The sequence below is a fragment of the Martes martes genome (genome assembly GCF_963455335.1).
Source record: "Martes martes genome assembly, chromosome: 6".
Lineage (NCBI taxonomy): Eukaryota > Metazoa > Chordata > Mammalia > Carnivora > Mustelidae > Martes > Martes martes.
In genome coordinates, this window is record NC_137893.1 from 86,278,217 (window position 1) to 86,422,395 (window position 144,179).

The 144,179-nt window shown below is 44.2% G+C and overlaps 2 protein-coding genes across 6 annotated transcripts; one reads left to right on the top strand and one right to left on the bottom strand.

Annotated features, from left to right (window-relative positions):
* Positions 1 to 3,027: 3,027 nt before the first annotated feature.
* Positions 3,028 to 59,682, top strand: DAAM2 (dishevelled associated activator of morphogenesis 2; the record flags this gene model as incomplete). 4 transcript variants are annotated; one of them, XM_080805349.1, is made up of 25 exons in its annotated part: positions 3,028 to 3,195; positions 8,253 to 8,342; positions 13,664 to 13,738; positions 14,184 to 14,278; positions 18,143 to 18,476; positions 19,288 to 19,398; positions 20,585 to 20,688; positions 21,824 to 21,890; positions 22,948 to 23,065; positions 25,071 to 25,209; positions 29,474 to 29,532; positions 29,668 to 29,852; positions 30,450 to 30,749; positions 35,553 to 35,660; positions 38,028 to 38,054; positions 38,994 to 39,202; positions 40,396 to 40,480; positions 42,298 to 42,404; positions 42,493 to 42,581; positions 53,232 to 53,400; positions 53,558 to 53,665; positions 54,645 to 54,705; positions 55,842 to 55,973; positions 56,956 to 57,126; positions 57,347 to 59,682. In XM_080805349.1, the coding sequence occupies 25 exons, from the start codon at positions 3,028 to 3,030 to the stop codon at positions 57,566 to 57,568; spliced, it is 3,333 nt and encodes a 1,110-aa protein (XP_080661475.1). In that variant the 3' UTR covers positions 57,569 to 59,682. The 4 variants fall into 4 exon arrangements, with proteins under 4 accessions (XP_080661475.1, XP_080661477.1, XP_080661476.1 ...); XM_080805351.1 differs by having other exon boundaries at positions 39,096 to 39,202; XM_080805350.1 differs by lacking the exon at positions 38,028 to 38,054 and having other exon boundaries at positions 39,096 to 39,202.
* A 630-nt stretch (positions 59,683 to 60,312) lies between these two features.
* MOCS1 (molybdenum cofactor synthesis 1) lies at positions 60,313 to 98,439 on the bottom strand. Of its 2 annotated transcripts, none has more exons than XM_080805353.1 (11): positions 98,244 to 98,439; positions 91,003 to 91,129; positions 89,456 to 89,623; positions 70,988 to 71,152; positions 68,769 to 68,830; positions 68,323 to 68,434; positions 67,802 to 67,914; positions 67,231 to 67,341; positions 64,933 to 65,053; positions 64,351 to 64,398; positions 60,313 to 62,536 (listed from the first exon to the last, which is right to left on the bottom strand). In XM_080805353.1, the coding sequence occupies exons 1-11, from the start codon at positions 98,364 to 98,366 to the stop codon at positions 61,776 to 61,778; spliced, it is 1,911 nt and encodes a 636-aa protein (XP_080661479.1). In that variant the 5' UTR covers positions 98,367 to 98,439; the 3' UTR covers positions 60,313 to 61,775. The 2 variants fall into 2 exon arrangements, with proteins under 2 accessions (XP_080661479.1, XP_080661480.1); XM_080805354.1 differs by having other exon boundaries at positions 64,336 to 64,398; positions 98,244 to 98,408.
* Between the last annotated feature and the right edge of the window lie 45,740 nt (positions 98,440 to 144,179).

The following is a 144,179-nucleotide window of genomic DNA, read 5'->3' on the forward strand; positions in this document are numbered from 1 at the left end:
CTTTGTCCCCTGAAAAAACAGCCTCTCCACCAGCTGCAGCTGCATATTGGAGGCTGATGAAACAAAGGGGACTTGGTCTGTACTCTGCAGCATTGTCCCAAACTTGACAATGGGCAGGTGACCCGCAGGGTGGTTGACCCCAATCTGCTTGCAGAATTGGTGCTTTACTAAGCCTGATAGTCAGAGACCAGGGCTTTGCCTCATCCACTCTTGGCTACTGGCTATCAAGTCCCATAGAAAACCCCAAAGCCTCCTTTCCTCTTTCATTTTCCTCAGATACCAGCCTATTTTTGGTCTTTGCCACCATGTACCAGGATTGCTGAGTTAACCCACTAGCTTCTTCCCTTATACCCAGCCTCAGGACTGTTGCCTTATCTCTTTATAAAGGTTCCTGATTGCTTATCAACTGCTAGGAGTCAGAGATTTCAGTTAATATTTCTTGACTGATTAAGGAAGGCCTGTCTTTTCCATGAGTTTCCATGAGCACAGGCCATTTCCCAATTGAGCAAGAAATACTTACTGAGCACCACTAAATGCAAGGCATTTTATTAGCTGTAGAAATGGGAGGGGTATCAAAGAAGCAGGAAGCGTGGCCCCACCCTCAAGAAGTCTTCACTATGCCTGTGGAGAACCAATATATAAACATAAAAAAGATAACCAATAATATGAGACCACTTCAGTGTGTTAATTGAGGCTCTTCTGGGTCCATTAAAAAGCTTGTCACAAAGGTTATAAAGAAAGATAAAATGGAGCCAGTAAAAAACCTCTAGAATGACAATTAAAATGCGTGACGTCTTAGAGGCCTGATCAGATTAGACCGTTACTAGCTGGGTTGTTAGGGTTTAGGAAGTAAAGCAGTGTTCTCCAGAAGTTACCTCGAGTTCACTAGGAACAAGTTATGACACATTTATCTTTTTCTGATAAGGTTCTAGAGCTCCATTCTGAGGTATACCTTACATTTGGCATTTCTCAAATTCCACAAGGCTTCAGGAAAGATCTCATATGCTGTCTTTATAGCAAAGAGGGCAAGATAAGAGTGTGGGTTCATGGATTCCAAGCTGTTTGAAGGACTGTTCCCTGAGAGTGTTGATGACTAGTCTGTTGGCATTCCCAGATGACGTAGCTATGTCATCTGGCTCTGTCTGTATCTTTGTTGTGGTCAACATTTTTAGCAATGGTATGGGTAAAGACCATGAGTATATTCTGAACATTTCTGTTAATGACCAAATCTAGGAGAAATAGCTTAGAAGACTCAAAAATACCCCTTGTGGGTATGCGTACCAAAGCATTGAAAGAAGAAACATAAGGAGATATTTGCACACCCATGCTCATAGTAGAATCATTCATAGTAACCAAAAGGAGGAAGCAACCCAAGTGTCAAATGATGGTGAATGGATAAACAAAATGTATATTAATACAGATGAATAGTATTCAGCCTTAAAAAAGAGGAAATTCTGATACATGCTATAACATGTACGAAACTTAAAGACATTATTTTAAGTGAAATAAGCCAGTCACCAAAGGACAAATGCTGTATAACTCTACTCCTATGATTCTACTCATACTGCTACTTAGAGTAGTCAAACTCATAGAGATAGCAAGTAAAGTAGTAGTCGCCAGGGGCTCAGGGGAGAGGGAAATGAGAAATTAGTGCTTAATGAGTGCAGAGTTTCTATTTTACAAGATGAAAAAATTATGGAGATAGATGGTAGGGATGGTTGCACAGCAATGTGAATGCACATAAAACCACTGAACTGTACACATAAAGATGGTTAAAATGATCAACTTGGTGTTATGTGTATTTTATAATAATAAAAAAAAACCCTAACCCCAGGCCTGTGATAATAATAGGGAAAAAGGTAGAATCTTTTTTATGTTTGAAAAAACAAAAAACAAAAACCAACAGCCAAACTAAGATATACAAATACTGGACGAGGAGAGCATGGCTGGGCAGCAGTATTGTGGGTAAGCTCTCCTGAACCCACTCAGGTTATCTGAAAGCATGTTTGGGAACCAGTAATGGTCAAGGGTAGTTTTAACACTTTGGGGAAGCCTATGTTCAGGTAGTTGGGCTTATTCACCTAGAAGCTATGTGGCATCAACGACTAGGGCTGGCCAGTGTTTCTTCCCAAGCTGGGGCACAGTTGAACAAATCTTTCCCAGTGGCCAGCTAAAAACTTAACCCTTTCTGCTACAATGACCACTCAACTGTTGGGTGTTCATGAGTTTTGGTCTCTGGCCAAAGTGGTATCCTGTTCTTGGTTGGTATAGAAAACGAATCTGACCAGATCTCCTTCAGTATTGGCTCAACACTGTTCCAATGATCAGCCCCATTTCCTTACTCAGGGTTCACTCTGATGACTCCCCCAGGTTACCTCTCCCTCCAGACAGATGGGTGGTGAACCCATGTCCAATTAATATTTCACATTCATTCAAACATGCCTGGGCACAATGGACAGAAACCCCCATGAGTCTCTGAAGACTTCTATCCTCTGCTCCCCTGGAGCCATGCCATATAATTAGCTTGCCGTCTCCTCTCCAGCCTACTTCAACCCTCCCCTTCCCACTGGATGAAACCTTTAAACCAGGCATCTGTACACCTTAAGATGGATCTAGTGACTGAGTTGGCCCTGCTGAAAATGGCTCTGCTAGAGGAAAGGGACTGGGATATCCATCTGTACAATCATGGAGAAGGTGCAATTCACGTTCTGTGACTACTGCCCACCTCTGTTCTCTGGGGGCATGGAAGGAGTACCTGCAAGTGTTTGTGGCAGGAGACACTGGAGGAGATGATGGGGAGGGAATGCCTCCAGGTGGAAAGAAGCTGTGAGAGAAGGGAGGGCGGGCCTGATTGTTGGGTCGAGGGCTCCAAGCAGTTGGGCAAAGAAATAACAGTGGCTCAGTGACCACTGTCCCTGCCCTGGCTGCCATTGCCTGACCCCTCTATGCTGTCTGTTTTCCTGTCCAGATCACAATGAGGACCTAGGGCATCGGCCTGTTGACTATCCCCCCTGGCCTGGAGTGACCATGGCCCCCCGCAAGAGGAGCCGCCATGGCCTGGGCTTCTTGTGCTGCTTTGGGGGCAGCAGCCTCCCTGAGATCAACCTCCGGGACAACCACCCTCTGCAGTATATGGAGTTTTCAAGTCCTATCCCGAACCCAGAGGAGCTCAACGTCCGCTTCGCAGAGCTGGTGGTCAGTGAGGGGACAGAGAAGGGAGGATGTTGACAATGGGGAGTGGGATTCTGGAGTAGGCAGAGCAGGACAGAGGGTGGGGACCCATGTGCTGGGATTTCTACCTATGAAACTCTGCTTCTGGTGAGGGTGGGCCCTCCAGGACACCTCAGCTATGAGGGAAAAATAAGTCATTTACCGGGGAGGATACCATGAAATATGTCCCTAGAAGAATGGACCTACCTCATATCTCCAGCTGGTTCTGGATCTCATGGTACAGCAGTTAGGCCATCTTGAAATGAATAGGTCCAGGCTTTTGTGAAATAAGGCAGTGAGGAGCTTCAAAGAATACCAGAACATTTGACACCTTCTTTCTGGAACTTCCCTGGGATTCCTTCAGAATACAAGAATACAAGAATACAGAATACAAGAACAAGGGACAGAGTGGGACTTTGTAGGCAGATACCAAGTCCTCAAAGCAGGCATGATTAACTAGAAATATGGAGGTAGAGATGCCTGTATTGCACCTGGTTCATGCCTGGTCCCGGGCTGGGTGATTATATTCCATGTCTAGCCTATGGCAGGTGGAAGCTCTGTCTTTGACACTGGTAGCAGCTCTTCCTGACTCTGTGATGTCCATTCAGACTAAAGCAGCAGTACGCCTTTGTGAGAACCATTCACAAAGTGAGCATGTGAAATTCTATACTCTGACCACAAGGAGACAGAGCAGGAAAGAAGCATGATTCTTCTTCTTGGAGGTCTGGTGGCGAGATAAAGTCAAGGAGACTCCCAGATCAGGGATGCCAGACCCACCCCCCGGGGTTCAGGGCTGAACCCTGTGTAGAGCAATGGATGGGAGAGAACAAAGTATTTACTAGTATAGAATGACATTTGGAACATGATTGGTGTTAGTACTTCCAAGATCTGTTTGTTTGTTTTTTGTTTATTTTACTCAGAATATTGCTGACAGTAAATATGTGGGTTTTCGATGCCAAGCAATTTCCTCATTCATTGCAGATACCAACTAGTGTCCTACAACCTAACTCCATGCTGACACTAACTACCCAGAGTTCACACAGACCCCACAGAGGAAGGGCTCAGATCCACAAGATGGCCCCCCACCCAGACACCAATCAGAAGTAGTAGGTCCCCATGTTGCCCTACACTTCAGAGAGACATGGCTGCGAGTCGGAAGTTCCCATGATCCTCTCCTCAGGTTGGACAATTTGCTAGAATGGCTCATAGAATGTAGGGAAAGGCTTCACTTACTACTATCAATGCATTATAAAGGATATTCTGAAGAATACAAATGAATAGCCAGATGAAAAACTATATTTGTTATATTACCACAGTATGAACAGAGCACATGAGCTTTGAAAGAAGGACAGGATGAAAGATGTTCCTTTCCTTGGCCCTTTTATTTAGCGAGTATTTATTGAGCATCTTTAGTGAGCAGGACTCCTTACAAAGTACTTTGACAAAAACAAGGATGAGTTACACAAGTCTTGTCTGCAAGGAGACTGGCATCAGCAAACAAACAGAGCAAACTAACATTGAGCCAGTTTTGCACATTAAGCTATCACTGAGATTAGCATTGAGCAAATGAAAAATATTCCTTGAGAGCCCACTGTGTGCTGGTCCCTGCCTCCAAGAACATAAAGTCTAATAGAGAAGACTGATTTTGAACAGTAATGACAAATGTAGTGAGTGTTTGGAAAGAGAACATTCTTGGGCCTGTGGCAATGTCTAACAGAGTTTAATTCTTGACTGAGGGTCAAAATGGTCCCCCCAAAGAATGACATTTCCATTGAGATCCAAAAGCAGATTGATGGCTAGAGAAGTGAATAGGGTTGCAGAGCAGTGACAGAGGTTGCCCCAGTAAGAGAAGCATAATATGTGAATCTTCAGTCAGAAAAGAGCTGGACCTTTAGGAGTTCACCATGGAAGATGAGAGTAACAGGATTTCATACTTGATCTTAAGGGTAACAGAAAGTCAATGGAGCAGGATGGTCTTCTAAAAGAAGAAGGGTTATGGGTAGGACATTAAGAGGGTTTTAGTGCAATCCAAACTAGAGAGAATAGTGATTTAGACTAAATGTTATTAGTGAGAATGGAGAGAACAGATTGAAGAGCTATTTAGGAGGAAATACCGGACTTGCTGGGCTTGGGGAATGACTAGAATCAGGGAATACCCAAGTTGCTGATGTGAGGAACTGGGTGGATGTTGGGACCCTGTAAAAGACAGGAGATGCCGTATGAAACTCGGGTTTAGGGGCCAGAGTGATGAACTCAGTTTGCATGTTCTCTCTGTGCCTCAATTTCCACATCTGTAAAATGGGTTGTTGTAAGTTTAATGAATAAACATTAAGCACTTAGAACAGTGCCTGGCACGTGGTGATACTACATAAACGTGTGAGGTACCTGAGGGATGTCAAAATAGATGGGCATGGGAGGCAGTTGGATCTGAGGGTCTGGAGCTCAGGAAACTGGGGGGCTAAAGACACAGGTTTGAGAGAGTTTGGGGTAGTAACAGTCCTTGGGAATGGCTGAGAAGTCTTTACTGGGAAGCATGGAAGTAGACCCCAGGACCCCAGGACCCCAGGATCCAGGTTGGTGCCCTGAGGGATTTCAATATTTGACAGTAGGAGAGAAGACTAGAAGACATCAAGGGAGCCCAGGATGAACATAGAGCAAAGCAGGAGGGATTGCCAGAGAGTGTGGTTGTCACAGAAACAAGGACAGATTCAATAAGGAGTGAATGGTCTGCAGTTAGTCATAGGCTACCTGGGCTGAACCAAATCACCAAGAAATAACCATTGATTTAGTGACGAGAAAAGACAGGTGCATGAGTAACCAGGATCCAAGTTTGAATGTAACTGTTCTGGAATGCAGGAAGGGAAAGGTGGTCTTATCTGGAAATGGATATGAAAGGTTTGCTGGAAGAGGCTGACCTTGAGCCTAAGTAAATTAGATCAGGATCCAGGGGGTGGGTGGTCAGGGAGGGCAGACCAGGTAGAACTAACCACGTAAGTAATAGAAGAAGAGATGCAGTTTGCACTGGGAAGAGTGAGGTGCATATATCTCTACTATTTCTTTGACTCCTGATTCTGACCATGGAAAGGAATACTCCAGAAACTTTAAGCTGGGCTCTGGAAATCTTGACGAAGGTTGTTACTGGGATATGTAGAGAGTGATTCTAGGGAAGAACCTTTGTTTAACATTAGATCTGCAGGAGTTAGTTTCAAAGGCAGGTGAACTAATGGGCATTGTTTCTGATTATCTTTGTATGTGCTGTCCAAAATGGCAGCTATGGTCCCTTGGGGCTGCTGCATATTTGAGATGCGGCTGGTCTGAACTGAGAAGAGCTGTAAGGGTGAAATATACACCAGATTTTGATGATTTAGATACTTTATATTCTTTTCTTCAAGGTCACTGATAATTTTTTCTGTTGAACACATGTTGAAATGATTATATTTTAGGTATTTTGGATTAAATGAAATATATTATTAAATTTAACTTCACCCATTCTTAATTTTTAAAAATATTTTATTTATTTATTTAACATAGAGAGAGAGATCACAAGTAGGCAGAGAGGCAGGCAGAGGGGGAGGGGAATCAGGTTCCCTGCTGAGCAGAGAGTCCCATGCGGGGCTCGATCCTAAGACCCTGGGATTGTGACCTGAGCTGAAGGCAGAGGCTTAACCCACTGACCCCCCCACCCAGGTGCCTGCACCCATTCTTAATTTTTACTATGACTAGAAATTTTTTAAAAATACATTTGGCTCACCTTATATTCACCTTATATTTCTATTGGACAGTTCTGATCTATGTAAAGGAAAATCTTCAACGTTCTTCCTTAAAGTTTAGGAGAAAGAGATATTGATATTTAAGACTCTTATATTTTCTTAGATATTACTTTCACTGTTTGTCCTTCTTGAAAATATAAAGATTATTAATAATGTGCCTTATTATCTTTTTTAAAAAATATTTTATTTAGTTATTTGAGAGAAAGGGAGAGAGAGAATGAGGGAGGGGCAGTTGGAGAGAGAGAGAAGCAGACTCCTGGCTGAGCAGGGAGCTCAACATGGGTCTCGATCCCAGGACCCTGAGATCATAACCTGAGCCCAAAGCAGATGCTTACGTGCCCCTACTTTATTGTCTTAATGCAAGTATTGCTTTTTATTTAAAAAGAAAGCTCACAATACTTGAGTTGAAAAGCAGGCTGTTTCCTATGGCCCATTAACTCTTTCTTTTATGAGCCTTAGCACAGCTCATGAATCACAAGAGAAAAGTCTTCAATAAGAGAGCTTCTTAGAGCCCATCTAGTGCAGCCAAACCTACAGTGTCACTCCAAACTACATATAGAACAACCCTACATTCGATGATATCAGAACTACCCAATTCTACTCCTTGGGGAGTGTGGCTTAGTCTAGTGGAGCCTCCAGCCTTGTGTGGGCGGAGGAGCTGCCCCTGACAGACACACCTCCATGGGAAGTGGGTCAGAACCTCCCTTTCCACTGCATACTCTTCTTGCCAAGAGAGGACAGCTTCTTGTCCTCACCAGTTCTTCTCAGCCTGAGCTGAGACCATGCTGAGGTTGGGGGGAGCCAGAATTTCTGGGGTAGAAACCCAAAGGACAAGGAGACTTGCAGGATGGGGCAAAAACTAGATCTATAGACTGAGTGCTTTGTCAGGCCTTGACTTATGATGTTGACCAGCTTAAGAAGGACAAAAGAATAAAGAGCAGAAACCTGGGGAAAGATGGTTAGGAACTTGCAAAGCAATGGAGGAAGGAGGTGAGCAGGGAACAGGGAACAGGGATCCTGAAGGAGGAGGATGGATTTGTAGAGACAAGTGGGAGTGGACAGGAAGTAAGGGAAGCATGAATAGAAACAGCCCAGGCTTGGGTGGATGTAAGGGAAGAAGAAGAAGAAGAAGAATTGCCCTATCATGCCTTGATACTTTCTGAAGGGAGACAGTAAACTGAGGGATAGGTTTGGAGGAATTACAATTTCCTGAAACACTGAATATTCTAATGTCAACCATCTCTGGGTCTGACATATTTCTTGTCTTTGCAGGATGAATTGGATCTCACCGACAAGAACCGAGAGGCTGTGTTTGCACTGCCTCCAGAGAAGAAATGGCAGATCTACTGCAGCAAGAAGAAGGTGCCATGTCTGTCCCCTTCCACGGCCACCTCAGGGTCCCCAGCATGGGCAGTTCTTGCCTCCATGCTTGCTCACTCAGTCAACAGATATTTATTATATGCTGGCATCATTCTAGGTGTTGGAGGCACGGCCATGAATAAATCAGGACAAAAAATTCCCCACTCTCATGGAGCTGACCCTCTGGGAAATGGGATTCTGTTTTCCAGAACTCCTTGGTGCAGATGCCCACTGGGTTCTAGGAGCAGGGCTGGGTCCAGGAGACACCAAGATGACAAGTCTACACTCTCTTTCCATGCCTGCCTGGAGAGTGTGTTGTCCTGTGCTGTACCCAAGAGCTGCTTTGTGTTGTGAGGTATCAGTTTGGGGCCAGGGTGGCCTCTTCAGGATTTTTGGCCCTCCTACCCGTCCCAGGCTTGGCCTTACAGAGCAGCAAGTATATCAAGGTCACACGTTGGTCTCCATTCTCCCCACTTTCTCCTTCCCCTCTTCTCCTTCATTAAGAGATGTCATTGGTCTCCTGATTATGGTCCTCCTTAGGAAGGGGGGTGTTCCAGGCGCCAGTCGGGGCTTCATTAATCTTATCTCCTCCCCTCTGCTTCCCTTGGTCTTTCTCCATATCTGTGTCTCTCCTACACATCTTTTTGTCTGTATCTCTCTTGTGCCCCTTCTATTTTATTAGCCTCTCTCTTTCTTGGTCCATCTTCCTTGTCTCCCCTCCACCCTCCCATTTTTTTTTAATTTTTAATTTTTTAAATTAACATATAATGTATTATTAGCCCCAGGGGTATAAGTCTGTAAATTGCCAGGTTTACACACTTCACAGCACTCACCATAGCACATACCCTCCCCAATGTCCACAACCCCACTACCCTCTCCCTCTCCCCTCCCCCCGACAACCCTCAGTTTTTTGTGTGAGATTAAGAGTCTGTTATGGTTGTCTCCCTCCCGATCCCATCTTGTTTCATTTGTTCTTTTCCTACCCACCAAACCCCCCATGTTGCATCTCCACTTCCTCATATCACACCCTCCCATTTTTAAGACTAGCAGCTTGTTCCTTTGACCTTAGAGTATAGGAATTTGGAAGTTAGGACCCAGTTATTCCTGCATCTGAGGCTCAGATCTGCTCCTGCTGGGAGGAGACAGGCAGGTCTGGGACAGTCCTGAGGCTTTGCTCCTTTATGTTTCCTGAGCCTGTTTGTTCATGGCTCTTTTCATCTTCTCCTCACCCAGGGTATTTGTCTATCTGGGGCTCCATGACCTTATAAAATTGGGGATTAGACTGCTATACCATTCTAGAGTTGGAAGGAGCTGAGAAACTTTTCAGTCTGGTCCTTTCTTCTGCATATGAAGTGAGGACAGCCTAGGGAGGCAATGGACTTGCCCGAAGGTTCCAGCCAGTCATGGCCAGTGGCCGCACCATTGCTAGAACCCAGACCTGCTGGAGTCCGAGTGCCTATGGCAAGATGTAGGGGCTGTGCACACTAGTCTAGTATACTCGATGCACATTTATTAGGCACCTGCAAAATACTATGTGCTGTGTCCAGAGCTCTTATAGTGAAAATGAAGATCTTTAAAAAGTGCAAGTTATAAGAGGGAGGGAGGAGAAAATTAACTTCAGGAGTAGTTAATCATGTCTTGTGCTTCTCCACTTTCCAAATGGATTTACTATGGAGTTCCTGCAAGTGGATCTCTTGCACAACTTCAATAAAAAATGAATTAAAATGTAAGAACAACTTGTTCTACCTTCCAAACCAGATTGCTTGTAATCTTCCTCCACACTTTCACACACCCCTTTCTTGCTATATGGTGCTTCCTCTGTCCTTAACACCTTAGCTTCAGCAAGAAGTGGGGGCATCTAACACAGAAGGCTCATGAGGGTTCTCTGAGAGATGCCCCCACCCTGGGCTTCCACAACCCACTATAGACACTTCTACCATAGAGCATTTGTCACACTACCTCTGGCACTAGACTGTTCTATGGAAGACAGAGACTGACTTTTTTTTTAATTTATTTTTTATTAACATATAATGTATTATTAGCCTGAGGGGTACAGGTCTGTGAATTGTCAGGCTTACACACTTCATAGCACTCACCATAGCACATACCCTCCCCAATGTCCATAATCCAACCACCCTCTCCCTAACCCCCTCCCCCCAGCAACCCTCAGTTTGTTTTGTGAGATTGAGAGTTTCTTATGGTTTGTCTTCCTCCTGATCCCATCTTGTTTCATTTTTTTCTTCCCTACCCCCAACCCCCCACTTTTCTTCTCAAATTCCTCATATCAGTGAGATCATATGATAATTGTCTTTCTCTGATTGACTTATTTCACTCAGCATAATACCCTCTAGTTCCATCCATGTTGTTGCAAATGGCAAGATTTCATTTCTTTTGATGGCTGCATAGTATTCCATTGTATATACATACCACATCTTCTTTATCCATTCATCTGTTGATGGACATCTAGGTTCTTTCCATGGGTTGGCTATTGTGGACATTGCTGCTATAAAAATTCGGGTGCACGTGCCCCTTTGGATCACTGCATTTGTATCTTTAGGGTAAATACCCAGTAATGCAATTGCTGGGTCATAGGGTAGCTCTATTTTCAACTTTCTGAGGAAACTCCATGCTGTTTTCCAGAATGGCTGCACCAGCTTGCTTTCCCACCAACAGTGTAGGAAGGTTCCCCTTTCTCTGCATCCTTGCCAGCATCTGTTTTTTCCTGACTTACTAATTTTAGCCATTCTGACCGGTGTGAGGTGGTATCTCATTGTGGTTTTGATTTGTATTTCCCTGGTGCCAAGTGATGTGGAGCACTTTTTCATAGTATGTTGGCCATCCACATGTCTTCTTTCCAGAAATGTCTGTTTCTGTCCTCTGCCCATTTCTTGATTGGATTACTTGTTCTTCAGGTGTTGAGTTTGATAAGTTCTTTATAGATTTTGGATACTAGCCCTTTATCTGATATGTCATTTGCTAATATTTTCTCCCATTCTGTCAGTTGTCTTTTGGTTTTGTTAACTGTTTCCTTTGCTGTGCAAAAGGTTTTGATGTTGATGAAGTCCCAATATTTCATTTTTGCCCTTGCTTCCCTTGCCTTTGGTGATGTGTCTAGGAAGAAGTTGCTGTAACTGAGGTTGAAGAGGTTGCTGCCTGTGTTCTCCTCAAGATTTTGATGAATTCCTTTCTCACATTGAGGTCTTTCATCCATTTTGAGTCTATTTTCATGTGTGGTGTAAGGAAATGGTCCAGTTTCATTTTTCTGCATGTGGCTGTTCAATTTTCCCAACACCATTTGTTGAAGAAGTCTTTTTTCCGTTGGACATTCTTTCCTGCTTTGTCAAAGATTAGTTGACCATAGAGTTGAGGGTCTATTTCTGGGCTCTCTATTCTGTTCCATTGATCTATGTGTCTGTTTTTGTACTAGTACCATACTATCTTGATGATGACAGCTTTGTAATAGAGCTTGAAGTCTGGAATTGTTATGCCACCCACTTTGGCTTTCTTTTTCTTTTCTTTTTTTTTTTTTAAAGATTTTATTTATTTATTTGACAGACAGAGATCACAAGTAGAGAGGCGGGCAGAGAGGAGGAAGCAGGCTCCCTGCTGAGCAGAGAGCCCGATGTGGGGCTCGATCCCAGGACCCTGGGATCATGACCCGAGCTGAAGGCAGAGGCTTTAACCCACTGAGCCACCCAGGCACCCCTTGGCTTTCTTTTTCAACATTCATCTGATTATTCAAGTTCTTTTCTTGTTCCATATAAATTTTAGGATTATTTTGTTCCATTTCTTGGAAAAAAATTGATGGTATTTTGATAGGGATTGCATTAACTGTGTAGATTGCTTTAGGTAGCATAGACATTTTCACAATATTTGTTCTTCCAATCCATGAGCATGGAACATTTTTCCATTTCTTTGTGTCTTCCTCAATTTCTTTCATGAGTACTTTACAGTTTTTTTAGTACAGATTCTTTGCCTCTTTGGTTAGGTTTATTCCTAGGTATCTTATGGTTTTGGGTGCAGTTGTAATTGGGATTGATTCCTGAATTACAGAGACTGACTTTTTGCTCAGTACTTTCAGGGCTCAGAACAGTGGTTGGCATGTAGTAGATGCTCATTTAATGCATATGGGATGGATAAATGATGAGCTGGCAGAGGCAGAAAAGTGTATATTTGATGATGCATTTGTTTTTAGTTCTGTGATCCCCTTCCCAAGGTCAAAAGATAGAATTGGGGGTCTTCCATCATGAAGAGTTAACACATAGCCATGTGAAATCACAAAGACCAAATCAAGGCATCTTTCCCACTGATCTAAAATTTGAATTTTGTGAAACGAAATGGTGAAGCTTGAGTAGATAGAGCTGAGGGATACAGGGCAAAGTCCAGGTCAGCTGACGGACAGGTGGTTTGTCAGCAAGGTTCTGCAAGAGGAGGCACGTTTTTGTGCAGATTTGAAAGCAGGAAATTAGCAGAAGGCAGGTGAACGGGAATGTCCAAATAAGACAGGTACAGGAAGGAGCAGGGTGTATGTAATGTACAGAAGCAGAGTCACTGGCTGAAGGGCAGAGCTAGATCTTCAATCAACGTTAATATTTACTCAACTCTCATTGTTCTTGCCCATCCTGGGGAAGGATTGAGGCTTTCCCTTAGCACCTGAAGACTGGGCCAAAGGCCCTGTGCTCTGGGTTCTGCCGGAGCTACAGCTACACCAAGCCCTCCCGAGTCTCTCCATAACCTAGGGCTTTGGGAGTCTCTCTCCCTCTTTTAGTGAAGTTACTATTCACAGAGTGCCTACCATGTGCCAAGGAACTGCACGAAATGCTTTATATCAGTGCTTCTCAAACAATCTGAGAGAAAAAACAAGTTTTTTTTTAATTCCAAACTCTCAAAAACCAATACTTTTGTAAAATACAATAAGAATGGTATTAGAAAGTAAAATTTGAAAAACCAGATGTATAAAATATAAACACAGATTTTTATCAGGTTCAACAGACATAAAATTATATTTTATTAAGAAGCAAAGAGGGAACAGATACAACAGGGAAAAAAAAAGAATTTATTTTTAATTATCTATCTTGTTCAGGGAAAGTGCATATACCTGTGTGATTTCTGCCTGTGTCACTGGCCGGTCATGAGAGTCAGTGTTCATTATTTACATTTTTACCATGGAAGAAATGGAAGCCTGGAGAGATTTTGCAACTTCCTGGAAGTTATCCCTATCTGGGTGGGGCTGGAGAGTGAATCTGCTGACAGTGAATGAAGCTCAGGACCTCAGGCCATGGGCCCATCTTGCCAGGTGGTCCATACAGTCTTTCTTCTTCCAGGAGCAGGAGGACCCCAACAAATTGGCGACCAGCTGGCCTGACTATTACATTGACCGCATCAACTCTATGGCGGCGGTGAGCGATGGCTCCTCCCCTGCCCCCCGCCCCACCTGGAAAAGCCAATGGGGAGAGTGATCCTCTCGCATCTTTCCCTGCCCTTCACACCCCACTCACTGGGGATCAGTAGGTTTCCAGTTACTTTTTTAATCATAATGTCTCCCTTCTCTGTGTGACTCAAGAGGTCCCCAGGCATTTAAACACTTATTAACCATTTGTGTATCACACAGTCTTGGAAAATAGGCTGGGCCAATAATTCTCCCCATTCCACAGATGAGGAAAGTGAAGTCTGGGATTGGAACCTGGGTCTTCTCAGAATCTGACCCTCTTAGGAAACCATACCTTGAGGCCCCACCCTTTCTGAGTCTACGGTGGTTCCTGGGTCGCACCTGGGCTCTGGGGGGTGCAGGCAGCTGGGAATCAGGCAGCCCAGCAGGACCTCTACCTCTTCCACCTACCTCAGATGCAGAGTCTATATGCCTTTGATGAGGAAGAGACGGAGATGAGGAACCAAATTGTGGAAGATCTGAAGACAGCTCTCCGGACACAACCCATGAGGTGACTCACGTTTCCCCTTCCCACTTCCTTCCACACCCCTTCACTTAGTGGTCCCCCCCAATTTCCTGAAGCTTAATCCAAAGCTCTGCTCCCATCCCAGGCCCCTTGCCATCTCCACAGCCTCCTCCCACCTCCCCACCGTCGGCGTCTCCTAGAGCTCCCTGCACTGTGTTCCATTTCCAGCTTCCTACAACCCCTCTCTCTCAAGAGCTGGGAGGCTGCCAGAGGAAGGGCATGTGGGGGACTAGGTAGAGCGCAGAGGAGTGTGGCATAAACCTCAGGTCCTGAAGAGCTATCTGAGCAGAACTTGAGGGCAGGTACTTGTTTTTCTCGAGAGAACAGAATGGGAGAGAAGGAGGTCCTATGGACAAAGTATGTACGAAAGAGCCCTGAGAACCAGTGTCCCTACCATGGAGGAGGGCAGTGTGGGCGAGAGAGACTCTAGCCACTAGGGGGAGATGTGGTGTCTGTGGACCAGATTCCACCACCTAGAGTGATGCAGGCCAGGCAAAGGGGTTGAGTTTTGAGAAGGACCCTTCCCCCTACCCAGGCCATACTGTGCAAACGTCCAAAGTGGGCCAAGAGCCACAGCTTCTTCTCGTGCCTGAAAGCTGGCTTGTAGCTGCTCGTGGGAGCCGACTGTTAAGATTTCAGCAGTTTCGCAAGCTGCTTATTAAACAAGGCCGTGATTAGAATATAAGTGGCATAAACTTAAAACTAAATAAATCATACCAAAAACAAAAGTAATAAATACTTGAAACTTTTCACTCTCTAATTACCTAATGATCTTACTACATTTTAGTTTTATGTACGCTCTCGACTGTTATATATGCTCTTGAGTTTATATTCGTTGTATATGCCTGGTGGAAATACAGCCGACCCTGAACAAGGAGGGTGTTAGGGGTGTCAAGCTCCATGCAGTTGAAAATCTGCGTATAACTTTTGACTCTCCCAAGACTTAACTACTAACCATCTACTGTTGACCAGCAGCCTTACTGATAATATAAACAGTTGATTCATACCTATTTTATATTTTACATGTATCTTATATTCTTACAACAAGGGAGGCTAGAGAAAAGAAACTGTTAAGAGAATCATAAGGAAAATCTAATCATAGTATTGTACTGTGCTTACTGAAAAACTTCCCATATAAGTGGACCTATACAATTCAAACCCGTGTTATTCAAGGACCAACTGTTCTGTAAATGTTGTATCTCTTCCCAACTCCATGTTCAATGTTGTCACATTGATAGCTTGAAATCAGCTATGCTGGGGATATGTATACTGTGGAAATTGGCAAATACTATCATCAGGCCTTTTTTGCTTTCTTCAGAGAGCCAGTTAAATGTTTTTACCAGCATACTGGTCTACGTGTGTGTGTGTGTGTGTGTGTGTGTGTGGTTTGGGCTGAGTTCTCTACTTTCTCTACTTTGGGAGCCTGGAACTAGAGCCTCAGGAGAATGGGAGCATCTTAATCCTGCATGGTTCCAGGGGTGGGGTGCTTGTAGGAAGGGGGTGCAGGAAGGATGAGGACATCGAGAAGGAGAGAGGTTGAGGGAAGTTTGCCAGATTTCTCTCCCGCTTCAGTTTACTATTCTTTCCCTTAATAAAATTCTGACAGTCATGGTGGACAGTCATGGTGGAAATTCTCAGATACAGAAAAGCATATAATAGAAACAAATAATACCTATTTCTTTTTTTTTCTTTTTTTTTTCAGGCAATTCTCTGTTTATTTGTCTTAGTGACCATACATTTTGGATACTGAAATCCATTATTAAGACAAGTACAAAAGCAAATTTTAAAAATAGCACACAATGAAAAAAATTCAAAATTTTATGAAAATATTTGAGATCTTTGTCAAACCGTGGATGTGCAAAGATGAAGTTTTTCTGTTTTTTCTATATTTGTAGGTTCCAGAATTAGATAAATAAAAACACATACATTGATATAGATATAAATATAGATATATAGAATATAGACATCTGAAAATCACATGAATATGTCCATTCACAAACAAAAGCATTCTAATCTGTTACCAACTGAAGGATATTTCTAAAGTTCCCCTGATTTTTCTTCATCCATTTCTTCCTCTTTCCTTCCTTACTCTGCACATTCTTTTGGCAGTATTACCTACCCCAATTATTGCTATTACTATGCATATAATTACAACTTAAAACTATTTATCTTCAACCCAAAATTTATTCATAAAAAACATTTATTTAGGTTCTTGCATCTCTATCTAGGTTTTATTGAAAATTCTGCTTCCACGTTTCCTACCAATTCTACTAGTTGCATGAGTGAATTTCTTGTACATGATATCCTTAAAAAAACTGCACAATTTGCAAATGCAGTAATAATCAATTATACATTGTTGTCTCATCAACATTTAAATATACAGAAGCAACCTCATCTTGAAGGCAAAAAATAAAACAAAAAAATCTAATCCCCTCCCATTGATCTTATTACTCTGCAATTATGACTTTATTTCTTTCATTTTTTTTTAAATTTTTTATTTCTTTTCAGTGTAACAGTATTCATTGTTTTTGCACCACACCCAGTGCTCCATGCAATACGTCCCCTCCCTAATACCACTTGGTTCCCCCAACCTTCCCCCCCCCCCGCCCCTTCAAAACCCTCAGGTTGTTTTTCAGAGTCCGTAGTATCTCATGGTTCACCTACTTCAACGACTTAATTTGAGAGTATATTTCATTTTGTAGAGATATTTATATAATAATGTGGAAATACACAAATACGCTTGGGACCAAATGTATTAACTATATGCAACGGTTCCCTCAGCTCCATTTATGACATTTCCTTGGATCGTTACTGTTTTATGAAATCGAGTGTTCTAAGCATCTTTGTGTATATGTGTGTGTAAAGGCACGTGTGCCATGGGTAACTTTGACACCAGATGAAAACTACTGACTGCTTATCAAAATGATGCTTTTAAATAATAAGATAGATAAGATGAAAAATAAGCCACTTAAAGTGAAATACAGTTACCAAATATGAAACATTTGTGGGATAGTGATTAAGGTGCTTCTTTATGCCTTAAGCGGCATGAGCTAGCAACCAACATAATATTGAAGTACTGATGAGTAGAAAGGATAGTCTGAGACACCTGCAACAGCTATAATTTGGTATGAAAATGGCTAATTTCTTTGGGTGACAAAATCACAGGTTCTACTAATCCCACTATAGTTTATTGTCCACGTTCATCATAAGAGGAAATGATACACTTCAGGTAGAGGTTACCAAAAATAAAAGTATAATTTATTTTTCCCATCCACATTCACAGACCTCTGCAAGATAGCCATTGGCTCCTTAGGGGAGCACAGACTCCAGGTTAAGAAACCCCTGAACTAACTTTTTTTTAATGGTTTTTGTTAATATCCAAGATAACTTAGCTATTTTCTTGGGATCCCTTGAAGGGTGCCTTTCTCAGCCTTGGTCCTGTGATTCAATGACTCTGATGCCCCCCGCCCCTTTGGAAGTCCTCTTTGTCTTCTGACTGTGATTCTCTTAATTCCCATCCTCTCTGGAGATGAATTTTCAGGTTTAACAGCCGTGATAATTATAGTAATAATTACTGCAATTGTTCCCTTCATGTATATACCATCACAGCCAGGCGACTGACAGCTGATGACCTGCAAAAGCATGGTATTTAAGGTGCAAATAAGGCACTAGTCTCCTGTGAGGGGGATAGGATTTTAATGCCTTAGATAAACTCACTAAATGAACCAAGTGGCTACTGTAGGTGGGACACAGTGTTACACAGGTCCCGGGGTAACTATTTGTAAAGTGTATACAGAATCCTATGCAAATTCAGGATACCTGTTGTGCTAATGGCGCTGGCCTGGACAGGTTTGTGACTCGCTTCATTGAGCTGGAGGGTTTGACCTGTCTGCTGAATTTCCTCCGGAGCATGGACCACGCCACCTGTGAAAGTCGTATCCACACCTCCCTCATCGGTTGCATCAAGGCTCTGATGAACAACTCCCAGGGGCGGGCGCATGTGCTGGCGCAGCCAGAGGCCATCAGCACCATTGCGCAGAGTCTGCGCACAGAGAACAGCAAGACCAAGGTGGCCGTGCTGGAGATCCTGGGTGCTGTATGCTTGGTTCCTGGTGGCCACAAGAAGGTGCTGCAGGCCATGCTCCACTACCAGGTGTACGCAGCTGAGCGGACCCGCTTTCAGGTAAGGGGCTAGCTGAGCGCTTGTATGAAGAGACATAAGGGACCTCAAGAGATATGGGTTTGGCTGGGATAATGGAACCCTCACTAGACTGTGGGTTCCTTGAGGCTGGATTCTTGGTCTGTGGGCACTGAGCTCAGTGCCTGATGAATCACAGTAGTTGAGTCCAAAAGGGACCTGAACGCAGTTGCTGGGGCCAAGATTTTAAGCCCTATACCTGGGCCAGTGTTTACTATGGGGACCCCAAGAACAGTGCTGGATACTTAAGCCATGCTATTCTCTTTTCTTCTCCCTGACCTGCCCCAGAAAAGTAATGAGATAGTAAGTATAAAGTGTCTTATGTAGAGTAAGTGTCAATAGATCTAAACTGTCACTAAAAATGCTACGGTTTATCTATCTGTATAGGCTATTTGTATATTCTGTCATCAAAGGTTTTTAAGCACTTACTCTGTGCGGAAAGTGGCCCCTGACCCTTTGCCAAAGAGGTAAAAGGCAGTGTCCATGCTGTCAGGGAGCTGGGCAGGAAGATTTATGAGCTGTAAGCAGCTGGAGCTGTAAACAGCTCTAACGTGCTGAAGCCGCATTTTGGCACAGCCCTACAAAATAAACTAAGCCCTGGAGGTGAGTGGCGTGGAGAGGCAAAGGACACTTCTTGAAAAAGCTGAACTTTCAGGAAGGCCCAGGGTAAGCTAGATTGATTGGGTATAGCAAGCAAGTGGGGCATCCTAGGTGGTTAGAATGGTGGGAACACAGGCACAGAGGCTGGACTTGTAGGATCCTTAGCCCGCCTTTCCTCTCCTGTCTTTCCATCCAGACACTGTTGAATGAGTTAGACCGAAGTTTGGGCCGGTACCGGGATGAAGTGAATCTGAAAACAGCTATCATGTCCTTCATCAATGCTGTCCTCAATGCTGGAGCTGGAGAGGTGAGGCATCTTCTCCTTGCCCTTACTGTTCCTGGACTTTCTGGCCCCAGGGGAGTGTGTGCAAGTGCCTCCTGGGGATGTAGCAGAGGGATGGGGCCAAGACCTCCAGTTGGTGGGGCTGTCACTACCATCACTGTCTTCAGATTACCTTTATCAACTCTTGCCTCTTTCACTTGGGGCTGAGAAAGAATGGATTATCGTGAACCTTGCTGTCATGAGGGGTTCTTGGGGAACCCCTTGTGCATTAGGTGTGTCCTGGACAAAACCTAAGTTGGCTGGCTGATGCTTGCCTAGCCATAGGGGGATCATTTATGGGAGGAGGGCAAGTGTAGGCCCTTCTTTCTAGAGTTTTCCAAAGACCTGCTTCTGGACTAGGTCTGAGCTAGTCCAGACCTTCTGAACTGCTTCTGAGTTGGCTTGTCATGCCCTCTATCACCTTCTGTTAGGAGGTATGGCTTCTGATTTTCCTTACTATGGGATCAGAATAGGATTCTCAGACTAAAAATAGCAACAGTTGAAGAACTTGAAGAGCAGATTAACTCCCCAAATTCTAAGGGAATCAGATGCTCCAGTCAAGGTCAGTTTGTTGAAGGTCAAGGAGGCAATTTAATGATCTCTACATTTCCTTCTTTTCTGCCAGCACACTTTTCTTGCAACCAGTACTGATGAGCTAAGTTAGGTGAGGTGGGTGGGAGAACAGTCTGTCCCTGAGATGCTGACGTCACCCTGGTCAATACTAGCTATACTAATCTGTTCTGATTAGATGGTAACCATACTTCCTCAGGTAATGTAACAGCATCCTGTCAGTAATATCATTGCCATTTTACAGATGAGAAAACTAAGGTTTTCCCCAAATGACAAAACTGGTGAGTGTCAGAGCAGGGATTTAAACAAAGATCTGTCTGAAATCAAAGCTTATGTTCTACATTATGGTACCACTCTTGGATGCCAAAGGCTGAGAAAATTAGTAAAGAACTTAAAGGAAGTGAGGCAGGACACCTAATGGGAGTAAATAACAAGGTCAAGTGTGTCTCCTCCTGCCCTTTCTTGGAACTCTGGACCTGAGGCAGTTCCAGATGGGTTGTTGCAGTTGATGTAGTGGGACAATGACTGGAGTGGGTCTGCTGGGGACTCTTGTGGAAGAGCCACAAGCCAATGAGTCTGGTCCTGCTTCGGTGACCCCCAGGATAATCTGGAGTTCCGCCTTCATCTACGGTATGAGTTCCTGATGCTGGGGATCCAACCTGTGATTGACAAACTCCGGCAGCATGAGAATGCCATCCTGGACAAGTAAGACCCACCTGTCCCCACTGCAGTCATATGGGGACAGTGCCTCAGTTGGGGATGATCAGGACTTCCAAGGAGGCTGCCCTTCCTACTGGAAACCACCTGCCATACCCAGTATCAATTCAAAATCAGTTCTGTGTTGGGGAGGTGGACAACTCTCACCCCCCTGTCCCGCATCCTACCTATGTCCCTGGCTGCTCTCTTGGCTGACCTGCTTTCTCATTTCCAATGTTATAGGCAGGTGGACCCACTAGTCTTCAATCATGGCAGTACTTCCCCAGGGTAGGTGGGGGAGCATTTGGAAGCACACGGTGGTATTCCTTTGGCTTTCAGACTGGCTGGTTGGGGGACACTAACTGGTATTGATTGTTGGAAACCAGGAATACTAAACATCCTGCAGGGCACTCCTGCTTAACAAGGAAGTTGCTCCACTCCAAATGGAAGCCATAAAAGCCTTCATTGATAAAAGGGCACAATTAAATTCCTATGTGTTCCTTAATTCCAATTAAGTTCCTATCTTTCTCTTCTGGTTCTGTCCCATTGGTAGAATATTTTATTGCACTGAGTCTTAAGGGAGACAGGATGGGGCCTTTGGAAATGGAGTTGGGGAATGGATGGGGTGAAAAATGACAGAGCCATACTCTGGCTTTGTAGGTTGACATGTGGACAGTATGAGAATCCTGGTGAAGGCAGAAAAGTAGTCCTTGACTGGGTGATTTTATCCCAAGGGACAGTTGGCTAAGCCTGGAGACATTTTTGTTGTCACAGCTTGAAAGGTGGGGGCTGCTACTGGTGTCTGGTGTGTAGAGATCAGAAATGCTGCTGAACCTTCTACATCACACAGATTGGCCTCCCACAACCAAGGCAAATCTATCCCTGGGTATCAATAATGACAAAATTGAGCAAGGTTGATCTAAGGGGACAGGCCTCTAGGCTAGCCTCCCTGAGGAGGGGGCATGGGGTTCTACAAAGGAGGAGAACGCTGGCCTACAGACAGGTGGCTTCTTTCTGATTTTGCCTTGGCCTCACCGGAATGAAGCTTTCAGATTTAGTTCACTGGGGAGTTAAAGGGGTTGACCCTCAAATAGGGACATCCTCAAAGTAATATCTACTCTCTCTATTCCCCCATCCTATCTAGGCATTTAGACTTCTTTGAGATGGTCCGGAATGAGGATGACCTGGAGCTAGCCAGGAGGTTTGACATGGTGAGAAGCCTACAGGGATGGGCTACAGCATTGGGGTCCCAGGTGGCCCCACAGACTCTTCTCCAGATCCCATGATGTGGTAGGTCCAGTGTTGGCTGGATTCCCTGGTGAGTGGCCCTACAGCCAGGTCCTGCTTCTGGAGCCTGGCAGTGTGTTGACTCTGTGAGGCCTCACCTGGCAGGCCTTACCTACCAAGGGCATCTCCTTTGCTGGGAGATTGCAACCCCCAAAGGAAAGAGGACCTGTTCTTACATGTGATTAGTCTCAAATTCTCTCCAGGCTACTCTTCCCCTGCCTTTCAGCAATTTCCTGAGTCCCCTCTCCCTGTCACTAACCAGATCATGCTTCACAAACCAGATTGTCTTTTCATTTCAATCTCAATAACCCTGAAAATATACAATTCTGCTACTTAAATATTGTATTATAAAATCTCCACTCAAATAGAAACCTATATCTGGTGGCGCTCCAGTCACCCATCACCGTCCAATTCTATTGTCACATAAACCTTGGATTTACAACAAGGAGACTGAGATTAGTTTGCCTTGTCACACAATAAGAATAGATCTGGGATTTGAACCCAGGTTGCGTGAAACTATGCTACGTGGTCCTTAAATCGCCTATGTCCCTGTCCCCTTCCCTTAGTTTGAATCAGTAGCTCTCAACCAGCAGTGTCTTTGTTTCTTCCTTCCCCTGTGGACATCTGCAATGTCTGGAGACAATTTTTGTTGTCACAACTGGTGTGAGGAGGATGTCACTGGCATCTGATAGATATGGACCAAGGATGGTATGGAACAGCCTACAGTGATCAGGACAGATCCCCATGCCGAAGAATGATCTGATTCAAGATGCCAGTAGTGCTGAAATGGAGAAATCCTGCTTCATGTAATTAGGACATCTCCCTCCACCTTTTCTCTGTGCCTCTCTTTTGAAGCCTGGCTAGAAGCAGGAGAAGGAACATCGTCCTGGGAAATGGGACTCTGTGGATGGAAGTAGGGTTTTCTCCCCTCTTCTTCCATGGCTTGCCCCTCCCTGTTCACTGTGCCCTCCACTCCCTCAGGTCCACATTGACACCAAGAGTGCTTCCCAGATGTTTGAGCTGATCCACAAGAAGCTAAAGCACACTGAGGCCTACCCCTGCTTGCTGTCTGTTTTACACCACTGTCTGCAGATGCCCTGTGAGTACCCTACATGTACCACTTCCTCAGCCAGACTGAGCGTTGGCCTGGGGCAGGTTGAGACAATGTGTCAGCACTTCCCTGAGTTGGTGAGTCTGGCTGGGTCTCCCTTGGCACATGTCCCCAGGAGGCCTGGCCACAGGATGCAGGCCCTTGTTCTTCCCTCCCTCTTTGGGGTCAGGACTTCCACTGTCACCCAGGTGAGCAGCTGGGGACTTGGGCCTGAACAACGTTGATGTTTTGGTCTACCAGGAAGAAGCTTGATCATTGTAAAATCAAACAGAGCTGGCTGTCAGCTTATGACAGGAGAGTGATCAGTCCTCTTGGGGGGCTCCAAAAAGCAGCTTTGTGTTTGGGGGACTAGCACAGATCCAGACTGAACATGCCTTTTTCCAAGGTTTTATCATCTCCTCCATTCAGGTCTTGTGAGCTTCACTTTAATGCACTGGCCCCTGCCTCTCTTTGCAAGTACTGGATGTCAGCATATAAGCTTAGCAGATGCTAAGCTTTTTAAGATCCAGGTGTGCACAGTGACTGAATAAATTACATATAATCACTAATAGCCACCCCAGCACACAATTTGAAATGAGCTGTAACTGTACCACTTGGTATTTAAGCTCTTCACAAAACCACAAATTTGGAAGACTAGTATGGCCAACTAAGATGGTCAACCTGGTCAGACTCTCTACTGGTGGTAATGGTGGCATTTGTTTTCGTGGTGATGGTGGCAATGACTACAGTTTACTGTGTGTCCATGCTGGGCCATGCATGATGCAAGGCTCGTTGGCAGTGTCTCTAAACTTCAAAATGACTTAAGAGGTGTGCATTATTATACCTGATTTATAGTGGATGAACTTGAGGCTGGGTGATTCTGTACATATGAAGGAATTTTTTTTCTTTGGGGTTATGGCTTTAGATGAAACCTGTTCTACTTCTGTGAGCCAGTGACCTGGCTTTACCCTGTATTCCTGGGTGAAGGGTAAATGGAAAACTATGCCACATTGCAGTGCCTGTGTCAGTGAAGTGGTGGAAAAGAAACCGGACACAGTGACCTAGGCCGAACCTATCAGTTCTCCAAAGCTCAGTCCAGGGACCTTCACGAAAGATGTAGGAATTGCCTGAGAAACCCAACTTCTCCTCTCTCAGGTTCTGTGTGTGGTGCTCCATTGGCCATATCAACGGGTGTCTTCCTTCAAAATGGGGCTTTGCAGACAACCTTCCACCTTTAAGCATTATGGTTTGACTCTGAGATCAGCATCATGTTGGCTGACCTCCTTTGGTTGGTCAAAGTACTTGGGATCAAGATGAGGAAGAGGGGCTGTGGCTAGCCATGAAAAGAAAACCCATGTCCCACCAAAACATAACTACAGAGGATAGGAGTGGGGCCCTGTGAGGTCAGGCATCACACACAAGCCTTTGCCTTTGCAGTTCCGGGTCACCTTCACCAAGAAATCGGCCTGGATTTCATTAGCACTTCTCCAACCCATTCTGACTCTGTCTTTCTTAGTGCATGCCTGTAATGAGTTTCCATTCATCTTTCACCATAGAATAACAGCCTAGATAATCCTAAAACCTTTTCTTTTTTTAAATTTCCCTGGAGACTTCATTATTTAGCAGGTAATATTTTGGAGCAGATTTACTTTCTGAAAGGTACTTTTTTTTAGATAATAGAAAAGGCAATTTGTATTCCCAATGCGTAAGCTATTCAGGGTGCCTACAGGGAACAAAGACAGCCAAGAGGCACTTCAGGGAGTAGAGAAATGTATCTAGAGGATTGACACACTCATAGAAAGTCAGTTGCAGATCATCAAGAAATGGCTGCATTTGTGAATCTCCATCATCACCATCAGCATCAGTAGCATCATTGCCTCTTCCATCAGACTGGGAGCTTGCCAAAGGCGGGAGAGGGCACGTTTCATCAGCCTGTGCCCATACCATGACTCTAGGGCAGGGCCCCAGGGTGTTCCAGGGCTCAGTAAAGTTATGATGCCTGTTGTCCTTGCAGACAAGCGGAACGGTGGCTACTTCCAGCAGTGGCAGCTCCTGGACCGAATCCTTCAGCAGATTGTCCTCCAGGATGAGAGGGGTGTGGACCCTGACCTGGCTCCCTTGGAGAACTTCAACGTCAAGAACATTGTCAACATGTGAGCAGTGGCCAGCTCTCATCTGTCTTCCTCCTCCTTCCTCTTTCCTCTCTCTCTCTCATAAACAGATGCCTCCAAATGCACCTTAAGGAACATGCCTAGTAGAATTCTCTGATATGATGGAAATGTTCCATATCTGCCCTGTTCAAACCTGGATGCTGAGCACTTGACATGTGGATAGTGTAACTGAAGAGCTAAATTTAAAATTTTATTTCATTTAAATTCAGATAGCCATATGACGTGGCTAGGGACTATCATATCGAACAACACAAGTTTATAGGGGATGTAGTCAGCTTTTTTTCCCCTCATTTTTAAAATTTAATTTCTTTTCAGTATAACAGAATTCATTGTTTATGCACCACACCCAGTGCTCCATGCAATACGTGCCCTCCATAATACCCACCACCAGGCTCACCCAACCTCCCACCCCCTGCCCCTTCAAAACCCTTAGATTGTTTTTCAGGGTCTATGGTCTCTCATGGTTCATCTCCCCCTCCAATTTCCCTCAACTCCTTTCTCCTCTCCATCTCACCATGTCCTCTGTGTTATTTCTTATGCTCCACAAATGAGTGAAACTATATGATAATTGACTCTCTGCTTAACTTATTTCACTCAGCATAATCTGTTCCAGTCCTGTCCATGTTGATACGAATTTGGATATTCATCCTTTCTGATGGAGGCATAATACTCTATAGTGTATATGGACCATGTCTTCCTTATCCATTCGTCCTTTGAAGGGCATATTGGTTCTTTCCACAGTTTGGCAACCGTGGCCATTGCTACCATGAACATTGGGGTACAGATGGCCCTTCTTATCACTACATCTGTATCTTTGGGGTAAATACCCAGTAGTACAATTGCAGGGTCATAGGGAAGCTCTATTTTTAATTTCTTGAGGAATCTCCACCCTGTTCTCCAAAGTGGCTGCACCACCTTGCATTCCCACCAAGAGTGTAAGAGGGTTCCCCTTTCTCCACATCCTCTCCAACACACGTTGTTTCCTGTCTTGCTAATTTTGGCCATTCTAACTGGTGTCAAGTGGTATCTCAATGTGTTTTTGATTTGAATCTCCCTGATGGCTAGTGATGATGAACATTTTTTCATGTGTCTGATAGCCATTTGTATGTCTTCATTGGAGAAGTGTCTGTTCATGTCTTCTGCCCATTTTTTGACATGATTATCTGTTTTGTGTGTGTTGAGTTTGAGGAGTTCTTTATAGATCCTGGATATCAGCCTTTTGTCTGTCTGTCATTATAGTCAGCTTTTTAAAAAAAATTATTTACTTGTTTGAGAGAGAGAGAGATCATGAGAGAGCACTAACTTGGGTAGGGAGGAGAGCCAGAGGGAGAAGCAGACTTCCCACTGAGCAGGGAGCCTGATGTGGGGCTCGATCTCAGGACCCTGGCCTGACCTGAGCCAAAGGCAGACACTTAACCAGCCGAGCCACCCAGGTGCCCCTGTACTCAGCTTTTAATGATTCATTGCATGGAGTGGATAGAGGAAGAATTTAAACTTATTAACAATCGTCTGTGAGATAACCAATCCTCCAGTTTGCTTTTGCATGACCCATGAGCTAAGAATAGTTTTTACATTTTAAAGTGTTTTTAAAAACAAATGAGAATATGTGACAGAGACTGTACCTGCTATATAAAACCTAAAATATTTATTCTAACCCTTTAGGGAAAGTTTGCTGATCACTGAAATAGAGCATGGCAATTTAAGTAAGGCTGTTGGATAAGGATGTCAGAGCCTAAGGTCTTCTGGCTTATCTTTGACCCTGTGTACTGAGAAACACAGAACCAAGTTTAAAGTTACATCAATTAGTAATCAGATGTTATGCTAACATACTAATTTTTAATTTTAAGCTTTTACTTGACTGTATTTTTTTAAGTTTTTATTTTAATTTCCAGTTAGTTAACATATAGCGTTATTTTAGTTTTAGGCATGCAATGTCATGATTCAACACTTCCATATATCATCCCGTGCTCATCATGACAAGTGCCTTCCTTAGTCCCCATCATCTGCTTCATCCATCCCTCTGCCCTCTCCCCTCTAGTAATCATCAGTTTGTCCTCTATAGTTAAGAGTCCGTTTCTTGATTTGTCTCTTTTTCTCTTTTTTTCCCCTTTTCTCATATGATTTGTTTCTTAAATTCCATCTATCTGTGAAATCATATGGGTTTGTCTTTCTCTGACTGATTTATTTTACTTACTCTCTAGCTCTGTCCATGTCATTGCAAATGGCAAGGTTTCATCCTTTTTATGGCTGCATAATATGCCACCATTTAAATGCACCACATCTTCTTATCCAATAACCAATTGATGGACACTGGGCTTCTTTCAAATCTTGGCTTTTTCAAATAATGTTGCTGTTAGTAACAGTCTGATCCAGTTGCCCTTTAAGGAGATAAATTGGCTCTCAATTTGGTCACATACCAAAGCCAAGTAGATAATGATTTTTGAACTATTCATGCTATTGTTTTCATTTTACAAGTAGTTGGGTATTGATGTGGTTAATCCTACCTGGTATGCTGGACAAGTGCAAATAGCAAAGTAATCAAAATGCAACTTTATTTCTGATTTTTATTTTTATTTTCTACCAATTCTTTGCACTATTTAGTGGGGAAGCTTTTCCTCTGCCTTCAGGTCCAATGAAGTTTTTGCTTCTTCTTGCACAATGGAAGTCCTAAGATCATTTAAAATAGGAATATAGTCTCAAATCTGCAACTAGAAGAACTAGTCCCAGATGTGAACTATGTGAATTCTAGATTAGATTTAGCCTTCACTCTCTCTCTTCCGTGGACTGGGGCTGGAAGTTGCAGTGGGAAGGGCATGTGTAATGATTGGCTTTCTTTCTCTGTTCTGTTTTTCTTCTAATCCATTGTACACACATACCCCCTTCTATTAGCTAGCCAGTTTTTAACCCCTATCACAGTGCACGGGAAGGAAGAGGAAAAGATCTTACCTGATCAGGTAACTTAGTAAACAGGCTTCCTATTCTCTGGCCTTGGCACATGGGTGAAGACATGAATTATTTCTGGGATCTTCTGAAGCTCTTTGACACATGCATCTCACTATAAAACCCTGGCCATTGGCCATTTGAGGCCTTTTTATCCCCTGGGACTGGTTGGTACCATCCCTTCCATCAGCCCCTGATTCACTAGCAATCTAGTACACAATGGCACAATGTTCAAGTGTCCACTTCTCTGCTAGGTGGACATCTTGAACAGGACTTAAAATGGCATCAGCCTAATTTCTCCATGATGCTTACATGAGAAATCCTCATGCAGTCTCTGTGCCAACAAAGTCTAAGAGTGCTGGATATCCCAGCAGAGCACCACTCTCCTGGTTAATGTTTCTTCACTCTTTGGACCTGCCTGGCCCCAAGTTGGACCCCAGTCCACAATGCCTCCTTCCCGACATCAGGGAATGTGGGTCAGAACTCTCTGAATTAGGTTCAACAAAGACAGTGGATGATGGTGAAGGAGGTAGGACCTCCAAGAAGGGCAGCAATGGCTCTCTCCAAAGACTCTCTTAACAAATTATGTTCCCTTCCATACTCTGTCCCCTCTTTATATCTTTAATCTGATTGAGGAGGCCAAGATTCATGGATCTAACTCTGCCATGTTTTTAGAGTTACAAAAAACAAAAACCTGATTATTCGGGTCTCATTTGGGATTTCATCTCTATTACACTTTGATGTTTAGATAATAGCTTAATCCTCATTACAAGAGTTTAACGTGAGTGAGGACTTCCTGTGATTTAGATACATCCCCTCTTTACCCTCAACATATTCATTCTGTGGTTCTGAGATGGGCGATTTCTCTTGCTCTTATACATTGGTCTTTGAAAGCCTGTACCATGGTAGGACTAACATTTTGATCTCTTTCAATGCAAAAACTTATTTTTACAAAGATGTACAAGTCATCAGACTACTAAAGGAAGCCTGAAATTTAGTCCTAGTTCTACCATTAGTTAAGCTATTGTCTTCATCTCTGCTCTCAAGAGCTTCAACTATATCACAAGGGGTTGGATCATAAGTTATTTGAGGGTCTTTTCAGTTTTCACAGTCCACAGAGAGACACATGAGAACTGGGCAGAGCTGGGGACCTGGAGAGACATCTGGAGAGTCAAAATCCTAGCCTCCTTGATGTGGCTGGACAGATTGGAGATCATAGAACTGATGTGGGGAATAGGGGGATGATATATCTTTTGGGAAGTAATGAGTCAACAATCAACAGACCCTTCTTTCTATTCCCCACCAGGCTCATCAATGAAAATGAGGTGAAACAATGGCGAGACCAGGCAGAGAAGTTCCGGAAAGGTAAGGGGCTCTGCCTCAAACCACTGCGTGCTCCGCACAACCCCTCCCCTGCCCAGCCCAGGACCCATTAGAGGTAGACCCACGCATATTCAACCGTCTCTTCCCATTTTATCTCCTGTCCTGCTCCCATCCCAGAACACATGGAGCTGGTGAGCAAGCTGGAGAGGAAGGAGCGAGAATGTGAGACAAAAACATTAGAGAAGGAAGAGATGATGCGGACACTGAACAAGATGAAGGACAAACTGGCTCGAGAGTCCCAGGAGCTGCGCCAGGCTCGAGGACAAGTGGCAGAGCTGGTAGCCCAACTCAGTGAAATCTCAGTACGTGGATACCCTCCCCTCTTTACATATTGAGCTGAGACCTTCAGGATGAGGTGGCAAGAACAGGTGTAGGGAAGGGCTGAGGACCTCAAGATGAAGGAGAATTTAGAGGAGGAGCTCAGGCCAGGATAGAGGGGACCTCTGAGTCTGTAAGGGTTGCTACGTTTGTGTTAATTAAGAAAAAAAAACAAAACAATGCTGTTTTCCTTGGGTGACACTGTTCCAGGAAGCACACTTGGCAAAGCAGAGTGCAAGTATGGTTTTGCACCCCCTCCCTGGGTGGATGTCCTTGTGCAGGCGGTAGCATACATAACCATATGTAGCATTCCTGCTGTTGCATTGTGATAACTATGACTTCGTCCAGTGTTATGTATGTGTGTTTTACCTATGTGTATGTGTCTGTGGTTGTTTCTGTGTATATTGGATATTTGGAATACAGAGAAGAAATGGGGAGACAAAGTGTGTGGGAGAGGTGAGAGCAGGATTGGGGTTCTAGTATAGATGAGTAAGAATAAGGAAAGGAATAGTGTGGTGTGGACTTGAAAGGTATCCTTGCTTGATGGCTTTGTCTTTTTTGATTTTTCTGTCTTCCCACAGACAGGACCAGTATCTTCCCCGCCTCCCCCTGGGGGCCCACTTACCTTGTCTTCCTCAATGACAACCAATGACCTGCCTCCACCTCCACCCCCTCTCCCATTTGCCTGCTGTCCCCCACCTCCACCGCCACCTCTTCCACCTGGTGGGCCTCCCACTCCTCCTGGTGCCCCACCATGCTTTAGCATGGGCCTGCCTCTCCCTCCAGACCCCTGCCCCAGCAGTGATATCCCACTCAGGAAGAAGTGTGTCCCCCAGCCTTCCCATCCACTGAAGTCCTTCAACTGGGTCAAGCTGAATGAGGTAAGTAACAAAGAAAAGATCAGTAGATCCATTCTCCCATAGCCAGTGACAATCAGTCCCAAGGATTGCCTCACCATTGTTTGTAGACCTCCCCTTCTGGGTTCCTTCTTTGGGTAGGGGGAAGGGAAGGCACAGTAGATGCAGAAGATGGGATTGCTGATGCCAGACAGCTCACTGTCCACTGGGAAGAACATCTATGCTGGGAGAAGATAGCTTGGCATGTGCTAAGGGTCACATTGGAAAAGCCACCTGCAGACAGAATGTGTATGTGGTTAGGGTTAATAGGGTTATGTTGATACCAGAGCATGGGCCAAGCAGAGTCACTTTCTGGACAATATAATGGCTGGGCTAGAGTTTTAAGAATAGGGTCTATTTGAGGAAAAGTGTGGAAGATGTAGGCAAAGAACTTGGGCCAAGGTCTAGAGATGGTAAAGATCAGGCTGGTGTGTTCAAAGAACTGAAATGATGAGGCCTTGGCAGGGGACAGGACAGCACCCTTGCCATGAAGAGTTTCATGTCAAGATGTAGCCATTTTGGCATCCTCCCAGCGGGAAGTAGACACACTGGGTACTTTTCTAGACTGCTCAGTGGTGAAAGGCCTTCAGGAATGTTATCTATTCTAATAATCACCAATCCCAGGTCCGCGTGTGGGTGTTGGGTCCTCTGTCGGACTCTCACAAGCATGGAGTAGACTTGTCCTGGGTTATATTAGACTCCTAGTAGTTTAACTCCAGTTCCAGCCTTAGTCGAGCCCTACCTCTGGTTCTGTACTAAATCCTATTAGGACCTGTGGCTTTGTCCTTGAGCTGTAACACATACATGGTAACTGAATTCAGTTAGCTTGACCCATACACACACTTCAGCAGCCATGCAGACATCATTTTGGAGCTTGGACTAAGGAATGCCCTCAAACCTTTTGTATGAACCTCTTGGTCTGACTCTTAGGGAATTCATAATTGTACCATTCTATGCAAGCTTAGATGAGTTCAGGAGACTTAAGGGGGAAGAGACGAGGAATTGTGAAATAGAAGGGCAGCTATGTGTTAGCTGCCTCTCCTAATGTAGACCAGCTAGCCAGGCAGTCTGAGGGCTTCTTTGTGTAAAGATTTGTTGCTGGGGGTCATAATGGATAATAATAAAAGGTGAGGCAAAGCATTGCCTTGTAAGAGTTTTGAATCTGGCAAATTAGGGATTTTGTTCAAGGAAACACCTAGAGATCCTAGGCAGGGATTGAAGGGGAGGTTCTAAACTCCAACTAAACCAGGTTTGGCTCTAATTACCTGGGCAACCTGCATAAATCATGCACTTTGTACCTCGGTTTGCTTATCTATGAGATTTCTAAGATTCCTCTTACCTCTGGTTTTATAATTGAGGTGGAAAGACAAAGCATGAATATAACCCATAGTTATGGGTCTCTGATAACATCTCCAATCTAAGTTGGTAAAATTTTAGAGCCACCTGTTAGCAGAATTTTGAAGCCACATGGTTGACATTTGTGACAACTGTACTGCACTCTGCACCCTGTGGGTCCTTATCCTCGGTCATGAGGCAAGGGGACAAACCACTCTGCAGTACCAAAGGCCACAGGCTGTGTGGAAATTTTCATTGTTCATGATCAGAAATAACAGATATACCTCTCTGTGGTTTAAAATATATATGTATATATATCCTATACTTACAATGTATAACTTAAAGGTTTTTGTTTTATTTTTGCTTTCTTAAAAAAAAAGCTTAAGATTTTTTATTATAGTTGACACAATGTTACATTAGTTTCGGGCATACACATAGTGATTTTATGACTCTATATGTTTTGCTATGGTATGGTATTTCTATTTCTATTTTTTTGAGACCTCTCTATACTGTCTTCCACAGTGGCTGCACCAGTTTGCATTCCTGCCAGCAGCACATAAGGCTTCTCTTTTCTCTATGTCCTCATCAACACTTGTTGTTTCTTGCCTTTTTGATTTTAGCCATTCTGATGGGTGTGAGGTGGTAGTGGTTTTAATTTGTATTTTCCTTATGATGAGTGATGTTGAGAATCTTTTCATGTATCTGTTGGCCATCTCTATGTCTCTTTTGGAAAAGTGTCTATTTAGGTCCCCTGCCCATTTTTAATTGGGTTATTTGAGGTTTTTTTGGTGTTGAGTTGTGTAAGTTCTTAATCTATTTTAGGTATTTAGCCTTTACTGAATATATTATTTGCAGATATCATCTCTCATTCAGTAAGTTGCCTTTTTGTATAATTTTAAAAAATTTTAAAGGTAATGAAAAGTTGATTAGACCCCTCAACAATTGAGGAAAATAGACAGGGCACCTAATATTTTTGCAACACTTTCATCAAATAGAGCTTTGGACTTAGGATTTTCTCTGGGGTCCAGTAATAATAAAATCTATATAAATTTCTCAGGAACCTAAAGCAGGCCAGAGTATCATTCCTGGACTGGAAAATACAGGTGTGATGGAATGGGGAGTAGAAGGGGCTCACAGGAATTGTAGACATTGCTCAGCAGAAGTGAGTGGAGGGGACTAAATAATATTTGTGGATCTGTTAGCCCACTCCCAAGCTTTTAATTATGTGACCAGGAGTTATTTAAGCATTTGGGCTTCAGGTTTCTGATCTACAAGATGGGGGGAATTATGACATCCACATCAAAGGATTATTGTGAGGATTAATTGACATATGAAGTACTTGGAACGGTGACTGACTCGGGAATTCATAATAGTATTAGGTGAGTTATTAGTGGCACAACCATGCACGCCTTAAGTGTGTTATCTCACCTAATCCTTCAACTCACTAAGCAAGCATTGCTGAGATTCTGCTTCCTTTTGTGCGAAATGAGAAGAAAATTATACCCCCCTACTTGCCAATGGTCCCAAGTAGTCATGAGGCTGGGAGTGCAAGCTCACTTGCTCTGTTTTGACCCCAAATGCTCAGTGAGAGAAACACAATGAAAAGGGTTTTGGAGAAAGAGTTCCCTGGCATATAAAGGGTATGTCTAGAGTTACCGAAGCCCCAGGGATTTAAACAGGAGTGATGAGGTTCTGGCCAGAGTGATACAAATTTAAAGTCAGGGGTCATTCTACACAGCAGGCACATCAGGGCGCCTTGGTGAAGCATAGGATGTGGAGAATACTAGGAAATGGGTTATGGCTCCAGAGCTCGGCTTCACCTCCATGAGGGTCTGTGTAGGGATATGGGGTGGCATTTGGCAAGGAGGATGGAAGAACTGGGCATTCAGTCTGTTCTCCCTGGGGAAAGTCTCCCTGGTGTTGTCCATCCAGCTCTTGCATTCCAGCCCTTTCTTAGCCCATCCTCACTGGGACTAAAGAACAGTGGCGAGCTTTACCTGTGTGGGCTTTCCCATGGAGCTCACTTCCACTCCAGGCCTAGTCTCTGATGGGGACCACTGAGAGCTTTCCCTTCCCTGCTTTCCTTATTCAGTTTCCCTTCCCATCTTCTCTCGGCCTCCCATCTACTCCATTCCAGGGGCCTGGCTCCTTTCCCCAGTCCCCTTCCCCTACTCCACGCATGCTCCTGTGCATACACACACACCACACACACACACACACACACACACACACACACACACACACACAGTGGTTGTTTCTGCCATGAAAAGAATGTGTCTGTGTTGGGTTTGGCCAGTTGCCTGTATCCCTTGCTGCTCTAAGCTTCCCAGCCCGGCATTCCACAAGAGGGTCCCTGGCCTTAGGAAGGCCACAGGAATGTCCCCACACCCCCCTGCTCTGGCCTAGCCTCCCCTTTCCAGAGTTTAAGAAAATAAAAGTGAGTGAAAGGTATGTTTTACTCTCTAAGCCTTGCTGAGGGGGAGATGGAGGGAGAAGGGGGTAGTCGCCTTAGGAAGGTTCCCCAGCTGCCCCCCAGGCAGAGGAAGGTGGGAGATTCCATTTTAAAGGACAGCAAACCTCAGGATGAGGCAAGTACTCCTAGGAGGACAGAAGTGAGCACCCTGGGAGGGGCTGAGCTCTTTGGCCTCTGAGCCATTGTTGGGGTGCTGTAAGACCACTGGGATGTTCTCAGCTTTGCTGGTGGAGCCTCTCCCCAGCGTGGGGGTTCAGTGTCAGGGTCCCACACAGAGGTGGGGCAGTGCTTAGGTGGGGAGAGCTGGGAATGTGAACCCTTGGATGCATTCCAACCATGAGGGATAGGCCACTTTCCCAGGTCTGACCAACAGGAAGCTGTGGCAGTCTCGCTGGCCTGAGCAGTCACTCCAGGGACCAGGATGTCCCAGGCTTTGACATTTGCCACTTTCTGACAGTCTGTCATTCCAACTTTCTGGGAATCTGGAAAAGTGGGAGGAAGACCCCCTGGGAGAGAAAATGACCATCTCAGATATGGGAAATCTAGTGCACACTGAGGATTTGAAGATCTCAGATATGTGTGGGCACTATCCCTCATAGTGACTCTAGTCAACCCTGACCTTTAGGGAGTGTGCCCCGAGAACACTGGTTTGGTTTGGTTTTTCTGGAAGGAGTTTCATACCATCATTCATATTGACCTACCCATCACTCCTGCCTTCCGTTTGATTTCTGGAGCACATGTCTATGTGGCAGGAAAGGACAGGAGGTTGGAAAGGAAGGACAAGGAGGTTGACTCTGGCCTCTGCCCTGGAACAGAGTATTGAAGGTTTGGGGGAGATGAATTGACCCCCCTTTCTGAAGGTCTGAAAGCCTATTATAGTTTGTGCAGCTGGGAGCAGGCGGAGATAGGGAGATATTGGACCACTCCATCATGAAGGAGTTGGGTCAAACACTGGGTCTTGTCCCTGCCCTGTATCTTAGGCACGTGTCCCTGGCACCGTATGGAATGAGATTGATGACATGCAGGTATTTCGGATTCTGGACCTAGAGGACTTTGAAAAAATGTTTTCAGCTTATCAGAGGCACCAGGTAAGACCCTTCCCCACCCCCATCTTCTTGGGTCTTGACTTCTAGTTTTGACTTCACCTATGCCCCTTGAGCCCAACCCTCAACCTCTCTTCTTTCCCTCCCTTCTTCCCATGTATACTGAATGATTTTATTCCTTATTAGGTACCATGCTTTACTAAGTGCAGGGATCGGAATTAGAGACGTGCAGTGCAGTAGGGGAAATATCCTGTTGTATTACAGTTCTGCCACACAGTTGTGTGTATTTACACACTGAGGGATGAAATAGCATTTTGTCCATTTCTCTTTCATCTTGGAGCCCTGGAGATGGAGTAACAGCCCTGGCTACTGTTGATCCCCATTCTCTCTTTGACCCCAGGGTCTAGAGACTACACCTAGCAGGAATGATCAGTTTCAAACTGCTCTCTCCACTATAGCCTGCCAGCACCCCTGCGAGTCAGTTAGCTGAGGATGTCCATGTTTCCAGGAAGGTGGAGCTGCTCCAGGTCATGTTATGGGGTTGAGGTTGGGTCTGGGCCTGGGCAGGCTGGGAAAGCCCTGAGCTTTGCTCTGCAGACTCTGCTTACAGATGGCTGGCCAGTCAGCCACCTCTTCCTGCCGCAGTAGGGGCAGTGGGAGCGTGGCAGAATGCAGGGCACTCCCGAGGCAGTGCAGTGCGGATTGCCAAATGTGCTGATTTTAACTCCTCGTCCGTGCACGAATGTGAGTCAGGAGGTGAGTTGGGGCCGAGGAATCTGCACTGTAGCTAGCACATCTGGGGGCCCTCCCCCACCAAGTCCAATTTGGGCATTCCCAGGCTTGAGGCTTTAGAATGCGCTCTGAGGGTTGTTTCTTCTCCACACTGTGCCACTTTCTCTGGTCCCCTCGGCTGAGCCCAGGGTGGCAGCCCTGAGGACACCCCAGGTGATTGTGAGTGGGGTCTGTGGCTTCCTGGGCCCTGAGTAGCAGCTGCTTGTTGTGTCTGGGCCCCCCTCTGCATTCTGACAAGTTCAGACCTGTGGACAATCCCTCCTGAGGGCACATGAGACTGCTCTTAGGAGCCTAGCCAAAGGGACAGAGAGTTGGGGCAGGGCTCTGATCCTGACTTGGCATTCTAGAAAAACGAGATGGTTGTTATTTAAGTTAAAAGTAGGTAATCAAGGTACCTGATTCTTTACCCTAATTCCAGGCAACATTTTTAGCCTCTGCCCACATCAGGCTGGCATGGCCACCAGCAGCATCTGTGGTCTAACAGGAGTGGGAAGGGGTTCTTCTTGAGTCCTTGGTGCTCCTGTGCCCTGGTGCTCCCAAGTGGGATGGAGGGAGCATGTACAAGGGGTGTATCAGGCATGTTCAATCACACACCTCCTCCTGGTTGGAGAGTCTTTTTCTTGGGCAGGTTCCAGGCCAGCCCACCCAGTGTCCGGGCCCCAAGGTGAGGCTAAGATGGGGAGCAGTGGGGAAAGAGGTTTATGGCGTTTAGAACAAAGTGGGTTTGGGGCCTTTCGGTTTAGTGACTAGAGAAAAGTTAAGGTGGAAAATCCCCTTGAGTCCCCTGTCTCCTTTCTTAATCCCCTACTGAGGGGCTGGGCTCACCCAGACTATTGTCACTTGGTGGGTCGTCCAGACTCAGGCTGACTTTACAGCAGCAGAGCTGGAAAGATCCTAGAGACTGTGTGGCCCTGGTCCCTGGTGGCCGCCTCTCCCTATCTTGGGTCCCAGGTTGCATGTTTTGGTGGGGAGGGGGAGGTCCCATGAGCTGTGGTCTTCCCACTGTGTCCTATGCAGCTCCTGAGTTAGTGACTTCAACTCCATTAGGGTCCAAAAGGGAGAACTGGGTGTGGGCCCTGCCTCCTTTAGCTCCCTTGGAAACCAAAAGACAAAGGGAAGGGATGAAATTCAGGGACACCTGCTTTCCTCTGCCTCAATGAATGCAACTTCTGCATGTTTCTGGCCCCTTCTGGTTGTATCTCCTCTTCTGTTTAGAAAGATGAAGTCATCCAGCAGCAGAGAAATGCTCTCTGCCCACTGAGCATTTTCCCAACAGAGAAGAAAGGAAGAATAGCAGCCAAGGCCCAGTGTTGGGAAGCTTGGGGGCCTGGCCTGCCCCAGCTGGGGAGTGGTGGTCCCACTGGGCCCAGGATAGGCAGGGGACCTGCCTGCTCCCCACTTTGTGGCTTCTCTGGGAGAGTATGTCCACTAGAAGCACCTCCTGTCCAGGGCTAATTGCTAGTCTCCTTCTCCAACCATGCAGGTCTCATTGGGATGGGGTGGACAGAGTCAATGCTCAGGGGTCCCCATGTCTCTCCTACTGTCCCCGGGGTCCCTGAAACTCTTGGCTAACGTTGTGCATGTTTAATTCTCTGTTGGCTGTGGCTGCTACCTGCCTAGGAGCTGATAACTAATCCTTCTCAGCAGGTGAGTCACTCTTGGGGCTCTGGACATTCTAACTTCTAACCACTGTCCTGGGCTGCTGCCCTGTACTTGTCAAAAGAGAGGGCTTATTCATTCTGCCTTCTACCTTTATGACCCATCCCTATAAGCAACACAGGAAAGGGTTCCCAAGGAGAAAGCAGAAATGTAGGGGAGGGAAGTAACTCAAAAGGACCCCTACCAGCAATGGAGGTGAATGTCTACTGGAGTAAGGAGAAAGATTCCAGGTCTGTTGTCTTACCTACCTGGCCCAAGGCAAAGCCGTCCTGTAAGACTGCATAGGTTGGGCACTGCACAATCCCAAGGGCACAATTCACAAGGATAATGATGTGAGTGGCAGCCTCACATCATTGTGCAATATAGAGCATGTTCTTGGAGGGTCAGGGTAAAAACTAGTTTCCTATCTGCCTCATCGGGGGCCCAAGAGAAGAGAGGGAGTCTGATTTTTGGGCAATCTGCTGCTGGAACCCTAGTGGAGAGAATTCTTCATGGAACTCTGTCTCAGGTTCCCCAACTCTGAACTTGTGGATGCCCTCTAATCTGGGCACAATGGGCTGTGCCAGAAGTCCCCAGGAGTCCAGGAATTGTAGCTTGATGGGGATTTGGAAACTGCTTCCCATAATAAGCTTGGAGAAGCTCTCTGGGTAGGGTGGTGGAGTGAGGGCTGATTCTGTGGATGTTGGGGATCATATAACATTGCCCAAAGCCATAGGGATCAATCACCCCCCTTCCACTGGAATAGTTCCTTCTTTAGTTTGTCCAGAAAGGGCAGTCTTTAAAAAGGGGGCCTCTTCATTGCCCTCAGTCCATTCTAGCCCATGGTAAAATTCCAGATGCCTCCTAGTAGAGATGGTTATTAACCACCTTCCTTTTTCTCTCTCCTGTCTTTTTCTTTCCCTGTCTTTCTTCCTCTCATACCAGGAGCATCCCTTGGTTGGTGTGGGAGTGGCTCCTGGGAGGTGGGCAAGGAGAGGATTGGAGCATACATGTATACCTCAACCTTTTTACTTGGCTTGTTGGTTTCAGAAAGAGCTGGGCTCCACAGAGGACATCTACCTGGCCTCCCGCAAAGTCAAAGAGCTGTCAGTTATTGACGGCCGAAGGGCACAGAACTGCATCATCCTTCTCTCCAAGTATGTGCTTGTCCTGCCTCTTCAGCCCCTGTTGGGAGGGATGGATCCCTCCAAGGAAGTAGAGCCCTGGGAAGGTTAGAGCAAAAACATATAGTGAAACTGAATGCCTGGGGGACAAGGGTGGCCGAGGAATGGGGTGATAGCTGTCTCTCTGCTTCCCCTGCCCCCACTGTCCCCTGGGAATTGTAGGAGACTGCTGATCTAGAACCCTGTCTTGGGAGCTTATATTCAGCAGCAGTGTGGGGCTCTGCAGACAGGAAACTGCCCCCGTCACGATGACCAGCCTGGTCATCATCTGGCAGCAGAATTGCTCTAAGCCCATGGAGGGCCCCACTAGGCTTAGGCCACAGAGCAGCATGATCTCAGCCCCCAAGCATTTCCCGCGGCTGCAGAACAAACAGGGCAGTATCTGCACGAACAGCACAGCTTCTGTGTGGGTCCTCCCCCCGAGCCAGGGTCAGAGGGCACCGCCACCCATACTATTCTTAGTGCTGCCCCAGCCGTCTCTGGGACATCCATGCCCCTTTCTTCCCACAGGCCTCAGGCCTCAGTTTCTCTCTCTTGAAGATGAGGGAGAGTTCTGTATCTCCAGGGCTCCAAGTGGTATGCATCTGGAGGGAAAAGGGAAGGGCTGTGTGTGTGTGTGTGTGTGTGTGTGTGTGTGTAGGGGGGTGGCTTGTCCCTCATCCAGACAGCAAGATGTATGGGAACAGCTGTGTGGGAGCTAAGGCACTGTCAGAAGACTGAGAGCTGTTCTGTCTTCTGACAATGAAGGAAGCAGGAAGCAGCCCCCTTTGTGGGCTGTCGATAGTCCCATCTTTGCGTGGAGATGCAGTAGATATTTTAGGCATAAGGAGAAGAAGGATCAGAAACCTTTTGCCCTGTCTCTTTGTCTACACTAAAGATGGCCCTTTTACTCCCAAATGTCCCTATCAGTTATGACAGAGACTCCAGCAAGACAGCAGATTCAAGTTTCTCCTTAAAAATCAAAATATCTCATTATTATTGAGTTCATGGAGTAGACCATATGAGTTTAGTTAGAGAAGGCTTTGCAGAAGAGGTAAGTGGGGAGCACTAAGGGATATAGTCCCATATTCATGTGAGTGAGAGAATGCAGGGGAGGAGAAGAGCTGGGGTTTGTCCTGAGCAGAGGGGCCAAGCCAGGCTGCTTAAGGGGCAGCGTTTTGCCTTAGGTTGAAGCTTTCTAATGAGGAGATCCGGCAGGCCATCTTGAAGATGGATGAACAGGAGGACCTCGCTAAGGACATGCTGGAGCAGGTGAGGTCCCTAGTGGGGAAGGGATGGGAGCGGAAATTAGGGGGCAGTGCACCCCTCCCTGCCCCCAGAGAGGCCACGACTCTTAGGTCAAGGAAAAATCAGGCTGGAAGATGAGGCATTGGGGAGAGGTTTATAGATACTCCCTGGACCAGCCTTTCTGAGGGGAGGCTGGGAAAGGCTGCATCTTTTCTGGGGAATTGAGGTCTTCGACAAGAGGTATAAGCTATGATCCCCCCCTGGGTCTCAAGGCAAAATCAGAGTGACCCATAATGATATATTTCCCCAATCTCCCCCACCTCTATTTATTGGGTCCTTCAAGAGAAACCTAGAAGGCACCAACGAAAGCACCATCAGTTGGACCTCATTAGAATTAAGAATTCTGGTCATCAGAGGATACCATTACTAGAGTGAAAAGACAAGCCAAACTTTAGAAGGCATTTACTTTATGTACATGTAGCAAAGACTTCCTATTCAGAATAAAGAGCTCTACAAATCTGAGAGAGAAAATGACAAACAGCTCCACTTGAAAATAAGCAGAAGCCTTCAATGGGTACTTCATGGAAGACAGTTTCCAAGTGGCTTGACACTCTTAGTCATCAGAGATATATAGTAAATCACACTAAGGCAGAACTACACACCCACCGGAAGAACTATATTGAAAAGACTGACAATGCCAAGTGTTGGCAAGGACATCAAGCAACTGGAATTCTCATTGAGTGCAATTTGGAAAACAATTTGGTAGCATAAACAAAGGCTAAACCTACCCTCCTACCCAGCAGTCCCACCGCAAGGTACAGAGAAATGAATACAAACATTGACTATAAAAGATAGAGGCAAGAATATTTGTAACAGTTTTATTCATGGAACAACCCAACTGTCCATCAATAAGAAAGTGAATAAATACATTGTGGTATATTCTTGCAATGGAATACTGTTCATCAATGTATAAAAAGCAAACTACCCATACTTACAGTATGGGTGAGTCTCAGACATTATGTTGTGCAAAAGAAGCCAGACACCAGAGAAAACACACAGCATTAATCCATTTATACAAAGTTCAAGAACAGGCAAATCTAATCTAAGGTGAAAGAATTCAGTTGGGAGGCTATAACGGGGAGGGGGATGGGTTGCTTATGGAAAAAATACAAGAGAACTTTCTGGGGGATGGAAATCTGTATCTTAATCTGGATGGGAGTTCACTGGGTGGTTTTGTCAAAACTCATTGAATTGCACACTCAAGATGGATGCATTTGGGGGCACTAGGGGGGCTTAGTTGGTTAAGCATCTGACTCTTGATTTCAGCTCAGGTCATGAACTCAGGGCCCTGGGATTGAGCTCCATGTGGGGCTCTGAGCTCAGCACAGAGTCTGCTTGGCACTTTTCCTCTCCCTCTCCCTCTGCCTCTCCCCTAGCCTGTGTACATGTGCTCTCTCTCTAAGATAAACAAATAAAATCTTTTTTTTTTTAAAGAAAACAAAAGGTGGATGCATTTTATGTAAATTATACCTCAACAAACTTTAAAAGAAAAAAGGGTTTAAAAGGAAAAAGTCATTGAGCTGTGCACTTAAGAACAGTATACTTTACTATATATAAGGTGCATCTCAGTTTTAAAAAGTGAAAAAAGAAAAGTCTAGAGCAGGTACCCTGAGGCCCCCTTTAGGCAAATGAAACATAAACCCACTGCGTGAGGATGCCTCTTTTAAGGACCACCCCGCCCCCATCTTGAGCATGGTCAGTGTATGGGCATCTGTGCAGGGAACTCCCATATCGGCTTCTCACCAGTTTCCTGTCTGACGTTCATCTGATGCTCTTTGCAGCTCCTCAAGTTCATTCCAGAGAAAAGCGACATCGACCTCCTCGAGGAGCACAAGCATGAAATAGAGCGGATGGCCCGAGCTGACCGTTTCCTCTATGAAATGAGCAGGTCAGGGCAGCAGGCACGAAGGAGGGGCTGAAGCTAGCTCCTGGGGCTGGAGGGGGCGGCCTCATAATGTAGCTTGCCCTGTCCACAGGATCGACCACTACCAGCAGCGACTGCAGGCCCTGTTCTTCAAGAAGAAGTTCCAGGAGCGGCTGGCTGAGGCAAAGCCCAAAGTGGAAGGTATGGTTGAGGGTGTGGGGAGGCCTAGAGTGGAGAGACATCTGGGAGGGCCCAGGGGTGGAAATCAATGAACAGGGATAGAAGAAAACTTTCTCATTCTCAATCCTGGCCCCTGCCTCCCCACCAAAAAACCCAAAACCAAGGACAAATTTAAAACTATGATTATTATAGATATATGCACTTGTTTATATGAGCACATGTGCCAAACATGTGACATGTTTCCTGTGCCTCAGCCTGGATACTCTCCAGGGTGGGGGGTCTGTTGACATTTGCCTCAGCATGGGACAGAAATGCTGAACAGATGATGATAATAGCAAGTTCCTAGAACAGGGTCTGGCATGTGTTGAGCTCATCAATCTTTACCCTGCCTGAGGGGCCAAGTTCATAGAAGGCCTCTGGATACATTATTTTAAGTGTGAGCTTTCAGAAAAGTAGGAAATTAGCAAGGTAATTCCTGGTGGTATCTGGTTTTCTGGGTTAGGGAACCCTTCTGATGCAGGCCTTTTCCAGATGGTCAATTTGTAATTCAGTGAGAACCATGTAGCAAGCACTGCATGAAACATTCCACGTGGATGGTCTCATTGGTCCTTACAACATCCCTCTGGGTGTATCCATTCTCTCAGGCCTAAAATGGGGACATGCTGCCTGAGGCCCTGTTCAGGGAATGGTGGACCCAGTATTAGACCCAGATCTTGTTCTTCAGAATTCATCCCTCACTCTTTGTCCTGTGGTACTTGATAGACGATAGCAGAAGACAGAGGGGCAGGGATTTGGGGGAAGAACGCAGACAGGTCCAAGAAGACCCACGAGCGGAGAAGCAAGAGAGGCTGTGAGGCTCACTTGTGGGGAAGATAGGACAGCAGAGTGGAACAGGAGATCCTGAGTCCAGGAGGCTGAGAGGGATAGGCTGGGGGTGGAGCAGAGCATGGGCCCCCTCTGCTGGACACCAGGGCTGACCAGCACTTCCTGGGATGCCCAGTCCAGAGACTGGCCCTTCCTGGAGTTGCTTCAGGGAGGTTTGGGGGTGGGGGTAGGTGGTGTGTGACAGAGCTGGAGGCAGACATTTTCTGCAGTCTGCGCCCCCCCCCCCCCAACGTGTATTCACACACACAAGGCAACTGCAGGCTGGGTGTAATAATTATTGATTGTTCTGAGGGAGAAGGATTGAGGACAGCTGTGACTCTGCAGGTTTGAGGTCTGGCAGTACCTTCTGCCCTGGTGATGAGTGAATCCCTACCTTCATACAACCTTCTTTGTCCTCCTGCAGACTGCCCTTGGGGCATGAGGCACTGGATGCAGGAATGAGCCAAGATATTTGCTCAACCATTTGTGTGTCTTGGGTCAGTGGAGCAAATGTGAGCAACTGCCACTTGGAGATGTGGAACCAGTGTAGCCTAGCCCCTGGGTAGGGTGAATCTCAGATAATCTTAGAGCCCACTGCAAAACTCCTCCTAAGTGTTAGTCTCTGAATGCTCAGGAGAGTCTCCCTTTAATATCAAGCTGTGCAGAGCAAGTCATGTTTTGGATAACCTACTGGGGAAGGTAAGAATTGTTCTGCCGTAGCAATGGCTGCTAGCTATTCTAGAAAGGTCTGGATGGCTCTTCCTCTGAGAGTCAGAAGGAGGTGGCTGAAGTTGTATCTTACAGAATCAGGTCAGTGGCTTGAACTAGGGGTGGAGACCAGAGAATTGTACAGGAGTTGGAATTCCTATTTTTCCTTCCAGTACTAGGAAATATTCCTGGTAAGCTAATATTTGGCCTATATCAGCTGCTGATGAGCTTTTGAGACCTTACCCTCCTCAATTTCCACCAGGGCCTCTGGGTCAATTTGCCAAAAGCCAATTCACCAAATTCGACAGATTTACCAATTCTATGAATATATTCATGAAACATATTTTTCTTGAATATATTCTTATGAATCTGTTCATTGTTGAATATACCAAATTTACTGATTCTCATTTTGAATACGTTTACTGAATATAGTCAAGATGAATATGGTTTCAAATGTAAACATTCTTATGAATATATTCAAGAATATATTATTCTTATGACTTTATCTAAAATGTCTGCATTGCAATGGGAGTTTTCCCATTTATACTGATTTCCTTTGAACTTTTGTCAATTTCTGTTTTGCCAACATTTTAGCATTTTTAGGAGGATTCTTTTGCAAATTTCTCAAGTAGCATATCAACCTTAGAAAAACCATCCCAACCGCTATGAACTGCCAAAAACTTTTAAGAACTACTTACAAAAGTAAACTTTTTATTCAAATATGCATACAGAAATGTACATAAATCACAAGTGTCCTACTTGATGAATTATCATAAAGTAAACTCACCTGTGAAATCAACACCCAAGTCAAGAACTGGAATGTTGCCAGCCCTAAACACCCCTTCCTCATATCTCCTCTCAAACATTACCCCCTGCAACCATTGGTCTAGCTTCTTTAAAAGTTTTGTTGGTCTCGAACTTTATATAAATGGTATACTAGAGTATGGATAATTTTATGCTGGTTCCTTTTGCTCAGCATTGTGCTTGTAAATTACCCTATTGTTACCGCTAGCAGTGAGTTATTCTTTTTCAGTGTCGCACTTTATTCTGTTGTCTGAATACCATAATTAATTTAACCAATCTGTTTGTAATTTAAGAAAAAAAATGACTAGAAACCACTCTAATACCCTTCAAGAGTAATTCCTCTATTAGATCATAGACTGACTATGTACTGACAAAACTTGTCATTCACTTTTATAGCTTCTTCTTTTTCCAATTTAAACTTTTACTTTTATTTTATTGCTAATTTCATGATGTGTATATAATGTACAGTTGACACACATGTTATATCAGTTTCAGATGTACAATATAGAAATTGGACAAGTCTGTATATTATGCTATGTCCACCACAAGTGTAGCTACATTATGTAAGGCTATTATAATACCATTGACCATATTCCCCATGCTGTACATTTTATCTCCATGATTTATGTATTCCATCATTGGAAGGCTGCATCTATCACTTCGCTTCACTCATTTTGCCCATCCCCCCACATCCCTCCCTTCTGGCAACTATCAGTTTGTTCTCTGTATTTATGAGTCTGTGTCTGGTTTTTGTTTGTTCATTTTGTTTTTTATTTTTATTTTTTAAGTCTTTATTTAAATTTAAATTCAGGGGCACCTGGGTGGCTTAGTGGGTTAAAGCATCTGCCTTCGGCTCAGGTCATGATCTCAGGGTCCTGGGATCAAGCCCCACATCGAGCTCTCTGCTCAGTGGGGAGCCTGCTTCCCCTCTCTCTCTGCCTGCCTCTCTGTCTACTTGTGATCTCTGTCAAATAAATAAATAAAATCGTAAAAAAAAATTTAAATTCAATTAGCCAGCATATAGTGCACCATTAGTTTTTTATATAATGTTCAAAGATTCATTACTTGCGTATAACACCCAGTGCTCATCACATCACATGCCCTCCTTAATGTCTATCATCAAGTTACCCCATCCCTCCACCCACCTTCCTTTTTGCAACCCTCATTTTGTTTTTTAGATTCCACATATAAGTAAAATCATATGGTGTTTGTCTTTCTGACTTACTTCATTTTAGCATTTTACTCTCTAGATCCATCCATCCATGTTGTCACAAATGGTAAGATCTCATTCATTTTTATGGATGAATAATATTACATTGTGTGTATCTTCTTTCTTTGTTGGTGTACTGAAAAATTTCTCCCAGCTTCATTGAGCTATGATTGACAAAAATTGTATATATTTAAGATGTACAAGTGTATATACTTAAGATTCACAATTGTATATATTTAAGGCAGTGGCTTTTTATTTTTGTAATTCCAGTATAATTAACATGCAGGGTTATATTCAGTTTTAGGTATACAGTATAGGGATTCAACAATTCTATACATTACTCGGTGCCCATCACAATAAGTGTACTCTTAATCCCCTTCACCTATTGTACCCATTCCTCAACCCCCTCCCCTCTGGAAACCACCAGTTTGTTCATTATATTTGAGTCTGGTTTTTTTGTTTGTCTCTTTTTTCTTTATTCATATGGTACTGGCACGGAAATAGACACATAGATCAGTGGGACACAATAGAGAGCACAGAAATGAACTCGCAATTATATGGTCAATTAATCTATAAGGGAGACAAGAATATACAATGAGAAAAAAACAGTCTCTTCAACAAATGGTGCTGGGAAAACTAGACAGCCACGTGCAAAGGAGTGAAACTAGACAACTTGCTTACATCATATGCAAAAATAAGCTCAAAATGGATTAAAGACCTAAGTGTGAGACCTGAAACCGTAGAAGTCCTAGAAGAAAACATAGGCAGTAAACGTCTTTAACATTAGCCTTAAGCAACATTTTCCTAGCTATGTCTCCTTTGGCAGGGGGAACAAAAGCCAAAATAAACTACTGGGACTATTGGGACTATTTTTATTTTGATAAAAAGCTTTGGCACAACTGTGTCTTTTTCGTCCATTCATCTATTAGTGGATACTTAGGTTGCTTCCATATCTTGGCTATTATAAATAATGATGCAGTAAACATAGGGGTACAGATATCTTTTTGAATTACTGTTTACATTTTCTTTGGGTAAATACTCACTGGAATTATTGGATCATGTAATATTTCTATTTTTAATTTCTGGTGAACCTCTATACTGTTTTCCACGGTGGCTATACAAATTTACATTCCCACACACAGTGCAAAAGATTTCCTTTTTCTCCACATCTTTGACAACAGTTGATATAATCTTTTTGATTTTGGCCATTCTGACATGTGTAAGGTGATATCTCATTGTGGTTTTGATATGCATTTCCTTCATGATCAGTGATGTTGAGCAGATGTATCTGTTGACCATCTGTATGTCTTCTTTGGAGAAATGTCTATTCAGGTCCTCTGCCAATTTTTAAATTGGATTGTTTTTTGATGTTCAGTTATATAAATTATTTATATATTTTGGATATGAACCCCTTATCAGATATCATTTGCTAATATCTTCTCCCATTCAGTAGGTTGCCTTGTTGTTCTGTCAAAAATTTCTTTTGCTGTGCACAAGATTTTTATTTCGGTGTAGTCCCAACAGTTTATTTTTGCTTTTGTTCCTCTTGCTTAAGGAGACAAATCTAAGAAATTGTTGCTAAGGCCAATGTCAAAGAGATTACTGCCCATGTTTTTTTCTAGGACATTTATGGTTTCAGGTCTCACATTTAGGTCTTTAATCCATTTTGAGTTTATTTTTGTGTATGGTTTAAGGAAGTGGTCCAGTTCCCCCATTGAAAATTATCGTCTCCTTTGTCATAGATTGACCATTTAATTGTGGATTTATTTCTGGGTTCTCTATACTATTCTATTGACCTATGTGTCTATTTTTGTGCCAATTTCATACTGCTTTGATCACTACAGCTTTGTAGGTTATCTTGAGATCTGTAGTTGTGATACTTCCATCTATGCTGTTTTAGCTCCTTAGAGTCTTTTATGATATGGTACAAATTTTAGGGTTTTTTTTTTCTAGTTCTGTGAAAAATGCTATTGGTACTTTAATAGGGATTGCACTGAATTTGTTGATTGCTTTGGATATTATAGACATTTTAATAATACTAATTCTTCCAATCCACAAGTGTGGAATATCTTTCCACTTTTTTTTTTTACATTTAAAATTGAAAATGGGGGCACCTGGGTGGCTCAGTGGGTTAAAGCCGCTGCCTTCGGCTCAGGTCATGATCCCAGGGTCCTGGGATCGAGCCCCGCATCGGGCTCTCTGCTCAACAGGGAGCCTGCTTCCTCCCTTCTCTCTCTGCCTGCCTCTCTGCCTACTTGTGATCTGTCTGTCAAATAAATAAATTAAAAAAAAATATTTAAAAAAAAAAAAATAAAAAAAATAAAATTGAAAATGTTTTTTTGTTAAAAGAGGAATAATCAAAGATAGATGATTCTTATTGTTATTGTTATTTTAGTTTTTCTCAATCTTTCAGCAGTGTTTTATAGTTTTCAGAATACAGGTCTTTTACCTCATTAGTTTATCCCAGTTCTTTTTGATACAATTGTAAATGGAATTATTTTATTAATTTCTCTTTCTGCTTCATCATCAGTGTATAGAGATGCAACCAAAATCTTTGTACTAATTTTGAATCCTGCTACTTTACTGAATTCATTTATTCTAATAGATTTTTAATAGAGTCTTTAGGGTTTTCTCCATACAGTATCCTGTCATCTATAAGTTGTGATAGCTTAATTTTTTATCAGTTGAATATCTCTTATTTCTTGTCTGATTGCTGTGGCTAGGACTTCCATTACAATGTTAAATAAAAGTGGTGAGAATAGAAATCCTTGTCTTATTCCTGGTCTTAAAGGAAAAACTTTGCTTTTCACCATAAAGTTTGATGGTAGTTGTGGGTCTTTCATATATGATCTTTATTATGTTGAGGCATGTTCCCTCTATAACTACTTTGAGAATTTTTATCATGAACAGATGTTGAATTTTGTCAAATGGTTTTTCTGCATCTGCTTAAATGAACATATGGTTTTTATCCTTTCTCTTGTTTATGTGATGTATCATGTTGATTTTTAAAATACTGAACCATCCTTGCATCCCTGGAATGATACCCACTTGCTCGTGAATGATTTTCTTAAATGTATTGTTGAAAGCGGTTTGCTGATACTTTGTTGAGGATTTTTACATCTATGTTCATCAGGGATATTGGCCTATAGGATTTTTTGTTTCGTTTTTGTTTTTTTGTGGTGTCTTTGTCTGCTTTTGGTATCTGGGTAATGCTGTCTTCATAGAATGTATTTGGAAGATTTCCTCCCTCTTCAATTTTTTTGAAAGAGCTTGAGAATAGGTGTTAACCCTTTTCTAATTGGTTAGTAGAATTTACCTGTGAATCAGTCTGTTCCTGGACTTTTGTTTATTGGGGAGTTTTTGGATTACTTATTCAATTTTGTTACTGGTAGTTGGTCTGTTCAGATTTTCTACTTCCTTCTGATTCGATTTTGGAAGATTATATGTTCTTAGGGCTTTATCCATTTCTTTTAGGTTGTTCAGTTTGTTGGCATATAATTTTTCATAGTACTCTCATAATCCTTGGTATTTCTGTGGTGTCAGTTGTCATTTTTTTCATTTCTGATTTTATTCATTTGTGTCCTTGTTTCCTTGATGAATAGGACTAAAGGCTTACCACTTACACCTGTCTTTTCAAAAAATGAGCTCTTGGTTTCATTGATCTTTTCCACTTTTTTTAAAAGGTTCTATTTAATTTATTTCTGCTCTTTTATTTCCTTCCTTCTATTCACCTTGGATTTTTCTTTTTCTAGGTCTTTTAGATATAAGGTTAGATTGAGATTTTTTTTTATTTGATGTGGACCTGTACTGCTATAAATTTCCCTTTTTAAACTGCTTTTGCTGAGTACCAAAGATTTTGGATAATTGTGGTTTCATTTTCACTTGTCTCCTTATATTTCTTGATTTCCTGTCATTTCTTATTGACCCATTGTCTATTTAGTACACGTTGTTAGCTTCCATATGTTTGTATTTTTCCAGTTTTTTCTTGTGATTGATTTCTAGTTCCTTACCACTGTGTTCAGAAAAGATGCATGATATGATTTCAATCTTGAATTTATTAAGACTATTTTGTGGTGCAACACGTGATCTATCCTGGAAAATGTTCTTTGTGCACTTGTAAAGTGTATTCTGTCATTTTGGGATGGAATGTTCTGTGTATATCTAAGTCCATCTAGTTTGATGTGTCACCGAGCAACACTATTTCCTTACTGATTTTTCTGCCTGGATTATCTATCTGTTGATGTAAGTGGAATGTTAAAGTCTCTACTATTATTATTGTCAATTTCTCCCTTTATGTCTGTTAATATTTGCTTTATGTGTTTAGGTGCTCCAATGTTGGGTGCATAGATACTTACAATTTTTATACCCTCTTGTTATATTGACCCCTTTATCATTATGTAATGCCCTTATTTGTCTCTTATTGCAGTCTTTGATTTAAAGTCGTTTTGTGTAAGTATTACTACCCTGGCTTTTTTTTTTTTTTTCTTCTGTTTCATGGAATATCTTTTTTTTCAATCCTTTCACTTTTAGTCTGTATGTCTTGTGTCTGAAGTGAATCTCTTATAGGCAACATATAGAGGAATTTTTCTTAATCCATCATGCACTCTAGAGTTTAGACCATTTGCATTTAAAGAAATTATCAGAAGTTATATATTTATTGCCATTTCTTTATTTGTTTTCTGGTTGTTTTTGTAGTTCTTCTGTTCCTTTCTTCTTTTCTTGCTTTCTTTCCTTGTGATTAGTGACTTCCTTTAGTGTGACTCTTGGCTTTATCTTTATTTTTGTGTGTGTATCTATTACAGATTTTGCATTTGTGGTTACCATGAGGTTCATATAACATCCTAAGTATATAGCAATCTATATTAACTTGGTGGTCACTTAAGTTTGAAAACATTCTAAAATAATTTTTTACTCCCTCCTCCACATTTTATGTATATGGTATCATACTTTATATCTTTTATTCATGTATATGAATATATGAATTATATATTATATAATGTATATTATATACAGTTATATAATATTGTATAATTTTTATATATATAAACTTCTAGTTATGGCCCTTTCTTTTCCACTTAAAGAAGTCCCTTTAACATTTCTTGTAAGGATGGTTTAGGGGTGATGAACATCTTTAATTTATGTTTGCCTGGGAAAATCTTTTCTCTCTCCTTCAACCCTGAGTGATAATCTCATTGGGTAAAGTAGTCTTGGTTATAGATTTTTCCCTTTCAACACTTTGAATATATCCTGCCACTCCCTTCTTGCCTGCTGAAAAATCAGCTGACAGTCTTATGGGGGTTTCCCTTGTGTGTAACTTCCCTTCTGTTTTGCTGCTTTCAAATTCTCTATCTTTAATCTTTGGCTTTTTAGTTCTTATGTGTCCCGGTGTAGACCTCTTTGGGTTCATCTTATTTGGAACTCTCTGTGCTTTCTGAACCTGGATGTCTCCAGGTTAAGGAAGTTTTGGCTATTATTTCTTCAAGTAAGTTTTCTGCCCCTTTTGCTCTTTTTCTGGGACCCAATATGAATATTTGTTCACTTGATGTTCTCCAAGAGAGCCCTTAACCTGTCCTCGTTTAAAACGTTTTTCTTTTTGTTGTCCAGCTTGTTTGTTTTCCATTACCCCGTCTTCTAGATTGCTGATCTCTTCCTCATCTGCTAATCTGTTGATTCCTTCTAGTGTATTTTTCATTTATGTTCTTTAATTCCAAATATTTTTCATATTTTCTATTTGTTAACTTTATCAGGAATAGTGCTATCTCCATTTCATTTTGTTCTTTTCTTGAGGTTTTGTTTTGTTTGGAGCATATTCCTCTGTCTCCCCTTTTTCTTAACTTTTAGTCTTTATTTCTATGATTAGGCAGAACAGCTAATTCTCTAAAACTTGAAGGAATGGCCTTGTGTATGGTTATCCCCTGTGTAGGCTATGTGTATCTGGTGACTTTGCCTGACTGGGGCTGTGGCTGGTAGGGGCTGGGGACACCCTGGTGGGATGGCTGGAGCTGAAGTGGTTGCAGGCCAGGGTGTTCCTAGGGCTCTCTGCACAGAGAGTGTCCTGGAAGGACAGCTGAGGCTGAAGTAGGTACAAGCTGAGAGGTCCTGAGGATCTCTACATTACAGCCCCCCCCCCCCCCAGTTACTTACTTTTAACTGCTTTTGAGGATTTCTGCAAACTTTTGGTCAGATGGTTCTCACTTTAGATCCATAGCAGCATCTTAAAGAATGTTCAGTTTGGCATAAGCTAAAAATCATGGGATGGTTTGGTGTTCCTATCACCACACTTAATAATCGGAAAGCATATTCCATAACTAGTACCCAAAATTTCACTGTAGGATTTGTATCCCAATTTTGTGCATCTCCATTAGTACACAACAGCTGAGAATGGGCCAGAGCATCCATCCTGGAATGAAATACTGAAGTTTCAGTTACTGTTAACCTTAAATTGTATTTCTAGCAAATGCATCATTTAAGGCATTGAGGAGAAATTGTTAAAATTCCTAAAAGTTGGGGAAAATTTAAATGATGTTCAACAAGATGTCAAGTAAACTCTTAAATCAAAGATAGCATTAACTACAAGGCATACCCTTATCTTATAGAACAAAAATATGGGAATATTATATTAGTGACATGTGATAATTTAATTGACAGGGATTTTTTCTTTAAAAAAAAATTAAACAGCATTTCAAAAGAGGCAGAAACAGTCCCATACTATGTAAAATGCTGAAATTTAAAATTTTAATCACTAAGTTTAAAAAAAGTAAAAGTATTATATTCTTGTGTATATCCATAGAAAGAACTACTAATAATCTTTGGATATATGCAAGAAAAGATATTCTTAAATATATTAAGAAGAATTGGCACATTCTGAGAATGAGTTATTTGTTAAATTGGCTTTTGGTCAATTTACCTGCTTCCCTTGGAAGTGGGCAGGTATGAAGTAGATCAGTCTGTTGAGGTGTGGGTATAGTCTCTGCCCCTTTGAGAGTTGAAGAGTGAACCGTGTGGTGGCATCATCCTGGTGTTCAAGGGGACCAGCTGCCCTGGCCCAGTCTCTGTAGGGCTATGACCTGTCCCTCCTCTCCTAGCCATCCTGCTGGCCTCCCGGGAGCTGATCCGCAGCAAGCGTCTAAGGCAGATGCTTGAGGTCGTCTTGGCCATCGGCAACTTCATGAACAAAGGGCAGCGTGGGGGAGCCTATGGGTTCCGGGTGGCCAGCCTCAACAAGATTGCAGATACCAAATCCAGCATTGACAGGTGGGATCTTGTCTGCTGCCTTATCTTCCATCTCACCCCACCCTGGCCTCTTCCCTCCTCCTTCATTTCTGACTCAAACTCCTTGCCTTTTCCCCTGACCCCTCCCACTAGTTTCTTCCTGGCCTTCATTCCTTTACCCATGACCTTTCATCCACAGAAACATCTCTCTGCTCCATTACCTGATCATGATCCTGGAGAAGCACTTCCCTGACATCCTGAACATGCCCTCAGAACTACAGCATCTTCCAGAAGCTGCCAAAGTCAAGTGAGGGACCCTTCTTTCTCCCTGTGATCATAGCACTCTTGTCTAAATTTCCTTTCATTGCTACTGTGGGATGACTAGGAATGGGCAGTGTCTCAGGGTCTGCCTTTAGGAGAACCAAATGAAGACTGGCTACTTGCTCTCAAATCCTTATTTCAGAGATATTCCTAGGAAACAGAGTGGGGAAGTGAGCCAGAGGTGGAAACAACACTAATAACAAAGTATTATTAAGCCAGCTACCCCTGGAACCTCCCTCCATGGAAGTCTGTGAGACAGCATAGGATGTCCCAGACAACCCTGGGAAGCAAGGATCGAGAGAAAGAAAGATAGCAGTGGTGCATCAACTTACCCCACTTACTTACTTACTCAACTTACCCCATCCGAGAGGTGAGGGAGCTAGGATATCATACCCCATCTCCTGTCAGTCATTAGCTGAGCGTCTCTGGGCAGGGCATGACTCTGGCCATAGGTACAGGCAAAGGGAACTCTGGGATCCAGAGAAAGTGCTCACATCATTAGAAGTCAGGATTGTACACTACAATGGATGGTCCAAGGAGATATGGATGTAGCACCAATGATATCTCCTACAGGCAAGAAGTCAGACCTAAAGAGCCATAGGCTGGTAGAAGCATTTCCAACAGAAGCAGAAATGCAGTGGAAAATAGTTAATATGCAACCATTGCTTACTGCACACAGGACAACATGTTAAGGGTTTTAAGTATTACCTGCTGGTATTAAAAAGAATTCGAGTCAGAAGCCATGTGTTAGAAACCTAATATTCAACATAACATTTCTGACCTGGAAGGATCTTCAGAACCTAAATTTCACTCCTATTATTTTATAGAGGCACAGATAGAGCACAGAGGGGAGGTGATGTAGCAGGCCTGGAGCAGGTCCAGTGACTCCAAGGCCATTGTGCTTTGCACTGCCGTCTGTCTGAACCATGCTCAGCAATTCTCCCTTCCTGTGTGTCTCCCTGCAGCCTGGCAGAGCTGGAGAAGGAGGTGGGCAACCTCAGGAGGGGCCTCCGAGCAGTTGAGGTGGTGAGTACACCATCTATGCCTGCCTGGGTTTGAGGGGTTGCTGCCTGTGTCTGTGCTGAAGGCCATACCCTGTGCCAGTGACACTGGCACCCCAGACGGGAGCTCTGGGACACAGAAATGCATCAGACAGCATTTTTATCTGGGGGCCTACTATCTGGGGACCTATCATTTGACCAAGTGATAGGCAGCAACAGAGCTAGCCCTCAGGAAAGGATGACTGGATTATTTAGGACTTAAATTTAGAATCTCATGGAGGGGCCATCTGAGACCAGCCAGGACACTGTCCAGCATGTCTGTTGGGCACTAGTGGAGAATGAATCATAAGTTGGCCCCATGCCTAAGTCTAATTCAAGTGGATAGGAAAGAGTTTCTGCATCTCTCAGAAGCCAGTTAGGCACAGGTAGCCCATAGTGTGTGACACTGGGCACAGCTATCTCCAGAAATTCCTGCCAGATGTCTCTTTTCCTTGGGTCAGTAGAGGACCCAGAGGCTGCACCCAGGTGTCTAGTCTTCACCAGTCCTGCTCTGATGGCTTCTCAGATGATATGGTCTCTGGCCTGAGGCTAGGCTGCTAGTCCCATATGGCAATGGCCCCAATTGTTTTTCCTCCACATTTGGGAACTTGAGACCATTTCTATCTTTACTGGGGGAAGGAGGTGGTAGGCAGGTAAGGGGACAATGAGTTAGAGAATGAAGGTAAGTAGGAGAAAGAAATATTCATTGCCCCTATGGTGCGGGTGGGGGCAGTTTCCAATTTATAGCCCTTGAAAGTGCTATTCACAGCAGGGCCCATGACCAGCAGCATCCGTATCAGCTAGGAGATTTAGAAAGGCATCTCACACTTGAATCTGCCCATGCATTACCTACAGGTCTTGTTAAAATGCAGATTCTCATTCCCTAGGTCTGGGCTAGAGCCCGAGAGTCTGTATTACTTCAGACGTCCCAGACACCCCTGGGACGCAAGGATCGAGAGAAAGAAAGATAGCAGTGGTGCATGAGGGATAGCTCTCACAATCTCTGCCACCCTCAGAATTGTGTGAGACTAGGCAGGAAGGGTGGGAGACGGGGGTGACCCTCAGAATTCCTGACTTCTATGCTGGCGCCCCTCTAACCAGCATGTCACTCTCCCTCCTCAGGAGCTGGAATACCAGAAGCGCCAGGCACGGGAACCAAATGACAAGTTTGTCCCAGTCATGAGTGACTTCATCACCGTCTCCAGCTTTAGCTTCTCAGAGCTGGAAGACCAGCTGAATGAGGCCAGGGACAAGGTAAGTGTGGCCCAAGCTCCCAGTCTGGCCCCCATCCTAACCCTATCACCCCTTTTTTACATAGAAAAGGCTCCTTCACCCATTCCTACGTTGGGTGGCCCAGAGGGACAAACCCAGAGTCAGTGAGCTTTGAGGAAAAATAATTTCCTCACTCCCTTAAGAAAAGCAATAGCAAGTCTGTTGCAAAGGTCATAATCCATTTAGAATGGGCTTCTTAAAAGGTTATTACCCTATTGTACAAGTATGTACACTGAGATCTGGAGAGGTTAAGAAACTTGCCCAAGGTTTCCCAGCTGTGTTGGACAGACCTGAGTTAGAATCCGGACTCCAGAGCTCAGTTTTGGTCACAGCTGTTATTGCCTCTTCCTGGCTTCTCACACTAACATCCCCAGGGATCCCACTGGTAGGCCTCCTCATTCAGGAGGTCTGAGACGCCCATGCTGGTCCAGGCAGCATACTCTGGCTTGAATTAGAGATGGTAGCTGTCAATAAATGTCAGAACAGTGCCTGACACCTATAATTAGAGCTAATGCTTTATGTCTAGTAACTCACCTTACCCTCACAACACGATGAGGTAGAGTCTATTGTCACCATTTTACAGCTGAGGAAACTGAGGAAATAGAGGAGTTAAATTAGCCCAATAACTATATGATCTCTGGGTCGTTTTGAGTGTGTGACCTCAGGAAGTACTTCCCAAGGTCTGCAGCTCCTGACCCATACCTACACCAATCACAGACCCCATGGTAGCTCTGGGCAGCCTCTGTCAGATGGCTTGGATCCCCCATCTCCCCTTGGTGTCCGCCTCAAGCTTTTCCTTCAGCCTTATCCCTGCCCTGCTGCTGGCAGGCATCCCCCCCTTTCCTCCAGCCCTGCTCCCCTTGGACTGGGCTCTGCTCTGACTGGAACGCAGCTCACCACAGGGGCAGAGCCCACCATGCTTGGGGGCAGGGGCAGACTCTCACCACCCCTTGCCCCCTAACAGTTCTCCAAGGCCTTGATGCACTTTGGGGAGCAGGACAGCAAGATGCAGCCAGACGAATTCTTTGGAATCTTCGACACCTTCCTGCAGGCCTTCTCGGAGGCCCGGCAGGACCTGGAGGCCATGAGGAGGAGGAAAGAGGAGGAGGAACGGCGGGCACGCATGGAAGCCATGGTGAGAGGGCTTCGCTGAGTGGGGTGCTACTGCGGGAGAGCAGGAGGCAGGCAGGGAGACAGGGGTGTCTTAGGAAGGAGGACAGTGGAGCCAGCTGGTCAACACGGGCCTCCAGGCACACAGGTGGGACTTAGTGCCTGCTGGGAGGCCACTGGTTCGGCAGTTGGACTGTCAGTGGCTGCTCTGGCCTCAGCCCACCTCTCTCTTCCTCCTCCTCCAGCTGAAGGAGCAGCGGGAGCGGGAGCGGTGGCAGAGGCAGCGGAAGGCCCACGCGGGCAGCGCGCTGGAGGAAGGTGGCGAGTTCGACGACCTGGTGTCAGCGCTGCGCTCCGGGGAAGTGTTTGACAAGGACTTATGCAAGCTGAAACGCAGCCGCAAGCGGTCGGGGAGCCAGGCCCTGGAAGTCACCCGGGAACGGGCAATAAGCAGGCTAAATTATTGACCTGGGACTGGCCGCAGCAGGAGGCAGGAGACAGGGTGGGCTGAGGGGCTGAGTGGAGGCGGCCGGGATCCTTAGACAATTTGGTGCTCAGTTTAAATGAGCCCTGGGCTGGGCCCTGGGGTGGGGGCGGAGTGTGGCAGGACCAGGGGTCCCCGCACTTACCTGAAGGGGCTTCTCGCATCTCCTGTTCCGTTATTCTTTCTGCATCCAGGCCCCCCCTCCCCCCCAGGGTCACTCCGAGGCAGACTTGGACGTCCCTGGCAGGTCCTGCTGACGGAGCCCTGCCCCCTGGACCCCAGCAAGGGCACGTACGTGTTGGCACACAACTGTTCGAGATCTAGACCGGACAGGTCCATGGGCCTTGTCTGGATTTCATGTGCAGTAGGGAGTTCATGGTGGGGTGGGCCCCCTGAGAGCCAGTGAGGGAATGCAGACCCCCATCCACCAAGAGGCGGCTTAATGGATCACGGATCTGGGGGCAAACTTTCCTCTTGGATGGCAAGGGAAGAGGCATTAGATACTCTAGCTAGATAGGTTTCAGAAAAAGTGTGGGGAGGACAATGCAGGGACCAAGTCATCAGGACACAGAGTAGCAGTGCCTGTTTCCTACATCACAAGTCCCTTGGCCCCTCTCTCACGTGTAAGTCTCTCTCCCTCCCTTCCCTACTGCCATCTCCCTCCTATCTACTAATCCTGAATCCCAGAGCACTCACCTTTGGGTTACCACAACTATGGCTCACGATCAGGTACTTGATGAATCTGGTAGGGGAAGGGGTTCAAGAAAGACTCCGATCATCACCGCACCTCATGCCTTGGGCCTATGGACCCTGGAACAAAACTCCTCACACCACCTCTGTACAACCCAACCATTGTCTATAACCACACGCATTGGCTGGGAATTCTGATAGCGCCTCACTAGAGGGCAGCACTTGAACGCCTAGCTCCACTCTGGTGCTCCCTGTCTACCACTTCACGTTCATCAGACCCCAAACTCTTTCTCTAAGGTCTGCCTCAGGGCAGAAGCCACGGGGACCTCCCCCTCTGTCCAGCCTGTGAAAAGCCGCTTCGAACCACGTGTACCTGGCTAAGGCTGGCCCTGGGGTGTTCGTTCCTGAGAGGGTCAGGGGGCCAGAGCTGCCCTCTGCATTTACACGTGATCTCTGAGGCATTCAGACTGGGAGCCAGAGCAGGCAAGGGAAGCTAGGGAGATGGAATATGGAGGAAGAAGGCCAAGTTCCCTGGGGGTGCACTGCCTGAAGGAAATCAAGGGCAGAAGGCTGGGCACCAGACATGGGGGCTGGGACCCACCCCTCAATTCATTTCTTCAATCTGACTTCCAGGGGATCCTATTGTAGTCCTCCCATCCACTCCCACCAGCCATGCTGTTCATTTTGAGCTGTCTTTGGTTGGGGGAGGGGATCAACAGCTGTGTCTAAACAAAACTATCTTCTGAAAGAAGGAAGGAGAGGTCAATTCCATCAAGGTTTTTGTTTTCAATCCATTTCTTCCCCCTAGAAGTTGACCTATCATCCTCAGAGTCCGGCCCTCCTGACTCTCCATCAACCAGCTTCTGGCCATTCTATCTCCCAGCCCTTGTCTTTGTTTCTCACCTTTCAACCTCCTCTTCCAGCTCAGGGTTATTGCCAGTGGCCACACTGGTGGGCTAGGGCCACTCTTCAGCTGCTTATCTCATCTTTTCCCTACATTAGACTCGGGGGGTAGGGCCAGAGTAGCTGGGGGGGGGGGAGAAACATAGAGTTGGTGAGCCCAGCATGTGTGTTGGTTTGAGGGGGGAGGGATGTGAGCAAATGCAAACCTGGCCAGGCTAAAGGCAAAGAGGCCATCCTGGAGTCCAGCTGAAGGCAAGAGGAGGGCTTTGGTCTACCCATCTGTCCACCAGACAGCCCCCACCACCAGAAGCTGGCATTGGGATGGTGGGAAGGTCACGGGTGGGGTCTCTGAAGTTCTTCTCTCAAACTGGCTGGGCTGAGGTCAACCTCCCCAGCAGGGGCCAGGGGAGGGCTCTGTTTCTATCACCAGCATGTCCAAACTCTGGCCTTCCCACACGCCATGGAAGACTGGATTTTCCAGGAAAGACAAGGAACATAGAAGTTGTTCAAGGTATTTTGGATCCATAGAAAAGCACACTTTGGTTTAACTGTTTACAGAGGACACATACCTTGTTCCAGGGCTCAGGCTTCTCACCCCGAAAGGTTTTTTTCCCTTCTCTATTTATTGTTTTCTAGCTCTGGCCAGTAGAATAGCCAGATCTACAACCATGCCTTGGGCCACTCACCATCCCACTTGCCTCAGCAAGGAGGGGCTGGTGCCCCGTGGAGCTGGGGCAGTTGGTCCTGGATATGCTAAATGTTTACGCCTACTACACTTGTTCCTTAGTCTTTGCCCAGTGTCCTTCTCACACTTCCTGCTCCCTTCAGGTAAATTCCTCTAGCTGCCTAATGTTGTGTCCAGTGTAAAATTCAGTTAACGTAATCCAACCTGTCCCCTTCTCAGCAGCAGCACCCACCCCCCCTCCCCAGTGAGGGAAGGTAGGTTTTCGGGGGCAGCAGGAGGAAACAAAATTCTCCGGGTGGAGAGGAAAGGGTCTGGTCCAGACTCTCCCTACCCCCATCCCATTTTTACCAACTGGGGTGCCATGACTGTTCCTCCAGCCTCTACGCCACGGCTGCTGTCACCAAGCTGTCTCAGATGACAAGTGAGGCTAATGTACAAAATCGGCAGTGTCCTTTTTACCTGCACCATTTTTATAAGAATATATTGTAATACTAAAAAATATTAAATCCATACCATCCCCCTCCAGCCTGCCGTGAAGCCTGTGCCTTCTTCCCGTGTGGGCACAGGAGCTGTGCTCAGGGGTGGTCATAGCCGGTGGGGGTTTGGAGCCCGCTCCCATCTACTCTGCAAGCACCAATTGTTCCATTTCCAGAAGTTCTGCCAGTCAGTCCACATCGTATGGGTAGCTTGATGTTGGCCATGGAATTTGGCTTTTTGTTTTCCCAAGAGGTGGCTGTCTGACACGCGCCAGCACCCGTGGGTGTAGGGCAGAGGGGAGGTGAGCAGGCAGGGGGTGCCCCTGAGGATAGACCCACAGACACCTAGCCACAGAGGTGAACCCAGCCAGCCAGTCCAGTGTTTGGGAGGTGCAGACCAGAAACCTCTAAGTGCACCCCGTGATCTCTAATATCTAATAGCCAGCAAACCCCGTGATGAGCTTTGGACGCCCCCCACCGGCCACTTACGGCAGGCGGTGCCTCTCTTGGCTTCCCAACAGAGGGCCTCCCAAGGGAAGACGGGATCCGGAGATTGTGCCCCTTTGGCTCTGATAGCATCCTTCCTGCTCCTCTTTCCCTGAGGGGCGAGGGTGTGGGCATGAATTCATGGCAGCTCAGAAAGTCCCCATTCTTGCATCTCCAAAGTTGGCATCGTGGCTTTATTTTGTGCGCTGTGAGGGTGAAGGCAGTCTTCAACTCTCTTCTTTCCCTGATATGTTCCAGAACAAAGGGCTGGGGGGGGGGGCGTGGAAGAGCAGTGTGCAGGGCCAGGTGTGGGGGTGTGTGCTTGGGGCAGTTGTCCCCAGGGCTGCTGCCCATGTGTATCCTGTTCCAGCGCAGGGGAGCCCAGGAAAGGGAGCTGCTAGCAGGATGAATGCAATGGTGAAGCCAAAACCCTGCAAGTCTGATGGGACCCAGAAGCAGGCCAGAGGAAGGGAGAACTGGCCCTTTCGGAGGGATGGTGGGGGTGTGGCTCCCCAAACTTGGGAAGGCAAAACTGCTTTAGAGAAATAGTGCAACATTCCTAATGCAAACCGTGCTCTTCCTTCCTCACAGTGGGTTCCCTCTGCTTCATGAGCCCTTATTCTCTCCCAAGGAAGGAGAAGAGAAAACCCAAAATGAGGAGTGGAAGTTAAGGGCCGTCCTGTCTGAAACCACATGTGTTATCTGGGGACTACTGCAGACCACGGGATTTCTCGGTTCCCTAGCGCTGCTCATGGCAATCCCCTCCCGTGACTGGAGTGTCCAGGAAGGGTGACAGGAGACCGTGTAGCTCACTAGAGATGGCAAAGTGGTGAAGGGGGCGCTGACCTCGAGCTCCTGCCGGTGGAGGTCAACAGGGACGGAGTTACAGAAACTTGCCAGAACTGCAGCCCATCTTGACCTGGCTGGGCCGGGGGTGAGAAGCAAGAGCTCTAAGTCCGCTGGAAGTCCCCGCGCTGACCCCCGGTCTTGCTCAGGAGCTTTATCTCCCCCAACACGATGTCTCTGCTGACAGCCTTGCACATGTCGTACACAGTGAGGGCAGCCACGGCAGCGGCGGTCAGGGCTTCCATCTCCACGCCGGTGGGGCCCCGAGCCCGGCAGGACGCCCGGATCCCCACCGCGTGGCGTGTGGCATCCAGCTCCAGCCACACCTGGATGTGGCTCAGGGCCACATGGTGGCAGAGAGGGATCAGCTGGCTGGTCAGCTTGGCCGCCTGGACTCCGGCCAGCTGGGCCACTGCCAGGGCATCACCCTTCTTTAGCTGGTTCTCCTGGACGAGCTTGAAGGCCATGGACCCCAGGAGGACCACGGCTGAGGCCACAGCCACCCGCTCCGTGTCAGGTTTCCCACCCACATCTACCATAGCTGCCCGTCCTTCCGTGTCCACATGGGTTAGTTGGTCCGCAGTTGGCAGGGCTCCTGAGGGGGTGGCAGGAGCCCGGGCCACTGCACTAAGGCACTTTGGGTTGGCATCCGAGTCGAGGTGGGAGCTGTACTGTCTCTGAGGGCAGCTGGACCCCAGCTGCCACTGGGCAAGAAGAGGGGTCCGGGGGAACCAGCCTCCTTCCCACAGAGTCGCCTTCTGGCTGGGGAAACTCACTCTGTGTCTTATACCCTGAACACGAAAGGGGTCCTGGGAGGAAATGCTTGGGATGGCTGGTGGGGAATCTTGGAGCAGCAAAAGAAACTCTGGAAAGAAAGAAGGAGAAAGAAAAAAGACTAAGCCCAAAAGGGAAGTTTCCTTCCCCACCTCTTCTCCCGCCCCTTCCCTGCCCACCTTCAGTTCAGCTTCCACCGGGGTGGGGGTGGGGGCGTGAAGAGCAAAGAGCACAGGAGGAGAGAGAGAGCAGGAGGTACACAGATGGGGGGTCCCAGAATACAGGTCTGCAGGCCCTCACGGCAGGCAGTATGAGGAGCACAGCCGCATCAGTGTCTCTGGGCCTACAGGCGTTGGGGGAGCCCTTCTGGGGTCCCCCCCTGCACCAACTTCCTTGCTGCCAAGGTTCTTTTCACAAACACCCAGGGTCTGAAGACTGTAGCCCAATCACATGACCTCTCCCTGTCCCGGCGTTCTTCTAGAAGCTATAGTGAGGTCTCAGCCTGAACTACCAATCACAGTTACTCTCCTCTTCACATTCTCTAGGAAGATTTAATAGTAATTACTGAGTTTATAGAGAAGACAGAGAAATATTGTATATCTTTCCACAACGTCTTTGAAGGCCCCTCAAGGCCATCAGAAAGAACCGCAGAGCGATAGGCAGATACAAACAGTGCCAAGGGCCTTGGGAGACTCACAGGCTCTTGTTACCTGAAGGGTGGTCTGGTGCAGAACCCCAGCCCAGACCTCCTAAACCCAACTCTGAAATGACAAGATCCCCAAGTGATTCACGTGCGTGTGAAAGTCGGAGGCCCTGTTCCAGGCAACTCCTGCTTTTATAGAAACCAGACCAACTTATTACTCTATGTCCTTGAGAGGAATAATACACCTCAGGAAGCAAAGAGTCCTCCTACTAATTTCCAGGTTCCCAGCTCTGGGCTCCCACTCGGCCAATACCAGAGGTACAACCTCCCTCCCAGAGCAGCTACGAAGGCACGCCCACTCCTTGCCGTCAAGATGTGTCAGCATGGGTCAAGGCCCAGCCGTAGGACTATGACGCTGGAAGTGAGGGAAGAAGAGAGATGGTCAGGTTTTCTTCCCAGGGGAGAGCTTTGGTGAGCTGCCTTCCCCTCTCTGGGAGGCTGGTATGGGAGGCAGTCCTTGGGCTGTCTCTGGTCCATGCCAGCCTATCTTCCTCTGGGCCCCTGCACTCATTAGGCTCCAACCCCTGGAGAAGAGAATCCCTTCCCCTAGTTTTTCTCACTGCTTTCTCTTGCCTGCTGGTACAATTCAGAGGCCCAGATCTGGCTGTGGCCAAGTTTGGGGCAAGGTCTCCCCTGCTCTCGTCTGGGCATCTGGCAGAAGGGTAACAGTATCCCCAGAGCTCCTGGTGGACCAGCCAGTTCCTCAGAAAACACACAGGACTTTATGCACATAAGTTCTCAGGAGTTAAGGAGTTAGGCAGTTGAGATCCTGGCTGCCTCCTCCCTGAAAAGATCAGGAGCATTCTTAGCTGCCTGCCCAAAGCTCTGCCCAGCTCTTGTAATGGCATCTAGGCTGGGAGGTTCTAGAGCCAAGGACGGGGTCTCTGTCTTAACCAGGAGTTCCATGTTTGGGGCACAACAACCTTAGCGATCATAATTCTGAGGACCCCCTGCCTCAGTTACCGGTAAGACAGGAGGATGATTTCTATGGTACAAGGAGGGAGGGGGAGCAACGGCCAGGGAAGAGAAGACACAGGAAAGCTGGAGAGGCGAGAGCAAATGAGGAAGAGCAGAAGAAACACAAAGATGCGAACATCAGGATGAAATGCAGGATCGGGGGACAGGGTACCCTAGGGCCGGGGCCCCACCCCGCGGGATCCCCAGGGCCAGGGTGAGTGGTTACGTACTGATGGGTCACCCACCGATGAGGATCATGGGCCGGTTCTTCATCTGGGCAATACTGAACATGCCTGGGGTAAGGGAAAGACGGGGAGGGAGAGGAAAGCAGGAAAGGGAGAAGGGAGGGGCAGGGAAAGGAGAGTTCACTGAAACCGTGGTGGACACAGTGGTGTGACAACCCGGGACAGGCACTCACCTGGGTGCACCCTGACAGAAAGCCCCCTCTGCACACTACAAGGTCACCCCCGACAGAGCCTGAATGGGTGCCCTTGGGGGACACGGTGGATGCCTGGGACCACCCCCGACAGAAGGCAATGTGTGGGATGAGAGAGGTGCAGTGCCCCCCTATCCCCCGCTTCCCCTCCACCCGATAAAACAGCTCAGGAGAGTTCAGGGCACCCTGTCCTGCAGGGGCTCTGCTGTACCCATGCCCCCGAGGGAGAAGAACCATCGCCACACCCCTGGTCTACCAGTGCCACAGGAGGGACTGAACGCCAGGATTGGCACGGAGTCCTGCTGGCTTCCTGCCAAAGCTTCACTCTGTCCCCTCAGCCCCTGTGGCCCACTCAGCAGCCAGCCCGGCCTTCCCTGTGCCCACCCCTTACCTGCGTGCTGCCGCTTCTTCCTGCCCACAGCGGCCCCGATGACCCTCAGCAGCTCCTCCTCGGAGGCCCCTGCCCGCAGGTGGTCCCGGAGAGACACCTCTGAGTTCCCGAAGAGGCAGACCTGTGGGTGGTCACCGTGGGGGTGAGAAGGACGTGCCTCCCTTGGCCCAGAGCCTTGGCCCCCCCGTCTAGAGTCCCCTGTGGGGACTGTGGGCTGAGCGCCAGCACCCAGGCCTCCTATGGCTGGGTCATATACTCAAGGCAGGACTTCCTGCAGGGAGGGACAGAAGGTGCTGGATGGTGAAGTCACAGAAGCCGAAAGGGCAGGAAGCAAACTCAAACATCCCAAAGCCTGTATCTGATTTGCAGTCATGTTACCTTCAGCTTATAGATCATACCACAAAAAATTAAAGAGCTGCCAACAGAAACAGCACATAAAAATCCTGGTTCATACCTTCTGAGACATTCCACAGAGTAGCCTCTTTATGGCCTTGAGAACAGACCCCAGTCAGCTGAGTCCCGGCAGTGCCCTCAGACGCAGCATGAACATCCCATTTACCCTGGCCTCTCATGGTCCCTACGCACCCGGACATTACTCGCCTGCCTCTGAACCACTCCAGCCTGTGACCCGGGCTGATGGCTGGACAGCATGGGCCTGTTGGAGGGGACATCCTGAGGCTATTCAAACTCGATGCTCCCCGGCTTCCAGGAGAGGCTGGATGTTGTGGGGGCTCAGGGCTGGATGAGACAGTCCCAGCAAGCGAGATCCCACACTTCTCCCACAAAATTTTATAAAGCGCCTACTAGGTGCTTGTAGAAGGCACTGTGGACAGAGGACGGAGGGATGTCTGAGAAACCTCTGAGGGCAGAGAGCACCGGACAGAATCTAAATCTAATCTAAGAAGGTATACCTACTTCCCTCTGCTGCTGGTCTCCCTCCTTTACTCCCCGACCAGGGGCCACGCTCTGCCCCCAGGGGCTCCACCTCCTGAGAGCCTCTCCACCTGGCTTCTGTCTCAGTTGGCTGGTGGGAGACTGGAGAGTGAGAGGAAAGAAAGAACGGGCATTTCTGCCCCGCTTCTTTGGGGCTCTGTTGTGTCAGGGGGCGACTGCTCTCCCCCATAGCTGCAGCGCCAACCAGGTGGCCACCCGCCCGGCTTTGTGGGCCCCGGGGGACCCTGCTTCCTCCCTTCCCCTCCCCCAGGTGCCCCGGGATCCCCTCTAAGTCCCCATTCACCCTGAGCTGTAGAGAGCCTCTCTTCGGAGAGGCCCAGGGAAATCCCCTGGCTTTTGAACAAGCACTGGATGGTCCCCTGGATGTCCAACTCAATGCATCTGCCCTCCAACCCCCTCCTCCCCAGTGCTGACCAGCTCCCAAGCCAACCGCCCCCACCCCTGGATGCCTTCTCGGGGCACTCCGTGGGCCTTACCAAGCTCCTTCCTTCTTCCCTCCTGTCCCCCGCCTCACATTCTCCCCTACGGGGAACACTGTTAAGTGGCCCTCTGACTAGTCTTCCTGTTTCCAAATTCAGCCAGTGGGTTGCCTTCCTCAAACATGAACGGGAGTCACGTCCTCCCTTGTCCAGAAACTGCGCAGCCCCCACCACCCACAGAACACATGCTGTACCTTTTACCTGGGCGCTCGGGCCCTCAAGCATGCGGTCTCCCCATATCTGGCATTCATCTGCCCTCGCCGTATCAGTATGAACTCCAGACAACTGTCACCCTCACTTCTCCACCCTTCGAGATCACCAGTGTCCACGACTCGCTCTCTCCAGGTCCACCACCCTTGCGGCCTGTCTGGCCACTCGTCGGATGCAGAATCACGTCCTTACTAGGAGGTCCTACCAGGGAGGCTTTACCTCTGAAGGGAATGGTGTGTCTACAGCTCTCAGATATTCCGCACAGGGCTGAAGGCATAGCGTGTGCTGAGCAGGTATGAGTAATGGATGCTGGTTTCAGAGCTGAGCCCCTGGCCTGGAAAGGGGCCCACTGGGGTGACGGCTGGGGCCTAGTGCACACAGACCCTTCACCTCTCCCCTGCCCACCATGCTAACATTGAGTCCAGGCAAGTGTCTCTCGATCAACCAGAAGCTACCTCAGTGGCCCCAGGAAGGAAGGCCATGGGTTCACTTTCCCCTTCTGTCCCCATGCGCTCCTCAAAACGGCCCTATTTCACCAGCCACGCTATGTGTCCTGCTACCTGCTGGTCTCCCCTCCCACCAGGGGCACAGGTGTGAAGAGAGATTCACAACACAGAGGGGACAAGAGGGCCCTTACGGGGAGAAGGACACTTACCTTGAGGTTCCCGTCAGCCGTGATTCGCAGTCGGTTACAGGTTCCGCAGAAATGATCAGACATGGACGTGATGAAGCTGAGCTGGCCTCGGAAGCCAGGGATTTTAAAGGCCTGGGGTGAGCGGGGAAGGAAGGGCAGTGGAGGGGCTGGCACCTGATGGGCTGCTGAAGACACCAGAGCCCCCCCTCCACAGCCCTCTCCGAAGGAACCCAATGGAAGGGAGCACCCATGGCCCCCAGCCAACAGAACACTGGCACGAGGCATGACCTAGGAGCTCTCTGCCTGCACCTGACCTGCCTGACAGCAAACTAGCTCTGGATTTGGAGGCCCGTGGGCCACAGGGCCAGAGCACCTGCCCACTGCTCACTGAAGTGTGGCCTAGGACAGGGTACTTATGGCCATCCCATGCCCCATGCCCAGCCAGCTGCTCTGCCCATGAGGAGGGAGGCAGCTGTGAGGGCACGGTCATGCCTCCCGCTACATGGCACTGCCTGCCTCGCTGCATTCTGACCTCAGCGTCCACTCTCCCACGCTCCTGCTCCCAACTCGGCCCCAGCCTCCTGCCCCCAACCTTGGCTGTGCTGGATTCCTCCTCAGGCAGCTTCTCCAGCTCTGGCCACTGCTGCCGGAGAGTGTCCAGCATCTCCTTGTAGCTCACCATCTTCTTGAAGTTCCACCTGTTACCTGTGTCGGGGTTGGAAGCCACTGAGCCACAGGGTTGCAGGGGCCTGGGGTCTTCAGGTCCATCCTCCCACAGGGCCCAGGAATCAGTTCCACCTCTTGGACGGGAGGGTGGGAGGCCCGGCCTAACCCAGGTGGGTCAAACCATACCAATGCTCAACTCGGAGATGCCTCTGATGCCCTTATCATAGCCCGAGCCCTGGCACCTGCCCAGCCCCCCGCCCCCACCACTATGCACATAGCAGGACCCAGGGTCAGCAGCATCCACAGGCCCGGTCAGCAGACCTGTTCCACCCCATTCAACTCCTCCCAAAGTCCTCAGCATCCCTGCACTACACTCTCAGCATGGCGCTGCACTAGCTCTGCCACCAGGCCCCATCTCCTCTTCCCTCCCTACCCCAGGTCACTGACCATCGAAGGGCATGTACTCTATGAAGCGCATGTCCAGAGGGAGGCCCTCGGTCAAGGCCACGAAGTCCAGGAGCTCGTCCTCGTTCAGGCCTCGCATCACCACACAGTTCACCTGGCCAGGGACAAGAGGACAACAAGGGCTGCTCCCCCTGCGATCTTCTTCAGGAATGACCTTAGGGGGTCTGGTGCTTGCCTAGGCTCTCCACTGGAGGGCCCATTCCTTGTCTCTCTCCCCCAGTTCTGAAGTTGGGGATTCCAAGAGGGTCACTGGTTTTCTCCCATCCCTTGTAGGGGCCTGCTGGATACCAACAGGGGGCAAGGGAGTGGTAGGGGGATGGCTGCACTGGCCAGGGCAGGGGGCTGCCACGGACCCAGATGGCAGCAGTGGAAGGCCTAGCCAGGGTAGAGGGGCAGAAGTCAGAAGTCAAGCAACAGCATGAACTCACCTTCACAGGGCTGTAGCCTAGCTCAATGGCCTTGTGGATGCCCTCCATGACCTTGTGGAAACCTGCAAGGAACAGAAGGGTCTGTAAACTTTCTCCTTCTCCCCTGCCCCACTTATAACCAGAGGGAAGCACCAGAGCAGTAAGGTGCCTCAGAGACCACCGCATCCAGAGGCCAGATAGTAAATATTCCAGGCTTTATAGGCCAAGAGGTGAAATTGAGGATATTATTAGGTATATTCTGTAAAGACTATATTGACTAATTTCAGAATCTGATAATTGAGTACCATTTTTTATAACACAGCTCTACACATAAAATGGAGGAATGGAATTCTTTTTGCCGGGATAATATTTTGCTTAACTGGGAGTTCATAGTTAATGTTCCCTGTCATTAAGTGGCTTATAAATATTATCTGCCAAATTCATTCTTGGCTCCCAGGCTATAAAATTAAAACAAAAAAAGGCAGGGGGCTGGATCTGGCTGGTGGACAGTAGTATGCCAACCCTGATCTAGGTGACCCCTCTCATTGTCCAGATGGGGAAACTGAGGCCCTAAGGAGAGGCAGTGCCGTGCTGGAGACCTCTCACTGCATGCCCGAGAATGCAGGTTTCTAGACTCCCTTGTCAGTGCTTTACAAGTCTGTCCATTCATGCACTCTGCCCGCTCTCACCATCACTGACTGTGCAAGGGCTGTACCAGTGCCGGTAAGCGATTAGTACGCACATGGGTCTCCCATCTCTGTGGTTGACCTCCAGTACCTGCGATCCCAGCTAAGCTCCTTCTCACTGTCCGGCTCACTCTCCACTCACTCGTGCGTCCAAACATTTGAGTGTGCCTCCTGCACACCAGCCCCTACGCCCCCTCACACAGCCTGGTGATGGTGTGTGGTTCACGGCTGGGCCACCCCCTGGGGGAGGGTGGCCAGATGATGGTCTCCACAGTTTCCCTGCAGCACTTTAAGATGGCCTGGCGAGGGAGGCAAAAGGGAGGAAAGTGCGGCTTTCATAGAAAATGCTATTATGATCATCTAGAAGTTTCTCGCTTTGTGAAACACTCTACCTCCAAAAGGAGGTGGTGGACATGGGAGTATAAATGGGAAGGCAGATCTGATATCAGGATCTACTGTCTCTAATCCTTGTTCTAGTAAATGAGATGAGGAGGCAGGGGAGACATGGATGTTGGGTTGTGGGGGTGAAACCCACAAATACGCTTTCCACTTGCCTGCCTCAGAGCCCTCGCAGGTTCCCAACTGACATTCTCCTTCAAAGTAAGCTCCCTTCATCTAACTCGTCTCCCCATTACTCATTACTCAAGGCCCAGAGTAAGTGCCTCCTCCATGGAGCCCTCCAGGTCTCCCCTGCTGAGTTCTCTCTCCTCCTCTATAGCACTTTAATCAATACCACAAGGCAAACAAAAGGTAATCTAGTAGCATCACTAAGGCAGAGCAATGTCCTGTGTGTCTCTGTCCCCTCCCCAGCACTGGGAGCAGCTCTTTCCTGAGGGCAAGGACTCCATGAGCCCGTCCTCAGCGCACAGTTGGTATAAACAGGGAGCCACCGCATGGAGCAGGGGAAAAAGAAACTAGGCCTGAGAGCTAGAAGCTGTTTCCAGAGAAGAGGAAGGATTGCTGAGTCTCTGACCCTGCAGAGAAGTCTCAGTTAGGGACCACCCTCCCTAAATCAAAGGGCATCCAATCCTGGATACTTCCTATCCCAAACTAAAGTCCATGGCCCAGGAGATATCGGGTGCTGATCTAATGAGACCTGGGGCTTGGGGCTGCTCTACCTCCCCCAACCAACACCTGTGCCCTTCCTGATGAAGCTTGGTAAGGGGAGGCCGTGGCAGTGCTGGCCTTGTCCCTGGCACCTCCAGGCAGCTGCTTTCACCCTGGGCTGCCCCACATTTACTCAGAACTCATTATGGGGTAACCGACTTGTCCCACCTGCCAGCGACCACCTTGGTTTTAAAATGGAAAGGGCTGCACTCTAGCAACACTCTCAGTCCCGGGCACACTGGGGGCAGAGCAGGAGGAGACTGGTCACCACAGGTCTTCGCATCGAATCCCATAAGACAGCTGGTAAAGCTGAGGGGTGAGGAATAAGTGCCCCGGATCATCTATAGCTCAGACACCAAAAAGGGAGCAACCAGGCCCCCTGCCATGGCTCCTTCGCCAGGTCTGCCCTTGGAGGGCTGCTCTCCAACGCAAGCCACATCTGCTCACCCTTCCTGCGAACGATGAACTCAAATTTGGCTGGCACCAGAGTATCCAGGCTGATGTTGATGGCACTGAGACCGGCTTTCTGCAGCTGAGGGAGCAGCCGGGCTAGGTTGATGCCATTGGTGGTGATGCCGATGGTCCTCAGCCCTTCCAGCTGGTGGAGCCGAGCTGTAGACAGAGCGGGAGTGAGGAGTCAGTCTGGTTACTCCTGGAGAGGCCGGGAGAAGGGCTGGAAGAAGAAACTCCAAGTCCAAATTAGATGGATGGAAAAGGGGTTCTCTGGACTCTTCCATTAACTGGGCTTAGCTCAATAAAAAACAAGACAAAACAAAACAAAAACCCCCAGAAAAACAGAAAAATAAAAACTCTGATAGAAATAACCAAAAGTTAAACACTGAGTGCTCGCTCTGGTAAAGGCCCTGCTGAGGGTTTGTGTGCCTTAGCGCACTGAAGCCTCACAACAAAGATCATCCCCATTCACTAGGTAAGGCAAGAGAGATTTGGAGAGATTAAGAAAATTGCTTAAAGTCGCACAGCTAGTAAGAATGGCTGAGATTCAAATCCCTGTGTACTTGATTCTAAGACTAGGCTCCCAGTTAACCAACTCAGAGGTGCTCATACTCTGCACAGGAGAAACAAAGAAGTGTTTGGATTATTTGCTAAACCGCCTCCTCCATTCTGCTCCATGTCCCTAGACGTAACAGAAGGATGAAAAGAGTCCACAACAGCCTCAGAAGGCAAGAAAGCATGCCTGCAATGGCCCAGGTAAGTGAAGGAATCCTGAAAGACAGAAAGCAGATGGGCTCACGTGGATTGAAGAAACCATAGCCCAAAGCACATACAGAAGGTTCTGTACAAAGTAGGAGGGGAACTAGCATACCCCAAATTTAGCAGTCACCTACACAGGGAGTAGGAAGGACCCTGTGCCTATCGAGGAGATTACCAGTCTGGGGAACTGTATTTGCCTGAGCTGCATAAGTTGGTCTCCCTCCATCCCTGCCTGCATCCCTTCCGGCTGCCGCTTTTACCCCAAGGCTAGAGTACTTAAGCTAGTTGAGGGAGGTAGGGGAAACCAGCATGAATACAAACAACACTGGCAGCCAGGCCAACAAAAGCCCTGGGCACCGAGATGAGTACAGAGCCAAGAGTCAGCATGCATTTAAGAAGTATGTTGCAAAAGAAAGATAAATTCCGCAAACAGAAGAATGAAAGAGGTTGCAACTTTTGTAGCAACATGGACAGGACTGGAACAGATTATGCTGAGTGAAATAAGTCAAACAGAGAGAGTCAAGTATCATATGGTTTCACTTATTTGTGGAGCATAACAAATAATATAGAGGACAAGGGTAGATGGAGAGGAGAAGGGAGTTGAGGGAAATGGGAAGGGGAGGTGAACCATGAGAGACTATGGACTCTGAAAAACAACCTGAGGGTTTTGAAGGGGCGGGGGGTGGGAGGTTGGGGGAACCAGGTGGTGGGTATTAGGGAGGGCACAGATTGCATGGAGCACTGGGTGTGGTGCAAAAACAATGAATACTGTTACGCTGAAAAAAAAAAGTGATAGAGATAACAGAAGAGGATTCTTTTAAAAATCATAGTGCCCATCACCCCAATTTACTGAACACTACACCTGAAATGCATGATGTACTATCAGTTGGCTACTTGAATTAAAAAAAAAAAATCAGAGTTAGATGAACATAGATGCAAAATCCTCAACAAAATATTAGCAAACCATATTCAACAACATATTAAAAGGATTATACAACAGATCAAATGGAATTTACCCCAGGGATTTGAGAAGGGTTCAAACATTCACAAAATCACTGTGATATATGCTACATAAACAAAAAGAAGGATAAAAATCAGACGACTATCACATTAGATGCAGAAAAAACATCTGACAAAATCTGACACACTTTTATGACAAAAACTTTTTTTTTTATTTAAGATTTTTATTTATTTATTTGACAGGGAGAGAGAGAGAGAGAGATCACAAGTAGGCAGAGAGAGTTGGGAAGCAGGCTCCCTGCTGAGCAGAGCCCAATGTGGGACTTGATCCCAGGACCCTGAGATAATGACCTGAGCCAAAGGTAGAGGCTTAACCCACTGAGCCACCCAGGCGCCCCATGACAAAAACTCTTAAAAAGAAAAAAAAGTGGGTATAGAAGGAACATTCCTCAATATAATAGAAGCCCTATATGACAAGCCTACAACTAATATCTTAGTCAATGGTGAAAAGCTAGATCAGGAACAAGACAAGGATATTTGTTCCTGCCACTATTACTCAACACAGTACTGGAGGTCTTATTAGCTAGACCTTAGGGGGAAAAAAGAGATAAAAGGCATCAAACTGGGAGAGAAAAAGTAAAGCTGTCACTATTTGCAGATGACATATTATATAGAGAAAGCCCTAAAGAAGCCACCAAAAACCGATTAAAACTAATAAATGAAATTAGTATAGTTACAGGATATAAAAGTCAATATACAAGAATTTGTTACACTTCTAAATAGTAATGGCAAATTATCAGAAAGAGAAAGAAAACAATCCCATTTATAATTGTGTCCAAAAGAACAAAATACCTAGAAATTAATTTAACCAAGGAGGTGAAAGACCACTACACTGAAAACTCTAAGACATTAATGAAAGAAGTTGAAGAAGACACAAATAAATGGAAAGATATTTTGTGCTCATGAACTGGAAGAATTAATATTATTAAAATGTTTATTCTACTCAAAGCGATCTAGATTCAAAGCAACCTCCATCAGAATTCTGGCATTTTTTCACATGAATAGAACAATCCCAAAATATGTATAGAACCACAAAAGGCTCTACATAGACAAAGCCATCTTGAGAAAAAAAGAACAAAGTTGAGGCATCACACCTCCTGATCTCAAACTAAATTACAAAGCGATAGTAATCAAAACAGTATGGTACTGGATAATAACAGACACATAGATTGATGGAACTGAACACAGAGCCCATAAGTAAACCCATGCATACATAGCCAATTAAGTTATGACAAAGGAGCCAAGAATATGCAATGGGGAAAGGAGAGTCTTTTCAACATATTGTGTACCACTACCTTATACCATGTGCAAAAATTAACTCAACACGGATTAAACACTTGATCTAAACCATAAAACTCCTAGAGGAAAACAGGGGTGATAAACTCCTTGACATCAGTGTTGATGATGATTTTTTGGAGTTGACACCAAAAGCAAAGGCAATAAAGGCAAAAATAAACAAGTGGGAAAACATCAAACTAAAAAGCTTCTGTTTACAAAGGAACCCATCAACAAAATAAAAAGGCAACCTACTGAATGAGAGAAGATATTTGTAAATCATATATCTGATAAAGGGTTAATACCCAAAATACATAAAGAACTCACACAACTTGATAGTAAAAACCCAACAATCCAATTTAAAATGGGCAGAGGATCTGAACACTTTTCCAATATATATAAGATGGTCCAGCAGATATATGAAAAGATGTTCAACATTACTCATCATCCAGGAAATGCAAATCAAAACCACAGTGAGATATCACCTCACACCTCTTAAAATGGCTATGATCAAAAAGACAAGAAATAATGTGTTGGGAAGGATGCGGTGAATAGAGAACACTTGTACAATGTTGATGGAAATGTAAATTGATGCAGTCACTATGGAAAACAGTACAGAATTTCCTCAAAAACTTAAAATTAGAACTATCATATGATCCAACAATTCCATTTCTGGGTATATTTATCTGGAAAAAAAAATCCCACAACAAAAACACTCACTCAAAAAGATATATGCACTCCCATTGTTCACCGCATTATTTACAAAAACCAAGACATGGAAACAACCTAAATGTCCACTGATGATGAATGGATAAAAAAAAATGTGGTATACACACACACACATGCACGTGCACGCATGTACCAATATACAATGGGATGTTATTTCACCATAAAAAAGGAAGTGTTGCCATCTGTAACGACATGGATGGACCTTGAAGCCACATGCTAAATGGAATAAGTCAAACAGAGAAAAACAAATACCATGTAAGCTCACTTGAATGTGGAATCTAAAACCAAAAAAAAAAAAAAAAAAAAAAACCACTGAATTCACAGATAAAGAGAACAGGTTGCCAGAGGTGAGGGATAGAAGGTGAGCAAAATGGGTGAAGGGGGTCAAAAGGTACACACATCAGTTATAAAACAAGTCATGGGGATGTAATGTACGGCACAGTGACTATAGTTAATAATACTATATTCAACACTGGAAAGCTGCTAAGACAGTAGATCTTAAATAACAAGGAAATAACAAGGAATCATAAATAACAAGGAAAAAAATTATAATTATGTGTACTGATAGATGTTACCCTGATTTATCATGTTCATTTTGCAGTATATACAAATATTGAATCATTGTGTTGTACACCAGAAGTAACAATGTTATACGGAATTAAGGTAAAAAAATCAGAGTTAATATCCTCAGGAGGATAAATATTGCATCCTGAAAACATGAACAAGAACTAATTAGAACTCTGGAAAATAAAAGTATAGTTCCAGAAAGAAAAAAACAAAACAAAACTAGGGAGCCTGGGTGGCTCAGTCAGTTGAGCATCTGACTCTTGATTTTGGCTCAGGTCATGATCTCAGGGTCCTGGATCGAGCCCCGAGTTGAGCTCCGTGCTCAGTAGGCCATCTGCTTGAGCTTCTCTCTTACCCTCTCTTGATTGTGCACTCACTCTCTCTCAAATAAATCTTTAAAAAGAAAAAAAAAAAAAAAAGGAAAAAGCTAGATGGAAAAACAGAATGGACAGCTATGAAGAGTAAATGAGTGACCTGGAATTAAGCAAAGGGATTCTCCCGTAATTGTATACAAAACAATGAAACGCCCCCCCCCCCAAAAAACAACCAACCAAACAAACAAAAAACACAACCCCCCTCCCACACAAAACCCAAAACCCAAAAAACCCAAGGCTTATAAATATAATATAAATATAAACCCAAGGCTTATACTTAAATATAGAAAAAGATACTGTGTAAAAATGTCCATAGTAGTTATCTTTGATCAGGAGGGTTATAGGTGATTTTTACATTCACTTATCCAGAGTTAAAATTTGTTTCAAACTACCTGAATGCACAAATCTTGGTGAACAATCAGCTTAGCTGTGCATGAGTGCAGAAACCAGAAGTAAAGTGCCCAAGACAAGCTGGACTGAGAAAAAGACAATAGCAGCTCACAAAGTTAACACCCAGTTTAGGCAGGGGTGTGTGGAAATGCACATGATCATGATTTAAGAGTATAACTTTTCTGGAGATAAGCTCTGTATCTGAAGACAGAAAACTGGCTAAGTTATGCTTGTCTGGATGATGGAATATTATGTAACCAAAAAATGACTCTTAAAATGGTGTTAGGGATGTTGGGAAATATACATGTTATATTAAAGTCCAGGTTGAAAACAGTAGTTAGGAACCAGATGCAAAGCAAAATGACAGGCAGGTCACCAAACCAAAATGTTGACAGTTGTAATGGGGGCAGTAGTGATATTCTTTTTGCTTATCTGAAATAAACACGTACTATTCTTATAATAAGATAAAAGTTTAAAAATAAAAGTTGTTGTTTTAAAAAGTGTGAAAATTAATCATGGGAAACCCCACTAAAATGAAGTTGGGAGGTTTCCGCAGGGGGAGCGCTCTCAAACTCTACCAAGCTCTATCACCTGCAAAGCAAACAGGAAAAGAGGGACTGGACCTTGCAAATGGATACTACTTGACTTTGCCAGCTGGAGAAAGAAACACTTTCCTTTTCCCCCTGGCAACAGCTCAGCCAATGAGAAGCCACCATAGTTGCAACTCCCTGTTGATGTCAATGGATTTTTCATTTATAGCAGCCTTTCTGACTTACCCCCTTTCTTCACAAAAAGCCTACCTCCTTTTGTTCTCCAGACTCTCCTCTGGTTTTGCCCCAGCTTGTCCGGCCCAGATTGCAATTCTCTTTCATCCTCGAATAAACCCATTTCTGCTGGTGAATAACTGGCAATTTTTAATATTAAAAAAAGGAAGAGAAAAGCCTGACTGTGGGAAAGTAAAATATGGAAAATTAGCAGTAGTTGGCTCCCTTTAGCAAATCAACTCTGAAGAAACACAGAGTCTAGGAACTTTTACAAAATGAAAATATCCAGGAACACCGGAAGGAGAGTGCTTTTGAATGGGTGTGGGGGAGGGTGTTTGTAGCCTGGGTTGAAGGCAACTGGCAGAGAAAGTTAGCAGTTCAAGGAAAATAAAGCAATTCAAGCTCCATTCTTGCCCTCACCCACTGATGCCTCAGAACAATCATCACGTGTCGCTTCATTGAAGAAATCTGGTGTCAACCACTCCAGCGCACTAGCTGGGGAATCCACTGGAGGTAAATTCAGGGAATCTGCCAGGGCCCTTCTGGAATGGGAGTTGAAGACAATAGTCTCAGGCATTCATTCCTCCATCTACCTCCTCCAAAGCCCCACAACTGGTGGATTAAACTGAAGGGTAACTGCCTCTTGCCAAATCTGTTTCTCACTGGGGGTTTGAAGGTGAAGACCTGCAGAGTTGCCATATTAGATAATGGTGGGAGGTGCCGTTACCATCATCTAAATGAATAGTCACTCCCGGGGTCATGCAGTGTATGACTCATGCAGTCACACATGGCAAGGCCAGTTTTTTGGTGGGGAGATGACAAACATGAGTTGGTAACTGTCATATTCTCAGTTCTTTAGCCCCATGGGCCTATCAGAGACTAAGATCTGGCCTTAAAACTTTTTCCATCAAGTACTGCCATACAGAATATTGAATATCCTCAGGGGAACAAATTTACCTAGCTAAACTAAGGAGACTCTTGGGAAGGACAACTGGGATCACTGCACCCCATCATCCAGGAACCCTATAAAATATACACCAATAGAAGGAAAATGATTAAGATAGACTGATGTAACAGAAACATGATCAATACAGTAAAAGAAACAACAAAGAATATTAATAAGATGAAACATTTTTCATCATAAAAAACAAAGGTAAAGACATAGTAGGTAACGGCATAATCATGAAATAAAGAACACAAGAAATTAGACATACAGTAATATGGTAAGTTAGAAGATAAGATTTAGGGCTCTCCCAGGAAAAGGAGGAAGAGAGGGGTGCCTAGGTAGCTCAGTGGGTTAAGTGCCTGACTCGTGGTTTTCACTCAGGTCATTATCTCAAGGTGGTGAGATCAAGCCCTGAGTTGGGCCCTGCACTCAAGGCAGAGTCTGCTTGATATTCTCTCCTCCTCCCTCTGCCCCCAGCCCTGCTTGCTTGCTGTCTCTCAAATAAAATAAATAAATAAAATCTTTGAAAAAATGAAACAGAGGAAGAGAACAAGAAATCAAAATATAATTTAAAAACGGTGGTGGCTATAAGTAGAAGGGGCAACATCCAAATAACAGAGGTCCCAAGGAAAAAAAGTTAAGCTGGCAAGGAGGAACTATCTGAAGAAATAATGGAGAGAATTTCCCCAAATTTAAGAGAAATGGCTTAGTACTGAAGGAACAATTCCGTTTAATGTTAATAAGGAAAAGCCTATTCTAGGGATATTATTGCAAAATTTAAGAAAATCAGATACAAAGTAAATACTCGAATAACTTCCAGAGAGAAAGAACATAGCATCTACCAGGAGCAAGAATCAAACTAACATCAGACTTTTCTCAACAGCAATACTGGCCATCAGGAGACAATGTAGTGACATTCTTAACAGAACAAAGGAATGAAACTTGAACCTAAAATTTTATATGCATTCAAATAACATTATAAAACTACTACTCTAAAACATTATAAAAACTACCTGCCAGATTTAATTAGATTTACCACTAAAATTAGATTCACCATTAGATACACAAATAAGATGAGAAACCAATTCAGTAGATGCTGCAGGAATCATAGGAATACAGGGTGAGCAAATATCTTAGTAATTCCTTAAAAAACAAACAAAAACACTTTTTTTTTTTTTTTTTTTAAAGAAAAGCGGAAGGAAAGGGATCCGCTCAGACTCCCCCAGGGGAAATCTGCTCTTCATTAGAGTGTCCAGGCCTGAGACAGCAGAGTAGTAACTTCTGGGATAGACCAGTGTGAGGCCTTGTGGGGGAACTGGGAAGCCAGGAATATTAGGGGGGAGCCAGGACACTGGGGTTCCAGCTATGGCTGGCACAAGCCACACCCTCCCATCTCCTAGGGACTGTGCATTAGGGGAAAAAGAGAAACAGGCAAACCACAACACAGTCAGGAAGCAGTGGGAGGATTTTACTAAACAGTATTACATAACTTCCCCATGCCCTGGGAGTGTCAGCATCCACTTGGTTTGTTGTTATCTTAAAGGACACAGAGTGCTTACAAGGGACACAGAGGGGGGCACCTGGGTGGCTCAGTCCTTTAAGCATCTAACTCTTGATTTCAGCTCAGGTCATGAACTCAGATGCATAGGATCGAGCCCCACATCAGGCTCCACGCTCAGCATGGGGTCAGCTTGTCCCTCTCCCTCTATTCTTCCCACTTTGTGTGTGCTTTCTCCCTCTCTCAAATAAATAAAATTGCTAAAAAACATTGTTAAAGAGGGAGTGCCTAAGTGGTTCAGTCAATTAAGTGTCTGCCTTCAGCTCAGGTCATGATCCCAGGGTCCTGGTCAAATCCCACAATGCGGCTCCCTGCTTCAGCAGGGAGTCTACTCTCCCTCTGCCCCTTCCCCCAACTTGTGCTTGCTCGCTCTCAAAAATAAAAAAAATAAAATCTTCAAAAAAAAATTTAAATTAAAAAGAGAGAGACACACACACACAGATGGGCAACCTAGTCCTAATAACATAGAGATAAAATTCTAGAAAATATCAACAGTAAGGGTGGGGTGAGGGGTGACAAAAATCAAGGGCCTGAGAGTATGCTAAAGTTCTTGCCTTGTTAGGGAGAAGAAGGAGGGATCATTTAGTTAAAAGCCAAAAGAGAAGAAAAAGAAACATAGAAAAAGTATGACAGATAAAAGATTATAGAAACAAGTCCAAATATTTCAATAGTTACAATAAAGTTACCTAGAATCAACTCACTAGTTAAGTCAGAGATTGTCAAATTTGGTAAAAGAAACGCAAGTAATAGCTACGGGCTGTTACTACAAACAGATCTAAAGCATAAGAACATAAAAAGGCTTAAAATAAAAAGTGAAACCAGATACAAGGGTCTTACTAAAGCCAAAAGCAAGCTGACACAACTTTAGTAAAATAAAATACACAGAGCTTAAAGACCCAAAATATCATTATAGAGAGAGCTACTACATAGTGATAAAAGATCGAATTCATGAAGAAGACATAACAATTCTAATCACATATGAACCTAATAAAATCATCTCTGTTATATATAAAATAAAAAGAAATGGGACCTCTGGGAGAAATTAACAAATCTACCCACTTATTTATTATTGGCAGGCCAAACAGGTAGAAAGCCAGCAAATGGAGATAACCAAAGATTTGAACAATAAAATTAACAAGCTGGCTCCAAAGAACAAATAGAGATGTCTCCATCCAATAATTAAATAACCATTCTCTGCAAGCACACACAGAACCTTTATAAAATCTGCCAATATACTAGGTCATAAAAAAAGTCACGATAAATTTTAAAGAATAATTATCATATAGATATCTGACTACTACACAATTAAATTATAACGTAATAAAATATAAATGAAAAATCCTTATATATTTAGAAGTTAAAAACAGTACATAAATGTCATAGATCAAAGAACAAATCAGAAGTAAAATTAAATACTTATAACTAAATGTTATAAAGCAATAGGCTACACCCAGGATGGAAGGCAGAAGGAATAAAATAGTATACAAATATACAATAAGATTCAACAAATCCAGAAGTTGGTTTGTTGAAGACTAGCACAATAGACAAACCTCTGGTAAGATTTATCAAGAAACAGAAAAGAGATAAGGTACAAATAAAACATAGTAATATAAACAAATCCCAAACTACAAGTAAAACAGATTAAAAAATAAGAAAATACTATCAGTAATTTCATACCAATAAATTAGAAATCAGAAATAATGACAAATGTCTAAAAAAACAAAAAACAAAAAACACAGAACTACCAAAACTGACACTAAAAGAAGTCAAGAATTTGCCTAATGCAATAACTATTAAAGGAATTAAAGCATCAGTTAAAAATCTCCCTGCAAAGAATATACCAGGCACAATTTTACAGGTGAGATCAAATTTTCAAAGAAGCGATTCTCAGACTAACACAAACTCTTGCAGATGAAAGAACTGGGGGGAATACTCTGTGCTATGATGTTTGTCTCCTGCTCACCACCCCCTCCCCAAATTCACATGTTGAATCCTAATGCTCAGTGTGATGGTGTTAGAAGGTGGGGCCTTTGGGAGGTGATTAGGTCTTGAAGGTGGAAGGATTAGTGCTCTAATAAGAGATACCACAGACCTCCTTCTGCCATGTGACCAATACAATGGTAACTCTGACCCAGATGAGAGCTCTCACCTGACCATACTGGCACCTTGATCTTGGATTTCCATCCTCCAGAACTATGAGAAATAAATGTTTGCTATTTATAAGCTACCTAATCTATATTTTGTCACAGCAGCCTGAATGGACTAATACTACTACTCAACTCATTCTTTGAAACCTAATTTCACAATCAGTTAAAGCTGGCATGAAGAAGGCAAATTACATGCCCATTTCACTCATGGATACAGATGCAAAAATTTAAAGTATAAATAAACCGAACTTAATAGTAGATAAAAGCATGGTTTACCACGACTAGGTTGGGTGTACTACAGGAGTAATATAAGATAAGCCAAAATGTCATTCAGAGTAATAGGGGAAAAAAAATCATAGCTCATCCTAACATACGTAAAAAAGTATAATCTTAAAAAAACTTAAACTAGGAAGGGAACTTCATTATTTGATTAAAGTTGCTGGTGAATAAAATAAGAAATATTCTAAATGGGGAAACCTTAGGAGCATTCTTTTATTACTACTACTATTGAAAATTACACTTGAGATTTTAGATATTGCAACAGGACAAGAAAAGGAAATTAAAAACGACAGATAAGGGGAAAAAATTCCCTTAGCTGCACATGCTATAGTTGCTAGTATAGAAAACTCCAAAGAATCTAAACATATTTTCCTAAGTTTCCTATCAATGCTATAATATATCAAAAACAATTAGAAAATGTAATTAAAAAAAAGACACTATCCATCAGGATCCTAGCATAAAACAGGATTAATCCCGATGGTTAAAATGAAGAAGTTAATGGAAGAACTACTTGTCCCGGTATGGACAGAACTAAAAGCTCCAACAATGAATAGCATAGCACTCAGACTAGCAACACTGGGGATCCATTACCATACCTAGGGCCAAAGGCACATGGAGGAAAAATTAATTTAGGAATCCAACTAAGTCACCATGGAGGCAAGGATGCCCTGTGGGAGTTTTAGTTCTGGAGAGAATTCAGCTACTGTCAAAAACCAGGGCAGAAACTTAAATGCATCAGAAACCCAATAGGCAAGGTCACCCTAGGTGACCCCAAGTGTCAGCCACCTAGAGCAAAGAGAAGGGCAAAGGAAGTAGATGGCTGTGAGAAGGTGGGGGTATGAACAAAAAAGATGCCAATTCTCAACAATTTGATATATGGGTTTAATGGAATTAAAATCCCAACAGTTAATAAGCAATGAACCCTCTTAAAAGAAAACTACAAAAATAATTCCATTTACAATACCCAAAAGAATAAAAGACTTAGGAATTAACTTAACCAAGGAGGTGAAAGGTTCCTACAATGACAACTACAAAACATTGCCAAGAGAAATGAAAGTTAAATGGACAGGCATGATGGATTGGAAGACTTAATACCGTTAATTTGACAATACTCCCTTAAAAAACCTAAGGATTCACTGCAATATCTATCAAAAGCCAATGGCATTTTTTATGGAAACAGAAAAAAACCACCTTAAAATTCATATGAAATCTCAAGAAAGTCCAAATAGCCAAAACAATCTTGAAAAGGAAGAACAAATGGAAAACTCACACTTCCCTGGTTTCAAAACCTATCATGAAGCCACAGTAATCGAAACAGGGTCAAACTGGCATAGGTATACACACTGATGAAATACAGTCCAGAAATAAATCCCTGAATATATGGTCAAATGATTTTAAGGGTACCTAGACCATTCAAAAGGAATGGGAAGGGGCACCTGGGTGGCTCATTGGGTTAAAGCCTCTGCCTTCAGCTCAGGTCATGATCCTGTGGTCCTGGGATCAAGCCCCACATCGGGCTCTCTGCTCAGCGGGGAGCCTGCTTCCTCCTCTCTCTCTCTCTCTGTCTGCCTCTCTGCCTACTTGTGATCTCTGTCTGTCAAATAAAAAATAAATAAAATCTTAAAAAAAAAAAAAAGGAATGGGAAGAACAGTGTTTTCAACAAATGGTGCTAGGAAAATTGGATACTTACATGCCAAAGAATGAAGTTGGACCCTTACCAAACATCTTATTCAAAATTAACTTGAAATAGCTCAAGGACTGAAATATAAGTCCTCAAACAATAAAACTCTTGAAAGAAATTGTAGTATAAAAGCTGTGACACTAGATTTGGCACTGCTTTCTTGGATGTGACACCAAAGGCACAGGCAACAAAACAAACAAACTGGACTTTAGGAATATTTAAAAATTTGTACATCAAAAGACACAAGCTATAGAGCAGCCACAGAATAGGAGAAAATATTTCTAAATCATGTATCTGATAAAGGGTTAATATCCAGAATATAAGAGAATTTCTAAAATTCAGCAACAACCAAACAACCCAATTCAAAAATGGGTAAAGGATTTGAATAGACATTTCTCCAAAGATGATATAAGAATGGCCAATAAGCATATAAAAAGATGTTCAACATTACTAGTTATCAGGGAAATGGAAATTGAAATTACAGTGAAATACCATCCCACACCCTACTATCAAAAAACAAAATAAAACAAAACAAAAACAGAAAAACAGAAAAAACAAGTGTCAGTGAGGATGTGGGGAAAGTAGAACCTTGTGCACCGTTGGTGGGAATGTAAAATGGTACAGCTGCTGTGGAAAATAGTATGTGTATTCCCCCCAAAATTAAAAATCGAATTACCATCTGACCCAGCAATTCCACTTCCACAATCTTTCTGAAAGCAGAATTTCGAAGAGATTTCTACACCCATGTTCATAGCAGCATTACAGTGGAAGCAACCCAAGTTGACCAATGATTGGATTATCAAAACATGGTATATACATAAATATTATTCAGCTTTAAAAAGAAATGCTGCAATATGCTATAACATGAATGAACCTTGAGGACACTATTCTAAATGAAATAAGTCAGAGACAAATCCTGCATGATTCCACTTAACATGAAATTCTTAGGGTAGCCCAACTCATCAAGACAAAACATAATGGTGTTTGCCAGAGGCTGGGGAGAGTGGAGAATGGGAAATTATTTTTTAATGGTTACAGAGTTTCAGATTTACAAGATGAAAAGTTATGGGTATTGATGGTGGAATGGTGCACAACAGTATGATGTACTTAGTACCACTGAACTGTTTGCTTAAAAATGGTTAAAATAGGGGCGCCTGAGGGGCTCAGTTGGTTAAGCATCCGACTCTTGATTTCAGCTCAGGTCAGGATCTCAGGGTCATGAGATCAAACCCCACATCAGGCCCCCCGCTCTGGATGTGGAGCCTGCTTAAGATTCTCTCTCCATCTCCCTTGGCCCCACCCTGCCTACTCACGTGTGCATGTCAACACACGTGGGTGTGCTTTTCTTCTCCAAAGGAAAAAGAAAAATGTTAAGATGGTACATTTTATGCTATGTGTATTTATGTTATGTGTATTTTAACACAATTTAAAAAAAAAGAAAAAAAGAATCCAAACAGAATTTTCCATGGAACGTGCTAAGCTGATTCTAAAATGTCCATGGACAAATCGTAGCTAAAACACTGCTAAAGAATAAAAAGAATTTGCTTGAGCAGATAGTGGCCTTACTATGAAGCTACAGTGATCAAGGCTATGTGATACTGGCAAGGAGACAGACGAGCCAACCAACAGTACAGCACCCAACACACAAATGCACATATGGCAGATTTACCGAGGAGCTAGAGGCTTCAGTAAGAAGGTACAGAATGCAGAGAAAATGAAACTATCACATGGGGAAAAAAAATGAAACTGGATTCCCAAAAACTGGCCACAGATGAACTGAGGACTTAGATAAGCAAAAGGCAAAATTTTATTTATTTATTTATTTATTTGATTTAAATTTTTTTTTCAGTGTTCCAAGATTCATTGTTTATGCACCACACCCAGTGCTCCATGCAATATGTGCCCTCCTTAATACCCACCTCCAGACTCAAAAGGCAAAATTTTAACTGTTTTAGTGGAAACAGAGGGAGCTGTTCTGACCTTGGGTGAGGTGTTTCCTTAAAAAGACATAAAAAGCATTGACTATAAAGGGATCCGCTGAAGAACCACTATTGATGAAAATAATTCTTATACAAAATGTTGCTTATTTTGTCAAACTGGGAAGAGACATTTGCAACATAAGAACTTTTACCGCACCAATATGAAAAAAAAAAACAAAAACAGAAAGAAGAGAAACGGGAAGAAGACACAAGGTGGTATTACACAGCAAAGAAAAAAGATTTGGAGCTGATACACATGTTGAGAGATGCTTGACCTCATTCTTAAACAGGGAAATAAAAATTAAGACCAAATAAAATACCATTTCATCCTTGTTCAACTGGCAAAAATCCAGAATCAGAATACTGAGCGCAGAGGAGGACTTAGGTCAGAGGAAGCTGGAAGGAACTCTTTGTAAGATAACACCAAATTGTTTTCCAAAGTTAAACATTCACCCATCCTACCAGGCAACAATTCCCCTCCCACAGGAAGTGTACTCCGGGACACGCGAGCCAGAATGAAAATGTTCCAAACAGTGCTGCTTGAAACATCAAACACTGGGGACAGCCCAAATGCTCCCCAGCGGGATAAAGGGTGCTAGCCTCACATAAGCGGACTGCAGCTCAGGAGGGCCCATGCGAAGTTTGGTTGCATGGAAAGGGGACGCCCTGAAAGACACAGGGCAGGATCCTCATCAAGTCCAAAAACACTGTCTCTCATTTTTAAAAACAAGATATGGAATGATAAATGCAAAAATGCCACAACTTCACTGTCCAACAGGACGGCCATTGGCCGCGTGTGGCAATTTCAACTAATTAAAATGTAATGAGTTACATCCACTCAGTTACAATCCCCCCGCTGCAGCCACACACCAAGTGCCCAAGGCTGCGTGTGAGCACCAGTCACCCCGTCGCACAGCACTGAGAGCAATCAATGCCACCAGCCAGAAGATTTCTGGTGGTCTGTCCTGCTCCAGACAGGTCTGCTGCAAAAGAAAGGGTAGAGGAACTCCTGCACACACAAGCCGGCAGGGAGGAGTGCTGGGGAGTTTGGGTTGGCCCAGGGGGATCATGGTGAGGGCAGACAGGGACCCAGAGCGGGCTGGGCGGTCTTCCACTCGGGAATTCTGCAGCACCAGGGTTCGGGCAGGGATCCGAAGTGATCAGGACAGCAGGCTCCCCCAAACATGCAATGCTTTTGCTCTGCTCCCCTGGGTGGGGTCCTTTGCTACTCCCACCTGAGAGGGTGGGGACAAGGGTTGGTGAGCATCCCAGCTTGGAGGGCTAGTCCCTCCCCTCCCCCTCAGCCCTGCTTCCCCACTGGCACCCACTTGCCCTGCCCTTCAGGGCAGCTTTGCTCTGAGAAACTGTCTCTGGGGAAGACCAAAGGAGCTAGGCTCAGAGATGTCCAGATATTAGCAAGCTCAGCACCACAGCAGTCCTCGGCCTAGCAGCTGTCATCTTTTGCAGCACTGGGAGGAAGGGGAGGCCTGTCTTTCCCCCTTAACCAGCACTCTTAGAGGTGGGAGATAAATCCCCCTTGGAGGTCACTGCAGTCGGGGCCTTATCCTACCTAACATCTATATGCCGATCAACTCTTACTGGTCAGCCAGGACCCATAAACCATGGGCCAGCACAGCACGAAAGGCCCTTGGAGGGGCCACTGAACAGATGAGGACACCAAGGTTCAGAGTGGGGAAGGAATCTGCACAAGTTCCCCTGGCTGGGCAATGGCAGAGTGGGAATGGGGCTGCCAACTTTCCTGGCTTCTATTCCTGCCACTATGCAGGTCAGTGGCTACTATGAAAAGGCCTGTGTCCTCATGTCTGTACTCAGTCCTCCCTCTGACCAGTGGTGATCCAGACCCGCTCTGCTCTCCCACAGGCCCTGGGATGAAACACAGGGATTTAAGACGGGACCCATGCCAGAGGGCAGATGATGCAGCCTGAATCAGGGGGCTGGGCCTGGCAGTCAGCCGGGCTCAGCAGGTTCAGCTCTTTCCTGGAACCCAGGCTGCTTTCAGCTCTGAGGGGCCATCTGGGGGGGTCAGCTCCCTTGGGCCAGTTCTTCCAGCACAGGAATGATGGCAGGATCCTAGATCACATAACCAGTGGCAGCTGGAGTCAGCTGGCCATGGGGAAGGAGGCAAGAAAAGACTGTCAGGGGTACCTCCTCTAGGCTTCCAGGGCACCTGGGTCCCTTATGCTCTGTCCTTATCAGACAGCTGGCTCTGGTGGCCATTTCCACCAATGGGCTGTGGATCCTCAATGGCAGGGTCTGCAGCTCATTCACCTCTGTGCCTCCAGCCCAGTACCAGCCATGCAAGAAGCCTCCAGAGAACATTCACTGAACCAGCAAATGAGGCAGAGACCGGAGGCCTAGGAGATCCCACCCAGGGCAGCAGGGGTGGGGGCTCAGATCCGAGAACTCGGAGCCTTATTTTCCTCTGACTTCATCATCTACAACTATAGAAGCTTAAGGTCTCTTCCTGCCTGACCCTGGGGCTCAGAAGCAAGGCATGGCAAGAGGCCTTCCGGGGTGACCCCTTACAGAGCACTTTGCCAAGTGCTAGGCGTTTCTGCTCATTTCCTGCTCAGGTAAACTTTATCTCTGCCCGGGGACTTAGAATGGATTTTTAAAAAGTTGTGCAGGGGCCCCTGGGTGTCTCAGTCAGTTAAGCGTCTGCCTTCAGCTCAAGTCTGATCTCAGGGTCCCGGGATGGAGCCCTCTGCAGGTTCCCTGCTCAGCGGGGAGTTTGCTTCTCCCTCTCCCTCTGCCATTCCTGCCTCTGCTCCTGCTTGGGCTCATGCTTTCTCTCTTTCTCTCTCTCAAGTAAATAAATAACTAAAAATCTTACAAAGAAAAAAAAACTTGCCCAAAGGTATACTGCTAGTAAGAGGCACAGCCGACATTCGCACTCAGGAATGTTCTACTTGAGAGATCACACATCAAACCAACAAGTCTCAGCAAGCACCAGCTACATGTCAGGCATGTGCCCACATGTTGGGAACATGGCTGGGAACCAAAGCTGCCTCGGCTCCCAGAGCTTTCATGCCAGTTAATGGGAGGGAGAGACAGTACAAAGGAAACATAAACATAGAACCAAGTAACGTAACCGCGGATGAACAAATGCTATGAAGAAAAAATAAGGAAGAACAAGGGGATAGAGTAGCGGTAGCCACACTTTTTCTGCAAAAGGCCAGACAGTAACTACTTTGGCTTTGCTGGCCACATGGTCTTTGTGGCAACTGTTCACCTCTGCAAAAGCAGCCCTGGGAAATAGGTAAATGAGCAGCTGCAGCTACGTTCCAATAAAACTTTATTAGCAAACAGTGAATTTCTGATTTCATATAACTTTCCTGTGTCACAAAATGCTATTTTCTTTTGATTGATTTTTAACCATTTAGCTATATAAAAACCATTCTTAGCCTGCAGGCCATACAAAACCAGGTCGTGGCCCAGATTAAGCCCGTGGGCTCTAGCTTGCCAACGTCTGGGACAGAGAGTGGCTGGGGTGTGGATGTGGGGATGTACTTTGGAGAGATTGGTCAAGGAGGCCTCATTAGGGAAAGGACATGTGTGCAGAGACCTGAACGAGGCAGGCAGTGTGCCCTGTGCTCCCAGCAAGGGGAAGAGTGGGTCCAAAGGTGTGGGGGTGTGCATGGAGGGGCGGGACAGAGGCAGACGGGCAGGCGAGAGGTCTCAGAGGTCAGCAAGAGCCAGACCACATGGTCCTCAAGGCCCCGGTGAGGACTTTAGTCTAAATGCGAGGGCAAACCACTGGCTCTGGCACTTACCAGCTCTGCGACCTTGAGCAAGTCACTGAACTTTTGGGCCTCATTTCCTAACAAGATGGGAATAATGACAGCCTCAGAGGGGGGTAGGACCAAGCGAGCATTATGTTCTGAACAGATGTCAGCCACCGATATGAACACTGAAATCCAGCTGGATACAGTGGGAGCTGGGAGAAGTGGCCACAGCTTTTGTCAAACTTACCCACTATGTCCACCACGTCTGGCCGGATGAGCGGCTCTCCCCCTGTAAGCCGGATCTTGTCTATACCTTCCTTCACAAAGAGCCGTGCAAGGGTGAGTATCTCCTCTGTAGTCAACAGGTTGGCCTTGGGGGTCAGTGGGACGCCCTCCTCGGGCATGCAGTACTGACCTGAGGAAGGGAGGGGATGTAGAGGTAAGCCATGACCATAGCACTGGGGCCCACGGTGCCTCCAGACCCCCACTTCCCTACCAGGACAGAAGTCTCTCCTGAACCCCACCTGGATGGTGAGGAATGAGCTCGCCAAATCTGAGCGGGTACAAATGCTACAGACTCTCACCAGGCCTTGCCTTTCTCACCTGTGACACATGAACACCGCCTCTTCCCTCAGAGGGGAGGCTGAAGGAACAGGTTAAAGAGGATGAATCAGGCAGAGAGCAGAACCCGGCCTGATGTGGGGGATGTCAAAACACTGATTCCCTCAGTGTGTGGGGCGGCTAAACAGGGTCTGCCTGGCCCTCAGCCCATTCCTTCTGGCACTGGTCACCCTCTTTCATTTCATCCGGTGTGGCAAACAGTGACCCCTATGTGTTTGGGTCAGGAGGCTGGGAGGTACTCTCTGACCTGTGAAAAGTCACACTCCTCTGTAGTGACAAGTGCCCTCATGTCCAGTCTATTTCAGGTGATTAGTCCCATTTCACAGGTTGGGAAAACTGAGGTACTACTTGCTCAGGGGAGGCAGAATGGGGCAAATGAGGGGAGCTCTGGCAGGTTAAGGGGGCACCATCCCCTCCCATCAGCTCCCATGGGAGTTTATCAAGGACTGGGTCAAGATCTAGTATAGGGTTATTTAGTCAAATTAGTAAAACGTCCCGAATTGGTCTTTAAAGATAGAATAGAATAGCTAAAGAACATCAGAACTGCATGCAGTGAGTATTGTTTGGCTAAACGTTTACTATATACGTGCATGTCTTTATTGGGCCATGAAGTAAACACATTTCTTATTGGGAGCAACCATGGAAAGCAGGAGAGAGGGAGAGAGAGAAACTTTGGAAGTCCCTCCAGCAGCAGCTACACCTCCAGAGCACTCCATAAATGATTACAAAATGAATACTCTGTGTATTAGCCTGGGCCCAAGCAACTTCTGTCACAGGCCTGGGGCGTCTCAGTGGCTGGCAGTGCCGGCCACCGGCACTGCTGTGTACCTCATGTGTTGGCGGCGTCCAGCACCCTCACTCCTGCCCCTGGCCACATCCTGAAAGCTGGGAACCATGGGAAACAGGAGGGAAGAAGGAAGAGCTCTGAAGACTGAGATTTAGGACCAATCTCCATTGCAGTTCTGTTTTCAAATCTAGTTCCAAGTAGAAGCCAGCTCCCAGGATCCTACAAGTCAACCTTGACCCTTATCTTGACCCACAATCCCACCGGGCAAGCAGGGAAGAAGGGCGGGAGGAGACGCTGCGAAGGGAATGGGGAGGGCTGGGGAGGCTTCCTGGGTGTGGGGAGATTTCAGAAGCTGCCTCAGCAAGGGGACGAGGAAGGGGACTCACATCTGAGGTTGCACTTCTCGGTGAGGGAGATCCGCAGGTAGCTGTGTTGCCGGCCAAAGCTGTCAGTGAGGAAGGCGGAGAAGGGGGCCGCGTGCTCCCGCAGGAACTGTCTCCTCCTGGACAACTCCTGCAATGTCGGGCAGAGGAAACGTGGGCCTCTGGGCCCTGACTGGGGGAGATGGGCGTGGAGAGCCCACCACCTCCGGGACATAAGCCCCCTCCTAACAGGCATTCCCCCCCATCTCCACAGTCCTAGGGGAGCTGAGATTCTCCCTCTCATTCACAGACTGGGGAACAGGCCTAAAGGTTAGGACCTGTCCCCAAGGCCCCAGCTCAGCCTTAGGGAGCAGGACCTCTATAGGAACACAGCTGCCCGCACCCTACCCCCAGCCCCTTTCTCTCCCTATTACCATCCTACTGCCCAGCCCCCCTCCTTCAAAGGAAGCCTGTCCAGGAACAAGCATCTCCAGTATTTCTTGGATGGGTCAGTGGGAGAGAACATGCCACTCAGCACCTGGCAACTATGCCAGCTGGCAAGCGTGTCCAGAAAGGAGGAGAGAGGAAACAAATAAGTGAGCAGGACAGTGGCTGCCTGGGACACGGTGAGCCACTTCTCCAACCCAGACCTCCCATTCTCTCCCTTTACGATAGGAGACGGAAGGAGCTCAAAGCCAACTCACTAACTCTGGGGGGGTGAGTGTCATACAAGCTGACTCCCTGTAACTACTCCCCTGCCCACTGGGCTCCCTGAGGCCTCAGCACTGCCCAGGAGGACCCAATAAGCCACTGGGAGCAGCTGAGGACCACACCGAGCCGGGGGGGGGCTACCCTCATGCAGAAGGCTTTTGGGGCAAGGACAGCACAACCAGGGAAGCCTGCAGAAGGAACGAGGACGCCAGCCTCTTGAAAGGTAGAAGGGAGGGGCCAAGAAGATTGCCCACTAACCCCCTGCAAAGATCATTTCTAGGCTTCATCCTTCACCTCACTCATTGCTGGAAGGAAGGATTAAGCACCCACTGTCTGGGGGCTCAGAGGGAGGAGAATCCTGGAGCCGCCCTGCAAGGCTCACCCAAACTCCTCCCAGGGGGAGAGAAAGGAGACAGCCAAACTCAGCATTTCCCCAAGTCTGATCTAGTCTGAGCTCCTGCCCTGAGCGTACAACCTCAGTCACAACAGATGCTGATGAGGTAATTGCTCCACAGAAGCAACATTTACAAAACACCTTTAAGTTTCCAAAGAATGTTCTCTGTTTAAAAAAAAAAAAAAAAAAAAGAAGGAAAAGAAAAGAAAAAGAATGTTCTCTGTTCCATTCCCACACCTACCCCATAAGGGATTACCATAACTAAAGCTTGGATGGGGTTCAAGAATACCACTGGCAGAACCAGAATTCAAATCCAGGTCTTCTGAGTCCAAGATCTAAATTCCTCCCTCTAACTGCAAAAGGCAAATCCAAGAAGGAACACAGTATGGTTCAGTGTGGAGGAGAAGTCCTTTCTTTAGAATCTTTATAATAAAGAAATCATGAGGTCGATCATGAGGTCACTCATGAGGTCTTCAGACAGGGCTCTGGACTGGATACGGGGTCAGGTGTGACCTGACATCCTGGGAAAGCTCCCTCACTTCTCCAGGCCTGCCTTCCCTGTTGTAAAATAAGAACAAAGCTATGGCCTCGGGTAAGCAAAGGGAAGGGGGTCAGGAAGCTGGCAAGTAAACACCTAGGACTATCGTGATCTTGTAACCTAAGAGAGGAGAAGGCCTTAGGCCCCGCTTCAGTGACTTCCTTGGCCTGGGCTGCAAGTCAGAAACACCTGGCAGCTTAAGAAAAGACTTGCACTGGAAAGCAACTGAATTTGGATCTCTGAGCACTCACATTTTAAGTCCGTCTAGGTGATTCTAAGGTACAGCCAGGGTCAAGGGCCACTGAGTCAGGAGATAAAAGGGATAGGAGTGAACATATATGGGGGGTGCTTCCAGGATTTTCCTAGGTGCACAAGTGACCTCAGTCTGCTCACCCAAGATAAGTATCCCCCTTAATCTCCAAGAAACAGTGCTTATAGTCCCATGACAAGCAAGCAGCACTCACTTCTCCAAACTGCTGTCTGTTACAATCCTAACAGTGCTTCTTCCTACCTCCCTACTCACCCCACTGCCTTTCCGCCAGTAGCCTTGGGGGTGGGGCAGAGGACAAGACAGACAAGAGCCCCACTGGCCACTACAGCCTAAGAGATCAGATAACTGGAAGTCTGAGTTTCCAGCAGAGTTTCCCCAATCCTTCAGCAGTTCTTTGCAACTTAGGAATCTGTTAGTCACTCAGGATCTCTGCCCCTCAGGAGTCGCTCTCACCCCAATCTAAACATACTGGGGGTTGTTGGCTGGGTGAGGGAGGAGTCAAAGTGTACCACCTTTTGGGAGCAAGTGAGAGGACCAAGGAGCATGACTCAGCAAAAACCAGGGAGCAAGCAGAGTAACGGGCAAGGGAGGAGCTCCCAATCAGAATCTCTTGTTGTGGCCCTGGGTGGAAGCAGGGAGGACGCTGGATTTCACTGCTGAGACCTGGAGTGACTTTATCTAGATTCATCAGACTCGGTACTGGCAGAACCACACACAGGCGCGTGTGCGCGCACACACACAGTCTCTCACTCTGCCAGCCTTGCAAACTCCTCACTGTGATGTTAACATGCCTCACCCCTGCCTCTTCTCTCCTCCAGCACTGCACGTCCTACTTTCATTCTTACATCTCCTTTTCCTTTAAACCTCCTGCAGGAAAAAAGTATCAGCTCCAGTTAGAGGAGCCCTGGACCCAGAGGGCATGACTGGGCAGGGTGGAGAGAGATGCCTCTCACCCAAGAAGGGCTGGGACATGTCAGAAGCAGCTCATAGCCTCAGAGCCCAGCCTCGACTAGGCTGTTGCTTACCCACCCCCCCACCGCCCCATGTGGGAAGCCCCCCTGCATGATTCAGAATCCCGGAGTCTACATGGTATGTCACTGTGTCAGTGGACAAATTGGAAGAGAAAAGTGGTGTGTGCAAAACCAGTCACACTGGATTCATCCTTCATTTCCTGGGTGGTCTCTACTGTCAAAATGGTTTTGCCTAGGACAGTGGCTCTCAAAGATTTACACATCAAAATTGCCAGCAGTATTTCTAAGAAGTGCTGAGGACGGAGAGCCCCACTCCAAAGATTCTGACTCCATTGCTCTGGGATAGGGTCCTGGCTTTTTTTTTTTTTTTTTTCCCCATGTCTCAGCTCTTCAACCTGCAGTTTGGCTGAGAACCGCTGGCCCAGCGACACCCAGATCAGGAACTATTTTAATCCAGGGCTGGTTGTTGTGGTTCAGAGCACAGGCTCTGGGAGTCGGTAAACCTGAATTACAAGCCCGGCTTTATTACTAAATAGCTGTTGAGCAAATCACCCAAATTCTTTATACTTTAGTTTCCTCTTCCACAAAGGGTGGAAAATAATTCTCCCAAACTCAGCTGGAGGAGTTGTAGCACACAGCAGGTATTCAGTAAGTTTTCTGAACAGAATTCCTATCTATATCCATCCATTTATGACATACATATTTGTGGAGGAGCACTAGTTGTATGCTGTGACTCGTTTTCCCGCTCTTGCCAGCTCCCCCAGTCAGTCCCGCAAGGCCCAGCCCTACTTAATGGCAGATGGGCCAAGGCTGGGGTTTCAGACCTGCTGTCACAACCCCCAGAGCAGGGCAAGTGGAGTCTGCGCTCCTCCAGGGCCACGGATGACCAGGCACGAGGCAGCCTGCCACCTGCTGCTGGCTGTGTCTTTTCTACCTGCCCAGAGCGGACTGGGGCACGGGGTCGGGGTGGGGAAGGGTGGTGCAAAGGAGTTAGTTAAGGGAGGGATGTTACCCTCCAAGTAGTCACTAACTCTGGGATTTGGTTTGAATGATAAAGGCCAGCCCCCAAATAATTCTAGAGTATCATAAATAGGGTTATTCAGGAGAAAAAGAATACATTCCAAACTCAGATATCAGTGGCTCTGATTTGGGATCCTTGCTATTTGGGAGGACGTACTTGGGTGCCTCGAAAATCATCTCTGTTAAACAAGAAGACCCAGCAAGGTGCCTAGCCCCAGGTCTGGATCCCCCCTCTTCCTCCATCCCTCCCTAAGTGTGGGGTCTTTACACCTCAGGGTCCCAGCACCGACAGTCACACTTAGATTGGAAGTTCTTTCCCTTTGTGCGTCACTGTCCCAGGCCAGGCCTACTATCTCCTCCTACCTTCTCCTATACCCACTTTCTTCCTTCATAACACCCCTTCTCCAATATTTGTTCACTGTGACCCTCTGAATACTGGGTGTCTCTGTCCTGCAGAAAGCCACCCTCTCTCTACCCTGCCCGTCCTAAAGCAACAGGCCCAGGACCTGAGGCTAACCCCTGTGGTCCCAACAAAGCCTGCATGGATCCTGGGAAGAAGAAAGAGGGGTGTCATGCTTCTGGGCTGGGGTAAGCCCTGCAGAGGTAATGTGGGTCACCCCAATCAGGACAGCCGGTAGTTGTATCTCCCCAACCCACTTCCCCACTTAACTCACGCCCCACCACCTCCCCTTTCCACCTGTAGAAGTCGCTCAACCCATCCTTGGACCAAGCCCAAGGCCCACTTTCCACTGTCCTCACAGCCAGCTCCCATTCCACACTTCACATCTCTCTCACACTCCCACCTTGAAACACAAACAGATAACACTTGGTGGCTTCTCCCTCTGTCTCTCCAAGCATTTCCCAGGGTGGAAGGAAAGGTACCCTGCAGGACGGGAGGTGGAGACAGGGATTCCCAATGCCCCACTCCTGCTCTTGCCAACTGGCAAGTTCTGTGAATAAGCTGACCATAGAGATCTCCAGATTTGGGGCTCCTGGGTGGCTCAGTGGGTTAAGCCTCTGCCTTGGGCTCAGGTCATGATCTCAGGATCCTGGGATGGAGACCCGCTTTGGGCTCTCTGCTCAGCGGGGAGCCTGCTGCTCCCCCAACCCCACTCCCCACTCCCCAGACCTGCCCATTTGTGATCTCTCTGTCAAATAAATAAATAAATTAATAAAAGATCTCCAGATTTGCCTCACCTTCGGAGATTTTCTTAAAGACATTCTGTGCCCTCCCCGATGGCATAAAGATGGGCTGGTTCAGCCCTCTGGCTGGAGAGGAAAAGTGACAGCCTCAGGAGCCAAGTGAAATTGGAGACAGAGTGAAGGTGAAAACCTGGGAATTCCTGTGCAACGCTCTACCATTCCATGTGCCCTCCTTACCAGGTGAGTTTCAAACAGCCAAAAACATCTGCTGACTCCACTGCAGCAAGGTATTCAGCACCTTGCAGAAATACCTAGAAAGGCAGGAGAGCACCCAGCACTCGAGGAGCAATCTGCCTGCTGAGGATAACCCTAACAGGGAGTGTCGAGCATAGGAGGTCTAGGACCAGAGAGTTGACAGAGTGGCTATCCTGAGTGTCCAGGGGGAGGGGACTAGTGGGACACATCATGTGTCAATGGTGGCAATGCTGACAGTAATTACAACAAATACGTACATAACACAGCACCTATGTGTGTCAAGCTTTGTTCTAAGTACATATATCAACATATACCAACTCTCTCAATCTCTAGGACTATGAAGTAGACACTTATTCCCATTTTATAGATGAGAAGACTGAAGCACTGGGAGGCAAAGGGACTTGCTGAAGTTTACATACCTACTCAGTGGTAGGGCTGGGCTTCCCAAGCTGGCACCCTGCTCCAGAATCTGTTCTTAGCTGCTAGTTACACCTTCCCTTACAGGGTAAAGGAAAGGGTGGGGTGGCCTCTCATCCTACTTTACCTGAAAGGAAGAGCAGGGAGCACAGGTGGCCTCTCATCCTACTCTACCTGAAAGGAAGAGTAGGGAGCACAGGACTAAAAGAGACCAAGTATGGAGACACCTGGGTGGCTCAGTTGGTTGAGCCTGTGCCTTCAGCTCAGGTCATGATCCTGGGGTCCTGGGATCAAGTCCTGCATCAGGCTCCCTGCTCAGCAGAGAGCTTGCTTCTCCCTCTGCCCGCTGCTCCCCCTGCTTGTGCTTTCCAGCTGACAAATAAGTAAAATCTTAAAAAAAAAAAAAAAGAGAGAGAGAGAGAGGGAGAGAGAGAAAGAGAGATCTGTCACTTGGCACGGATCCCTTCCTAAAGGAAATTAAGGGCATGAGGAAGAAGAAACTTCCCTTTTCCTGAACTCCTTAAAGCTCTCTCACCAATCCTTGCACTCCTACTTTTCCCCTCAATGAAGTTCGCAGTTCAAGGAAACTGAAAAACTTCATTTCCCAGCAATGAGGCCTGATTATCTGAAGATCCAGAAGGGATCAAACTCCGGGAAAGCAAGTTAGGCCAAGGCCCTCCCCCTGGGGGTGTTGGGGGGATATGATCTGATGATTCTCAGGGTGTGAAGTCCTATGCTAAGAAATGGGAAAAGAATGACGGGGTGGGTCTAGAAAAGAGGTTTCACAAAATGAAAAACAGATGCTTCTCCCCAAATTATTCCCTGACCACACAGGCAAAAGAACACCAAACTGAAAACTTGTTATGACATGAATCATTCTGTGGGGCGCTATCAAGCACTTGAAGGGGCCTATCCCAAACCTTCAGGAAAACTGAGTTCCTTATCTGGACGGGGATCCTGCTCCCTTCTGCTCAAGAATGAGGCTGAGCCTTCCTAAGGGACATGAAGATGAAACTGAAAGAATGAAGGACAAGTCACAGAGCCCTGTAACTACAGACGTGACCAGTGACTACTGGTGGCACCAAGGTGACATTTTTAACCACTGTCACACTATGAAGCAGGGTGTCATAAGAACACCCGGTCACACACAGACAACCTCCACTGTGGGGGAAAGAGGAAAGTGTTCAGGAAACAGCGTGGGTGAGGCAAAGCTGTGAAGGGGCTCAGTTAACAATTCACCGGACCCAGAGTCCTACCTGCCTGCTCCCCCATCTCTGGTAGTCACTCAGACCTGGAAGGGGGTTGCATGGCTGGGTGGGCAGGAAGGTGGTTGGTTAAGCAGCACCCCAAGGAGCGCCCGTCCCTTGGGTATCAGGAGAGACTGGGCAGCTTAGAGAGCAACCCTCCACTCCCTTCCCCACCCCCAAGGAAACGCTGAGGGGTCCCTCCCAGAAGCCCCGCAGCCCCGCCTGGGTGCTTCTCGGCATGAGGGTCAGATGGCCGGTCGCCCTTTCCCGGGGAAGGTGTAGATGTGGGCGGGCTCACCTCCGCAGCAGTTTGGGGGGGCTCCCCGGGGCGGTGCTGCGTCACTGGAGCCCCGGAGCTGCAGGTCCGGAGGCCGGACCTCAGCACCCGCTGCAGCATCCGGGACACGGGCCTCGCCGCCATGAAGTCCGCGGGCCGGCGAAATTCCTCTGGGTAGCCGGCTTCGGAAGCGCACTAGACCTGGGCTCGGTGCCCTGGGGCCGCGCGGTAGGGGCGGGGCGGGGGCGGGGCTCGCGCAGCCAATCTGGCGAGGGCGCTGTGCCGTGGGGCATTCTGGAAGTTGTAGTCCACTTCTTTTACTCCTTCACTGGCCCGTATGCATTCTAGAGCTTGGCGATCACTAGTTCAAAGTCAGCTGGAGGAGATTACGCTGAGTGAAATGAGTCAGGCAGAGAGAGTCAATTATCATATGGTTTCACTTATTGTGGAGTATAAGGAATAACATGGAGGGTATTAGGAGAAGGAAAGGAAAAGTGAATTGGGGGAAATTGGAGGGGGAGACCAACCATGAGAGACTGGGCTTTGAGAAACAAACTGAGGCTTTTTTTTTTTTTTTTAAAGATTTTATTTATTTATTTGACAGAGAGAGATCACAAGTAGGCAGAGAGGCAGGCAGAGAGAGAGAGAGAGAGAGAAGCAGGCTCCCCGCTGAGCAGAGAGCCCGACGCGGGACTCGATCCCAGGACCCTGAGATCATGACCTGAGCCGAAGGCAGCGGCTTAACCCACTGAGCCACCCAGGCGCCCCTAAACTGAGGCTTTTGGAAGGGAGGGGGGTGAGGGGATGGGTGAGCCTGGTGGTGGGTATTAAGGAGGGCACGTATTGCATGGAGCACTGGGTGTGGTGCATAAACAATGAGTCTTGGAACACTGAAAAGATTAAAAAAAAAAAAAAAGACTAAGATCCTGGGTCTTTTTTACTGACTTCTTCACCTGCACTAGTCCAGGACCTAGATGGTGGTGTGACCAGCACAAAGTGCTGTGGGAAGAGCAGGACTAGAGCTGGGTGAACTAAACCTTGGGCACAAAATGGAAAGGGGTGCCAAAAAAGTAGATTATCAAGATAAATAATACTTAATGCAGTTTTTTTAGAAGTCAGAATCAATGCAAAAAAAAAGTCCATGATGAACAGAATATCAATATTTTATATAAAAACAAGATCTGGCCCTGCACATTTATGACTTTCCTCATTCCCTTGTAGGTAGTCTAGGCCCTGGCTGAAGGCTGGTCAGCTCCCTCTTACAGATACATTTCCAATTGTGCCCCCAAAGGACATTAACACTTACCCTTTCTGTTTAAAAAAAAGGGGGTATATGGGAAGAAGTCATAGAATAAGTGGATGTCATTCTGGAACACTTCTTACACGCCAAGAACCATGCCAGGCAATGTCCAATACTTATAATAATCTTGCAATTAATAGAATGAATTTTGCAACTAAGAAAATGGAGTCTTAGGTTAATTTTCTTGAAGGCATACAGTTGATAGGTGGCAAAACGGGTTTAAATCTAGGACAACCTCACCCTCCTTCCCTTCAGCAACCCTCCATTTGTTTCCTATAGTTAAGAGTCATTTATGGCTTTGTCTCCTTCTCTGATTTCATCTTATTTTATTTTTTCCTCCCTCCCCCTATGCTCCTCTGTTTTGTATCTTAAATTCTACGTATGAGTGAAATCACGTAGCAAATGGTAAGATTTCATCGTTTTTGATGGCTGAGTAATATTCTATCTCATCTATATATATGTGTGTGTGTGTGTGTGTGTGTGTGTATGATGTTATATATATCACATCTTCTTTATGCATTCATCTGTTGATACACATCTGGGCTCTTTCCATAGTTTGGTTATTGTGGACATTGCTACTATAAATATTGGGGTTGCAGGTGCCCCTTTTGATCACTATATTTGGATCTTTTGGGTAAATACCTGGTAGTGCACATCCTGGTAGCTGTCTTTTTAACTTTTGTTGTTGTTGTTGTTAAGATTTTATTTATTTATCTGACACAGAGAGAGATCACAAGTAGGCAGAGAAGCAGGCAGGCAGAGAGAAAGGGAAAAGCAGGCTCCCCGATGAGCAGAGAGCCGGATGCGGGGCTTAATCCCAGGACCCTGAGATCATGACCTCAGCTGAAGGCAGAGGCTTAACCCACTGAGCCACCCAGGTGCCCCTCTTTTTAACTTTTTGATTAATCACCATACTGTTTTCCAGAGTGGCTGTGTCAGCTTGCATTCCCACCAGTAGTGTAAGAGGGTTCTCCTTTTACCACACCCTTGCCAACACATTTGTTGTTTCCTGACTTGTTAGTTTTAGCCATACAGAATGAGAGAAGATATTTGCAAATGTCTTATCAGATAAGGAGCTAGTATTCAAAATCTATAAAGAACATATTAAACTCAACACCCCCCCAAAACAAATAACCCAGTCAAGAAATGGGCAGAAGACATAAACAGACATTTCTCCAAAGAAGACATACAAATGGCCAACAGACACATGAAAATATGCTCAACATCACTTGGCATCAGGGAAATACAAATCAAAACCACAATGAGGTAGGTGTTGGTTCTTAATCAACTCTGTCCCAGCTTTATTAATTTCTTATAACTTCTTAACAAGTTGCCATATGCTTGGTGGCTTAAAGCAAAATTTATTCTCCTAGATTATTCTAGATGTCAGACTCACTCCCTCTGAAAGCTCTAAGGGAGAATCTGTTTTCTTTGTCTTTTCCGACATCAAGGCTGCATTCCTTGGCTCATGGTCCCTTTCTTTATCTTCAAAACCAGCACCATTGGAATGCCTGGGTGGTTCAGTCAGTTAAGCTTCTACCTTTGGCTCAAGTCATTACCCCAGGTCCCTGGGATCATCTGTAATCATAGTACCTGGAACGGTGTTTAATGCACAGAAAATTCACAATAAATGATCATTAAATGGTGTATTCCACATCTTTGACTGACCTTTCAAATGAAGTGTCTGTATCAGTCAAGATGAGCTATATTGTGCAGTTATAACAAACAATTCCAACATCTCAATGGCTGAAAACCACAAATGTTTCTCATTTGTGCTACATGTCCAGCAAGGGTTAGCTGGAGATTGTGTCTTATCAGTGTTACCCTCATCCTTGTCTCCATGCTGACCGGGCAGCTAATATTCACATAGAATACAGGTGATTGCCAAGAGGGAAAGAGTGTGATAAAGAACAAACTACTCTTAGAGCTTCTTCCTGGAAATGCCACACATCACACTGCTTCAGACAAGTCATGTGGCCACATCTAATTTTAAAGGAAAAGAAGTTTAGCTCTCCCACAGAGAAGTGTGTTTGCGCAGAGCAGTAACAATCTTGCCAAGGAACACTTGTGTGCTCTAATGTATCATCAAGACTTTTCCATTCCCAGGACTTTTCCTTTTATTCATCCTTGTCACTTCCATTGTATAATGAAAACAGTTATGGTGGCCTTATGGGTCTGCACATGTCAGCTATAGTCCCAGAGCCATGAAGCACTGACTCCAGCACTGTCTTGTTTAGAATCTGCCGTCAACAAAATTAGGAGGAGAATCTGTAATACCTCTTTAATTCACTGGTTCTCAAAGCATGGGTTACTGAGATCCACTATTTTCACAATATTACTAAGATATTATCTGCCTTTTCCACTCATGTTCTAATTACTGTATGGAGGAATTTTCTACAACCTATCTGATTGTGATTTCATATCAAATTGAATGCAAAAGCAGAAAGGTGAATCCAGCTGCCTTTTGGTAAGCCCAGCATTAAAGAGATTTTAAAAAATGTAACCTTTTTTTTTTGAAAATGGTCATTTTCTTAAAAGTGTTATGCTAACATATAGTATGATTTACTGTCCTTGTTATTTTTAAATGAGTTAAATATTTAATTTTTTTCTGTTTCAATTTCTAATATGACAAATATAAATTAAATTGATATACCAAATAGATATTAAATAGATATAAAAACAAAAACAAACATTCCTTGGGGTCTTTGATACTTTTAAGAGTATAGGTAGTTCCTGGAAAAAGTTTGAGATCTGCTGCCTTAATATTATTCCCTCATCTTTTGAAGCCCCAGAGGCATCCTAGAGTGCTTTGTAATTGTTCTATGCCTACATTCTCCTCCCCAAACCACTGAAAATAAAAGAAATTCATGACAACTCCCTTATTTCCCTGGGTTCCTGGAATGGACCACTTATTTTGGTAAGGGGATGGTGGTGGGATAATGGCTTCAGGGGTCCTCCCTAATAGATGAGGTTCAATGAAGGAGCCTCATGCTGAGAACCAATCCCACACATCATGTATAACCTCTGACATTTGGTCACTTTCTCTCTTCTGGTTTAGGTTCCCTGTCACTTAGTAGTCATAAACTTGCCTTCATTTTTGTTGGGACAATTAAGTCATAAAATGTGTAAGCAAGTGCTCTGTTATAGCATTGTTTGGGAGCAAGGAGTGTCTTACTGGTGTCACTGAAACTATCTTTTCCCCCACATGAAATAGATTATAGAGATTGATTCCTTTGGGTTTATTAAGAATTCAGGGGAGAATTTATTAGAATTAGGTAACCCCTATAAGGGATTTGTGGGTCCATTATAAGCTGTGAATACCTCAAATTAGTTTAACTATTTTTTAAGAATGGGTAGCCAAGAGCAATAAGGGGGAATAAGGTAGGTATAACAATGAGTTGGGAAGATCGAGAAGGCAGGGGGATTCCCAGAATGATGAGTCCTGACAAGGCCCCAGCTTCCAGGGATGCCTGAGACCTTGGTGTGTGGGGAAGAGGAGGGCTGAAAAGATTTCGAGAGCTATCTGAGATCTTCCTAGATCTTTTGTAGACTGGTCCTTCATCCCTATTCTGAAATCACCCCAAACTAGTTCTCCTCCTAACCTCCTTCTGAGTGTATGTTGTTTTAAATTGGCCTATAAATTCTTAAATACTCTATACTTCCAAAGATGGACCTAGTTCCCTACCCCTTAACTATGGGCTGAACTTAGAATTCTAACAAATAGAATGTGGCAAAAGTGATGGTATGAAGCTTTTAAGGGTAGTTAATCAAAGACAGTGTGGTTCCCTCCTTGCTTTCTCTCTTGACTCACTCACTCTGGGACAAGCCAGTTACCATGTTCTGAGCACCTCTTTGGAGAAGCCAACATGACCAGGAACTGTTGTGACCCACTGACAGACATGAGGAACTAAGGCCTCCAGCCAACAGCCTTGTGAGGGAACTACCCTGAAAGCAGCTCTTCCAATTCCAAGGGGAGCTTCAAATGACTGCAATCTTATGTAATACCCAAGCCAGAGCCACCCAGCTGGCCACTGCCAGATTCCTGACTCTCAAAACCATGTGAGATAATAGATATGTGTTGTTTTTAGCTAGTTTCTAGTGGGGTAGACTTGTTACACAGTGATGGATAATTAATAAGTGTGTCAATTCTTCCTATGACTTACTTTTTCTTTAAAGGTATTACCTGTCCCCACTGCAAGGGAAGGGATGCCCTTTGATAACTGGATTAGAGGAACTGGTTGTTTGTTCCCTGTTTGCCACACTCTTACCTGGGGGATCCTTTTCTACCTTTCTCTGCCCTACTCTCCACTTTAAGAGATTGGTTCCATGGCCTCCTTGCCCCCAGCTTTCTGTTTGGTTTCCATTTATGGAAAGCACAGTAGGGGAGCAGAGGGCAGGATGAGAGAGCAGTCTGGACATCTACACCTTTGACTCTCCTTTCCTTGCCACCAGGCCTAGGGAGGCAAAAGTTGATCTTACATATGACTTTATTTTACTCACACCTGTGGAGTTGAAGTTCACGTGTTAAGGCCCATGCATTTAGGAAAAAAGCAACTCATTTTTGGTTCTTCCTTTAAACTAGAACCTCGCCTCTAATTCCCCTAAGACAATCAAATCCACTTATTCGGGCTTGATCCCTCTGCAAGCAAAACCAGGGTTTCACTATCTGGATTATGCAATTGTTTTTTGTTAAATCATCAGGGTGGAGATGTAATACAAAGAATATCAAAAGGCTAATATTTCTGGAAACACCCCAGGAATTCTTCCTGCTTGCTTGAGAATTGACTGGGCCAAGAAACTCCAAGTGACATGTTTCCCTCCTGGAGCTGTCAGGGAGGGGCAAGGATCTGTGAATTAGGCAGGTGGGGAATTGGAAAGAGATCTAGTTTTGCAGTGGGGAGATCTGACTGCCAGTCCTCACTTGCCACAAGTTCACTGCCTGACCTTGGGCAAGTTACTTAACTCCCTAGTTTCCTCATATGGGAAATTTGCCTGTCTTACCTACTTTACAGGATGGTGGTTGTGAAAAATCAATTAAATGGGATTTGAATGTATTATTAAAATATAAGATGAAGCACAGAGAGGTTAAGTAAGGAGCCCCAGAGCACATAGCTAGTAAGTGGTGAAGCTGGAATTTGGACTTTGGATATCTGGCTCTAGAATCTGTGCTCTTAAGCACTAACTTCATTAATGGCCTTTGTGCTGACCGTACCCCTCAGTTTTTCAGAAAATTCTGAGCATCCCTTAGTTCACTCATCTCTGTCCTCCTAGGATTCTGTACTTTAGTCTATTGTCTTTCACAATTGTATATAACATTCAAAAGGAGGAGGGAAGATAAACTAATTTTGAGTTGAAAGAACTTTATGTCATATCCAAGTCAAAGTCCAAGTAAAGAAGGTCTATTAATTATAAATGAAGAACATAATATTCCCTCTCTTTTTTCTAAAGAATATTATGGAGCTACAGTAAAGGAGCATACAAGTCCAGAAACTTTTATCTGAAGTCCTAGGGACCAGAAAGATTTTGGAATTTAGAAATGTTTCAGAGTTTTGAAAAGTCATAGACTGAAGTTATATACACTATATGTGTATATAAAAGTATATGAATATGTTACATAACACAGAATCTAGGAAAGTTTTCAATAATCAATTAATCTGCAAGAAAGTAGATGTTCCAGCTAATAAATAAATAGTTTAATAGAATAATAAATAGAATAATAAATAGTTCATGTCAATAGGTCATATTTTGCTGACAAAGTATGAAAAAACCTTTGTTTCCAGAAGTAGTTTGGATTTTGGAGTTATGGATAAATAATTGTGGATATGACATAATATAGAATTGGGACAGGGGTAACTTAATAATAATCATTATGTTTCATCAGAGGGAAGAGTACACACTTCCCCTTCTAATTCTAGTTCCCTCCTCAGGGAAGAGGATAGAGTTCTACAGCTCCGTGTTCTCCCTTGGTTAAGATCCAAACCTCTTGAGGTTTGGATGACAGGGGCAGTCCATATACTATGAAATACTGATCCTAAGAAGGAAATCAGAATTTTTGCTTTGGGTAGGGAATATCTTCTCTCTGCACCTCCAGACCCCCTCTCCATCTTCTCTACTGTGCTCTGGGCCTTAGAAGGTTGACCCATGGGGGTGAAACTCACCCCCTGGCTTCTGACTGGGTTTGTCCAATGGGAAACCCTGACAGAAGATCAGAGTGGGGAGAAGAGTAGAGTCTGGTTGCTAGTCCCTCAGTTCCTTCCCTGTGTGACTACCCCAGGAGAACAGATCGACTCCATGCATGGTCTGTTTTAAATCCTTTCTGGTACAAGGTGGGATATAGGCATGTTGGACCATGAGCTATACGGTGGTCCAAGGGCTTGTTGGTGGCTCCAGGAGGCATCTGGGAAACTAACCCTTATTCTGTTTCAGAAGTTCTTACTGCAGGAAAGTAGTGCTTGGACCAGGTTGTACTGTCACACAGAGCTTGAGGATGGTGCCCTATCTGTACAGTGTCCCCAACAATCATACACACTTTATATCACCACAAGGAAGATAAGGCACACTTGGCCAGGGGAAGAATTCTCTAGCACATGTACAGATTATAAGTGTGTAAAGGCTAACCTGGTCTTAAAAGGGAAAAATTTATTCTTCTAGATAATCTGAAAGGGCTCTTAGTCCTGGCAAGGCTTTGTAGGACGGGGAGCTTGCAACCCTTCCAAGGCAGAAAAGCAGTGATTATGAGCATGGGTTCTGCAGCCAGGGTGCCTGGGTCAGATCTTGTTCCCACCCCTTGCCAGCTGATCTTGAGCAAAGCAGTGGTCTATGCCACCATTTCTTCATAATTAGAAGGAAACAACAGGACTTTCCTGGGGTGTGTGAAGGTCAGATGTGTTAGTACAGAGAGCTTGGGCTTATAGTCATTCCTGGAAATTTGGACACTCAGGATTGTTACCTATTTTATTAGAATTGGTTACTGACCTCTCTGTGGTGTGTCTTGGCTTCTAGCTTCCTTCTCTATTCTCTAAGTAAGTGCATTTGGGGTGGCTTTTCAGCCAATCCAACTACCTCTGACATCCATTGGTCTACCTGCCATCTATCTTTCAAACCCTCATCCCATCCATGTCTGGCACCACCAGATCCTTCATGATGTCTGTGCAACATGGAGTCAGCACCTAAGCAGGGCTACTCATCACTGCAGTTATAAAAATGGTCATTTCCCACATGGGATGCACAAACCAGAGGGAACATAAAAAAAATAGTAATGCAGAGACCTTGAAAGAGCTTGTAGAGAGGGTAGAAGTCATTCCGCGGTTCTGGAGGACAGTGAGTGGAGGGAAATGAAAATGGATTTGCTCTCTTAAACAAACATGGTTCCCACAGTCCCATCTCCTTTTGCTGGGTGATCAAGGAAAATTTCAGAACCTTAGTTTGAGTTTCTTCATGCAGACAGGCAGAGAGCTTGGAAAGGGAAGATGTTGTGAGCCTGGAAAAAGCTGCAAGGCCACACCTGAGCAAAGGGGTAGGGATGCTCCCTGGAGAAAGAAAGGCAGGCAGGAAGGAGGCTTCAGCTGGAAGCTTAAGAGAGGAGAGGAATGTGCCCTTGAGCAGTGAGTGGTACCATCCCAGTCATGGGTGTGAGAGTGTGACAATAAGAAAAAGGTTTGTCTCCAGCTTGAACCACAGACCTCTGTCCTGGCATCATCTTCCACTCTGTTTCTAAAACAAGTCCATCATTAAGCCCTTCTAAATGCTCATGGTTCCCCTTTCCTATTTCCCAGCATTTGTAACTTTATAAATATGCATTCTTCTTCCCCATGTGTTTTTATCTATAGAGCCTTTTTTTTTCAGACACAAGAAGGGCCCCAGAAATGTGTGAGGGGCTAGTGATTAGTCAAAGCTAGCCACACCGAGGTCATCTAGGGAAGACCCAAGATCACAGGCATCCAGTTCTTCAGTTCACTTCCTAAGAGTTTACCTGTAGGTCACCTGCCTTTTCATTCATTGGCTGTTTCCCCCTCCTCCAGACCATGTATCCAGGAGGCATGGATGTGCCCTCACAATTCTGTCTCTACAATACAATAGACGGGAGACATAACATGGTAGAGCTGGAGGTTGTTCATGTCCCTCACAACTCCACCAAACTTCAGCTCAGCTTTAAGCACTGCCAATCTCTTCTAGCCATCTTGGTTTTATTCTTTTCTCAGCACACATTGCTTTACTTGCATCCTTGACCTTTGGAGAAAGGGCTGAGAGTGGAGAGGGAAGGAGGAGGAGTCATTGCCTACTGGGTCATCTTACAGCCATGCTTGCTTTGAGACTGCACAGTCACAGTCCTGGAGCCAGCCATTTCTTGTCTGGGTCTAAGGTTCATTGCTCACCTTTAGGGCAAATTGTTTCCCCAGCTCCTAGCACACGGTGCATGATCAATAATTGTTGAAGAACAATGATGGTACAGGTACATGCAAGAAAAGAAAGGTCCAGTCATTGGGCTATCTTAATATAGAGTATATACAGCTCATTCAGAAAGGAAAAAAGGTAGTAAGATGACCTAAAAAGAGGTTGGCTACATCCTTCTTCCCAACTTCTACAACAAAGGATCCAAGGGAAGAGTGTTGTGATACGGTCTGCACCTCTCCCTACTCCTCCCCCTGATTCTGGCTCCCATTTCAATAAGAGAACATGGGGCTAGGAAACGTTTTTACCTACAACTCAGCCGGACCTCTCCTACCTCTGCAAGGATTAATCTCCTGCTGCCATAGTGTATTTTTTATTTACTCTGTCATGCCTGCCTTGAGTTAATTCAAAAGGCTCCCTCTTTTATTACCTTAGCTATGTTTACTTGGTGAAGTGGTCATGTGTGGGGTTGGTATGGCAGACAATGGGCTGATGCCCTACCCCACATTCCCTGAACCCTGCAGCATTCATAGCAGCTGTGGTTTTCAGGTCCTGCACAGCGAGTTCTTCCCACCTGTAGTCTGAAGGTTTTCTCGGATGCCATAGGAACCTATTTGGCAAGTGTGAGGATGTGAGTGTTGGTGGGGAAGATGCCTCCAGAAGCATCCCTAACTAACAGGGCATGGGAGTCAGTGGATACAAGTCCGTGGGGACCACTCTGAGGCCTGGTGCATAGCCTTGTCAATCAGTGCTGCCTTAACTGTCATTTCTCCCTTCTCAGTCTCCCCTTTGCCCTACTTTACTTGTGTTTCCAGTGTTCATCTCCCAAATATACTAACTGTGGTTAAATACTCAACCAGGGTCTGTTCTTGGAGAAATCTTAACTAAGAGTTGGAAAGGGGGAAAAATCATATATAGCTGTTCTTTCCTCCTCTTATTGACCTCTCATTTATTCTCTTACCTGACCAAAAGCTGGCTTCTGTTCCAGCCACTTTGAAACTCTAGATACTTCCAAATTCCATGATTCTGTCCTACCATACTTGACTTCTTGGTGGCAGTTGACTGACAATTTCCTCCTTGGAGCATGCTTTTCTCTTGGCTCCTCTAATAGCCTCCTTTCTTATTTTCCTCTTACCGTTGAGCATTTGCCATGATTTCAAAGAAGTCTTCTCCCACGTCCCTGTAAAACATCCATGTCCCCCAGAGCTCCACCTCAATTCTCGTCCTGTTCCTACTCTTCATATTCACTGGGAGGTCCCACCAACTTCAATGGCTTCCATTATAACAAAGCTCAGTGAGGTTTCAACCTATGTCTCCTGCACAGGCCTCTGTGTTGAGACACCTCTCTTTCTCTCTATGCAAACCCGCCTACTAGGTGGAAATCCTATCCATATTTGAGCGTGCCCCCAACTGAAGTTGCTACTTTTCCCCCAAGAAATTTGGCAACGAAGGATAGAAGAAAGTCAGGGACATGAGGAGGTGGGGTTGAGAAAGGTTATGGCTGTTTTTACTTTGGGAAGCATTCTAAACTGGATGAAAGGCAAGTGGAAGGAATAAGTGGAAAGAAAGAAGGCAAAGATACAGGAGAAGATGAGTTTCTGAGCAGGCGGAAAGACTAGAAGGAAGGAATAAAGTAGGTTCAGATTCAGAAACACTGGTAGGTGACAAGGAAATAAACTGATGGCATTCCTGCTAATTGGCCTCAGGTTCCTCCTTGAACCAGGAGACAAGATTATTTGCTGAGGTTGGAGGGAAATGGGGAATTTGACTGTAGAGATAAAATTTTGGAACCGGGCCTGAGTTAAGATGCAATAATAAAAAGCTCAACACAAATGGTTTTAAAAACAATGAGAAAATTTACTAATAGAACTTGACAGTCTAAAGCCAGACCTGAATGCAGGCATAGTTTGACCCAGTGGCTCAGGATTTTACCTGGCTTCTGAGATTCATGTTGTCCATCCTGCCCTTGTGTTTCAGCAGCTAGAGACACCATACCCACGCTACCACCCTCCAGAGAGGGAAGGTCTCCTCTGGGGCTCCTACAGAAGAGACAGAATACTTATTTCCCAGAATCCCCTATGATTGTCTTCTGGTGTCTCATTGACCCAAACTTATCATGCTCATCCATGATAAACCAATCATTCTGGCCAGAGAAACTGGAGAGCTGATTATCTTAGGCTCATCAGGCCCACCCCTAGAAATAGAAATGAGGTCAAGCCCACCTAAACGGTATCATTGGGAATGGGGACAGGAAACTTCCTCAAAGGAAAGTTTGGGTGCTTGGGGAGGAGAAGGGGGAGTGGATGCTGGGAAATCAACAAACAAATGTCTACCACAGTTTCTGAGGAAAGGGAAGAACAGTTGAAAGAAGGTATGCATGTGCTGAGGTGGGGTTCTGATGAGTGTGGAGCAGAGTAATTTGTAGTGGCTTCATGCCTCATGGTTTTAGGATTGTCCTCAGCAGCTCAAAGGAGGCTTGTTGTAAGAGGAGAGAAAGTGAACAATGGGATTGATTCAAAATTGGAAGTTTGCCAGGAACATGTAAGGACAACTGGGCAAGATCTGAGTTGAGGGTAATAGAGTGGTTGAAGTGATGGATGGGGGAAGAAGGGAATTTGGAAGGGAGCTGATAGATTAGGATAAAATGGAGTGCTTCAGGGACTGAATGTTCAGATGAACTCAGAGGGGGAGGGATGGGAGAGGGGAGTGGGGGACATACACGGGAGACAGCAAGCAAGATATAGTGAGCTAGAGATAAAAGCTAATGAGAAATGATGAGGGTAAAGTATTGGCATTTAAAATTCAGAGGTCATTTAGAAAATAAAATTCAGAGGGAGATACTGATGGCAAGGAGTTTCCTGGGTTCTATTTTCTAAATGAACACATCATAATTCACACGTGACAAATTATAGTAGGCTTGGTGGCAACACAACAAACATTGAAAAGCCCAAACCAGCCTCAAAAATCTGAGAAATGTCCCTGGGGTTTCATCTTCCTGGATGTCATGTCCCCTAAATATCAGTCCAGCTGGGCTCTTAGTTCAGAAGGGCTCCTGGGGGATATTGGCCCCATTCCCTTCATCTTCAAAATTGAGTCCTTATAACTTTGGCCACTTCACAGTTTTCCTTTAACCAGGGGCTCTGCGAAAGTGTTTGTTGTCGTCTTTTTCTTCCAAAGATGTGTTTGGCCACTTTGGCTCTTGGGACAAAAAGAATGGAAAGGGAGGATGCTAGGGATCCAACACACTGTATGCCTATTTTTTTTTTTTTTTAAATCAAACACTCTGAGCTAAGGAGATCTGCATAGAATTTCTATAGAATGAGCAAGTGAGAAAAGACTTAGATGGAATCTGAAGTCCTAGTTGACCAGCTGGCTCAACCACTGACATGCTCTAAATTAAATCCAGTTATTTAAATATATAGACCATCAGTTTCTACATACGGCAATGAGTTTAATAATGGCTTCATACCAGGGATCAGCAAACTTTTTCTGTGAAGGACTGGAGAGTAAGTATTTTAAGTTTTGTGGGTCATACAGTCTGATTTGATGCTAACTCTGTTGTTGTAGCATGAAAGCAGCATAGAAAATATGTCAATGAATAAGTGTGGCTGTGTTCAATACAGCTTTATTTACAAAAACAGGTGGTCACAGACTTAAGTATAAAACGTAAAACTAAACTCTAGAAAATAACATAGGACAAAGCCTAGGATGACTATGGTTGCCATAGATGACTTAGATACAACACCAAAGGCATGGTCTATGAAAGAAATAATTGATGAGCTAGACTTCATTAAAATTAAAAACTTTTACTCTACAAAAATCAGTGTTAAAAAAAGCCACAGACTTGGAGAAAATATTTGCAAAAGAAAATCTAGGGGTGCCTGGGTGGCTCAGTGGGTTAAAGCCTCTGCCTTCGGCTCAGGTCATGATCCCAGGGTCCTGGGATGGAGTGCTGCATTGGTCTCTCTGCTCAGCAGGGAGCCTGCTTCCCCCTCTCTCTCTATCTGCCTCTCTGCCTACTTGTGATCTGTCTGTCAAATAAATAAATAAATAATCTTAAAAAAAAAGAAAATCTAATAAAGAACAGTTATCCAAAATATATAAAGAACTCTTAAAATTCAGTGAAAAAACACTACCCCAATTTAAAAATGGGCCGAAAATCATAATAGATACCTTCCCAAAGAAGATGTACAGATGGCAAATAAACGCATGAAAAGACGTTTAACATCATAGGTCACCAGGGAAGTGCAAATTAAAACCACAGTGAAATGCTAGTACGCATCTATTATAAAGGCCAAAATTTAAGACATTTGACAACACCAAATGCTGGCAAGGATGTGGAGAAACAAACTCATTCATTGCTGGTAGAAATGAACAATGACACAGCCACTTTGGAAGACCACTTTGTGGTTCCTGCAAAACTAAACATATTCTTATAATACAATCCAGTGATCATGTTCCTTAGCTTACCCAAAGGGGTTGAAAACTTATGTTCACACAAAAGCCTGCACACAAGTGTTTATAGCAGGACTATTCATACTTGTCAAAACTTGGAAGCAACCAAGATTTTTCAGTACATGAATGGATGAACAAACTGTGGTATATCTATGCAATGGGTTATTATTATCTGCTAAAAATAAATGAATTATCAAGCCATGAAAAGATATGAAGGAACCCAAAATATATATTACTAAGTGAAAGAAGCCAATCTGAAAAGACTTACAAATGGTATGATTCTAACACCAAATGGTAATTTGGAAAAGGCAAAACCATCAGTGGTTGCCAGGAATTGTGGGAGGAACAGAGAAGGGGCTGGGGAGGGATGAGCAGGCAGAGCACAGAAGAATTTTAGGGCAGTAAAAACACTCTGTAGGATACCAGAATGCTGGATACATATCATTATACATTTGTTCAAATCCACAGAATGTACAAGGCAAAGAATGAATCATAACTTAAATTATGGGCTTTGGGTAATTATGATTATCAATGTAGCTTCATCACTTGTAACAAATATACCACTCTGGTGTGAGATGGTGATAATAGGGGAAGGTGTAGGGGGCAGGAGGCTTATGGGAAGTTTTTCTGGTTTCTCCTGTATTTGTGAACTTAAAACTGCTCTTAAAAAAAAAAAAAAGTCTTAAAACAGGTAGCAGGCAGGATTTAACCTCTGAAGTATAAAAAGGGCTGTGGGGAAAAACATGTAGCCTATGTTCCTTGGGTCCCCTTGATCTAGCTTTGGCCACTAACAGGGGACTTCTGGGAGGCCCAGTGGAGGTCTCAAAGCTGCTAATACATGCAACACATAGTATTTCCCTCCTGTTCCTCTCCCCCACCTACATGATTTTAGTAACTAAGACCTGTTCTGTGATGTGAATGACCCTCTGCCTTTAGATGTGCCCACCCTTGCACCCAGTGCAAACCTGTATTACTGGATAGTGGCACCATGTGCTGCCAAAAATTACACAAATTACACTATGTTCATAGATAATAAGGTTGAAAGTCTCTCTTATGTTAACATCTAATAGAGGGCTTTTAAAAAATATAATAGGTAAGCTGGTATCCCCTTGGGCCTGATGTAATAGGGAGCAGTTTAAGTTGGGAGTGGCATAAAGGTAAGGTTGATGTATTTAACTAGAGTATGTATTGCTAGGTACTATAACTGATGAGTGTTTATTGTCAAGCCACTTAAAAGTCACTGTTTTTTCATTTATTATAATTCGATGCATATTGAGGTGGGAAGAGGAGAATTTCTGCTCTGTGTAATTATTCAAGGATCTGATTGCCTTCCATCATAGGACTTCATTGCATTTCTCTACATCCAACCAGTGCTGGAAAAGGGTGAGAAAAGAGAGGCCATAAAGAACTGTGTGAGGAGGTTTTATGGGTCATATCTAGAGATGGCAACATCATTTCCATCAATGTTTCATTGGCCCACTCATTCATATGGCCAAACCTAACTGCAAAGGAAGTTGGGAAATACAGTCAAACTGTGGGTCTAGACAAGGAAGAAAGGTTTGTTGAATGTATAGGAAGACTATGACACCTGGGGACTAAATCAGTGGCATTATTACCCTCTACTCAAACATTTTTCCCAGGTAACAACTGAGACTGAATTACTGTTGGAACACAATTCTTTATGGGTCTCATCGTCTGAGCAAAGGCATTGACAGCACTCTGGACTATATTCCCACTGGCGTCCTACAAACATCCTTGAAAGATGGAAATAGTGTCTCCCTCCATAATAGAGCACACATTTGGTGTCCAGGATAATAAAGGTAATGTCTCCCTTTGAGGCAAATGTTCAACACATTTGCTTGCAGCCCCTTTAAAGACTAGAGTTTCTTAAGTTTGAGGTTTCTTGGGGGGGGGGTGACATAAATTTGTTTTGGGCTCAGCATTCACCTGGGCCCAGCCCTACATTGTCCCATGGCACTCGGTGGGCAAGGAGAACCAATGCAAACATGGAGCTCATATTGCCTGCTGTGCTAGTAGTAATAAAGTCTCTTGTCCAAGCATTCTGTGCCTTCTGGAAGCAACCATCAAACTTTGCCAGACCAACTGATTAGCTTGCAAATAAGGCAAAATCTCAGACCCTTCACAGTTTTTGAGAGTCACCTGATCAAATATACCATGGTCAACACCCAGTAGATGCCTCTGGCTCATCAGCCGTCTCTAGCCATAGGGAACACCAAGTAGATCTGGCTCAGACTTAAGATGAATACCCTGTGCTCAGTTAAATGAAATGATTTTAGAGGTAATGGTATAAACTGTGAAGCCCCTTGGAACAAGTGACCTAATATTAGGGCCTCCAAGATACTATTCACATCATAGTTTGTGAACATGCAATGTGGCCGCTCTTTTACAATATTTGATTATATCTAACATCATCCATGGTAAAATGCACCATTATATTAGGTGCCACTGAAAAAGCAAAAAGCTGCCAATGGTTTAAATGTAACAAATGCTCTCGTTATTTTGATTTTTTTTTTTACTGTATTCATCAAAAGAGCTCTTTTATACTTAGATTTATCATGGATCAACCTCATATATACCAAGGGAGGAAAATAACTACTTCTATTCAACATTCCACAGGTGGGTCTAGCCAGTGCAACAAGGCAAGAAAGAAATAAAAGTCATAACAATTAGAAAGAAATAATGCTGTTTGCAGATTACATGATTGTCTATATAGAAAATCCCGAAGAATCTAAAAATAAGTTACTAGTGAATTTATCCTGGTTGGAAGATACAAGGTGAATATACAAAAATCAATTTTATTTCCATACAATATCAATGAACTAGAAATTTAGAAATATACCATTTACAATAGCATTAAAAAAGCTCATGAAATATTTATGGATAAACCTTGCATATATCTGCTTTATGCTTAAAACTATAGGAGAGTGGTGAGAGGAATAAAAATGACCACCTAAATAAAATACAGAGAGGTACTGTGCTCATGGATCAGAAGATTGTTAGAGATCCATTTGAGGACAACTGGTATCTTAAATTCAACACAATCCCCAAATCCCAAATTTTAGAAGGGTTTTTTTTTTTTTTTTTAGAAATGGGGAAGCTGATGCTAAAATTTTATGGCAGAGCAAAGTGACAATAGCCAAAATAATTTTGAAAAACAAGAACAAAGTTGGAGGACTTGTACCATTTAATTTCAGGATTTACTACAAAACTATAGCCATTAAGATAGTTTAGAATTGGCAAAAATATGGACAAGTAGATCAATGGGACAGAACAGAAAAAAAGACACAATGTTATTGATTTTCAGTAACAGTTGAAAAGCAATTAATTGGAGAAAGTTTTTCAAGGAATGACAATGAAACAACATTAACCCATACTCTGCACCATATAAAAAAGTTAACTTGAAAGAGACTATAAATCTAATTGTAAAAAATAAAGCCTACAAAACTTCTACAGGAAAGATAAAATCTTTGTGAGCTTGAGTTTGGTGAAGATTTCCTGAGATACAAAAAAAGCAAGATTTCCTAAGATGCCATAAAAGAAAAAAAAAAACTTGACAAATTGGACTTCATAAATATTAAAAAGTATGCTCTTTGAAAGACGCTAAAAGAAAATGAAAAGAAAGACTACAGACTAAGATAATATTTGCAAACACATATCTGATAAAAGATGTTTGGAATATATAAAGAACCCTCATAACTCAATAAAAGTATAATCCAATTAAAAGTGATTTGAACATGCATTTCATCAAAGGGAATATATAGATAGCAAATAGGCCCATGAACAGATGCCCAACACCATTAGGGAAATGCAAATTAAAAACACAGTCAGATACCACTACAAATGTATGAAATGGCTACAGTTTTAAAAAGCTGATCATACCAAGAGCTGGTGTTGTGGAGTGACTGGCATTTTCACTTATTGTTGGTGGGAATGTACAATGGTGCAGATACTTTTGAAAACAATTCAGCAGCTTGTTATAAAGTTAAATATATACTTACCAGATGACCAGCAACCGTACTCGAAGTTTTTACCCATGAGAAATGAAACTATATATCCATACAAAAACCTATACCTGAACATTTTAACTTTTTCATAATTGACAAACAATAGAAAACAAACTGTGGAATCCTTGCTACTTAGCCATAAAAAGGAATGAACTACTGATAAATGCAAAAACATTAGATGAAAGAAGCTAAACTTTAAACTTTAAAGAAGTTTAAAATGGTGCATGACGTTATAGAAAGGCAAAACAATAGAGATAGAAAACAGATCAGTGGTTGCCAAGGGCTGGAAGTATGGGTGAGGGATTTACTATGAAGAGGCATGGAGAAATTTTCAAACTATTCTATCCCTTGATTTTAGTGGATATATGACATACATTTTTATCAATCCATAGAACTGCATACCTGAAAAGGGTAAATTTTACTATATGTAAATTACACCTCAATAAATCTGAAATTTCTAAGAGTTGGTTAAAACATCACTAAACTTCCCCCCTTAGAATCCAAGTCCTTTGAGTTATTTTCAATGGAGAGTTGATGTCAGAGTTTTCCACACTTTATTATCCTCTGAGTAATCTGGAGCTCTGGTAATATTTTTAAGAATGTTCCAGTATTGTCACTGGGATTTTTTTTCTCCCAAGCTGCCAATGCTCATTCTTTGTTTTGATGCTGGCATTTTATTGATTTTACTGAAACTGTCAAAATTTGGCAGACAACAGCCTGGATTCATTTCTGGTGGCATTTTGGACAACGGCAGCTCTTCTCCATTTCAGTCGACAAACCATTTAAAGACAATGGGAATGAGGGCTGACGTCTAAGTTTGTGAAAGGACAGACAAAAACAGCTATGTCGTCGCTGCCGCCTGGATAACAACAGTTATAAGAATTGGTCAACTTCAGAAATATTAATATGTGAAAAATGCTCATTTTCAAACTGGCAAGATACATTATTACATGGGGAAGAAGTCTACATGGGGAAGCTGAACTCCAAATGTCCTTTTGAAAATCCTATGGAGGGCAGTGACATGATGGAATATTTTAAACTGATCTTTAATTTTTTCAGAGAACTACATTTTCAATTATTTTAGGTAATGTGTATATAGGATATGAAATCATAATGCAACACATAATACAGTAAAAAGGTCCTCAGACACCAAGTTCCCCACCTGAGAGATAACCACAGTTGGGGGCCCATATGTCTGAACTATTTAAGAAAGATCATTCTGGCAACAAGGCAGAGAATGAAGAAGGGGGGACAAAAAGCTATTTGTTAACTAAAAGTAAGAACAATAGTCCAGGGAAGAACAAGAAAGGTATATATTGAGTATATACCTATGAAGGTATAGCATTGAGAGTTGTATTTAGCTATAAATATAAGCAATCTGAAGAATAGTGACTTAAGACAAAGGCTTATGTTTTTCTAATATAAAACAAGATCAGGGGTGGGCATTTCAGGACTGACTGTAGTTGCTCCTTATTATTAATGCTCAGACCTCTTCTATATTTCCATTCTAGTAGCCTTAGAAGATTGTTTCTATCTTCAGGGTTGCCTCAAGGTTACAAAACGGCCAGTCCTGCTCCAGCCATCATATTTGTATACCAAAGGAGAAGGAAAAAGTAAGAAGAAAAGTGCATTTGCTTGATTTTGTCCATACATTCTAATTCGTATTGATTCTCTGCCTTTCTCCTGCTCTATCTACTCTGTGTCAGCAGGCTGGCCTGTGGGGGCTACATCAGTGACCACCTTGCCCTTGACTTTCTGATGGGTCCAACCAATAGAGATCCATGACAGGAGATTAGAATATGAGAAAAGAATGAGCTTAAGATATTTTTTCCCCCCTGACTCCTTTCCTAGAGTCACATCTGGCTGGCTGCATCGCTCTCCCTATTCTCAGGGCAGTCTGCCCTACCTGACTCTCTCCTCACCAGTTCAGAAATAGTAATGATAACAGCTCAGCTGATTCTAATCTCATGCTCCTATGCTGTTCTTCATGATTTCCATACATTCTGCCAACACCTTTAACAATAGTCCCATTACATAGAAAACCTCCCCATGTTATCCTAATTTCAGTGTGCCATCTGTTTCTTTGCTGAATCCCGGAAGGATACAAGTCACAAGCCAACTGAGGCAACTCCTTGTAAGAAGGTTTCCTGAAAGGTTCACCCAACAATTTTTGCTTACACTTAGAAGTTATTCAGATGGTCATAGTGACATAGTAGGGATAGATAGGTAGCTTATTGTTGATTTTGGGGGGACTGAAAATTAGTAACGAAGGAGGAAGATTGGATACTGAGTAGGCAGCTAGATGTCTCTGTCATGGGAGGGAATAGAGGGAAAAACTAAAGATGTGCTATAAGAAACAAAATTTATGGGGGCGCCTGGGTGGCTCAGTGGGTTAAAGCCTCTGCCTTTGGCTCAGGTCATGATCTCAGGGTCCTGGGATCAAGCCCCGCATCGGGATCTCTGCTTGGCGGGGAGCCTGCTTCCTCCTCTCTCTGTCTGCCTCTCTGCCTACTTGTGATCTTGCTCTGTCAAATAAATAAATAAAATCTTTTTAAAAAAAAAAGAAACAAAATTTATAACTAACTCAAGTGAGGAGAGAAATGCATCAATAATCATTGGATTTCTAGGGACACCTGGGTGGCTCAGTTGGTTAAGCTGCTGCCTTCGGCTCAGGTCATAATCCCGGGGTCCTGGGATGGAGTCCCACATTGGGCTCCTTGCTTAGTGGGGAGCCTGCTTCTCTCTCTGCCTCTGCCTGCCACTCTGCCTGCTTGTGCTCTCTCTCTCTCTATTGCTCTCTGACAAACAAATAAATAAATAAAATCTTTTAAAAAATAATCATTGGATTTCTAGTAATAATCACATCTTAGATGTCACTGTCAAACTCATAGGCCTCTGCCCTTGAGGGTCCCAACTGTTAAAGGTTTTTTTTAAGTGTGTTTTTGCCCCATATAGAGCCCCTTGTAGAATCTGATTAAAAAATAGAACTTACCCTATGAAAATATATGCATAAATTATAATTTATATTTATAAACACATACATATTTACATATAAAAATAATTTTATATATAATATAAATTATAATTTATAATACATGCACATTTAACTTAATACTTTTCCTACATGTAGATCCAATGCAATAAGATTAATCTCCATATGTGTGTGCATACGTACACACTTTTATGCATGCACATACATGCACACATACACACATATGTACACTATATATATACACATATAAAAATATACACACACACTACACACAGGTGCGTGCATGCACACACACGTGTATATATATGTATATATATGTATGTAGCTTAGATGTGTCCTAGAGCTAAAGTACCTAAGTTTGAATCATGGTTCCAATATATGCCAGCTATGTGCCCTTGCACAAGTTAGCTGTTAGCTAGCCTCTGTGTCCTTGTTTCCTTCTCTCTAAGGTGGGTGTGGTGGTGGTGAGAATGTACCTGGCAGACTTTCTAGTCCCTGGAGCATGAATAACTGAGGGCCCCAGCTGCTGCACTTTGGAATCCATCATGGCATCTGTGACAAGGTTATCTCTTTCATGGGCTTCTCTCCAGCAATGACTGAATATGGCAGGGATAATAAGGTAGGTCTATGGGAAATATGGGACTCCTTTGTCAGTCAACATTAGCTCAAAGACACCCCCAACAGCGCTGCTAAACCTTACTAAGACTGCTCTGGAGTCTAAGACCCTTCAGCCCATGTTCCCTCACTTTCTTTTTTACCCAGGTTTGGACTTTGACTATGGTCTAATGATTCTCCCAGACTTCACCAGCCTTTCCCCCACATCCCCCATTTTCTTTTTCACACGCATCTTTCTTAAAAAAATTCTTGTACATTTACTCTGGTCTGGGCATCTTCTTGGAGGACACAAACTGGAAATAATAGTACCTATCTCACCTAGTTGTTGAGAGGATGAAAGAGTGAACTCATGTAATGTGTTTACAATAGTGCTTGATAAATAGTAATAGCTCAGGCCATTTTAGTTGTTATATTAAAGACAGACCAGGGGGTGGGGCACCTGGGTGGCTCAGTGGGTTAAAGCCTCTGCCTTTGGCTCAGGTCATGATCCCAGGGTCCTGGGATCAAGCCCCACATCGGGCTCTCTGCTCAGCGGGGAGCCTGCTTCCTCCTTGCTTTCTGCCTGCCTCTCTGCCTACTTGTGATCTCTGTCTGTCAAATAAATAAATAAAATCTTAAAAAAAAGAAAAAAAGACAGACCAGGGAGCGCTTGGGTGGCTAAGATAGCTAGGCATCTGATTCTTGATTTTGGCTCAGATCATGATCTGAGGGTCCTGAGGTGGAGCCCCATATTGGGGCTTTCCACTTTGGTTGTAAAGACTGCTTAAGACTCCCTCTCTCTGCCCCTCTCCCACCCGCTATGTGTACACACGCCCTCCTCTCTTGAAAAATACAATCCACATCTTACATTTCTAACAGTAGAGCAGATTAGTTAATCCCCCCAAAACCTTCCATTATAAAATACCATGATAAAATATAGAAAATAGTCTTCTAAATGCATAGCTGAACTTACAAGAAAATAATATAAACCCTATGGGCAAAAATGAAGGAACCTAAAAACCAGAGAAGTGGTCTTGAGTTCACACTACATCTGTCCCCAGAGAATTTGAAGCCTTTGCGCATAAAGCTGAAAACTGTCAAAGAGCTACTATACCTTCAGAAAAAGGGTGTGAACTAAAAGTTAAACCCTCTGCAAAGAGGGATACTGAGGAAAGTTGTTTATCTTTACTTGTATCTGGATAAAGGGAAAACCCCTCCTGGAGGACCTGCCCTCCCTAATGGCAAAGTCTGGCATTTATACCACTTTCATGGCTGATAACTTCCAAGCTGATAATATCTGTGAAAAATGAATACAAGTCCTCTCTGGGGGACAAACCCTCAGGTAAGTATTCTCAGGGTTTCCTTCAATATAGTCTTGCTGAAGATAAACTCACAATCCAAAAAAAAAAAAAAAAAATCACAGCACAAACAAGGAAATAATCCACCATAAGTGAGAGTTAGCAATATGCAGAGCAGGATTAGATTCCCAACAATTTAAGACAGTTATTTTAGTCTCTGGCTGGTAGATATATTAAAAACAAAGAATAGACTTTTTAAAAGAATGAGGAAAGATTGGGATTCTCAAAAAATAAAAAAAATTTTAAAGACTCTTATCTGAGGGTCTCTAGAAAGCAAAACCTGAGGCAAGGATTAGGGTGCTGATATTGTTTAGGAGATAAAGCCCATTGAGCCAAAAGCAAGAAATAATAGAGGATAACGTAGGGCCAGAGAAGATGTGAAGCAATGTGATGTGATGCATCACAGTTCTGGCCACTGTTTCTTGAGAAGCCGTGAAGAGGCAGTTGGTCACTTAGCAGACATTTTGTTTAGCACCCAGGACTTTTCTGGAAAGTTTAAAAAACAAAACGAAACAAAACAGAAAAAATAAAAAACCCACAAAAAAACAAACAAAAAAAATAAAAACAAAAACAACAAAAAAACACCACCTGTGATTGGAAGGAAGAAGGGAGAATTTATCTGTCCAGCTACTTCCTGTTTTCCATTTCCCATTGCTCAAATTCCTTTCCATGGAGAGCTAATCCACAAGTGTTGCATTATTCATCTTTTTTTTTTTTTTAAGATTTTATTTTTAAATAATGCCTATACCTAACGTGGGACTCAAACTCACAACCCTAAGATCAAGAGTCACATGCTCCACCAACTGAGCCAGCCAGGTGCCCCAGCATTATTCATCCTTAAATGCCACTCAGCCATCCTTTGATGCCACTTAGGAAACCAGATCTTCTGTCTGGAAGTAGAATGGCAACTTGGTGCAGACACCCCTGGCATGTGCGGTGTGAAAGAAATGCAATCAATCCCAGGCCTCCTGCCAGCCCAGGGAGCTCAGCAAAAGCAGAATGCCTGCACACTCCTGTGAGTTGCTGGGGGATGGACGAACTTTGAGAACAAGGAAGGCATTGTGACTCTGATGTGGGAATGATCCAGTCAGTGAAATTCTTAAACACTTCCCAGTGGATAGATTAAAGACCACACTAGATACAGATAAAGCTAAAATTGTAGACTGGAAGAGATAATTTTAAAAAGTTACATGTTTGTGTTATATTCTAGATAAAGAAGTCAGAACAAGGGGAAGGGAGAGGGAGGGAAAGAAATGTGGAAGACAGAGTAAAAGGTCCAATGAATACCCAATAAGAATTTCAGAAGGTGTGATTAGAGAGAATGAGCAAGGATTACTTTGATTAAAAATGTGAAGCCTTACTTTCAGTTTCAATGTGAGACTTTTGATGTCCAAGGACAGCTTTTATGCACAAAGAAGGTTATTTTCATTGGGGTTTAATTTTTTAAACTTATTACAATTATAAATATACAAGTCTAGTTTGTCCAAACCTCTAAATTTATCTTATAAATTTTAGTATACTATTTTAATTTCAGTAAATTTTATTTAAAATAGAAATAATACTCATGGAAACTTTAATATAAATTGGGCTGAGTACTTAAGGGAATTTGACTTTGATTAATGTTAAATAAGTTTGCATTAAATAGACTAATTACCTTTAAATACTTTATTTATAAATTTTTAAAAAGATTTTTTGTTTATTTATTTGAGAGAGAGATAAAGAATGAGAAAGAGAGAGCATGAGAGGGGAGAGGTCAGAGGGAGAAACAGCCTCTCTGAGAAACAGACTCTCTGACGAACAGGGAGCCTGATGCGGGACTCGATTCCAGGACTCCGGGATCATGACCCGAGCTGAAGGCAGTTGCTCAACTAACTGAGCCACCCAGGCACCCCTTATTTATAAATCTTATGTGTTCAATTTTCTTCAAGAACTGAGAATGTTGGGGCGCCTGGGTGGCTCAGTGGGTTAAAGACTCTACCTTTGGCTCAGGTCATTATCCCAGGATCCTGGAATCGAGGCCTGCATCAAGCTCTCTGCTCAGCAGGAGCCTGCTTCCCTTCCTCTCTCTGCATGCCTCTCTGCCTACTTGTGATCTCTATCAAATAAATAAATAATATCTTTAAAAAAAAAAAAAAGAACTGAGAATGTCTACAGTCAACAAACTCAAGACCCAAAAGTCTAAGCTTTCCCATATTATTAAACGATTCTTTAACGTAAGTTCTCTTAACCCCTCCATACTCTATGAACTGAGTCACTTCCTTTTATACCATTCAACTACAATCAAGCATTTAATTTGGAATCACAGGCCAATTTGTCATATACTTTAATATGCCAGATTCAATTATAGTTTACAAGTATTTTAAATACCACAGAGATTATTTTGAATGCAACACAAAATAATGCCAAGAGTTTGATATACTAAATAATTTCTCTGTCTCTGGGGTTAAGAGACACAATCCACTAAGCTTTACTGTAACTTCAGATTCATGATGAGAATGATTGTCACCTGAGGCAAGCTGGGTTGCTTATTGGACAGACACATTTAGTGCAGTGATGCCAAGCCTGCTGCCTATGCCCAGTAGGATTCTTCCTGGATCATAGATTGATATACTAAGTCAAGTTTTAGTAATTCTGAAATTATAGCAGAGTCTATACCCTTCAGGTGGGGTTTTACCTCCTGTTTCAATTATACAATCACACTTTTTGTAACCTCTTCCAGTTTTGATTACCTGATTTGACCATCTAAATTCCACAACGTCCAAACAGATGGCAGATGACTTTGTCCATTAATCTCATTATTACCTGACTGAACTCTGTATTTTCATCTTTTCCTGTGTCTTTGGGGTTATAACATTTTGGCAGAATCCAGACATATTCTGCTTATTTTCTTTAACTGGCTTTATGAGCACAACAATCCTGAATGGCACAAATAAAATACGTACACATTTAGACAGACTGAAGTGCAGAAGAACAGCAAAGACAAAGAGAACATCTTAGAACAACCAGAGCTTTCTGTGCCAATAACAGTCCTGCAAACATGGTGAGTGTACCTGAAACCCAGTGAACTTTGCGTGAGAAGTGTGGCAAGCACCAACCCCACAGAGTGATAGAGTAAAAGAAAAGCATGGATTTTCTGTATGCCTAGAGAAAGTGGCAGTATGTAAGGAAGCAGGGTAGCTGTGGTGGGCAGACTAAGTCAATTTTCCAGGAAAAAAGCTAAAGCCACGAAAATGATTATGCTGAGGTTTGACTATATTAAGCCCAACTGCAGATGGAAGATGATTCTGCTATTCAGAAGTGCAAAGATTTTGAAATGGGAGGATTTAAGAAGAGAAGGAGCCAAAGCTCAGTTCTAAAGCTCTATCCTTTGATTTATTATGAAGACAATAAAATCCTGAGATTCAGTTAAAAACAATAGAAAAATGATAACTTACTAAAGTGGAATGATAATGACTTTTGATAAATAGCAGGCTTCTAATCAACATCACTTGAATATTATCTTTGCAGTACTGACAGTAATAATGAACCTATAATTTTATACCCAGTCAAGCTATTATTCAGAAATGAGGAAGCAAAAGTCATTTTCAGAAAGAAAAACTAAACCCTATAACAGACACTTACTGAAAAACACTGCTGAGCTGCTCTCTATGAACACGCTTGCTAATTGCTATCTGAAATACAGGAATAAAAAAAGATTTGCATAACAGAGTGTACTTTTCAACCTCAGTATCAAAATTCATTATCCAAAACTAGGAACCGAACAATTCACATGGTGATGAAAATTTACATTCAAGGAAGAAATTAACCCACAAAGAAGTGAGATTAAGAACAAAGGATGGTCAAGGAAATTGATAAATATATGGGTGAATCAAAGTAATCATTGGTTGTTTAAAATAACAATCACTAGTTTTTTGAGGTCCTGGGTGCCCGACTCTTCATTTTAGCTTGGGTCACAATCTCAGGATTCTGAGATCAAGCCCCGAGTCAGACTCTGTGTTCAGCATGGAGTCTGCTTGGGTTTCTCTCTCTCCCTCTGCACCACTGTCCCCTAGCTCAGCACATGTGCATGCACTCTCTAACATAAATCAATAAATCTTTAAAAATAAATCACTCTTTGTAGAGGTATACGTGTAACTAATGTAATTTAAATGTAACTAAAATATATGCTGAGAACATGTAAAGTAAACTAGATGATGGGAATGAAGAGTTCAATGTTGTGGCAAGGAGCAGAAAGAGTTTGGGAATACTGATTGTAGTAGACACTAGATATTCTACCTGTATCCTCTCTGCCTACCCAAGTTCGTGGGAAGCTGTGGGAGAATGTTTTTCGAACAGGTCCCTTTTCCATGCCTGATGGCTTTCTCCTGCACTGTAGACCTTTCTCTGACTGGAGGTTCAGGGATAACTTTCAACCATTGAGGGAGTCAGTAGATAAATGCCCTTATCCCTTATCCCTTATCCCTTATCCCTTGGCAGGACAATTCTGAGTCAAGTTCCACTTGGTTGTTCAGAGGGGTTGAGCTCCTGTTACCCACAAAAATAACCTGCTTGTGAGTGTTTCCCTGTATTGTCTTTTCTCTTTTCCTGGCTCACTTTCTTATATTCCCTTGTTTGTCTTCCTGATGTCACTTCACAAATGCCAATGGCCCAAGGTCTGGTTTCAAGGGCAACTTTTGGGAGATCCAACCTAAGACACTGATTAGTTCTAGAAATGAGGAGAAGGGAGTTGAGGGAAATTGGAAGGGGAGGTGAACCATGAGAGACTATGGACTCTGAAAAACAACCTGAGGGTTTTGAAGGGGCGGGGGGTGGGAGGGTGGGGGAACCAGGTGGTGGGTATTGGGGAGGGCACAGATTGCATGGAGCACTGGGTGTGGTGCAAAAACAATGAATACTGTTATGCTGAAAATAAATAAAAAATTTAATTTAAAAAAAAGAAAAAAAAAGAAATGAATTCAGGTATGCTTGTTACAATATTTTTTTAAATATTTTATTTTTATTTATTTGACAGAGAGAGATCACAAGTAGGCAGAGAGGCAGACAGAAAGAGAAGGGGAAGCAGGTATCCCGCCGAGCAGAGAGCCTTATGTGGGCCTCAATCCCAGGACCCTGAGATCATGACCTGAGCCGAAGGCAGAGGCTTAACCCATTGAGCCACCCAGGTGCCCTGCTTGTTACAATTTTAAGAGAAATTACACAAATGATACAGATAGAATATGTAACTGCCAAACAAATATAGGTGAAAAAAAGGAAATTAAAAAACCCTTAATAACATTGGGGAGGGTATGTGCTATGGTGAATGCTGTGAAATGTGTAAGATTGATGATTCACAGACCTGTGCCCCTGAGGCAAATAATACATTATATGTTAAAAATAATTAAAAAAACCCTTAATAAGTTGATAAAGATAGAGAGGGAAGGGGAGAGAAACAAGAAATAAAAGAGTAAATATCATTTCATAGAATCTAAGTTGACATAACTTGTAAAATACACCTAGGTTTTACATGCTACTAAGAAGTAAAAGCTGCTAATTACAAGTCAATTAGAAGTATTCTGATTTCAAAGATGTTAAAATATGGGGAAAATGTCTGTTTTATAATGGATGAACTCTTGTAACACAAAACACAGATGAAGGGGCTAAAACTATTTAAAAAATCAGATTGTCTAATTCGATTATATTTTTCAAACTTAGCTGTAGGCAAATTCATAAGAGACATACTTCAAGCACAAAGAAAACAAAGGTCACACATAAAAGAACAGAAAAAATACCAGGCAAATACTAACCAAAACAAAGCTGGAATAGGTATCTCAAAAAATGAGATAAAGACTTTCTCTCCAGAAACACTTTTGCTTTAAAGAGGGTCACTTTATTGATCAAATTTCAATTCATAAGGAAGATATGTTTCCAAAATTATATACCCAAAACATAGCCCCCAAATATATAATGAAAAAATTCAGAGAATTATAAGAAAAACGTCAAATTCTACACTAGAAGGGAATTTTTCACATAACTTAGTACTGACACATCAAGTAAAGTTAAAACACATGTAGATATTAGTAATGTAAGAATTGTGATATAATGAAGATATATTGAACCCTATCTCCCAAATTAAGAAACATAAATTTTGCTCAAACACAAATGGAACACTTAGGAAAATTAGTCACATATCGGGCCACAAAACAAGTCTCCAAATGCTGAAAGAATCAACATTAGATTATATTACCTGACCATAGTACAATTCAGATAGAAAGCAATAGCAAAAAGATCGTATAAAAATATTTAGAAGTTTAAAAACCACACTGTGAAGTAGTCTGGATCAAAGAGAATAATGTGAGGGACATTAGGAAATATTTCAGCTGAATAATAACGAAAATCTACATATCGAAAACTCATGGGGTACAGCTAAAGAGAGTACAGCCTCATTCTCAAAGAAGTCAATTTATGAGTTAATCATCCAACTCAAATTAGGAAGAGAACAGAGTCCAGAGTAATTAAATGGGGGATAATAAAGATAAGATCAGCAATTAATTGTGGTAGATTGAATTATGGGTCTCAGTTCTTCGCTTTCCTATAGTAGGATTATATATTCATACCTTTCACCCACAATAAGAGAATACTACAAAGTTATCAGGCAGAATATACTTCTTTGCCCCCATTGAAAAGGGGCGACACCATCAAAATTTGTTTAGCCAAAGGAATGTTAGAAAATTTGATAGGAATAGGAGACTTCCATATGTTTGCCCAATTTAGTTTGGTTTCTTGTATGCCTGGCATTCACCATGAGAAGAACATTCCTGGGCAACTGCTGGTCCAGCCCAAGGAGGATAGGACCTAAACAGAACCTGCAACTTGGGAGCATAGAGACTGGATTTCAGCCTCTTCCAGCTTAGAGCAGCTGACTCATAGAATTGTTTAAGTTCTGAGTTTTGGTTTGTTATGAAATATTATGACAACAATAACTAATTCACTCATAAAACCAAAGGTATAGCAGAGCATTACCAAACCTGAAATCTGATCTTCTGGGAAGACAACTGTCACAAACTTTTGCCAAATATAATGAAAGGAGGTGGGGGCGGGGTGGGGGGAGGGTGGAGGAACCAGAGGAAAGAGACAGACAGGAACAAACAACCAAAATGATGAACAAAAAAAGGAATGTAACCATAGATATATCGGAGAACTTTGAAAAGGAAGAATGCTGTGAACAATTTCATGCCAATGAGTTTAAAAGCTTAGACGATGCCCTAGAAAAACAAGTCATTGAAATCAACTAAAAGAAAAAAAATGTATAACACCTGAAACTAATATAACATTATGTTAACTAACTGGGGGGAAAGAAAGAGAGAAGGGAGGGAGGGGAAGAGAGAGAGAGAAATAGAAAACCTGAATAGGCTTATAACTACTTTCTAAATGAACCAGTAATTTAGACTTCTGATAAAATAGATGGAGTAGATTATGGTTAAATATATTTTCTCCTATTCCTCCCTCTGGAAGCTGAAAGAAGGTAGGGGCGTGTGTGTGTGTGTGTGTGTGTGTGTGTGCACCTGTAGTTTATCTCCAAGATTTGAAGCTATATACTCCAGAAACCAAAAAGCCAATGGGTACAGACAAAGAATGTCCCAATGTCATGCCTTCTCTAGCCATGGAAGCAGGAAAGGGGCAGCCTAGCAAAAGCAACAATTTTTGATCAATAACCACTCTACCAAATATCACAGAAAAAACTGTGGCCTCACCCCACCCATGCTAGCAAAGGCTGAGTGGAGAGTCTTGCTAGGCATCAAAAACCCCCACCCTACCATGTTGTTAGAGGAGGCCTAGTAGAGAGTTGGGGCTTTCACAGCTGCTCAAGTAGTAAGTAATGAGGCTACTTTCTACCCCTGTAGTGTCAGGGGAGGTCATTTGGGGAGCACTCATGAAGCAATCAGGAAGACCTGGTAGGGAGCCAGAACTCCCATCCCTGCCTGTCAGTAACAAGGAAACCCCCATCTTAAGTGTTAATGGAGGCCAAATGGGAAACCTGGATTTCTATCCCACCTGGTAGTAAAAAGATGGCACTCCTTTCCCCTAGCAGAGCAGTTTCAGAGGGAAACCAGCTAGAACAGAAGGTTGGAATAAGATCCAGATACAGACCCAATACCCCAAATGCCCAAGTTTTAATAAAAAAAAAATCACTCATATCAAGAACTAAGGTCTCAAACTGAATGAAAAAGACAAGAGATGTGATACCAAAATGACAGATGTTAGAATTATTGGATAGTTTAAATAGTCATCATAAAAATGAATCAACAAAACCCAAACAACTCAGTTAAAAAACAGTCAAAAGGCTTGAACAGATATTTCTCCAAAGAAGATATTTGAATGGCCAAAAAGCAAATGATGAAACATTAAACATCACTAATCATTAGGGAAATACAAATAAAAAACACAATGAGATACCACTTCCATTCCATGGTGGGGGGGGGGGAATTGGCGAGGTGTGGAAACATTATAATCCTTGTGCCCTGTTGGCAAGAAACACAAGATAGTATAGCTGCTATTAAAAACATTATGGTGGGGACACCTGGGTGGCTCCGTTGGTTAAGCATCTGCTTTTGGCTCAGGTCATGATCCCAGGGTCCTGGGATCAAGTCCTGCATTGGGCTTCTTGCTCAGCTGGGAGCCTGCTTCTCCCTCTGCCTGCCTCTTGTGCTTGTGCTTGTGCTGCTTGTGCTCTCTCTCTCTCTCTGACAAATAAATAAATAAAATATTTTAAAAAAACATTATGGTGGTTCTTCAAAAAAATTAAAGGTAGAATTGCCATATGGTCCAACAATTCTAGTTTTGGGTATATGTTTCAAAGAAGTGAAAGCAGGGGCGCCTGGGTGGCTCAGTAGGTTGAAGCCTCTGCCTTCGGCTCAGGTCATGATCCCAGGGTCCTGGGATTGAGCCCCACATTGGGCTCTCTGCTCAGCAGGGAGCCTGCTTCCTCCTCCTCTCTCTCTCTCTGCCTGCCTCTCTGCCTACTTGTGATCTCTATCTGTCAAATACATAAATAAAATCTTTAAAAAAAAAAAGAAGTGAAAGCAGGATCTCAAAGATGTATTTGCACACCCATGTTGATAGTAGCATTATTCATAGCTGCCAAGAAGTGGAAGCAACCCAAGTGGCCGTTGATAGATGAATGAATAAGCAAAACATGATATACACACACTGCAGAATATCGTCCAGTCTACAAAGGAAGGAAATTCTGACACATGCTGTAACATAGATGAACTCTGTGGGCGTGATTTCACGTAGCAATAACAACAACAAAAACAAATTCTATATGCTTCTATTTATAAGAGATATCTAGAGTAGTCAAAATCATAGAGACAGAAATTAGAATGGTGGTTACTAGGGATGGAGCTGGGAGAATTAGTGTTTAATGCATATGAAGTTTCAATTTTGCAAGATAAAATGTGTTCTGGAGATAAATGGTAGTGATGTTTGCATTACAATATGAATGTTCTTAATACTACCAAATTATGCCACATGGTTTTACTGTCAGTTTGACAGCAATTATTAAGATATTAGAAATTAAGATATTAGAACTCCTCTGTAATGTTTTCTTTCTTTCTTTCTTTCTTTTTTTTTTTTTTGAATTTTTAACAACATTGGACTTGGGACCTCAGTCCAGGGATGAACTTTGGCTTTCACCTATAATTATTTTTAGGATTTTGCTACCTGCATGAGATAAAGATATGCCTTCTGATCCTTTAGGCTACGTTCTGTGTGCATATTCCAGGAGTTTTCTACAGGAAATCATAAGAAAATCTTTTAAGAAGAAACAATTCAAAGGCAGATAGTATACTTTAAATAGATGTTTATGAATGAACTAAGGACATAGTCCAGCAAAAGTTAAACCCAACCAGAAATACTACTAAGACACTTACCGTCTCTGACTCAGCTTAAAATGTTTGTACTCAGGAAAAAAAAAAAAAAAAAAGTTGAAGTCACCCTTAAACTAAGAATGTTAGATGGTTTTCATGGGTGCATAACTAAAGTTTCTAAAACTTTTCCTCAAATAAGAGGTGTTTTCTTAATATCTAGGAGGACCCTTTAAATACTTAAAATCTTAAAATGATAAAAATCAATCCACATTCATAGCCCAAGCAATGTAGAGTAGCATAAAACAAATTAAACTCTCCCTCCCTAGTCCTATTTCCCAAGGAGAACCATTTAAACTTCCAATATTACCTCTGGTAGTTATCTGTATATCATTTTAGGTAATAGAGCAGTGCTGAGTGCTCACATTTAGATATACCTACGGTATGAAAGGTGAGAAAATTAGCAAGCTTACACTTCTTTCTGCCTCCCTCCCACACTTTCCCCCCTCTTGACTTATTATGCTATCCTTTTCACTTTGTCAAGGTTCACAGATATTTTTGTTTTGTCCTTTAAAATTACTCTTTCTGGGTGCTCTTTCTTTCTTCTTCTTCTTCTTCTTTTTTTAATATACATTTTTATTTATTTATTTATTTATTTATTTATTTTTAAATTTCTTTTCAGCGTAACAGTATTCATTGTTTTTGCACCACACCCAGTGCTCCATGTAATACGTGCCCTCCTTATTACCCACCACTAGGCTCCCCCAACCTCCAACCCCCCGCCCCTTCAAAACCCTCAGGTTGTTTTTCAGAGTCCATAGTCTCTCATGGTTCACCTCCCCTTCCAATTTCCCTCAACTCTCTTCTCCTCTCCATCTCCCCATGTCCTCCATGTTATTTCTTATGCTCCACAAATAAGTAAAACTATATGATAATCGACTCTCTCTGCTTGACTTATTTCACTCAGCATAATCTCTTCCAGTCCCGTCCATGTTGCTACAAAAGTTGGGTATTCGTCCTTTCTGATGGAGGCATCGTCCTTTCTGATGGAGGCATAATACTCCATAGTGTATATGGACCACATCTTCCTTATCCATTCATCCGTTGAAGGGCATCTTGGTTCTTTCCACAGTTTGGCGACCGTGGCCATTGCTGCTATAAACATTGGGGTACAGATGGCCCTTCTTTTCACTACATCTGTATCTTTGGGGTAAATACCCAGTAGTGCAATTGCAGGGTCATAGGGAAGCTCTATTTTTAACTTCTTGAGGAATCTCCACCCTGTTCTCCAAAGTGGCTGCACCAACTTGCATTCCCACCAACAGTGTAAGAGGGTTCCCCTTTCTCCACATCCTCTCTAACACACGTTGTTTCCTGTCTTGCTAATTTTGGCCATTGGTATCTCAATGTGGTTTTAATTTGAATCTCCCTAATGGCTAGTGATGCTGGGCGCTCTTTCTACTGGGTTTCAGTTTTCAGAAATTGATTTATTTATATGATTATGATCATTCAACTTTTATTTGTAGCAGAATCCGAAGTGGTATAATTAAACCCTTTGTAAAAGGGAAGTGCAATGTTTTATCATCTATGTCACTTAAAGGACGCTGGGCCAGGCACGGAGGTTGCATGGGCTTCCCTTTCATAATTTTTTAGCTTCTTTTGCTGGTTCTGGGATGTACTTAGCTCCCACTATTTCTCATATTTTACTTCATCTTCTTTTCGGATTCCTTTTTTTTTTTTTTTCCTCCCAGTACATTCTTCATATGAGTGGACTGCAAACTTTTATAATCCTTGCACATCTGAACTCATTTGCGGCTACCATGAGTGTGTGTTCCTTGGATTTCAGATTGCAAAGAGGGGCACTGAGTCCCTGCTGCAGCCTCTGAGATCCATTAGCAAGTTCATGGTGCATCTTCTCAGAGCCTGTGTCCAGCCTAAGATGAGCAGGGAGACCAGAGATTCTGCTTGGACTTGAGGACTTCCTGGAAGCTCTTTGAGCTCTTCTAAAATTGCAGTGCAGTCTAAGATACTCCATTTACCCTTTCTTCCTTCTCTCTCTCCTTTATCTGGAGTCCGATTAGTCTCATGGTCTGACAGCTCACCCAGCTTCTCAGGCTCTCTGGTCTGTTATAGGTGTTTGTTCTGATACATTTCTTATACCCACAATACCATTTTGGGATGTTTCTCATAGGGTCTGTACTTACATTCTATTTTCCCCCTCATATTTGATTTGGTATTTTCACTTAGAAATCTATACCCAGTCATTTTCTTTCTCATTTTTGACGGCATTGAGCTCCATTGTCTGTTAGCATCCAGAATTGCTGACGAGGTCTTATATCTTCTTTTATTCTTGTTCCTTTACTATATATATATATATATATATATATATATATATATATATTTCATCCCTGAAAGCTTTTGAGATTCTTTTTATCCTTGAGATACAGAAATGTCACTAGCACATACCTAGGTGTATTTTTAGAATTTTTTCCTGCTTAAGACTTGATGGGCTCTTTCAATTTAAAGACATGTTCTTAAATACTTTATTTCCTTTCTTCTTGTCCTACCCCCAGTTTCTCCATTCTGTTTTTCCTGAGACTTCTATTAAAACTCTTATCTCGGTTTTAAACTCCTAATAACTGTGTGTTTTGGAGAAAGAGCTGGGTTAGTATGAATTTTTTTTTTTTGTGAGTCATAGTTGATTGTAGGAATATGAGAAGCCCAAGCCGGGCTGTAGAACCAGAATGGGATTTGCCTGGGTGAGAATCCCTGAGAGAAGAGGAAAGCAGATACCAGGCCAGGTGTGTGTGATTTTGGGTTCCTACCAGGTAAGGCTGTGAACTTAAAAATGTGCTAAAGCCCTTTGTGGTTATGGGTAATTCATTTCAGCACAAATTGCCTTTTCTAAGTGTACAGAGATGAGAATATATAATGGTGAAATGGGGGAGGGAAAGTCACTGTATTTGAAAGCTACCACGTCCATTCCTTTTTAGGACCTAGTGAGGCTGAGATTTATTTTGGGAGCAGATGGTCTAGAACATCTCGACAGTGATGATGATTGTGCTGATATCTTGAGGCCTTCATGGAAGAACCAGGCATAGGGATTAACTTGGTCTGTGGTCAAGAAAGTTCACGGTAGTTTGGGGAGGGTTATGTTCCCCCTATGTGATGGGGCACTCATGCCCAGCAGGAGATAAGGAGGGAATGGAGGACTAGGGAGTCAGACTGCACCAGGGCCTTAACTGAACAGCCTGTATTAAATGTGAACTTTCTTCTGAAGGAGTCTCTGAAGGTTTCTGAATAGGGAAACATTATGATCTGAGTTTTAAGGATGCTGCTGGTGGAAGGTAATTTAGAATGAGAGAGGAGACTGTCCGCCTTGGGGGTAAACCAGTTTCCAAGGGTGGGACAGGGCAACTGGTTGAAGGCAAGGTGGTACTCTGTCCAGGATTTTAGTAACTAAGAGTCTGAGAATCAAGGTGGAAAGTGGGGGAAGGCCAAGAGAAGAAAACTAGGAAAGTACTGATCTGTTCCTCTGACAGGAAAAGGGAAGTAAAGAAAAGTGGGTCAGCTTCTTCCTTTCTACTGAAGGAACAGGCTGTCTGAGGGATGTGAAGCAGTTGAGGATGGGGAAAGTGGGAGGAATATGTGGCCCGATCAAGAACACTACCCAGCGAAGACTGAGGGGAGAACTCACTAGTGTTACGGCTCACTTAGGGCAGGAAAGGGCAGGAAAACGTCAATACATGGGACAAGCAAGCTCCCTGGCTCTGTGGGTTGATATAGGATCTCAGTGGCTGCCAAGTGGGCATGGAGAAAAATGAAAATTTTCCTTTCTGACATGCTTCTTCTTTGCTTCCATGACATTGGGTTCATCTGGTTTTCCTTCTACTTTTCTGGCTCCTTGTTTCAGTCTCCTTAGTTATTTCTTCCACCCTTCTAGACCTTTAGATGTCAGGGTATCTCCAGGGCTCAGTCCTTGGATCTCTCCTTTATGTACACCCACTCCTTAGATGATCTCATCTATATCTTGGCTTTAAACATTGGTAATATGATGACTTCATATTGTCTGTCAAACTGCCCGCTTAATATCTTCACTTGGATACCTAGCAGACATCTCAAACCTGTGAAAGGAACAACTCTTGATTCCTTCTTCACCCTCTGCCAACCTACTCTTTCTCCCGTGATTCCTCTCATGACATCTCTTTTCACTTGGAGTCATTCTCTAGTCTGTCTTGTCACCATTCCCTAATGAGTCATATCCAATCCATCAGTGAATCTTGTCAGTTCTACCTATGAATCTATATCCTGCACCTGAGCACTTATCACTTCTAATGAGAGCCTCATCCTGGTATAAGCCACCAATGCTTCTACCCAGGACTCCTGCAATAGCACCTGGTTGGTTCCACTGATTCTGTCACTTTCTTTCTCAAACATTCCCTCCTCAGTGTCTTCCCTCACATTTAGAAGTCCAACATGGCCTACATGACCTTATCCCATCTGGCCCCTGACTTCTATTTCCTACCACTGTCAGTCATCTCAACCAGGCACACTCATCTTGCCATCTCTTGAACACGCCAACCCTGTTTCCCAACTCAGGGACTCTTTCTGGAATGTTCTTATCCAAAATAATATCCTGCCCCACTCTTACTTCATTTATGTCAAAGAGTCTTTCCCTGACCACCCTTTTTTTTTTCATGTGTGTGTGGCCCTTATCACTATATGATATTATAGTCTACACTTACTTTTTATTATTTATTTATTCCTTATGTGAAAATAGTACTAAGTGCTAAGCCCCACAAGGGATTTTGTTCTTACTGATATGTCCTCAGAATCTAGATACCAAATGACCTGAAAATGTAGATACTTTCTACTTTTCTTAGAATCTTGATTATAACCTCCTTATGCTTAATGACCTTAAGGAGAATTTTTTTCAGAAGATGAAAGCATGAGCTGGATCAAAACTGGAAAATGGCAGAATAGACAGGTCAAAGGTCAAGGGCACCAGGGATTTCAGGGGGTTGGTAAGAATGAAAGGCACATATAGAGGTAAAAGAGGTTAGGGAGCTGGGCAAACTGGTAGATGTATGGTGGACATGGCTATGGGATCAGTGAGCGTATACATTGGGAGTACTGGAAGAAATGTGTTCTAGTCAAAAAAGGAATGCTGGAGTTGGATATTCTGGAGTAAAGGAAGCATGACTACATTGGGTAATTAAGAACTCTTTAAGAATAGGAGCTGCAACTTACTCATTTTTATCTTATGCACTCAGTATAGAGTTTACTATATACCAGACACTCAATCCATTTGTGAATGAGGAGACCCAATTTTCAGGCTCTGCAAATGCACTTTTATTCTGGTTCCTTGTACCGTCTAAATTGTACGATGAGAACATATTATTCTTATGCCATGTTTGTGTCTTACAATAAATGATTCCTTCATAGCCACATGGGCTCTTCCCTTCTTATAGGAACTTGGGACAATGCAAATCAGGTCATCTGAGTTGAAAGTAGAAAAACTTGTCTGATATTGCCCAGAAACTGGTGACAGAATCAAGACTGCTACCTCCTGGACACAGTGAACTTCCCCAAACTCTATTTCCAACACTGCAGGATTTTAGACTCAGATTGGTTTTAAATGCCTCTGTAGGACTTTCTCTTTTTTGACTTTGTCCTTCCCTCTTCTGTTGTAGTCCACCTCTCCTCTCAACTACTGAATAGCTTCTTCCTTTATTGTTCCTACGGTCTTATATATTACATCTGGATCAATCTTTGGGTATTTCCCCATTACCATGACATTCTTTGCTAACTTGTAGATTTCTTGCACCTAACATATGCTGTGATGCACAGTAGGGCTGCAATGAGAGTTCGCTACATGGGATTGAACAGTGTTCAATGCAGGAATGGTAATTCAGAAGCTAAAGCCAAGCCTTCTGCTCTATGTACCTGGGCCATTTGCCTCCTCTCAGGGCAGTTAAGGTTTAATCTCTGGAAAGCCTTTCAATTCTCTCCTTCCTCTGGGTTCTTTTCCAAGTGATGGGTGGAGAAGACAGGCCCAGTTCCTCAGCAAAGTAGGGTAAGATCTTGAGCTGACATGAGACAATAAACAATCCTTGGGATGTACGCTAACAACAGCAACCTTGCAAAATGCACCACCAAAAATAGATACAGAACAAAAACACCCCTTCTCTCTGTTTCACCACTGGTAGACTTGAACAGACACCAAGTCAGCCAACAATTATTTTAATTCTACGTTACATGAAAGAAACAAGAGTCATGTTAAAAGATACCAAATGACCTGAAAATGTAGATACTTTCTACTTTACTTAGAATCTTGATTATATCCTCCTTATCCCTTTCTCCCTTCTGTCAACTCCTCTCTCCCCTCCTCCTTCAACTGAGGTCCAGGCTGAAGCAGTTGTTGTTTAAGGAATTACCTAGTTCTAGAAATCCATGGAGGATAGTATCACGAGTCCAGATCAGTGAGGAACAGAACACTAAGGTATGGCCCCTACTTCTTCTCCTACCCAGTCTCATAGCTGACCTCATTCCAATTTAAGTTTTAGGGGATGAAAGATTACTTTTGTGAAACTGCCCAGGGTTGCAAACAGAGGTATTTGCTATTCTGGCCACAGGGTTGAAAAGAAGTGAGTAGAAGATAGGGTATAGAAACAAACAAGTAGAACTGGAGATAGGCATAGCTTTTTTCATTAGGAATATTTTGCCAAAATTTTGGCTGTAGAGCAGGAATGTTGCCTTCTGGTGTCTTCATAGGACACTGGGTGTGTAGAGTTTCACTGATGACAACAGCTGTGGTGAGGAGACATGGAGCGGGGTGTTGTTCTGGTAATATCCACTTTAGCACAGCAAATATCCTTGACAATGGAACCCAGTAACTCACTTATTAGGGGATATCTGATGCTGACCTTTCAACATAGACACCAGTGCCCCCAATATCTCCTATGGCTTTGGTAGCTCATTAAGCAAAGGGCTGGAAAGGATATTCATGAACTACAGAAGGACAAATCAGCCCATTGAATGAAAATAGAGACTTTTTATTTAATTTGTTTTTTAAAGCAAACATGGTAGACATTATAGTCACCAAGATGACTGCAGTTGTCAACTGGCATTGACAACAGTTCCCAAAATCATTGGGGAAGAATATAAGGGGCCTGGAAGTCATTCAAAACAGCGCAGATCCGGAGAAATGCCATGTGTTAACAGTACTGGCATTCTGTTTATGGCTGTTTTGATGAAGTTTCCACAGAGGCTGGTAAGTGAGCATAGATTGCAGGTTATAGAACCCAATTCCAGTGCAGGCAGTTGTACTCATGTGCATGGCAGGGAAAAGGCTGGGGCTGGGGGTGGGGAGGTGGGGGTGGAAATGATCTTGTGAGATGATTTCCAAAGGTTCCCACTAGATGGCGGTGTCAGTCAGCACATGAGTCTACAAAGGTTTCTCAGAAGGAGCCTAGTCTGAATGGGAAATGTCATTTCACAGATGAGAAGATAGAGGATTGGGGAGGCAGGAGAGCATGGTCCAAGATCACCCATGGCTAGCACTGTTCCATTCTCCTTGCCTCAGGCTTCTAAGGACAACACAATCATCTCAGTTTCTGCTTCCAATACTCTCGAAGGTTTTTGTCTTGTTTTGTTTTAAATCTTTAACCTCTTTTCTTTATTTACCTCCTAACAAAAGAAGTGCTTTGAACAGAGTGGTTAGAAGTCTTGGATGGCAGCTACACTGCAGCTCCTCAGGGCCTGTGGGATAAAGTTCAAATACTATAGCATGGCTTGTAAAATGTTCCCCATGTTGCAGAATCTCCTCACTTTTACTATAGGGTCTGTGTTTCTTGAAGCTCTGTCAACTATGTATGGCACTTTTTATGTTCTGAAACCTAAACCTTTAACAGATCCCGAACTGCTTCTTTAGGAAGCACCTCCTGGCCATTTGGGAGATTTGATCTGTTGACTTGTGCCGTTACTTTACCTACTCTGTATCGTTTAGCTCATAGGTTGAAGGTTGTATAATAGCCAGGGACCAAGAAATGCCTACATTACTCACCCCCACCCCCCAATAATCCCCTACCAAATTAGTCAAGACTTTCTTGGTTGTGACACAAATCCAATTAAGTCTACCCTGGACAAGAAAAGAAACATTATTGGCTTCACAAAGGGTGCAGGTACAGGTAAGAAAGGTTGAAAGCAAGGTTTACATTATCTCTCTGGAACATTTTTGCTGTTTTCTCTGTGCTTTAAGTGTCAAATTCATTCTTTGCTGTGGAAGGCTGATTTTCTCCCACTGGTAGAGGACATGGATCCTAACTGCTTTATGCTTATTTCTTGTCAACTTCACCACCAGAAAGGAAAAACCTCTCTTCAACGAAGATTCAGTTAAATAACAAGGAATGACACTTGCAAAAAGATAAGCCTGTGATCAAATCAGGGTCAGTCATTACTACTGTCATCAAGGGTTTATGTGTCCTGATTGGTTTTTCCTGGGTCATGTGCCCATAGTCTATGACTGACAGCCTTCTGTTCAATCGGCATGACTGGGGCAAGACAGGAGAATTTCTGAAAAGGAAAGTGCTCTTACCAAAGGAAATGATAGCTGTGAGGTGGAAAGGGTGCTGGGCAAGCAGTAATGGATGCCCATTTCCCAGCCAACCACGTACCCAAAGGAGACATTTACAAAAGAAAAAATAAAATAAAAAAAGGAAATTAAATTAAATTCCAAGTGTCTATTACTAGTCAGGTCAGTAACATGTAGCCCTCAACACAAAGTTCTGAATTAAGCACAAGGCTTCATTTTGAGGTTGAAGTAGAATTTTCTGCCTATCCCTTAAACTCAGAAGTCATAGATCAGTAACCACCATGCTTAGGAAAACAGAGCAGAGCTTCAAACCACAAGGAGGAAGGAATTTGTTGAAGTCGCCCACACAATAAAGACCATGAAGCTTGCTGGAGCACTTTCTCATTCTAGCTGACAGAATCTGAAACCCCCTAGGAAGCCTAGCTGTGTCCCAAATAGTAGATCTGCATCTCAGCCACCTGGATAGATAAATGCTCCCTGCATGGTCAGTAGGAGTTAGGAAGGGGTGGGTTGATTGGTGGAAGTGGTTGGAGTGTTTCCTCTTCTGCATTTGTTCCCTCTGTGTTCTGTTGGCCCAGTGAGCTCAGAGGCGTAGTCCTCACTCAAGTGTATGGTCAACTAGGAATGAGATAACTCCCCTGAGTGGAAAAGACCAACAGTCATCAAGGGAAACCCCTTGGCTGCCCCCAATATTTACTACTAATTCTTACATGGTCCAGAAAAATGGGCAGTTCTGTTGCTGACTTTAGAAATTTCTGAAGTTGACAGAGTAACACATTTAGCCCAAGGTCATAGATTGACCAAACATTGACCCGTGCTTTATTTCTCAACTCAAATAATTCCCAACCTCTTAGAAAAATCTGGTTTACTGGAACACTAAACACCTGAGCAGCACAGTGTCCATAATATAAAAAATGCCCTCAACTGAAACTATACGAATCCCCTCCCTTTATTAAATTCCCTCAGAGCTATTTAAGCTCTAGTAACAAACTCTCCCTTTCTTTGTTGCCATGGAGAAAACAAAATCTCTCTTCCTTTGGGGAAATTAAAGTTCCAGAGAAATTAAAGGCCAGGAGTCTCATAGTAATTTCCTTATTTTGTCCAATCCCAGCTGGAGACAGCCTCACTGTGTTGATTGGTTACTCCCCTGCAGGGCCCCTCTTCCCATCCCTCACCTTCCTCTGATCCTTTCCTTCCCTTCCCTCTGCCCAGAAAGCTGGTGCCTGAGAACTGCATCATTGGAGCTCCCTTGTCAGCTGACTTTTTATCAGGTTCAGCCAACAAGAGATATTGATAGGAGATTGGCAGTTGGGAAAAAACAGTTGGAATAGTTCTTCCAGCTTCCTCCCTGCTATGGGACACATTTCTGGTAGTGGTTCTGTACTTGAACAACTATAGATTCTGTCCAATAACCCCATCTCCCCAGCTGTATCTCATACTGAGCTAAGAGACCAGTTTTTCCTGTTCTTTCTTATTGAGGGTATTACCAGGTTTCTGCTATTGCCAGCCTTGGGTTCCTCAGCAACCCTGTTGACTCTCCAAATTCTGTCCACACCTCTGTTAGTCTTTTAATTAAGGCCTATTCCTTTGAACCACTGGACTTGCATCCTGTTTTCTGCTGTGACCTTGACTTTGCACTTAAATACCTGGCAGTAGGCAGCCTGGGTACAATGGGCTCTTCTCCAACATCAGCATTCTGGGATGTCTTCCACCAGAGTGAATGGAATCATTTTAGCACCTGCATTATTGAAATAATTCCAACTTGAAGTCTCATCTGTTCCATTTTTCCAAAGTTCCAAAGGATAAGAGGACACACGGATGTCATGGTACCAATTCTAGACCCATGCTATTTAGTTACAACAATAGCATTTCCTAAACAAGAGTGATGTTTCCAGAACACAGTGCTTATTATGGTCTCTAGACCTACATTGCTCTTGCCATCTGTCAACATTAACACAGGCAAAGCTCTATCTGGGAGAATTAAGGTAGACAAGCAAAAGAGAAGAGAAAATCTGGGTTTTAGCTTCCCTGGGATGCCTGTTGTGGTCCTCAGAAATGCTGTTCTCCAAACACCCACCCATCTTCCCTATTCCAGGCACAGAAAAGTGCTATATTTCCTGGTCTTTTCTTGGCATTGAGCGGGGTCTTATGACTAATTCAGGCAATAAATTATGATTAGAGATGACTGGAAATGATGTGTGTCTATTTGTGGCTGAGCATTTAATACCTGGAGCAAGACTCATTAAAGCACTCATTCCTTCTGGCATTCTGACCAGCTGAGTTCAAAATGGTAGATGATTCACAAGCCTGAGACCCTGAGATACTAAGATAAGCAGAACACCCAAGTTAATCCATTATGAACATGAAGTAGAAGAGAAATATCTTTGAGCCACCAAAATTTGGAGATTGTGTATTTCTACAGTACAATCTAGCTTATCTTGAGTGTTATGAAATATTTTAACATAGAACCCCTGTGAACTCAATGACGTTCACCACTTGCTTCTTCCCTAAGCCTCACAGAAGCCCAACTTTTAAAACTACAGAAACTGTCCCTAGCTTATACTTCAGAAACACAATGAAATACATTAGGGCATTTGCCCCCAACTCTCTAAAATCTTGTCTCCCTTTAGCCTTGGATCACCAATACTTTGGCTGATGTATTACTCCAAAGGCAGCACCCAAATCCCTTTCCTCTACCAGTTTGCCTGCAGCAACAGTTCCCCTGTGGAAGAAGAAAAAAACTCTCGAGTAGCATTTGAGAATGAGGTGGTTTTTTTGTTGTTGTTTTGTTTTTGTTTTTGTTTTTGTTTAGATGAGGGAGATGGAGTTGTGATCACAAAAGCTATTCTACCCACCAAAGATTAAAGGGCTTGTTTTGAATCGCCTCTGCTCTGGCCCAGGCCAGGGCCCCACTCTCTCCACTTGGAGTGAGGTTAGCCAGCAGAGACATATTGCATGCATAGTTACTTGGTAATATAGTATAACGGTCCCAAATAAGTCTCCCTTGACCCTAGGAAAGACATTTTTAATGCAGGCCAAGAAAAGACCCAAACTTATTCAAGATCTTGAACTAAGTATAATACCAGAGACCTCAACCTTCTAATATAGTGCTTGGGTCCCCAGTTCTGTGAATGTACTCCATCTTTCATGATTACCCAAAGAGGGGGAGGAGTTTAATAGTGTTAGATGGTATACTATGAGACTCCAGAATGTCAGTCGTCCCTCCTGTTCACAACATTCTTTAGAAAAATACAAGGAACAGGAGCTGAATTGAAAAGAAATGACTGCTTGTGGCTGGACCAGGAACTTTCTTCTGATATTTATTCTTTGAAAAAGCTAGTAGGAGATCTAAGAGGGCATGGTAGCCTGCTTCCAATATGGCCCACAAAGATCCCCACCTATCAGTATCTATACTCTTGTGTAGTCCCCTCCCTCTTTGTATCAGGGCTGTTCTGTGTAACCAACAGCATGAAGAAGTGATGGTATGCCACTTCTAAAATTAGATTTTATGATACTAGTTTTTTTTTTTTTTTTTTTTTTTGAGGGGGTAGTTCTTTCCCTCCCAAAGTCATGGATCACCTGAATCTCCCTTTTGGTTCTGAGGGAAGTCAGCTGCCCTGGGTTTTGAACACTCAGGGAATCCTGTGGAGAGGTCCATGAGGTCTTCATTTCAGCAGCCTGGGGAGGAATCAAGGGTTGCCAATACCCATATGTGTAAGCTTGGGAGTGGATCCTCCAGCCCCAGATGTCTGGTTCCCTAAGACAACAGTTTGACTGCAAATTCTTGAGCCAGAACCAGCAAGCTACGTCACTCCTGAATTCCTGACCCTTCAACCTGTGAAATAATATTTGTTCTTTTAATCTGATAAATTTTGGAGCATTTTGTTACATATCAAAAAAACAACTAATAAAAGGCCAATGGCTCTGAATCATCAAGCCTTCCCAAACTCCTGTTGGCCTACTTTGGACTGGAACTTAAAGCAACATTCAGCCTCTTGGTTATACATTTTGAGGTTGAGGGTCGTGATCCTGGGCATGAGTAAACCTGGCCTGCCTATTAACTTTTTCTTCTTTTGGGAGGGGCAAAGGAATAGGAAGGGAATGGGTATATAAACAGCTTGAGAAAGGAGGTTAAAAATTTATTTTTTTTACACCTACCTATGCTAATGCTTTTCTTAATTATCTGTGCAATTTTTTTCTTGTTGGCTGCTGAGCTGGGCCTTGTTCATTGTACAGGCAACAGCTCTATTCACTCTTTGTCAAATGTACCTGATTATGTGCATAGAAGCTGGATGGGAGGTTTTCTAACAAAAGTGGTGGAGGTCTGAGTTTAGCCCCAGCAGACTGAGGCTCTGGGCCCATGGAGAACCACTGTAGAGTTGGGGAGGAAGCTTTTCTCTCTCTTCC

Excerpts from the sequence above, each read along its gene's own strand:
- MOCS1 (XM_080805353.1), bottom strand. The coding sequence starts at position 98,366 with ATGGCGGCGAGGCCCGTGTCCCGGATGCTGCAGCGGGTGCTGAGGTCC. Across the intron at positions 67,342-67,801 it reads AGGAATCCAGCACAGCCAAG|GCCTTTAAAATCCCTGGCTT; the intron begins GTTGGGGGCAGG and ends CGCTCACCCCAG. Across the intron at positions 62,537-64,350 it reads CCGGCCCATGATCCTCATCG|AGTTTCTTTTGCTGCTCCAA; the intron begins GTGGGTGACCCA and ends CTTTCTTTCCAG.